General features: G+C 51.0%; 1 protein-coding gene and 1 long non-coding RNA gene across 2 annotated transcripts; both read right to left on the bottom strand.

Annotated features, from left to right (window-relative positions):
• Positions 1-61,275: 61,275 nt before the first annotated feature.
• LOC144785761 (deoxyribonuclease-1-like) lies at positions 61,276-127,078 on the bottom strand. The gene is made up of 10 exons (XM_078664567.1): positions 127,032-127,078; positions 121,635-121,789; positions 109,865-109,953; positions 103,373-103,456; positions 101,104-101,219; positions 96,294-96,406; positions 94,646-94,803; positions 73,712-73,808; positions 70,757-70,808; positions 61,276-63,153 (listed from the first exon to the last, which is right to left on the bottom strand). The coding sequence occupies exons 2-10, from the start codon at positions 121,779-121,781 to the stop codon at positions 62,945-62,947; spliced, it is 1,065 nt and encodes a 354-aa protein (XP_078520693.1). The 5' UTR covers positions 121,782-121,789; positions 127,032-127,078; the 3' UTR covers positions 61,276-62,944.
• LOC144784996 (uncharacterized) lies at positions 78,058-78,771 on the bottom strand. The gene is made up of 3 exons (XR_013601738.1): positions 78,693-78,771; positions 78,424-78,493; positions 78,058-78,239 (listed from the first exon to the last, which is right to left on the bottom strand). It is a non-coding gene; the product is annotated as an uncharacterized LOC144784996 (long non-coding RNA).
• Positions 127,079-144,179: the final 17,101 nt, after the last annotated feature.

Raw genomic sequence — 144,179 nt, 5'->3', positions numbered from 1 at the left:
CTAGCGCCAAGAAACCGCGTGGTGTATGTGCGCTTTATAAATATTTTAATTTCAATTTCAATTTCAATTTATCATCAATGAACGTAACTGTCCTCCTTACCAGCTTGAACTTTCAAATTATAATGGTTTCATTTAACAAGTGCACCTTGCACTTTTTTATTAATTTCTATAACAATCTTCAGCCCGTTGAATGTGTCAAAACTTTAATTGAAATCACATCTCTTATAAAACAACAACGAAACAAGAACCCCTCTCTTACCTGTTATGTGATTTGGGGGGGGGGGGGGATTTTAATGTTCCACTGTGCAATAATTATAAGAATGGCATCTGTGGTCTCCTAGATGAAAATGGTTGCTCTTTGACCCACTTTACACATTCGTATCTAGGTAATACCCTGAATGAGTGTCTTTTCTCTTTGGAGCTGGATTATGCAAATGACCTTGAGGATCCACCCGTTGAATTTAAACCTACATTCCACGGTAGGGGTCTGTCAAGTCTCATTGACTTTATTCTATGCTCCCAAATACTCAAGGGTCAACTGCATTCATTTAAAACAGGTTCTGATATATCCAGCGACCACTTTCCAAATAGTGTCATCCTGTCAATCAATACTGCTCTACCTCATCTTACTAGGGTCAGCCTATTAAACCAACAATCTTTGTCCATGGACAAAGTAAATGGTTTTTCGGTAAAATGGTCTAAAGTCGACCCAGAAGTAATCACTGGCAGAGTTATTCCTAAAGCCCTTCCATGGATGAACAACTGTCTGGCAGAAGATTCCTCACCCCAGCTGATTATATCCAGTTTTCTGGAAATCTTAAAAATTATACGGGCAGAATTATTTCGTCATCATAAACCTCGGAAACAGGAATCCAAAGGTTGGTTTAACTCAACCTGTCGTAAAGCTTTATCCGCCCTAAAAAGAGCCCTTCACAGTCAAGACAGAGACACCGATGAGATAGCCAAACTTATAAGGGTTTACAAATTGGCACAATATAACCGCAAAAAGGAAATAAAGAAAAATCTCTGGGTCCACTGCATGAGAGCTGCCTATGCAAAGACAGCTCCTTGTTTTGGCGCACAGTTAAATCACCCTTTTTGGTAGACGCCACAGCTTCTCAACACCTAGATGTGGCAGTGACGGCGGATGAGTGGGTGGCCCATTATTCAAGGATATTTGGAGGCTCTTCCGTCGACACTATAACTGTGGTTCAGATGGAAAGCGAACGTATTGGGGATCGAACATTTCCGATTGACCTCTGTTTTGACTATAACGAGGTCATCAACGCACTATAAATCTTCCAATACTGGTAAGGCACCCGGCCCTGACGGGGTTCCACTAGATTTCTTTGTAAGCAATATGGAACTCTGGTCACCCCTCGTCACCCAGGTAATGGCAGCAGTTACTAAGATAGGCCTAATAGACTCTTGGTCTACTTCTATCCTGCTCCCAATCTTTAAGAAGGGTGAACGCAATAACCCAGCCTGCTACAGGCCCATCTCCCTCCTGGACTCCCTGGGGAAAGTCGCTGGCCGACTGATGTTGGAACGTCTCCAGGACTGGGCGTCTGGGAACAACATTCTTACAGACCTCCAGCATGGATTCCATGAGGGACTTGGTACTGTAGAGAAGGCACTGAATTTAACCCTTCTTATAGGCAAATACGTAGGGGCAAAAGGGGGTAATTTGTATCTAGTTTATGTCGATCTTAGCGCAGCATTTGACTGCGTGATACATTCTAGGCTGTGGTCCATTCTTAGTGAATTGGGGGTAGATCCTCCCCTTATCCAATTTCGCCGCGAACTCTATACCAATGCTACTGCTTGCGTGAGATATGGGATTGGCGGCGAACTATCCCCATCCTTCCCAGTAAACAAAGGAGTCAGACAGGGCTGTGTCCTGGCTCCCTTCTTATTTAATCTTTACACTAACTGGCTGGAATCGGCCATGTTAGCAGGGAGCCAGGACCTTCCATCTATCAATCATCGCCCTATTCCCGCGTTACTCTACGCGGACGACTCTGTAATCCTTGCAAGAACACTAGTGCAGTTACAAAGACAGTTGGATACATATTGTCAGTTTATGCTTTCCCTGGTGTTGAAAGTAAATAAAAATAAAACCTTTGTTATGCACATTGGCCCCAAGGCGAAGAAACCAAAACCTCTTTTTATAGAACAAGTTAGATTGGAACGTACCAGGGAATATCCCTATTTAGGAATTTTAATGGACGACCAATTATCCTGGAAACAAGCTATGTTAAGTAAAAAGTTGCTCTATCAGAGAGCAACTTCAGCTCTTGTTTCCTTCTCGAGACAATTGGGCAAACCTGCCCCAGCCGAGTTGCTTAAAATCTATCACGCCAAATGCCATAGCGTAGCAACGTACGGCGCAGGTGTCTGGGGCTATGCCTTTTAGATAAGTTACAAAAGGTTCACAACGGGTTCTTAAAATACATTTTGGCACTTCCTCAGAGTGCCCCAACATACGGTTGCCACATCGAGCCGGGCATCGACTACCTGACAGATAACATCAGATGCCAGCCGATCCTCTTATGGCACCGTATTTGGACCAAAACGCAATGTCATCTAACCCGTTCACTAATAACCGATTGCTTATCCTTGGCAAATTGGCGTAAAATTCCCGGGCTATTTTACGTTTCCAATTTCCTCAAGGATTTGAACTGCACATCCTACTTCTTTGAGCCTACTTCAATATCAGACATTTCCATGAAGGCCCTGAAAAATCTCTGTTTAAACCATCTCAGAGATTTGCGTCTTTCCCAAGAAGTAATTAAACCATCTAATGTGCAGATCCTAATGGTTCAATCCTCTCCTGGTATTCAGCCATATTTAACTTTTTTCTTAACCAATCATGAAAAATATGTTTTGACCAGGTTTCGTTTTAATTCTTTTTTTCGCCTTGTTACTTTCCCCAATGAACTGAACTGGTCTCATGATTTGATTAAATGTCCTGGCGACGGAATATCATCACAGTCCACAATGCACGTAACCCTGTTCTGCCGATATTACGAGCAACCCCGCAAGCGCTGGATTATTCCCCTTCTTCGTGAAATGGGCTTGAGAAGGTGTCGGCCTGCTTACTTGGCCCTGCAGTTACTAGATTCTCAAAACACCGCTAAATGTGTAGCCTGTTTCTTAAAATCGTGTTTAAAAATTCGCTGTAAAGTTTGAGCTACTGATTATACGATGCCATGCTTCCTTGTTCACTATTTTTTTAACAATTTTTTTTTACTGATTGTTTTTAAATGCTTAACAGTTTTTTATCTGCTTCACAACATTGTGATTTAAACTTGTATTGCAATTGTATTTATGTACTTTTTATGGTTCTGTTATGTGATAACCGAATACAAGTTTTGATACGAAAAAAAAAAATGCACTTAAGAGTATATGGTATGGCTATATCATAGAACAGCTATAAGGACATGGTTCCAAAAGCTGCAGACAGGCTCAGCTCATGCTAAAGCACCATCTCACATAAAACCAAGCACTCTGCCTCCAGGATTGTCGAGGTCTGCCATAGGAGTGACTGATAGGTGTCTATGTGTCTATATATAGGGTTAGATATAGGTATACTATATCTAAGCAAGGGGTGATTACACAACCTTGCCACCAGGCCAACCCCCACACCGCATGGCTCCTCCGCTGTGACCACGTCTCTGCCCCCGGCGCCGGAGGTTCGCTCCTGGCCTCGGTGTCCCCCTGCTGCTACCTTCTCCGTATTTTTCTGCTGTTGCCCAATTGTGATTTGTGCATTTGTTTTGTATTTCCATCTCTCTGCTGTTGCCCACTTGTTAATTGTGCATTTATTTCATAATTCGTAATTTTCGTGCTTGCTGTTGGTATCCCTGCCCTCAGTGTGTGCCCCCCCGCGCCCCGCTTCCCACCGCTGCTCCCTCTCGGCCCGCCCCTTTTCTTTGTTCCCCCTGCCCATTGGCCGCCCCGCTCCCGCCTCCCAGCTGCTCCTCCCTCCCACTTCGCCTCATATGGAGGCCGCACGGTGGCCGCGCAGCGGGCGCGCCTCTGGCACGCCAAAGGCAAGCCCGTCTGTGGCCGTCCGCGCCGGGACCGCGCCCAGCAACAGGACCCCTGGCCCTCGACGATGCCAACCCACCTGACGGACTTATGACACCGCCACCCTCCACGTACTCAACGCCGGCTTGAACCCCGCCTGCTATCGAGCCATCCCGAAACGCACCCACGGACTCTTCACCTGCCAAGCCTGCAAATTCACCTGCCTCCAAACCTGCACCGCACTCGCCAAGCCAGCCACCAGCAACAATCACCTCAAGTGCATCCTGCTCAACACCCGCTCCGTCCACAGGCATGCCGTCGAACTCTGGAACCTCCTCGACACAACATCACCAGACGTCGCCTTCCTCACAGAAACCTGGATGAACGCCTCCTCAGCCCCCGACATCGCCATAGCCATCCCTGATGGGTACAATATCACCCGGAGGGACCGCGTCAACCAAACCGGAGGAGGCGTCGTCATCGTCCACAGAAACACCATCCGAATCACGACCAACTCCGACGACACCCTCACCGCCGCCGAGCACCTTCACTTCCAGATACACACCGACCCCAAGACCACCCTCAGAGGCACGCTCATCTACAGACCCACGGGACCACACAATTCAGCGAAGCCATCGCAGACTTCATCAGCCCGCACGCCCTAACCTCCTCAGACTACATCCTCCTAGGGGACCTCAACTTCCACCTGGAAAACAACAACGACAACAACACCACCACCCTGCTGGACAAGCTCGCCAACCTCGGACTCAAGCAACTGGTGAACACCCCCACCCACTACGCCGGCCACATGCTTTACCCCATCTTCTCCTCCAGCAAGCACATCTGCTTCAGCCACTCCACCGGACTACACTGGACAGATCACAGCTGATTCCACTTCAACTTCAAGAGAACTACGACCCACCACCACCCGCAACAGGTTCCCCGCAGAAGCTGGAGCAAGATCACCGCCGACCAGCTCACCACCTCCCTCAGCCAGAACCCGCCCACCAACACGACGGACCCCAACGAAGCAGCCCGCAACCTCACACAGTGGCTCACCAACTACCTTGATTTATTTATTTATTTATTTATGGGTTTATATAGCGCTATGAATAAACTCCCAAAGGAGTATCTCCGCGCTGTAACAACCGGTACAGAAACTCATAAAGGAGCAAAGAATTAAAAGTACTGTGAGCAGAGGGGCTAATTAAAATGAACCAAACAGAAAAGTTTTCAAATATTTTCTGAATTGAAAGTGGTCATTGCATTGCCTTAATGACAGCGGGAGTGAGTTCCACAGGTTGGGACCTACAACAGACAGAGCCCTACCACCTAACCTAGTTTTAGTTATCTTAGGAACATTTAATAACAACTGGTCGCTGGATCTAAGGGCACGGGTGGGGACATAAGGAACAAATTTGTTCGCCAAATACTCAGGTCCTAATTGATTGAGGCCTTTATGGATAGTGCAGCAAGTCTTAAACTTCACTCGTTGGCGTATTGGTAACCAGTGAAGTTTATGAAGTAACGGTTTGGAGGGGGATCTGGGGGGTGCATTTAGCACCAACCTGGCTGCTGTATTTTGCACCACCTGCAAACGGTCCAGAACCTCCTCACTTGCACCTGCCAGGAGACCATTACAATAATCAAGCCGACTGATGATCAGAGCCTGAACAAGGGTTTTCCTATGGGAGTCAGGGAGGAAAGGGAAGATTTTACAGAGGAGACCAATCACATGAAAGCAAGATCCTACGGTGGTGTTAACGTTTTGCTTCATGGTTAGCTCCGGTTCCAATCTAACTCCCAAGTTCTTGATTATTGTTTTAGGCTCAGGAACTGGGCCCAAATCAGAAGGCCACCATTCAGGGGACCATTGGATCCTGGCTTCACCAAAGAGCATCACCTCTGTCTTTCCAACGTTGCATTGAAGAAAGTTAGAAGACATCCACCTTGCAACTGCCTTCATCCCATCGGAAAAAGATTGTAGAATTTCCGGGGTAAGATGTTTAAAAGGGAAGAGCAGCTGCGTATCGTCTGCGTAGGACACTGGGCAGAAACCAAAAGCTCTAGTAACATCTGCCAAGGGGGCCACATAGGTGTTAAATAAGGTTGGGCTCAGACAGGAGCCCTGCGGGACCCCCTTGGTAATGCTAACTTCCTCCGATTTAAACTCACCCACGGTGACAGATTGGGTGCGGTTGTAGAGAAAGCTTCTGATCCAGTCCAGTGCCCTACCGCCGATTCCACTCACAGACAGTCGTTCGATCAAGATGGTATGGGAGATCGTATCGAACGCTGCCGATAAATCCAGCAGCACCAGGACAACAGAGTAACCCCTGTCCTGGTACAGCCGTAGATCGTCTGTTATCGACAGTAAGGCCGTTTCAGTACTGAATTTAGGTCTGAAACCTGACTGCGAGGGATCGAGGCTACCAGAGTGTTCTAGGTAGGTAGATAGGTGCTTATTGGTGTGCTTTTCGATGATTTTCCCTAAGAATGGTAAAAGGGAAATAGGCCTCAAGTTAGACATGTTAGACCAGGGAATAGATGTATTCTTCCTAATGGGTCTAATTAGGGCTTTTTTCCAGGACAATGGGACCACTCCAGATGTAAGTGATAGGTTTACCAGTCTTTGAACATCAGGACCTAGTATACTCCCCAGCGGACCCATGAGTCTAGCTGGTAGCAGATCTGCCGGGCTCCCACTTTTGATATCAGAAAACAATTTCTGAACCTCTATCAATGATATTTCAGGGAATTCATTAAAGGAGCAAGTATTGATAGGTGCTGTCGGTGTCAAGGTGCGAGTATCTCGGCTAGTTAAATCAGGACCCAGCGCCTTTATTTTATTATAGATGGCATCGATTTTCTCTGAAAAGAAACAGGAAATACTATCACAGAGGTGTTGTGACGCCATGTCAGCACTTTTACAGGCTGTTGGTTTTATGAAAGTGTTGACAATTTGATATAAAACTTTAGAATCATTGCCAGCAGCATCTAACTGAGCAGTAACATGGTTTTTCCGTGCTGATCGTATGGCTTTATGATAGATGTTAAGATTGATTCTAAAATAGTTTTTGTCTTCCTCCCTGGCGGATTTTCTCCATGTTTTTTCAGACTTTCTAGCCAGGCGTTTGAGACTGCGTAATTCCTCTGAATACCAAACCTCTTGTTTCCTGGCAAGTCTAGGTTTAAAAGTCTTTATCGGGGCAATGTGCTGTACTGCAGCATCAACTGCACGATCCCAGTTTAAAAGGGCAGTGTTAATATCATCTGTACAAACAGTTGGGGAAGGGAGGTATTTTTGTACAAAGTTAGCATTGGTTACTTTGTGCCACTGCCTTCGTTTAGGTTGGATTTGAATATAGGGAATAGGTCGGGGGTCATTCATTGGCATGGAGAACTCAAGCACAAAATGGTCCGTCCAAGGATATTGTTTGGGAGCGCAGCATTTTATACCAGGAAAGTTAGATATTATCATATCCAAGGTATGTCCTGCTTGATGCGTTGATCCACTATTACACTGTTTTAATCCTAAGAAGGATATATCAGTGAGGAAGGACTGAGTCTCACTATTAGCCTTATCCTCACTGTGGATATTAAAATCCCCAAGTAGCAGGAATTCTTTATCTTGGCACACATGAGGAGCCAATGCTTCCACTAACTGTTTGGACATATTTCTTAAGGGGCCTAGCGGACGGTAGACTAAAGCTCCTTTCCTACTATGTTTGGTGGAGGAACCGATCCTAAATGTCAGCATTTCAAAAGTCGAATTACAACATTGATCAATGATCGAATTACAGTACTGATCAATGACCGATATGGAAATCTCCTTTTTAAAAACAATTGCTATACCCCCACCAGTTTTTATTGGTCGATCTAATCTGACAATTTTGTAACCCTCCGGTATTCCAAGAGTGATAGCAGGAGTGGAGTGGGGTTTAAGCCAGGTCTCAGTTAAAAAACAGAGATCTGGTTTATGAGTGGAGATAAGATCCCAAACCTCAAAGGAATGTTTGACTAGAGATCTCACATTGCACAATAAAATATTTAAAATCTTTCCTCCCTGAATGGGAGCCACAGAAATGTTACTAGGGCGCTGCCAAGGGTAATGTTTTTCTGGTGAGAATTGTGTTTGGCACGACCTACATGAAAATGGCCCTTCAGGGAAACAGTAGGATGGTAAGTTACAATTAGGTGTTAACAGGTTATAACGTAAGTGCCGTAAGGACTGCGAGGAATAGACCCGCCTAGATACCTTAATGTTCACCAAAGGTTCTTCCATAGCCCCTAGCCACGGCCTGTCGCGGACGGGCGCAGACGGGCTTCTCTCTGGCGCGTCTCAGGCGCTTCGCTGCGCGCGACCGCTGCGCGCCTGCTGTGACGAGGGGGCTAAATACCCCTAAAGGTGCAGCAACTAGAGCGCTGACCGCTCTGTGAACACGGAAGTGGCCTGGCTCTGCCTGACTCGCCCTCCGCTCAAACGGCACTGGTTGCCGCGTCGGACCGGGGCGGGCAGGACGGAAGATCGAGCCCAGGCTAGGTAAGTAAGTGTTACTGTCAAATTAAACACAGTAGCGTGTAGCGCTTCCAGCAAGATTTACAATGGCATTAAAATACGGCGCTATTTAAAAATTGAACATAGATTCAGCGTACTGTAGTAAATCACAGGAACTGTATCAATCACAGTGTAATTTAAAAACATATGCTGCATTAATCATTTGCTGGATACCTGGCCGTCAGCGGGTCGGGGAGACACTCTCACTCTCACCGTCCTCCCTACCTGATGACCTCGCACCACTGAAGAACCCTCCCAGCAGACCCGGCAGCAAGAAAGCCTTGTGGTTCACCAACGACCTCAAAAACTCCAAGAAAAACTGCCGCACCTTCGAGAAAGCCTGGCGCCACGACCAGACAACAGAAAACATGACTGCCCTCAAAAACGCCACCCGCAAACACCACCAGCTGATCCGCACCACCAAAAGGACAGCATTCAAAGAACGACTGGACAACAACACCCACAACAGCAAGGAACTCTTCAGCATCGTTAAAGAGCTCTCCAACCCCAGCGCCTGCAACAACGACATCACACCCTCGCAAGACCTCTGCGACTCACTCGCCTCGTTCTTTCACCGCAAGATCGCCGACATACACAACAGCTTCGGCACACAGACCACGCACCCAACCACCGAACCAGCACCCCCCACCACCACCCTCTGCACCTGGACCTCGGTCAGCACCGAAGACACCACCCGCACGATGAACACCATCCACTCCGGCTCCCCAACCAACCAATCCCCACACCACATCTTCAACAAGGCCGACTCCATCTTCGCACCCCAACTCCGGGACATCATTAGCAGCTCCTTCGCATCCGCTACCTTCCCGGAGAGCTGGAAACATGCAGAGCTCAGCGCCCTCCTGAAGAAACCAACCGTGGACCCACGGACCTCAAGAACTTCCGCCCCATCTCGCTCCTCCCTTTTCCTGCCAAAGTCATCGAGAAGACTGTCAACAAACAACTCTCCACCTTCCTCGAGACAAACGGATCCCTCAACCCCTTACTGTCCGGTTTCTGAGCAAATCACAGCACCGAGACCGCCCTCATCGCAGCCACCGACGACATCAGGTCCCTGATCGACAACGGGGAAACAGCTGCCCTCATCCTCCTGGATCTCTCAGCAGCCTTTGACACCGTGTGCCACAGCACCCTGATACAGCGTCTCAGCAACACCGGAATCCAAGGAACGGCCTTGGAGTGGATCATCTCGTTCCTCAACGGAAGAACCCAGAGAGTCCGCCTCCCCCCGTTCCCATCCGCGGCCACCGAAGTCATCTGCGGCGTTCCGCAAGGATCCTCGCTCAGCCCCACCCTCTTCAACGTCTACATCGCACGCCAACAGAACCTTAACATCATCTCCTACGCTGACGACACCCAGCTGATCCTCTCCCTCACCAACGACCCCGCCACCGCCAGAGCCAACCTCCAGGAAGGAATGAAAGAATGTCGCGGAATGGATGAAACTCAGCCGTCTGAAACTGAATTCCGACAAGACGGAAGTCTTCATCCTGGGACCATCCCCCTCTGCCTGGGATGAATCCTGGTGGCCCCCTGCCCTGGGCACCGCCCCCAAGCCAACGAACCATGCACGCAACCTGGGCTTCATCCTGGACTCCTCCCTCACGATGACCAAGCAAGTCAACGCCGTCTCGTCATCCTGTTTCAACACCCTGCGCATGCTCCGAAAGATCTTCCGATGGATCCCCACCAAAACCAGGAAGACAGTCACCCAGGCCCTCGTCACCAGCCGTCTGAACTACGGGAACACCCTCTACGCTGGTACCACAGCCAAACTCCAGAAAAGACTCCAGCGCATCCAGAACGCTTCGGCACGACTCATCCTGGACATCCCCCGTCACAGCCACATCTCTGCCCATCTGAAAGACCTGCACTGGCTTCCCGTCAACAAGAGGATCACGTTCAGACTCCTCACCCACGCACACAAGGCTCTCCATGACATGGGCCCCAAGTACCTCAACAGCCGCCTCACATTCTACACACCCATCCGCCAGCTCCGATCCGCCAACCTCGCCCTCGCCACAGTCCCACGAATTCGCAAAGCCACCGCCGGAGGAAGATCCTTCTCCTACCTGGCGGCCAAGACATGGAACTCCCTCCCCACCCACCTACGGCTGACCCAGGACCATCTCTCCTGCAGGAAACACCTCAAGACCTGGCTGTTCGAGCAGTAGCGACTCCCGCCCACCCCCCCAGCGCCTTGAGACCCTAGAGGGTGAATAGCGCGCTACACAAATTTGACTGATTGATTGATTGATTGATTGCCCAACTTGAGTGATCAGGCTGTAGTGTCAGTTTGGATGGCCGGCCAGGGGTGGCATAATTCATGCTGCAGCCCCTGGTAGACCTTGGATGCACCTATGCTCTGGGTACCTATGGTGCACTATACAGGGGCTCACAAAGGTGACCCAATACCCATTTAGGCGTGTACCTAAAGTACATGGTGTCCATTTTACAGAGGGAGCAGATAGTCTGGGGCCCTGATGAGCAGGATCCCAGGCCAACTAAGTCGAAAACCAGCTAAACACTAGGCAAAAGGTTGGGGGTAACCATAGTCAGATATCCATCCTCCTACAGTACCAATAGTGCTCTGTGGGCTGGCAGGATTACAGCCAGCATACCCTGGGGGTGTGCATAGAATCAATCTGGCACAATCCTGACGTTTATGTTGTCCAATAGACACACAGTTTTTACTAGGAAGTATAAAGCCGTTCGACAATATTGGAACATCTTAGAACATACATTTTCTATTACTCCAGTTTACTTTTTCCTACTTTCCGTTCTTGATGGCTGAATCTCACTTTTCTTTTCCCTTCGTATATGTACTTTTTATCCTTTTTTCTAATGAGTTTTTTGCCCTAAATTTCTCCTTGCCAATCTTTCAGATTAGCTCGCTTTCCTCTTTCTGCAATAGATTCCTTGTTGTTACTATCAAATGTGTCTACAGCCATCCTCCTAAGCATATGGTCTCTCCAAATACCCTCCGTACTCCATCTTGTCTTCTTTGCTCTGCTCCATGAGTTCTCCTAGATGAGATAAATGAATAATCGTCTATTTCCTGTGAGCCCTAGTCATAGCCTCTGAATTATAAAAGCAAATCATGAATTAAATTAAAATAAGATGATTTTAATTAAGCCCTAGTCATAGCATCTCTAGTATAAAAGCAAATCAAGAATTAAATTAAAATAAGATGATTTTAAACAAGGGAATATATATATATATATATATATATATTGGGGAGATCTAGTTGGCCCATAATAGGGTTCGCACCTGCATATATGTATTGTTATTGCCACAATTGAAATATAATAGGCTTGTTGAATTTTCTTCTAGAGTAAGGTGCTTATCGTATTTTGATATTGATTCTGGGTTGTCGATATAATCGAAATTTCCCTCTTGGACCTACGGTGGTTATTAATCTTCCCACTGTCTACTCTAACCCAGTGAATGCCACTTTGTATATATATTTTTATCACTTGTTTGGGATGGGGACGCACGTACACAGGAATTGCCTACTCTGTTGTATGTCATACTACTGACATATGCATAATTACAACATTTGAGATTGTCGCTGTTGGACTTGGCCTTTCCCCCGAAATTTTTCGCTTTTGCCCCCCTTGTCTAGGATGTCTCCCCCATGGTAATAAACCTGTATAGGCCATGTGTGGTAGGAGTTGCCCTGTTTTAAAGTGTAATGTTATGTAATGGTGTGAGCACTTGTACATTTCCCCCATTTTAGAAATGCACCTGACTAAAATGTTCTGTGTTTAAAATGGATGCCGAGGCCATGGGTTTTGCCACCGGACTGCTGTAGGTCAGCGGTCTAGATATTATTACCCAGCCACCCCTAGCTTTTGGAGGGAAAGCCTGGCACCCAGGGTGCTCAACCCCTCCCCTTGAGCCAGTTTAGGGCAGCTTTGCCAACATTCTAGAAGGTTCTGGCACTGCCTGGGAGGAGGGTATAAGTAAGGGGGATGTGCCACCAGAGAGTCAGTCAGAGCTGGGACAAGAAAGGGAGGGGACCTGCTGCGAGGTGCTACCGCCACATGGGCCTGTGAGCTGGGCCCTGCACCCCTGCACCCCCCCCTGCTGTCCCCCGGGCCCCTGACAAAGAAGGGCCCCTACCCAGGTCGCTGACGCTGCTTTGACCTGGAACCACGCCAGCGCTGCGTGAAGAAGCACCTAGGAGGTGAGGAGGGCGCCCCTGAGGAACTGCAGTGGCACTGTTCGGCCCCTGTGAGGTGTGCTTGCCAGGCGCTGTGCTGCAAAAGCGCTGTTTTGGGGAGGTTGATGCCCCCAAGGAAGCTGTGGCCCCTGTGGAAGCTCTGACGCTGTGAGGCACTGCCTGTGGAGCGCTAGAAACTCGAACTGTGCCCTGCATAGCGCTGTGTGTTGGGAGCGCCGAAGTTGTGTGGTCCGAGGGGGAGGAGCGGTGCGCTGTGAATAGCGCCGTATAAATACTTAATTAAAAGGGAGCCTACCCCTTAGTGCCGCCGAGGAGACTGTGGCGCTGCTTGAAGATTGCGCCTTGTTGCCGCCAATCTCACCGCCGCGGCCCGACATTTGGGGGACCCCCCCACTGTGGTGGTTACCGTTGCGGCGGTCCCTGGTGCCAGGAGAGGGCCGCCGAAGTGGAGTGAGGGCCGCGATAGGCCTGATGCCGGCCTGGCCAGCATCACGTGGCTGGGGCTCTGGTAACGTCACCTTCCATGCCCCCAGCCCGCCGCGTACGGATTGGCCTGCGCCGCCGTGCCCCTGGAAGGCCGCGCAGGGATTGGCAGCCGGCCGGCAGCCAGAGAAGAGGAGTCGACCCGAAGCCCTGGGTCCCCGTGAGGGAGGGGGACCCAGGTGAAGCGCAGGTGCGGGGCCCCCGTGGTCGAGGGGGAGCCCCGATTGTAGCCGTGAACCGGAGCGGGTGCCCACCCCACTGGAGAGTGCCCCGCAGAAGGAGGCCGACGGAAGCCCCGGGTCCCCGTGTGGAAGGGGAGGGGCCCGGGTGAAGTTGTGGAGGTACCGGTGCGGGGCCCCCGTGGTCATGGGGGAGCCCCGATTGTGAGCGACCGAAGCAGGTAGCCGGCTGGAGGAAGTCTGCACTCCGGTGGGGCTCCCGGCCCGTGAGGAGAGCCCCGCATGTGGAGGGCCACTGACAGGTAGTGTCTCGGCACAGCGTTGGTGCCTTCCCTGCCCGCGCCCCATGAGGAGGAGCCGCTGCTGAGGGAGAGGGAGTGTCGAGGCACAGGGGCGTGCCGGTCCCTCCCCCGCATCTAAAGAGGTGGTGTAGTGGGGCCCCCGTGGAGACGAGGGAGCCCCGTGGGGAACAGCAGAGCTCGGGCCAGCTTGGAGAATAAGGAGGGAGGGGCCTCGAGGCACATTGTCGGTGCCTGCCCTTCCTCGGTGAAGCCCCGCGCCTGCTGAGGTCCCCCAGAGAAAAGAGTCTAGGAGCAGCCGGTGAGTGGGGCCTTAAGTATCCTGAGCGGAGGGTGGACAGGGCAACGGGACACAGGGTCGGTGTCCGCCCCCCTCCCCCCCTGGTTAACTGGCAAGGGCCTAAGTGCCCAGAACACGAGTAGAAGCCGCGAGTGACTGCTAGGGGAAGGTAATTCTTGTTATGGCGGCTTAATGAACAGACTGCTTTACCCAATGGGATGTTTATCCTTGCGAAGAGAAATGTTGCCTGAAGCCTGGTGATTGCGCGTACTTAACGAAAGGTGCATCCTACTGTAGGCACTGGTCAGTCTTGCCCTAATGAGAGGTTTATTTCTACCCAGTGATGAGGTCATTCCTGCCTGATGCCCTGGTTATTCTGGCCAACTGAGATGTTATTGCTGACTAAGGAACCTTTGTTTGTCCCTTTGATGGAATGGGTATGACCCTCTAAGGAAATGTTATTCGCCTTAGGAGATATTTAGGTTTGCCCTAATGAAATATTTATTCCTGCACAGTGACCGGGTTATAGGAAATGTTCTACGCTGGTTTCCGTTACCCTAAAACACTTCGTAGAAGGTAATGAAGGGTTACTTCTTTATTGAGATGTGTTGCATCGTTGAATTGCTCCCTTTACTCTACCCTATGGACATGTAATGCTGAAATGTCTGACTTCTGACCCAGGGAAGAGTAATTCCAGCTTAAAGCGGCGGCTAATGAAAAGCTTTGCACGTGAGAAACGTTTTACAGCGAAAGGAAGGTCACTGAGGCCCAGGTATACTGCTGTTTCACACCTGATAGGTGATTGTATGCTTTTGTGCCCACAGGGTGAGTGAATGTGCCTTTTCTTACAGGTTTGGGCCTGGTGAGCCCCTATGCTGGCCGGACGTGTTATTCCTGGCCCTTGTTATGCCCCTGTGCTGGCCTGACGTGTCATACCAGGCCCTTGTCCTGCCCCTGTGCTGGCCTGACGCGTCATTCCAGGCCCCGGGTTATATCCCATGTTAATGAGCAAGCATTGCTGATTTATTACAGGTGCTCCTGTCTGTTGGGATTTGCTGTGATGTCATGAAGTTTTCCTTTACAGGGGTCGGGTTGGAGTTATACTGCATGGGGTGTCCTGATGCTAAAGTTGTACTTTGTAGTTACAGTCTACTGCTAAGGATGAGAGTCTGAGTTGGCCCCGCCATTGTGACCCCAGGTTTAATGACAATTTAAACATTCTTCTTTATTTCAGCCATGGATTTACGGACTCAGCCCTTACTCCCCGTGTAAATAATCCCCCCTGATACACTTGGCTCTGGTGCCAGTTGGCGCCGTGTTGTGATACCACTGTTTATGCATTTTTGCCTTGCAGGTTGGAGATATACTAAACTACTTACTAATTTTCCAACGCAAGCTGGTGTCCTGCCTCTTTTGTGGTGTGCCTGGTGTGTCGTCTGTGGGTACTGCGTGAGTGCTTCACATGTCCTACGAAGTTTGGCCTGCCCGCTTGGTTCCGTGCTACCCCCCTGGAGATTTGGTAACCCCATTTCTTACAGTCGCCCTTACAGTAAGGTACATTACCTTTTATAGCTCTTAGTTTAGATGCAGAATTGCAATGGGGTACATTACCCTGTCGTGGCACTGGAATTGTTCTGTGTAGAATGTGGCATGTGTTGATTGCATCTATGATATACAATTGATTAGCCTCATAAAACTATTCATGTACTAAAGTTCATTCCATGCTCTTATTGTACAATAATATTTCCTTCCAGCTGTTATATGCAGAAATCTGCTTCAGTACATTAATGTTGCCAAAGCTGTTCCATTTTACACAGCATGACTCGCTTCTGGATTTCTGTTCCAATTATGATTGCTTTAATTATATGTTATTAATTTTTATTCATTTGTATTCACGATTGAGCTCTAGATTTGGAATGTATCTAGCGCGTTGATTGGCTTAGTAGTAATTCTTCCATGTTAATTACAGGCTTACGGAACGATTGCATTGGCGATTCAAATGTGATTTTATTGCACTCATTTTCTGCATCTTCAGACATTTTAAATTGATTTATTTACAAGTATTGAGGACATTAGACAATAATTTTTGCAATTGCAGTCTATTGTTTTTGTATTTGTTTCAACACAATAGTATTTTGTTCATGTTCATGAATCAAGAGGTTACTTCTATAGGAGATAGAGCGCAATTCCTCAACTTGAGAAAGGCATTGCCGAAACGCGTTGTTCTTTGTGTGCACAAAAAAATCTGTGTACTGTCCTCTGGTGTGCCGCTGGACTTCTTGGTGGGATTTCCTACTTTGTTCCTGCTTTCTGAAATATATATATATATAGATATATATATATGAATGACCTAGCCTGAGTAGCGTAGTTCCAATCGTACCCTGTCATGCAGAACCTAGGCTGTTTACAGATAACATATACCGTGGGTCTGGTGGCAGACTGACTGTATACACCCCCTCTGAATATGTTAGCCTTTAGGTGAAAGGTTTAGTCCATAAAAGGCTGCAGTCCTTATAAGGCGTGATGTACTTATAAGTCATTCTGTCCTTATTTGGAGTTATGTCCTTATAAGGCTCGTTCATATGAAACAACTGGAGCTGATTTAGAGAAAGAGTGCGATGTTCCTTGGAGCTATATTAGGGTACCGATATGAAATATAACATCTGTTCTTACTGGATCTGAAAAGAGCTAATTAATATGAATGAGGTGATTTTGTGTGTTCCATGTAGAGGTAACACGAAGGCCCTATATCATTCCATCTCATATTTACCATCCCATTCCCCGTTCCCTTTGGTGTGATCAGTTGAATGGTCCTGTACCTGTCCAGCCTCTTCTTTGGTGAAGAAGTTGACTGAGAGAACATTGTGAATGTGTGACTGTGTGACGGCTCCTTGACTGGCAAATGCTATGCTGTGCAGGGACAGTCATGTGACAGCTGTGCTCTTGCACTGGAGAATTATAGCTGACGTCCACCTTTATGCCCTGATTTTGACAGACTTATTCCCAAGTTCCCTGCAGTTTTCCATGGACACGTTCCGCAAGCTTTACCTGACCAAATGTATCCATGACAAACCCTGAGAGTGCAGTAGTGTTACTTTGTTTGGCAGTACCCGTTAGATCAGAAATGTTGTTTTTGTGCAAAATCAAATGTACATCAAGACTTGCAATGAAGGTGTCTGTGGTGTCACAATGAAGCCACTATGTGATGTTCAGGCCTTGCTAATATGAAATGTGAGCTCTAATTTAGAATGAGTTCTACTTTGTAAATGACATTCCACGTTTGGAATGAGAGTTCTAATTAGGAAATATAAGAATTCCATTAGAATGCAGATTGGAACCACACTTCTAATTTGGATAGTCGGAACTATGTTTGGAATGCAAATTCTACCCGTGGAATGCCTCTTGCGCAAAACACAAAATGTTTTTTCAGGTTCAAGTAGCAGCTGTGTATGATGTCAAAGGTTCATTTTGTGAGTAGTAACGAGCGGATTCTAAGGCTACAGTTTTGTTGGGCCCCTCGTCTCCCCTGTGTACCCAGAACTACCTTCTCTTGACTGAATGGGTGCAATGCTCTTGAAGCTGTGTAGAGTCACCCAAGGAGTCTAGGGCAAGCCAGGCCAGCACAGAGGCATTCACACAGATGAAGACTCAGAGCCCAGCCCTAAGGCCACTGCCAGGCTCTGCCAGTCAGTGCAGAAGAAAGATGCAGGGTGCCTTCTAATTCCTAGATCCCACCCCGCCATTTGAATACCTGAATCACACCTGTGGAATGGGCAGAGCAGATAGGAGGAAACAGAATGAAACGCTGCGCATTCCTGTGCCGGGCACGAGGCCCGTCTCACCAGCACCTTCACAGATTCTGTTACGATGGGTTTGAAGGACATTCTTTTTGGCAGCGACATTGATAGATGACTATTGTTAATTATTGACCACTGTGGCTACAACATCTGTAGAATAATTAAGAGAAAGAGAAATTCTGAAACAAATCCTCTGACAGCTTCTGTCTGTCTAGGCAGGTTCAAAATAAAAATCTGTAAGCAAAGAAGAGAACTCAGGAAACCTTCATAATGAGTTCATTGCAACTGACTTCCTTCCCTGAATCTTTTGCTTCTGTGATGTCATGTTACAGACCGGCTGACACCTATCAACATACTGTAAGACTGGTCTCTCCATGCAGCCTTGAGTGTCATCAGCATTTCCATCAATCCCTTGTGACATCAGGTACTACGTCACATCCCGGGTCCTGGCAGGCTTGTGACATCATGGACCTCATCTCCCCCCTGGAAGATATTATGACATCATTCACCACTTAGCTATATATAGAGCCCTAGCCAGGGATGCCTGCAGTGTGTGGGCTAGCCTAGGAATGGTGTGAGTGCCTATGAATGGTGTGAGTGCGGTGTGAATGAGGGCACTCAGACTGACATCAGACAGACAGGATGGCCACAACAGCTCTACTTCTCCGAGGACTGAATGGTGGCTTGCCTGGTTCCTTCAGGGGGGGGGTCAGGAAGCACCTCGACACTGCCCTGTAATTGCTTGGTTCCTTCAGAGAGGAGAAATCAACAAACACCACGCAGATCGCAGCGCCAATGAGAAGGCAGTCATGCACTGTGACGTGGGGGTGCACGGACCCGTCGGTGTGGTATGGCCAAATAAGAAGTTTTCCAGGTTCTCCAGTAATCAAATTGAATTTTGCCCTGAGCTCGACGAACCCAAGCACCACCCCTATCTGGAGCTGGACACCGGATGTCTATAGATCTCATGGTAAGAAGGGTAGCCCCTGAATGACGTGTGAATGGTGTGAATGCAGCCGTGGGGTAGTGGGAGTACCGGCCGGGCGATGACGTGGGGAGGGGGAGGGGCATGGTGGGAGGTAGTAATGTATGGATTACGGAGTTTAACAGATAAGTAAACATATACATAAATAAAAAGAATTTTGTTGCGTGCACTGCATCACCATATGTGATGCAGTGCGCGCAACAAAATTAGTTTCATTTATTTATGTTTATTTACCTGTTAAACTCCGTAATACATTCATTACTACCCCTACCCTGCCCCTTCCCCTCCCACGTCACGGCCCGGCCGGTACTCCCACTACCCCACGGCTGGTGTGAATGTCCAGTAGCAAAGGTCAAAACCTTGGCGTGGTGCTACTGCTCACAAGTTTACCCATGAACTTGTGCTAATTTGACCTATTTTGGGTGAAAGTGGATCGTGCATTGCCTTTGATTTCTTTGTCTTTCTGTTCTGTGTTTTTCTCCTAACTGCTTTCTTCTCCTTTCATGTTGCCTTTCTCACTTTTGCTTTCTAAATCTCACTTCATTCTCTTCATACATTCTTTTATTCCTTCATTGTTCAATTCTATGGGTTTTGCCTTCTCATTTGTTTAGTCTTATATTTTATTCTTTCATCCTGTATAGGCTTCCAACTTTCCTCATTGCTTTTTTTCTATTTTGTATCTTGGACTTTCTCTTGTCCAGAATATTTTCTTTCCTTATTCTTACTGTATCCTTTCTCTTATTCCAACTTCCATACTTTCTCTTTATTTCCTGCTTCTTCTTTATGTTGTCTTTATATTTTATCCTGTCTGACATTTTATTTGTTTTCATATTGTTCCTTTTATCACTCTTTACTTCATTACCTTCTGGCATCATTACTTCCCAATTTGTTTTATTGTAGGTGTTTCTTTTTACAAATGGGACGATGATATTTTAATTTGTTAGGGGATGACTTTTGAATCCCCAATAGAATGGGGCACCTAGAAGATGTGATAGCAATGTCAGATGTTGCCACTACCTTGTGAGCAGTGAACCCTGTCCTGGCACCATTGAGCTGTATATTATATCTGTTCTGCATCTTACCAGAGTAGCTGTTTGAGTTACATGAATCAAGAAGACGAAACTGGACAAAAGGACCTACTTAAGACCTTGTGATCAACAGAAGTAGAAAGACACTGAAAGATGCTAAGACCAAAAATACATTTTTGAAAGCCCTGCACCTGTCCTTAGAGGGGACAAGGTCTGAGAGGAGCTTCTCGGCACTGCAAGAACTGTGAGGTATAAAGAGGAGTGGACAGTAAACCTTTGAGCTATTCTGAGTCTGCAGTGAAGGTGGCCACTTACACTTTTTTATTGTATAGCCTGCTTTGATTTTTAGGCCATGTGTAGAGTCTTATTGCTGTAATGAGAAATGGGTACAGGTGTTGGAACCTCTGTAAAGCAAGTCGGAATTAGGCCCTGATACAGTATCAAGGAAATAAGCACTGGTAAAGCCAATCGGTCTGACACTAGCTGGCAGTCTTTTGATTTTGCCAATTCTTATTTTGTTTTCTTATTTTTGTTTTATAGTAGGGAGCGTTTTCTTTTCTTACTCTCACCACCTTTCTTACTTCTGTTTTCTTGTCTTCCACCTCGGTTCAAACCTGGTTTGTTTGTGTTTGCCTTCAGAGAGGACATAGTCTGGCAGTTCAACTGGATGGTTCCCATGAGGAGCAGGGTCAAGACTGATTTGCCAAAGGCAAGGTCTAAACCGAGGTGGCATGGTGAGCAAAAGAATCATTGGTGGGAATGCTACCCGCATGAGTGCCCGTGGTTAGATTTCTTTCAAGCATTCCTCCCATCACCTTTTGAGAGAACTTTACATGGACCAATTGTACGAAGCCTATATTTTCAATCCTAGAAACCCACATGGCCATAAATTGAAAATGTTGCTTCAGTATATTCATAATGATTTTGATATTTGGAGGGGAACTGAGAAAAACCTTTTGGCATTTGTTTTATCGCTCAACAACTGCAATCTTGACTTACAGATCGCACTTGAATGCAGAAATAAAAAGACAATTGTATGAGAAAAATTATCTTAAGATCAGGACCAAAAACAAAGAGTTTCAATACTGTCTTATGCAAACCTACCAAGTAAAACTCAATCGCAATATCGTAGCTTTCATTCCAGGGCGGGGAGAGGTAACTTGTCCTTGTTCTGCTTCTCTGGTTTGGTGACTGTGATTAATTATGAGTGACGTCTTGGATTTAGATTACTGTGTGATAAAGTGTGGTTTCCGTATGGTAGAAGTATGTGGTCTTGCAGTGGTGCCTTACAGTGCAATACCGATAAAATATGCAAAGATGGAACCCGGGTACTCCCTCAGTAGACCTTCTCTCAGTATACTCTCCAAGTAAACCTTTTATCAGTCCTGGTGCAGTAACAAAGAGCATACAGGCTACTTAGAGGAACAATTGTGAAGCTTTTCAAATCAGCAACATGAACAATAAGTTATTGACACACATTGAGATAATTCCAACACAACTTTAGAAAAATTGCTCTGATTTTGATATCGTTTTAGATACAAAAATGAAATTAATACATACAGTATGACCGGAGCTATCAGTTTTCAAGCAGTAAATAAATCAATACTTTGCAATGCGAAAAATATTAACGTTATGTTCAGTGGGAAAAACGCATATATGCAGTTGATACTTTAAAGGGTGAGTTCAATGGAACCCACTCGGAGTTAAGGTCTCTGAAGGTCTAAGGTCAGTTCATAACAGCTAGCACAATTTTACTTCTTTAAAGTGAATGAGGTGCAGAGGTGCAGTTTCAGCTGTCAAACGGAGCTGTACATCAAAATTGCGGTGTTGAAATAGTTACTTTAGCACAATAGTACTTGCACGGGTGAGTTGAGCAAAACCCTTTAGAATTAAAGCAAGGAGCTGGTCCTGGACCAATCTACCTCACTCAGGGGCTCGGTGTAGCGGTGCTCTTGGCTACCCGCGGTGCTGAACAGGATCTGTGGCCAGAAGAACTGGCAGGTGTGCCAAGAAAGGGTAAAAACTAATGCAGGATCTTTATGAGGGAGCCACAGGAGTGGTTGGTTCTTTGAGCAGATATATCTCTGCTTTCTAAGCATTCAATCAAGCAGGTTGTCATTGAACTAAAAAACAACAAGCCTTGGTATCTTCAAGCACTCTGGTTAGAGAAATCTTTATCCAGAGGACCAGGGGAATGGTGTAGAAAGCTGAGCCTCACTGAGGGTTGGGACAACAGTTCCCAGAAGCCACCTACACAAGGGCTTGGAGCAGCCATGTCAGGTGGCTTGGGGTGTAAGACTTTAAGGTTGTGGACTTTGCATTTTGTGCGTGCCAACTGCGGGGGACTAGATCCTCTAAACCAAGGGAGTTCTTGTGGTGTCAGGGGTTTGTAGAGGGGTTCACATTCCTTTGCTAACTAGACTCTTGCTATGACCGAGTTGAAATCCAGCGAGTACAGGGCGGCTACCACAGGTGCACCTCTCTTCGTGGAGTCCTGCTATGTTGTGTAACGGGTCTCTTGGTATCATGATGAACCTGAGGTTCTGGTGTCTGGGGTGCCCCTTAATTCCTAGATTTAGGGAATGTTAGTGGGTGTGAGGCCTCATAGTCAATTGGAATCATGTCCTGTGGCTAATCCGCATCAGTAGTAACAACATCCTGATGTTGTATGTCACTAAAGTTAGTCAGAACCTGTTTCAGCCTAAATTCAAGATTGCCAGAACCATCATCAGTGGTTCACCTCAGCTGCCAGCCCCTGGTGGTGGGGTCAGCCTTGTGGAGGTGCATGCCTCCTGCACAGCGAATTTCCCGTCTGCCCATAAAATACTGTGCCTGGGGCAGGGGAAGGGTTTGTCCTCGAGCTGGGGACAGTTGGATTGACCTGTGTCATGAATGAAGCCTATGAGGCTCACTGCATTGCCGAATCAATTCACTAATCATCATGTGTGGGCGGAGGTGTCACCTGGCTCACACAGGTCCATTGTCTCTGACCTCTGGGAGCAACAGAAACTTCCAAGCATGAGGTCAGACTTATGTGTGGGCAGCAAGGCTTCGAAAAAGTCAGCCAAGACATGGGAACACAGGTTAAATTAGGTGGGCACTTTCTGAAGTATCACAAAAGTAGACGCTGGTTACACCTCAACACCACCAGTGTGTCAAGGATTAAAAAAGCACACACTTGAAAGAAATCAACTGGGCCATCATAGAGCTGGACATAGAGGTAATGTCCCAATGCCAGCCCATGTTATCCGATGGGCCATCAATCACCTGCGGTGGAATTACGTTTAGAACACCACCACATGGCACTATTTTAATACCGATAAATATGATGTTGAGATACACCAAAATATATGTATATTACATTTCAACTTTGTAGACACACTATTGTGAAACCTTAAATGAGGGATAAAGTTCACTGCACAAATCTAATTACTATTATTGTCTTGTAATTGATAAAGCTATCAAACTAGAAAACACAGTTGCAACCTGACTGGGGTTTCGACATGTTCATATGGGTGCTGTTTAACACCAATTGTTGTATGTCAGTTGTGCTTAACTTTGACTCGAATGCAGAACATTCACAGTCACTTCAAACCGGGACCCGATCCTTCACCCCGATTAAAGTATGAAATCATAAAACTCCACCACATGTATGTGGTCTGACATCCTCGTGGCAAGGACTCCAACGATGCAGACTCTCCAGCTCCCCTCAGGTGCACTAGGCAACTGTTCACAGCACAGCAACGCAGGATCATTTCACAGATCTGATGACAGCACTTTCAAACACGAGTGGATTGTGCAAAATTCAGATATCCACATACCTTTTTAGACAAGTAGCAGGCAGATTCCAAGTTAATCAAATCAAATCACCTCCTTTTGTAAGATGTGTGTAAGGCAGAGAGTCTCAACATCAAGTTGCAAATTCCTTGTGATAGCAGATTTAAAGAAGCAGGTGACAACATAAACATCCAACGTTTAGCTGTGCCGTAAGATGTCCTAAACCCAACTTACTTCTGGCCGTCAGTTGTTGTAGACACCGGTGGGGCACTCAAGAGTTTGGGCATGAGGTTGAGATAGTTTCTTCTGTTGCAATATCTTTTTGATCACGCGTGCTTTCTTTCCTTAAATCGTCGCCAGTGTAAAATCCAATAATTGAAAGGTGACTTCTAATTTGCTGTGTCAGGATGTATGTTAATTCTTGGTAATCAAATAATCAAGTAGAGTATTTAGATAAGGTAGTAATCCAGGTTCCAGTGAAGGTTAAGGTAAATGCCCCACCGGGAGCAGCTGCCCTGCTGCTCAGCCTCCAAGGTAACAGACAGTACACTTCAAGATACACAGATAGAGCTAAGGATGACATCATAGAGACAGGCTGAGCAGCAGAGTACAAGAGACTAAGAAAGGACAAGACAGAGAGAAGAGCAGGGAGAAGCAGGATACAACACAGCTGCAGAGGTGCACTTTCAGCTGTCAAACGGAGCTGTAAATCAGAATTGCGCTGTTGAAATAGTTACTTTAGCACAATAGTACTTGCACGGGTGAGATGAGCAAAGCCCTTTAGAATTAAAGCAAGGAGCTGGTCCTGGACCAATCTACCTCGCTCAGGGGCTCGGTGTAGAGGTGCTCTTGGCTACCCGTCGTGCTGAACAGGACCTGTGGCCAGAAGAACTGGCAGGTGTGCCAAGAAAGGGTCAAAACTAATGCAGGATCTTTATGATGGAGCCACAGGAGTGGTTGTGATGGAGCAAGGATTCGCACGTAGAGCGACTTGCTTGTACTCAGCCCTCTCCATTAACTCATAATGTACTAATAAACAAGTTTCATGTACTAATATTTGCACCCCACAAAGACACTTGTATCTATGGGAAGCTTTTACTAAGGTTAATCCGCTCGCATTAAAATGGCTGCTGCTCTGCGGGATTTCTTACTGCGCATGCGTCAGTCACACTCACGTGACATGACGTACTCTTAGCTTTGGAGGGAATCTTTTGCTTCTGCGCACTAGAACTAAGATGGCTGCTCTGTGTTACAGCATGCATGAAGCTTGCACTGCTGCTTTTGCTAAGCTGTTCGTTCTGCTTAACCTATAGTGCAAAAGTTAAAATAAAGTAATGGGAATAGAGTAGAGATAAGTGGTATACAGTGCATTCATTTATTCCGTGTCCTAAAACTGTTTATTTTCTATTTTTATCTAACGACAATATTGGGCCTGGGAGGTGCTATTACTCCATCTTGAAAACCCACATCGCGCATGTCCAATTTCAGAAGGAACTGAAGTCCTTTAACCTTGAAGCAATGCCAAGCTACAGTACACTGGAAGATGCGCCTGGGAAAATGACCGGCTGACCCTAGGCGGAAGAAAATTATTAACACTGTATTTCTATAAGAACATCCATTGTTGGGTGGAATAAAGATGCATGGGAAAATTAAATTTGATGGGCGGAAACGTTATTAAAATATTCAGAAGCAGAAGTTTCATTGTGGTCTGGTGTGAAGACCTCTCCCTGTCTCTTGTCCAATCAAATTTGAGTATCCTTATACTTGCAACATTGGGGGTGGTACACTGACCTGGAAAATAGTATTACTAGGGTAGGCTTAGTTAGTTAATTTGTCCGACTTGTCCGAATAGCTGACCTGTCACTGACCCAAGGCACTCAATAGGTGACCAAGAGCAGAGGTGCTGCGGAGCACTCTGTCAGAAGATTCGATAACACAATCGGGGTTTGGGAGTAAGGGTGCTGGCGGAGCACTCTGTCGGAATGTTTGATGACCCAATCGGGGTTTTGGCTGTTAGCTGCAGAGAGGGTTGTAGCGCTGGCGTAGCAACTTTAACTGTGGGTGCCGGTCTTATCCTGTGGAGGTCCTGTCCTGATCCAAATCTGGTTGCCCCTGTCCTGATTTCTGGTCGGCACCTGTCGTCTAGGCTGGCACTTGCACTTTGGGCTCTATCCTTTGACTAATCCGTGGCCAGGGTTAGTTCTTCACACCATTCTAGGTAAATATTCAATGTGGGTATGTCATTATACGGTTTCCTTTTCTCTTCACCCTCTAATCTCAAATGATAAAAGTTTTCACATAATTTCATATGCTATTTACTTTTCTCTCCCCACCCTTTAAATGTCAAATGCGAAAAGACTGCCTTATAAAATATTTGCATATTTTCATTTTAATCGTTATCTTCCTGATTGAAAACTTTCTATTGCTCAATGCTTGGATTAAGACATTTAAAGAATTTTAGATAAAGAGTTTAAACACTTCCCGAGTTTGTGGTTATTATATGAGTGCAACGTTATTTTTCTACCTATGATTCTAACTCCCTTGATCCCTTAGGACTTTAGGTATCGTTGACAAGGATTGGTAAGTCAATGGTATAGATCCTAAATGAAATTCAAAATCACTGATTAGAGTAAAAGTGCGCAGGTTATCTGATTAAACTCACTACAAGTTTATGTTGTTTTATGGGTCCAGGTGAGTATGGTAATCGGAGTCTGTTGACCTGTGCGCTCTATCAGTTGCTTCTTTGAGCAGATATATCTCTTCTTTCTAAGCATTACAGTCCATGAAATATGGGCACCATTTTAAGAAGAACTTCACTACCCACAAAGCAACGTACAGACTCAAATTGAGCAGCCAATCAGTGGCGTGCGATCGCGCTAAATTAGGAAGGCGGGGCTCCAATGGTGTTTACGGACTGTAATGCCACCGAAGAAGGGAGATACCCGAAACGCGTCCGGATGAGCAGCCCGATGCTGAATTCACTGGCGAGAGCAATTGCTTGACCAAATAAAATCTATTGGGAAAAAGCTCTTATGTGCCCGAGTGCTTCTCTTTTGTTGGACATCCCCATGAGCATACATATATATATATATATATATATATATATATATATATATATATATATATATATATATTACCTACTGGCGATAGCCAGTAGGTATATATAGTTAGGATTGTTTTCCATAGGGAAATCGCAACATTCTATTGGGAATAATTTTGGCGCCGGTTGAGGAATCTTCCTGAAATTTTCCTTAACTTTGCCTCGCGGCGCTCCGGTCCTTCCCTGAAAGTTTGGGGGGGATTCGTCAAGTGGGGGGCCGAGATAAAAGGGGGGTCCCAAAACGTGTTTTCCCCATGTTAATTTTCATAGGGCGGTTGGCAATTTCAATGGTTTTGTATGAGTAAAATGTCCAGCTAACTATAACACCACTAAAACTTATAGTTTTTTGAGTGAATTTCAAAGGGTTTTTAAAAGCTAATTCCTAACTATATAACTCCTGGAACCTATGGTTTTTTCAGTGAATTTCAAGGTTTTTTAAAAGCTAATTCCTAACTATATAAGGCCTGAAACCTATGTTTTTTTCAGTGAATTTGCAAGGTTTTTTAAATGCTAATTCCTAACTATATAAGGCCTGAAACCTATGGTTTTTTCAGTGAATATATATATATATATAGGTATATATATATATATATAAACAAAAAATCCATCTCCCACAGACACTTGCATGGAAGAAGGCACGGACTCGAGGCAGTCAAGATACGGCAAAAATGTATTTTCACAGGTCCTCCTTCAACCCTTGAGATAAGAGACGCGTTTCGGCTGCAAGAAGCCTTTGTGAATCTCATATATATATTATTAATCTTACCACTGTCTACTCTAACCCAGTGAATACCACGTTGTACATATATTTTTATCACTTGTTTGGGATGGGGGCGCACATACACAGGAATTGCCTACTCCGTTGTATGTCATACCACTGACATATGCATAATTACAACATTTGAGATTGTCGCCCTTACAGTAAGGTACATTACCTTTTATAGCTCTTAGTTTAGATGCAGAATTACAATGGGGTACATTACCCTGTCGTGGCACTGGAATTGTTCTGTGTAGAATGTGGCATGTGTTGATTGCATCTATGATATACAATTGATTAGCCTCATAAAACTATTCATGTACTAAAGTTCATTCCATGCTCTTATTGTACAATAATATTTCCTTCCAGCTGTTATATGCAGAAATCTGTTTCAGTACATTAATGTTGCCAAAGCTGTTCCATTTTACACAGCATGACTCGCTTTTGGATTTCTGTTCCGATTATGATTGCTTTAATTGCATGTTATTCATTTTTATTCATTTGTATTCACGATTGAGCTCTAAATTTGGAATGTATCCAACACGTCGATTGGCTTTGTAGTATTTCTTCCATGTTTATTACAGGCTTACGGAATGATTGCATGGGCGATTCAAATGTAATTTTATTGCACTCATTTTCTGCATCTTCAGAAATTTTTAATTGCTTTATTTACAAGTATTGAGGACATTAGACAATCATTTTTGCAATTGCAGTCTATTGTTTTGGTATTTGTTCCAACACGATAGTATGTTGTTCATGTTCATGAATCAAGAGGTTACTTCTATAGGAGATAGAGCGCAATTCCTCAACTTGAAAAAGGCATTGCCGAAACGCGTTGTTCTTTGTGTGCACAAATAAAATCTGTGCACTGCCCTCTGACGTGCCGCTGGACTTCTTGGTGGTATTTCCTGCTTTGTTCCTGTTTTTTGCAATATATATATACTAGCAGCCCGTCCCGACGTTGTTCGGGGGAGAAATATAATGTGTGAAAAAATATTATAAAGCTTTTAATATTTCTCGGTACACAACATTTTTGGTTTCATTTGATTGTGGACGTAGAATAAATTGGTTTTTCAAATTTCCAGACCTTGAAAGAGCAACATATAACTGCCCATGAGTGAAGCAGTCTTCTCGTAAGTCAATGCCTATAACTTTGTATGTTTGTCCTTGAGATTTGTTAATAGTAGAAGCAAAAGCAATGTTAATAGGGAACTGCAAGCGTTTAAATTGAAATGGTAGATCATTTGGGATCATGGGTATGCGTGGAATGTGTGCTAAGTGTCCTGCGGCAGGGCCAGAGAGAATAGTAGCTTTAATGTCATAGGGTAAAAGACTTATAACTTGTAGTCGTGTTCCATTGCAGAGATCAGGCGGATGTAGGTTGCGTAATAACATGATGGGAATCCCAACTTTCATTTGTAGTACATGAGGTGGAAGTCCGGATGGGTTAAGTGAGTTTAGGAATTCTTGAGGATAATGTACGACGTCTTCAGTTTCTAATACTGTATCAATGGATTTATAGACTTTTGTGTCTCCTGGTATTTGTAGTAGTATGTGTTCATTGATATGGTTGACACTTGAGTTTCTGGGTGCAACTATAGCTCTTTCGCAAATCCACCGGAAGTCTTTTGTAACAATCTGCTCTATGTCCGGGTATACATGTTGTATGAGTTCCTGTAAGGTAGACACTGGTGTACCAAAGTTGTGAATAATAATATTGTCGTTATTGGTAGGTACTTCACCATTACCAAGTTGGAGTAGAAGATCAGCAAAGTGACTATCTCCACCACCTAAATGTGTCCTCATGTTAGTGCGTAATGTGAGAGTTTGAACACAGTCCCAGAGTTGTGCTGCTTTTAAGCATGCTTTTAGTATGTCCGCATGTGTTCCTCTTGGAACAACAGGAAGAGTTTGTCTGAAGTCTCCAGCAAACACTAAAGTAACACCACCCATTATGGTATTAACATTTCGAATGTCTTGTAGAGTTCTGTTGATGGCGTCTATATGTGCGCGGTGTGTCATAGTACATTCGTCCCACATGATAAGAGAGACTCTTTGAAGCAGTGTTCCTAAGGGGCCATTTTTGCGTACAGAGCATGTTGACTCTTTTTCAACTGAAACATTTAAAGGTAGTTTAAACGTTGAATGTGCAGTTTTCCCACCAGTTAGCAAAGTAGCAGCTATTCCCAAAGATGCGACAGCAAGAGCCAATAGTCCTAAAGAGCGTATTTTAGCTAGTATGAGGGTTATCAATTAAGTTTTCCCTGCTCCTCCCGGTGCGTCTAAGAAGAATATTTTACCTTCTTTACTTTCCACACTTTGAACAATGGTGTTGTATGCAACAGTTTGATCCGGAACTAAGTTTGGTAAATGTTGTTCAACGTATGGATGGATGTTATAATTTGAATGTAGTATTTGAGTGTCTTTGTTAGTGTTATGTATCGTTCTATGAGTTTCTGGCAGTTTGAAATCTTTTAAATATTTTTCATTTAGTTCATAGAGGGAATCTTCTATTGCTATGTGTCCTTGGTTAAAGATGTCATTAGTGAATGGTATTGAGTCATCATGTGTTTCTTGTTGCTTTCTGTGTAGTATATCTTCACATATATGTTCTTTGTTTTCCTCCCATAAAGACATAGGATCAGAAGGGTTACAGAATAACAGAATAGTAACAAATAATTGGCGTAGTTGATTTGGGCAATCTGAAAGGGCAGCATCACTTAAAGTATGTTTCCAATGTTGGTCGTCTTCAATGAGTCCAAGTAATTTACATGCAGCTTGGTAGGTAGGCATTAATTGTCCATGAACGGTTAAAAGACTTTCAAAGCTTGTAGGTCCCCGAACATGTTGTAAAAGAATGCGTAAATGGAAGCACTCAGATTGGTTTGGGTGAATAGTGTACATTCTCCCAAGAGCCGAGTCCTTTTTGACTCCAGGGTGGCCTAATACGTTAATACCACGTTTCCTCCTTGTAAAAGTATTTTTTCCCCAGGTATAGTATTGTGGAACCTCTTGGTATAGCAATGTTTTTGCAAAAGTGTCCGTGGCGCACAATTTAAAGAAGGCAGTAAGGGCCCGATTCACAGAAATAACCTAAGACAAAATCCTAAACTTACTACTTTTGGTATTCACAGAAGTTAGGATTTTGTCTTAAGTTTGTCTTAAGACAGACTTAAGACAGACTTAAGTTAGTATTTTGTCTTAAGTCTGTCTTAAGTCTGTCTTAAGACAAACTTAAGTCAAAATCCTAACTTCTGTGAATAGCAAAAGTAGTAAGTTTAGGATTTTGTCTTAAGTTAGTTCTGTGAATCGGGTCCTAAGTGTTGTAGGTGTTGGCTTTTCTGCTACTCGGTTCATTGTTTTTTCATTAAAATATTCTCTTTGTCCATTTGGCAGATGTACAGCTAGATGTGTGACCGTCGGATGTCTTTCATGAATGTTAAACTGAAGGATGCGCCAAACAGCCTCTGAAGTACTAATATACCTGCCATTGAGATATGTTTCAATTTCATTATGTTTGTTTGCAAAAGTAGCAGTTGCTTGATCCGAGCCTTTGTTGATATATTTGCAAATATATTTAATAGCTTTCACTGATTGGCAGTATTCAATATTAATGTGAGCATTGAAAGTGCGACATAGTACAGGTGAATATGGAACCACCCACTGATTATCGACAGTAATTTCTTGGCCTCTAACAGTCATTGTGATTGTCTGTCTGTTGTGGGCTCCTTCTACGGTAAATGGGATAACCATTAACACCAGTTTCTGTTTCATTAGTGAGAGGGCGTGGGTATTTTTTTGTACAAATCCCATTTTTCATACATGGTGATAGAGCGTTGTGCTCACCACATGGGCCATGCAACATGTTCTTTTTAACAATCAAAAATAGTTGTTCATCGTTGACAAGATCTGGCAGCTCAGCGGATATAATGAGATCCACTTTGTCTGGTTGTATTTTAGGTTCAAGCCACAATAGAATGTGCACGTGTGGCAGTCCCCTCTTTTGCCATTCAATGGTAAATACGTAAGCTTTGGCATATCCAAAGATATGTTTTTGCGTTAATATTTTCATGAGTGCTTTCACTTTTAAATTGAACACACGTGCAACGATGTCATGTCTATCGCATGATCTTTGTTTAGGAAATAATTCTTTTTTGATTTCTGGCCACTCTGGATGGCATGTGAAGGTGATGAACAAATCAGGTCTCCCATAGTGCCTAACGTAGGTCATTGCATCTTGTGTCTTTTCGTGCATGTACCTGGGCGAGCCAGTGAAGGTAGCGGGTAAAATCACGTGTTGTCCAATATCCGAAGCGTGAAGGTGCTGATCTTGATTGAGTGCATCTTTTAAGTTTATGTAGTTTTCTGCACGTAGTTGTGTTTGATTGCGGCGTATGAAGTCGAGCCTTTCAGTGATCATTTTTGCATCATATCCACAATATATTGATTAAAAAGATTTCGGAACCAATGTAAGGTATTGAAAGTTGTTGATCCAACCATTAGAGTATAGGCATAGTATTGCATGCATGTAACAGTTTTGTTCTTACCGCAGTTTGCTTGTGGTATGTTTAGACAATTACCATCTTCCCCTCTTGGGAATAGAATGGGGTATTGTAAGGGGTCATATGATCTATGCAATTCTGAGACTTTACGTAATATTCCTTTTCGGGTATGTAAGACAATGTCGCGTGGGCCTTTGTTTTCATTTATTAAAAGAACAGCAACTTCGTCAGTTGTTGGTGTATTATATCTCCCTGGATGTGTATTTGGAGGGCGTTGATCAGCGTGGATGATAATTTTTAAATCTTCATCATGTGAATGCATCTCATAGTTGTATTTAAGTGACCGAATGTAGGTGTTATGAGTGTGCAATGTGCTTTGTAGTTCTTCAATAAGCTGTCTGTTTAAGCTTGGGATCATGTGTGATCGTGCATCAACTTGTTGCATTGCGGAAAGGAAATATATTTGTAGAAACTGTGGAGACTTGCCTTCTTGTGGAAGCATGCTGCCGGATGTATGACGTTACAACGCATACTTTTACAACGCCTACCTTTACAACGCGGTTTTTACCACGCATACCATTACAACGCATAGCGCTTTGGGGTGCTGGATAGTGAATAGTTTAATTTACTATTCCAACTCCAGTCCCCGTGGATAGTAGGGAAGGTTATTGGATAGTAAATTAACCTATTCCCTATCCTAGAGCGCCCCCCAGAGCAATGCGTTGTAATAGTTTGCGTTGTAAAAGGTGCGTTGTAATGGTAGGTCGTTGTAAAAGTTTCGTTGTAAACGTTGTATACCATGCTGCCAATTAAGTGGTATAACTGTCCATGTATTTTAAAAGTCGGCATGAAATTGCCTTCTTTGACTTCATTTGCACCAAAGGATGTCATTTGGAATAGAGTACTGTAACGGCGTGTGTTTGTTAAGAAATGATTTGAAAGTGGGTGAGTGCCATCAAGTAGTTGTTTAATGATTGGAGGTGGCTCTTGTATGTTATTAATATTGACCTTTCCTGATAAGCAACAAAGGCCTTTAGGTTCCGCCTTCCATTTCTGTGCGTAGCACTTGTTACAGACACTGTCCATGTTTCCAATTATAACATCGGCATTGTTCATGTAGTCAATAAGTGGTCTGTAGTTGAATGCTGATTTGAGGCTATGTACTGTTAGTGGAAGCATAAGTAAAGGTTGTTCTGTAAGTTGTGTTGGAGCTGTTATTGTTGTAATTTGTAAAGTGGAAGTATGAGGTATGTCTTCATTTTTTTTTTCGGTGTATGATGGTAAATGTGAGGTATGTCTGTTTCAAAACTGTTATTGTGTATAGTAGTGGACGTTGATGGGCGGTCACTGTGGTAATGAATAGGCTGTGAAACCCCCGAAGTGTATGTATCTGCGATGTTTGTTAAGTAGTTGTGACCATGTAGTTGTGTTTGTCGTATGCGCTTATTCCTTTGTGCCCGTGTTTTATATGTTGTCCTTGAAAGTTGACTCTTCCTCTTCACCATGTTAATAAAGTGAGTGTAATATTTTTCGAAAGTGTAATGATGTTGCCGTTAATTTGTACGTTAACGGTGTGTTTTTGACCAAAGCAATATCTATACTACTATTATAATGAGAGAACTGTAACATTTTGTTGCAGTAACATCGTTGGTAGGTGGTATTAGCGTTGTAATGAACTAATGTCCTATTAAATATTCCTAGGACTGTTTGTGAGCATGGGTAAGTGTGTTTATATTTTCCATAGATCAAAGTACCATCAAGTAGGGTAAAGCGCCGTCAATTAGTATACACCATGGCTCTTTTTTCAATTTAAATGAGGCTTATTGTATTACTCCTGTTTTTGTTTTCCTGTCCGGCCCCTGTGGTAACGTGTAATGTAGTGTGTGTGTTTTTGTAAGTATAAGGAGTGTTATTTAAATGTGCATGTTTTCCTTTGAGTGCCAGCCCCCAAGCATGAAGTTGCGTAATTTTGCGTCAATTAGTATACAGCATGCCTCTTTTGTCAGTGTAAATGAGACCTAAATGAATTCCTTCTGTTTTAGTTTTCCCAGCATGCCTCTTTTGTCAGTGTAAATGAGACTTAAATGAATTCCTTCTGTTTTAGTTTTCCTGTGTGGCCCCTGTGCTAATGTGTAATGTGGTGCGTCTCTTTCTTCAAGTGTAAGGAGTGTTATTTAAATGTGATTGTTTTCCTTTGAGTGCCAGCCCCCTTGTTCAACCTGTGATGTTGCGTAGATATTTGTAATCTGTCTGTTGTTGTTTGTTTAGCAATTAGAGCGAGGGCTCTGAGCACGGCTTTTTCCTGGCCCCTGTAACAACGTTTGTTTAGCAATTAGAGCGAGGGCTCTGAGCACGGCTTTTTCCTGGCCCCTGTAACAACGTTTGTTTAGCAATTAGAGCGAGGGCTCTGAGCACGGCTTTTTCCTGGCCCCTGTAACAACGTTTGTTTAGCAATTAGAGCGAGGGCTCTGAGCACGGCTTTTTCCTGGCCCCTGTAACAACGTTTGTTTAGCAATTAGAGCGAGGGCTCTGAGCACGGCTTTTTCCTGGCCCCTGTAACAACGTTTGTTTAGCAATTAGAGCGAGGGCTCTGAGCACGGCTTTTTCCTGGCCCCTGTAACAACGTTTGTTTAGCAATTAGAGCGAGGGCTCTGAGCACGGCTTTTTCCTGGCCCCTGTAACAACGTTTGTTTAGCAATTAGAGCGAGGGCTCTGAGCACGGCTTTTTCCTGGCCCCTGTAACAACGTTTGTTTAGCAATTAGAGCGAGGGCTCTGAGCACGGCTTTTTCCTGGCCCCTGTAACAACGTTTGTTTAGCAATTAGAGCGAGGGCTCTGAGCACGGCTTTTTCCTGGCCCCTGTAACAACGTTTGTTTAGCAATTAGAGCGGGTATACACCCGTTACGACGCAACTTTTACTCCGCACTACCATTACAACGCGGGCATTACAACGCATGACATTACAACGCATTGCGCTGGGGGGCGCTCTAGGATAAGAGGTAAGTTTAATTTACTATCCAACACCTTCCCTAGGGTCCACGGGGACTGGAGTTAGAATAGTAAATTATACTTACCACTATCCAGCACCCCAAAGCGCTATGCGTTGTAACGGTATTCGTTGTAAATACCGCGTTGTAATGGTATGCGGAGTAAAAGTATGCGTTGTAACGTCATACATCCATTAGAGCGAGGGCTCTGAGCACGGCTTTTTCCTGGCCCCTGTAACAACGTTTGTTTTGCAATTAGAGCGAGGGCTCTGAGCACGGCTGTTTCCTGGCCCCTGCAACAACGTTATACATGTGGAAAGTGACGTAAATTAGCGTACTTTTTGCCTCGTTGTGCAATGTAAGTGAGGCTTGTGGAATTGGCCCCTGCAATGTAAATGAGGCTTATTGATTTGTCCTTGTATTTTTTCACTGCCCGGCCCCTGTGCAGGCCCCTGCATCAACGTTAGACGTGTGTTTGATTTTTGGTGAAGTGGGCTCGAGGCTTGTTTAAATCGCCCTGTTTTTTTTCCCTTGCCGCGAGGACTGAGAGCGGCGTCGAGGCTTCTTTCCGTGCCCTCTGACAATGTCTTTTTCAAAGTGTGTTTATTGTAGCGCATTAAATGGAGTTCTCTGTTTGTTCACCTCGTTAGTGCCTCCGACAGCAATAATGGTCCGAGACCGAGTGCGTGAATCATTCCTTATCTTTTTTTTTATTAATCACGTGCGTGTTGGAGCAATGGTTGAAGGTTTAGCATATTTCTCTTTTCAATTGCTGTGGTATTTTAATGTTAAGTCGCGTGATTGGTTGTTTGGGTGCAAGGCTTGCCCAACAGTGACCGCCTTGTGAAGTGGGCTGTGACTTGTGTTACCGCGTCTGTTGTCCTTCCGAAGCCGCGCCCCTTTGTTTATGCTCCGTACCCTGATGAATGTATGGCGTAGTCAGTGAGTACGGAGCCCATTGCACAGACATGTTTAGTTCCACACATGTCAAAAACGCTGTTTATGTCACCACTGTAATGCTACAGAAGTCGATGTTTTCAAAAGGTGTAATGCTACAGAAGTCGATGTTTTCAAAAGGTGTAATGCTACAGAAGTCGATGTTTTCAAAAGGTGTAATGCTACAGAAGTCGATGTTTTCAAAAGGTGTAATGCTACAGAAGTCGATGTTTTCAAAAGGTGTTTATGTGTCCACTTACACCTTTCTTGCTGAAGTCGCTGTGTTTTGTGTGTGCTTGTGTGTGCTTGCTGAAGCTGTGTTTTGTGTGTGCTTGAGTGCTAGAAGGGGCTGTGTTTCCTGTAACCGAGTGAAGTGTGATGTATTTTGGGACATGCCCCTCTGGCAATGTTACCGCCCACTGAACAACGCCCACAAGGAACTACTTTATCCAGAATGTTGTATGCCCTTCGTAATGTATATGTTGTAGAAATGTATAGCCTATGTCCATCTCCTGGACCTCCCCTTTCCAACGCTGTATTGGGTGTTGTGATTGATGGTGTACTTCTGGAGTTTACCCCCCTCAAAGGTTCCCAGTTCTCGCTTTATAATAGTAGTATAGATTTAGAAGTTTTCTATAGCGCTGGCCAGACCCGAGGGTATCGGAGCGCTTTACAGAGGATGGAGAGAAGACAAGTACAGAACAATAAAGCAAAATAGAATCATACATGTTCAGAGATTAAAAATTGTGTGGAGCGCCTAAGGTGCGACTTTGAGGTAGCGCGATCAGAGGTTCAGGGTGTGCTGTTGAGGTAGAGCGGTCCAGAAACATTCTCGATTCATAGTATTCTCGATGCAAAGTCAAAGTTTTGTATTGGACTTCTTTGCTAGCGGTGAAGAGCCAGGGCTGCAGGTTAGAGTAAGGGAGTCGGTGCGCAATGACAGGTGGCTGCCAGGCAGAAGCGTGTAAGTTACGTAATTGAGTTCGGGAATGCACGGTTGAGGTAGAGGATTTTTAGTCGGCTCTTGAATTCTGGAAAGGAGAGGGTAGTTCTGATGTCCACGGGGATGGAGTTCCAGATTTTAGGAGCGTTGCCTGCAAAAGAGCGGGCTGCAGTTTTTGTTTGCGCGTTTTCAGGGGGATGAGTAGGAGGGAGTTTGAACTTCTGAAACTTCTTGACTGCCGGCTTTCTTGAGCTTAGAAGCTAGGTATTCTGGTTTCCCTGTGTGCAAGGCTTTGTGTGTAAGGCAGGCAGTTCTGAAACTGGCGCGCATTTCCACTGGGAGCCAGATCTGTGAGTGCGGGAGATATGTGGTCGAATTTCTGTGCTCCGGAGACCATTCTGGCAGCTGCATGGAGGGTAGTTTTGAGTGGCTCTAGGTGGGACAGGGCTGTGCCGGGGAGGGTTGCATTCCCATAGTCCAGTCTAGACAACACCAGTGATTGGGTGGCTTGTTTGAGGTCCCTATGAGGAATGTGCGGTTTGATTTTATTGAAGAGCTTCAGATTGAGGAAGGCGCTCTTAGCGGAGTTCTTGATGTGGTCAGTCATTGATAATTTGTGGTCAAGGGTGATTCCAAGTGATTTTACCGAGCTAGTCAGAGTGAGATTCCCATTGAGGGCATCGATTGCTTTCACCCATTCAATGATTTGCGGGTTATCCTCCTTGTTAAATTAAAATACGAATGTAAGGAATAGGCAGAGTGGGGACCCAGGGGGTGCTGGAACCAGGAAAAAACACTAAGCCTCAGTAACCAGTTTACAAAGGCATGTAAATATGCAAATGGTCTTTAAAGACCTGAGAAAAACTCGGATGGGCGTGCGGGAGATAAGACACTGCCCAGCCAGCCCCCAGCAGATCGAGTTGCACTGCAGCACAGGACGGGGGAAGAGGGGGGCGGAAGCTCTTGGGCCTCGGCAGAAGTGTGACTGGGAATGCGCGACCCCCTGTGCATCCATCCACGGCCCCCCTGGGGGTCGCGCCCCACAGTTTGAAGACCCCTGTGTCAGAGGCAGTTTTTAAGACCAGAAAATAGCAGGTCTTAAAAATGGAGCAAACACTTTGATCCTCATTTCAGCAGGTTTTGTTGCTGGACAGCGCTTCAAGGAATATAGCTGCGCTGCCCTGCGAGAAAACTACAGGGCGGGAATACGCACCATCAATAAGATACGGCGCATTCCTGGGCCTCATTCATGAAAAGGTTTGCAGCGCTGCAACAAAACAGTGTTGCAAAACTTTTTACTACGCCCTTCTTGCAACACCATTGATGCGCTGTACTCACTGTACAGAGCTCCATGTCGCAAGTAATGACAGATACGTCCGGAATCCAGACGTGTCTGTCAGAGCTAAAGTCGTGCAGTGCTGCACTTGTGTCACAAGCATGACACAACCCTAGCAATGCATGGGAACAGCCCATCCCTGTGTCACTGCGTCACCCTTACGCCTGCCATGAGCCAGGCATAAGGTACTGACACAGTGGCGTCCTACAATTGCCGCAGTGAAATCTGATGGATTTTACTACGCCACTCCTATGATGCTTTGTCGCGTGGGAACGCCCACCCTGCATACATCATACCTGATGCAGGTATAATGTAGCACAGGGCTTCACAAGGTCACGCATATGCCTAGACGCGTCACTTTGTAAATACGGTCCAACGTGGTGCAAAGATCACGCTACAAGTACGTCAAGAAAAGTATGCACCGGCGGGGTGAAACTGTTCAAAGTGGCTCAAGAATAAGCCACCCTGTCTTTTTCCCCTACATTGGTGCACAATTGTTGCCATGTGCCAATGCAGGCACACTTGCGCCATGGTGCAAGGGTGACTGTGTTACGTAGTTGATTGATGTTATGGTGACTGTGTTACGGAGTTGAATGATGTTGTGGCTTCATCTCTTCTTGAGATGTCTGCAGGGTGTCTGGACTAATGGGGGAGTGAACCAGTTGGCCTTCTAGGAGTGTTGTTTGGCGGGTCTTTTCTTGAGGGTTGCCAGGGTGTTGGGGATGTTGGAGATCCATTGGTGGAGGTTGCGCGCTGCGGTGTTGGCGTCTGTAAGCGTTGATGGAGTGGTAGTGCTGAGGGAGTTGTTGGGAAGTTCTTCAGTGGCTGTGATCACGCTACGAGGGGGTGCACTGATGGCGATGGTGTATGGTGGGCGTAGTGAAGGCGTGATGTATACAATGATGGTTGGTCCAGGAGAGTTCTTTGGTGTGGCTGTAGTTGAAATTCCCGCTGGTGGAGAAGACTGGCTCGAACGTGTGTCCGGCTATGTAGGTTGATTCGGGGACTAGCTGCTTGAGTCCGATGTTGGGGAGGTTCCCCAGGAGGCGGGTGGTGTTCTGGTCACTGGGGTTGTCCAGGTGGAACTTGAGGTCTTCGAGTAGGATTTCGTCGGTGGATGGGAGAGCCTGGGGTGCAATGAGGTCTACAATGGCATCGGTGATTGGGGGTTTCATGGCCCGGGGGGCCTGTAGATGAGGGTGACACAAAGGGTGGTGTTGGGGTTGGTCCGGATCTGGAAGTTGAGGTGTTCCATGGTCACGGTCGGGTCATTAGAGTGCGTAGTAAGTCGGAGTGTGCTTTTTTACACAATGGCAATGCCTCCTCTTGGCCGCTCGGGGTGGTCCATGTGGGTGATTTTGTAGTCGTCGTGGATGGTGATGGCGATGTCCGGTCCGGAGCAGAGGTTGGTTCAGGTTTCCGTGAAGAAGGCGATGTCTGAAGAGGTGGCGTCGAGGAGGTCCCACATTTCTGTTGCATGTTTGTGGCGGGATCGCATGTTGAGGAGGATGCAGTTGAACCAGTGGCTGCGCTGATGGTCTATTGGGCGGCAGGAGGCACTGGTGTGCTGATGTGGCAGAAGGTGTGTTTGGATTTTCAACAGGCGCAAGGTGCAAGAGAATTACACAATGTTGCTAGATAGCAGGCAGTAAATGGATGGCCCCTCCTCCACCCTGCCCCATCACACATACATGAGCTCTCAGGCCAGGGGCCCGCCCCCATGCACTGTGCCGGAAGGAAACTTTTCTTCCTGTGCTCTGTTCAAGGCAGATTCATTCGTCCTTCTGTGTGAGGTTCCAACTTGCTGCACAACAGTTTGTGTCCGTGCAGACAAAGACATCATGGCACCACAAACAGAGATAAAACAGCACCCCCATAGTACCCTGTGGTGCCACCAGGCCACAGACCTCTGAGGGGTGAGTGAGTGCAGACACTGACACCCCGGTGCCACCCACACCGAAGCAGCACCCCCCCTCCATAGTACCCTATGGTGCCACCGAGCCACTGATATCTTAAACAGTGAGAGGGGGGCAGTCACCAATATTCACTCTTGCAATGAGGTCCAGGCTCTGATAGTCGCTCTCTGCATGGGGGTACAGATGGTAATCCCCCTCCCCCCCCAAGGTGAGGCCCCAAGGCCTGCATCAAAGTCAAGAGCTCCAGTGAGGGGGTTTGACATAGGCCCTAATTTCTTGCAATGGATCAGACTGCTGTACTCTAGACCGCAGGCACAGGTGAAAACGGGCAGTACTTACTCACCGCTTTTGTCGATAGCGAGGGGCACGCGCCAGGGCTGCCCCCTGTCACCCATCCTGTTTGCTCTGGCTATGGAGCCCCTAGCATGCAAACTGCGGCAACGGGTCGGAGGCGGGGTTCTGTGGTCGGACCAACGATGGCACATCGTCTCGTTATACGCCAATGACGCATTAATTTATCTATGTGGTAAGGCAGAGATATTACATTCGAATATGGCTCTTTTAAATGCACACGCAGGAGTCTCCGGCCTTCAGGTTACTTGGACTAAGTCGGTGGTGTTTCCCATGACCCCTATGACAGCGACTCAACGACAGCTGGCGCCAACTACCCCGTTAAAGTGGGCGTTCGATACGTTTAAGTACCTGGGGGTCCAGATTTATCACCTAGAATCAGACACGATTGATGGGAACTTAGGCTGGGCCATAACACGTGCTCAGTCGACCCTCCCGTTTTGGACAGGTCTCCCTTTGTCTCCAATGGGCCGGGTTGCGATATCTAAGATGTTAATCCTCCCTCGTCTCTTATACTTTTTCTGCATGCTCCCCTACTATCTACCCCGGAGACTCTTCCGAGACCTGGAGTCTCTACTGATATCATTGATATAAGGGAATTCCGAGCCAGGGTGGCGCTTCATAAACTATATTTGCCACTGTCGGAGGGCGGTCTGGGTGCGCCGAACTATGAACGATATTATGTAGCGGCACAGCTGCTGTGGCCGATACGGTGGATCACTGGGAGCAACCTCACTGAGTTGACCACTGGCGCCATGGGCTGGGATCCCCCGACGCTACTGGAGTGGCTATCGGGAACGATTACACTGACCCAGAGGCGACGCTTTAACTGATTAATGACGGTAGCCAGGGGGCATTGGTCAAGGTATGTGAGACCCAGGGGTCACCCACCCCCTAACGCTAACAGGGTTCCTCTTTACTACATGCCTACATGGGTGACTCTTGCCGCATTTGCAAAAGAACGGAGGGTGTGTTCCTGATTATCCAGCTAAACCAGTCAGCCTGAGAAGGGAAACTGTTCGCCGGACCCGCTCCGCGGGTCCCGCTTCACCTGGGCTTGATCTGTGTGCTGGGTGCGAGGCGTGCAGGGCTGCGAGCGTGACGCGGGGGACTTCAGCAACCAGGAGTCCCCGCGAAGCCGATCAACACCACCTGGCCCGCTCTCCCTGCAAGGCACGCCCACAGCACACCGGATTTCTTAAAACCTGCCTTCCCTTTGGACCGGGTGTGACTCTTGCCGCATTTGCAAAAGAACGGAGGGTGTGTTCCTGATCATCCAGCTAAACCAGTCAGCCTGAGAAGGGAAACTGTTCGCCGGACCCGCTCCGCGGGTCCCGCTTCACCTGGGCTTGATCTGTGTGCTGGGTGCGAGGCGTGCAGGGCTGCGAGCGTGACGCGCGGGACTTCAGCAACCAGGAGTCCCCGCGAGGCCGTTCAACACCACCTGGCCCGCTCTCCCTGCAAGGCACGCCCACAGCACACCGGAGTTCTTAAAACCTGCCTTCCCTTTGGACCGGGTGTGACTCTTGCCGCATTTGCAAAAGAACGGAGGGTGTGTTCCTGATTATCCAGCTAAACCAGTCAGCCTGAGAAGGGAAACTGTTCGCCGGACCCGCTCTGCGGGTCCCGCTTCACCTGGGCTTGATCTGTGTGCTGGGTGCGAGGCGTGCAGGGCTGCAAGCGTGACGCGGGGGACTTCAGCAATCAGGAGTCCCCGCGAGGCCGATCAACACCACCTGGCCTGCTCTCCCTGCAAGGCACGCCCACAGCACACCGGAGTTCTTAAAACCTGCCTTCCCTTTGGACCGGGTGTGACTCTTGCCGCATTTGCAAAAGAACGGAGGGTGTGTTCCTGATTATCCAGCTAAACCAGTCAGCCTGAGAAGGGAAACTGTTCGCCGGACCCGCTCTGCGGGTCCCGCTTCACCTGGGCTTGATCTGTGTGCTGGGTGCGAGGCGTGCAGGGCTGCGAGCGTGACGCGGGGGACTTCAGCAACCAGGAGTCCCCGCGAGGCCGATCAACACCACCTGGCCCGCTCTCCCTGCAAGGCACGCCCACACACGTATATTACCATAGTAATACCACCACGCACGCGGGACGCGCGCGGGACTCAGCCCGGGGCTATGACCGGGCAAAGAGCGGGCCGTTTGAGGCCGTTCGAGGACGGCAGAGACCGGCCTGGGCCACCCCTCCATCGAGGCCGGTACATCACCCCTCGTATACCACCATCAGGATTCAGCCAGCCCATATAAGTAGTCTTGCCACAATGAGTCAAATGGAGACTAGGAGTAAATCAAATTTGGTAACGGCTGGACCTTCCACGACTGCAAGGGCTCAAGGTAAAATCGACAACTATTTCCTTAAGGCGGGTTCTTTGTTGATCGATGACATTACTGTTTTGGAAAGACGCATTTCCCAGGAAATTGAGTGGGTTAGGAGATCATCCATGGGCACTCTAGCACTGGCCAAAACCCCCGAGGAAAGGCGGAACGTGAATGGCTCACTGGCTGGAGCTTGTGGGGGGGACCCACTACCTGTTCACCTAGATCTTTCTGAGGAAACCTTAAGCGACCTTGAAGATATGAGTCTACTGACCCTCCCACTGACCCAATTCACACAACCTTCAAACTCTATTACTGTGGAGGTTCCTACCGAACAAATTCTTATTTCACCTAGGGAGGAACCCCCATTGGTAACGTACACAGTAGACAACATAGATCCATCAAGCAGAGCTAGGGGAGCAAGGGAAGGGGCAACACAAAAAAGGAAGATGGGGGGACCAAGAAGGAAGATGGAGGGACCAAGAAGGAAGATGGGGGGACCAAGCAAAAGAGAAAGGAAGGCTAAAACACAGAGACTAGGCACAACACATGATAAGGGTAGCCTTGAGAATACCAGACCGGAGACCCCATTATCAGGCAGAACGGAGCCTCCCGTATTAGCAAATGTTCCTATCGACCCTCCTCCCTCCACAGTAGATCGCACCATGGAGGTAGAAGAAGAGGATATCACACTCACAGACATAGGGAATTTGTTCAGGTCACTGCTCAGTCCTATAGAAGCTCGCCTGATCAAGATAGAGGCAAGGCTTACCAAATTCGAGAAATCTACCACCCAGTTTATGGATAGTTGGAAAGCCGCGAATAATCGCCCTACAGTACCAAGCGCAGACCCAAAATCCAAGAAGGGTCCTGAGCCCCAGACCTTGATTAATAAAAAGGGCGTAGAAAATGGTAAATCCTCAAATCCAACTGCAAAATCTAATCCGGCCACCCACCAGGCACCTAGCCTAAAGCAAAATAATCCCTCCTCCTGTTCACAGCAACCAACAACAACTGCAGTTGCAGCTCAATTACACCCCCCCTGTACACAGCAAACATTAACAGCTACCGATGTACCATACTCACAGTTATCGACTACAACTTTACCCAAATCCTTACAAATCAATACACAAAAACCTCAATGTTAGAAAGGCGTCCCCGGGGGAGGCAGAAGATGTCTGACTGACCACCCCTAGGTCCACCTCTCCGTCGAGGAGTAGCCGAGCGGTTGCTGAGAGGCCTCCTGAATGAGGGTCCTCTCCTAGGATCGTACAGCAGAGTAATCACAACACTACAGATGGACACCACACAAGAAGTTAAGTTCTCAAGCTTTTATAGGGAATAAACGGTTGCTGGTTCTTGGCAGTATGTACAAGCAGATCGAGGGATCTGGAAAGTCTCGTAAAGGGGGGTAAGGTAGCGGGACAGTCTTACTCTGGGCGGTGGAAGGGATACCCTACGCACAGCTCTCAATCCTCGAGCTGGGGGGTTCCGAGATGTTCGAGCCGCGGCAGCGCCAGCAGACTTGCAAGGTGATTCAGCGAAGTAGGCCGCGGCAGCGCCAGCAGGCTCTCAGATGGTTCGATAGGATAGGCCGCGGCAGCGCCAGCAGGCTCTCGGCAGGTTCAGCAAGGTAGGCCGCGGCAGCGCCAGCAGGCTCTCAGATGGTTCAGCAAGATAGGCCGCGGCAGCGCCAGCAGGCTCTCGGAAGGTTCAACAAGGTAGGCCGCGGCAGCGCCAGCAGGCTAGGCCGATCTGCCAATACCCCGCCGTGAGATCGAAGGTGCTGAGGAATTTGGCAGCTCCTAAGCGATCGATTAGTTCATCTGCCCTGGGGATAGGATGGGCGTCGGTTCTGGTGACTGCATTCAGCCCCCGGTAATCAACACAAAACCGGAGCTCCGGAGCTGTCCCGGGGGCGGCGGCTTTAGGGACCAGGACAACGGGACTGGCCCAGGGACTGTTGGAGGGTTTGACTACCCCCAGAGCTAACATCTTGGCCACTTCTGTTTGGATGCAGGCCCGAACCCGGTCAGGTACTCGAAAAGCTCGGTGTTTCACGGGCGGGCTGTCTCCGGTGTCCACATCGTGGACACACCACCGGGTGACCCCCGGAGTGAGGGAAAACAGATCCGCAAACTGCCCCAGCAGCTTCCGGCAGTCTTGTTGCTGCTCTGGGGTCAGGGTAGAGGAGAGCCGGACCCCTTCGAAGGAGCCGTCTTTCTCGGAGGTGCTGAGGAGGTCTGGTAGTGGGTCGGAGTCGTCTTCCGCTCCGTCATCGGTCGCCAGCAGCAGACTTAGTTCAGTGCGTGCAAAGTGCGGCTTGAGCCGGTTAGCGTGGAGAACCCGGAGGGGGTTCCTGGGGGATTCCATGACCACTAAGTAGGTGACGGGGCTCTTGCGCTCCACCACCTTGAAGGGCCCCGTCCACTTGTCCTGGAGGGCACAAGGTTCGACCGGGGACATGACCCAGACCTGCTGGCCCGGCTCGAATTCGATGGACGAGGCGTTCTGGTCATACCAGCGTTTCATCTCCTCCTGACTAGCCTCCAGGTTGGCCTCTGCAAGTTCCCGAAACTTCCGAGTCTGATTGCGTAGGGTCAGGAGGTACCGGTAGACATCAGGTGGGGCATCTCGGGCTGCCGTCTCCCAGCCTTCCTTGACCAGGCTGAGGGGGCCTCGGACCGGGTGCCCGTACAAGAGTTCGAAAGGGCTGAACCCCAGAGACTTCTGGGGTACCTCTCGGTAGGCGAAAAGGAGGCAAGGCAGTAGGACATCCCATTTGCGCCGGAGGGGCTCCTCTAGGCCCTTGATCATCCCCTTCAGTGTCCTGTTGAATCGTTCGACTAGCCCATTTCCTTGGGGATGATACGGAGTGGTGAACTTATAGGCGACCCCGCACTGCTGCCAGAGGGACCGCATATGCTTCGAGATAAAGTTGGAGCCCCAATCACTCACGACTTCCCGAGGGAAGCCGACTCGGGAGAAGATGCTCATGAGGGCTCGGCCCACCACGGGGGCCGTGATGGTTCGGAGGGGGATGGCCTCGGGATAGCGGGTAGCATGATCCACCAGGACGAGGATGAAGCGGTGCCCCGGCGAGGTGCGAGGATCCAGGGGCCCTACGATGTCGATCTCCACTCGCTCGAAGGGGGTGGTGACCACGGGAAAAGGTTGGAGCGGGCCTTCACCTTCCCCCCGCTCTTTCCGCTGGCTTGACAGGTCGGGCAGGTCCTGCAGTGGTTATGCACATCGTTACGCATTTTCGGCCAGTAGAAATGGGTCACCAGGCGGCTGTAAGTTTTGTCCTGCCCCAGGTGCCCGGCGAGGGGCACATCATGTGCTAAGTTTAGGAGGAAGTCTCTGAATCGGAGGGGCACGACCAGCACCCGGCTGGCCCCTAGTTCGGCAATCTTCTGTTCACTGTAGAGAAGGTCGTTGTCCCAATAGACCCAGTGGGACCCCGCGGGGTCTCCCGCGGCTTGAGTAGCGGCTTGCTGTCGGACCCCCTCAAGGGAGGGGCAGGTTTTCTGCTCCTGCCGGAACTGTTCGCGAGTGGGACCCCCTTCTTGGCGCCATTGCGCGAGTTCGGGGAGGTGTTGGAGTTCGGGGAGATTTTCTTGGTCGGGCTCTTGGGAGCCGTGTTCCAGGCCAGGGTCCTCGGGGATGATGGGTGGCGGCGGTGCGGGCCACTCCGGCTCTTCAGTCGAAGCTTCCCCCGCTGGGGTGGAGGCTCGGGCGGACATGGAACGGGTGGTCGCGCAGACCCACTCGGGAAGGCCTAGCATCCCTAGGTGCTCTCTTCTTTCGACGCCTGCCCAGGGGGAACTTTCCAGGTCGTTCCCAAGGAGGCAGTCCACGGGGGCATCGTCGCGGACAGTCACTTTTAGCATGCCCGACACTCCCCCCCACTCGAAGGGGATGCGGGCCATCTGGCACAAAGTCTCTGAGTTATCTGCAGACCGGACTGGGCACAGGACGTTAGGAAGGATCTGTTCGGAGGTCACCAAATGGCAGCGGACTGCTGTTACGCTGGCTCCAGTGTCACGGAGGGCTTCGGTTCGGCGACCATTGATGGTGACCCACTGGCGGTACTTCTGGGTGTTGCCGGGGATCGGGCCTCGGGGGATTAGGTTGTGAGTCCCCAGGCAGGCTAAGGTCATGGCGGCGGGCTCCCATTCGGCCTGCTCGGGGCCGTTGTCCTCTTCCTCACTACCTTCTTCACCCAGGGCCGCGGCCATTATCTGGCGGGCTGGGGGCCCGGTGGTGCCGGGTCGCTGGTTCATCGGGCAGAGGGGGTCATTCGCGTAATGACCCTGTCGCTGGCATCTGTGGCACGTAACATTCGGCCGGGGCCCTGGTCTGGCTGGGGGGCCCCCTCTCTGGCCCCAGGGTGGCGACGTGGAGGCAGGGATGACCCCTGGGGGGCGTCTCGTCCCCGGCTCTGGCCTACTCTGCCGCCTCGGGGTCGGTGGTTTCCCGGAGATCCCCGGCCGGAGTCTTCCGTCGGACCCCGGCCGACTCGGGTGCTCGCCCATCTATCCGCCTCGACAGCGAGTTTTCGTGGCTCCGTCAGTTTGCTGTAGAGGAGGTGTTGCCGGAGTTCGATGAAGCAGTTATTGGATAGATGTTCCCACAGAATGAGGTCGACCAACTGCTGGTAGGTGGTGACCTGACAGCCCCGAGTCCACCCCTCGAAGGCTCTGCTGTAATAGTTCACGTACTCCACCCACGTGGTACCGGGGATTTTTTTGCAGTCTCGGAATCGCTGCCGGTACATCTCGGGGGTGAGTCCGTAGCGAGTGAGGAGGGCGGTCTTCATGTGCTCGTACGAGGTCATCTCGGCGTCGGGGAGCTCTAGCAGGGCGTCTCTCCCTTCGTTGATAAACTTCCCCCACAGGCCGGCACCCCAGTCCTTGAGGGGTACTCGATGGGCGGTCATGGCGACCTCGTAGGCTTTGAACCACTGTTGGATGTCGTCGTTCTTATAGTACTCTTTGACAACATCCTTAGGTATGTGCACCTTTGTGTCCCCCGGGGGAGGTGAGGTCTTCCCCCCGGAGCGATCAGTCTCGTTTGCCTTGGCTTTAAATTCCATTTCTTTGAGTACGCGCTCGTGCTCGAGCAGGAGTTTCTTCTCCTCGAGGTCTCTTTGTCTTCGCCTTTCTTCTAGGTCTCCTTCTAGCCGTAGCTGCTCGAGGGCTAACTTCCTTTCTGCCAGTTGGATCTCTCCTTCTTGCCTGAGTCGAACGAGCTCCAATTCGTGGAGCCGGTTCTTCTCTCGTTCTCTGGCATCTTCGTGGAAGAGGCCCGTGTCTGGGTTCGCGGGTCTCCCTCCCGTTGGGTTCGTCGCAGCCTCCGTGCCTCCGTTCGGGCCCGGGTTATCTTCCCTCGGGGGTGGCGCCTCGCCGGCGTCCACCCAGGCCTGCAGGGCCGATTTAAAATCTTCTTTAGTACTTAAGCCAGTGGTAGCGATGCCTAAGTCCTTGCAGAATTGCTTTAGCTCCTTGTGACTGTAGTCTTCCATTTTCTCTTTCTGGAATTCTGTGCTCATGGTTGCAGTGGTTTTTTTTTTCTTGGTAGTGAGCGAATTACTCTCTGTACGATCTGCGTGGGCTCGGATCCCAGCGCTTGCCACCAATGTTAGAAAGGCGTCCCCGGGGGAGGCAGAAGATGTCTGACTGACCACCCCTAGGTCCACCTCTCCGTCGAGGAGTAGCCGAGCGGTTGCTGAGAGGCCTCCTGAATGAGGGTCCTCTCCTAGGATCGTACAGCAGAGTAATCACAACACTACAGATGGACACCACACAAGAAGTTAAGTTCTCAAGCTTTTATAGGGAATAAACGGTTGCTGGTTCTTGGCAGTATGTACAAGCAGATCGAGGGATCTGGAAAGTCTCTTAAAGGGGGGTAAGGTAGCGGGACAGTCTTACTCTGGGCGGTGGAAGGGATACCCTACGCACAGCTCTCAATCCTCGAGCTGGGGGGTTCCGAGATGTTCGAGCCGCGGCAGCGCCAGCAGACTTGCAAGGTGGTTCAGCGAAGTAGGCCGCGGCAGCGCCAGCAGGCTCTCAGATGGTTCGATAGGATAGGCCGCGGCAGCGCCAGCAGGCTCTCGGCAGGTTCAGCAAGGTAGGCCGCGGCAGCGCCAGCAGGGTCTCAGATGGTTCAGCAAGATAGGCCGCGGCAGCGCCAGCAGGCTCTCGGAAGGTTCAACAAGGTAGGCCGCCGCAGCGCCAGCAGGCTCTCAGATGGTTCAGCAAGATAGGCCGCGGCAGCGCCAGCAGGCTCTCGGAAGGTTTAGCAAGGTAGGCCGCGGCAGCGCCAGCAGGCTCTCAGAATGTCGTCGGGTTACGGACGAGTTCGTCTGGTGTCGGCCGTGACAGCGTCAGCAGGGCTTCCAGTCCAGGATACAACTGAAGTCTTAATCCAGGGTTGCCCCAGATATAGGTCTGGAGGTCTTTGAAGTCCGGACCCTCGCGCCTGGGGCTCAGAGGGGCCGGAATGATGGTGTCCAGACACCCAGCAGAGGGGTGGAGCCAGCGCCCAGGGAGGCCGGGGGGCGATCGATACCAGGCGTCCGGGGACGGCTGGAGGCCCATCGAAACTCCCCTTCCTCCGGGATCTGTCGAGTGGCTACTCGACCACCTGGGTGGATCTTGGTGCCTCGATGTCGGGGCTTCGCTGGGGCCTGGGCTGGGGCCGAGGCCACGTGGTTGGGACGTGGCGGGTCCAAGATGGAGTCGGGCACGGCCTCGTGCGGAGGTCGTGATGGGCCTATGCTGGGGTCAGGCCTGCGCTGGTGGACCGGGATGGTAGCCGGCCCTGTGGGGTTGGGGCGTGCAGGATCGGGCCGAAGGGGCCGCCCGAGGTCTGGTGGAGGGTGGATATCGTCCTGGGCCCGCCATGCGGGAGGGGTAGGACCACGCCATGAGGCCGGGTCCAACACTCAAAACCCTAATACTATACCACAAAAAACACAAAGAACAGTAACAGTAAATCTTCCACCAGAGGTAGCTGCATATACTGTCATTTTAGCCGGGGTACCGGAACTAAAACCAGCGACCAGTGAAACAGGGGCCTCATTAAAAAACAAAGTCATGAATTGGCTATCCACATTTAGGCCACTCCCCAGAGGCATGACCAGCGATATTTGCGTGGTGAGAAGAGTCTCATGGGTAGGGAAGAGTCCCAAAACAATCAGTGGCGACTGTATACTGGTCAGTTTTAAAGAACCAGGAACAGTTTCCTATATTTGTGGTTGTTTTCCAGATGAGGAGGGGAACAATATCCAGCCACTTCACCTCTCATTCTTCTATCCATCAAACACTTACATAGGCAATGATCAGAGATGGGAATATTCACATGAGCCACTGGGAATTTGGGGGGAAAATCAAGGAGGGAGGAGGAATCCTTATAATCAAATGCGAATGGCATCGGGCCATGCTTTGACACATGACGAGGCTCAGGGTTGGGAAACTGTCACTAGAAGAGGGGTGGGAAGGGGTGGCCGGGAGCGAGGAGCAATCTGGCCCCCGAGATACTATCAGCCCCCATTTCTCCCATTATTCAACCGTTTCGATTGTCTTGAAATGGTGGATTGACAGTATGACTTTGAAGGTCGGGCATATCCCCACCCATCCGGGCAAGCCGCACCCAACACCATCGGGGGTGGAGGGCATAAACTTCCCAAAACTAACCGTGGGGGGGAATACCCCTCCCGCATAAACTTAGAAGATCCCCCACAGAGAGCAGACAGGGAAACAGAACTAGTGGACGCCCACAGGGGACAAGATCCTATACGAGGGATGCCCCCAAAAGATCACACCAATCTAATGGTAAATCTAGGTACAAGGGGAAATAGCCAGCACGTTCCTCATATACTAAAGCTGCTGTCATGGAACGTGGCTGGATTGGCGAACAAAATAGATTCCCAACCGTGGGCCGATTTAACTGACTCTAGAAGCGTCTGTCTCTTCCAAGAGACTTGGGCAAGGGAGGAGTATACCTCTCGAGGTTTTGAGATATTCTCAATACCGGCAAGATGGGGAGGGAGAGGTCACCCATCGGGAGGACTGGCAATCTGGGTGGCATCGCATCTGGGTTGCCTAGCAACACGTCAAAATGTAGACTCAGAAGATATATTGGCTGTCCTCCTTGAATGGCCTAGATCATTTAAATTACGTATAATAAATGTCTATTCCAGACCGATCCCCATATCCAGCACCTCAAACACCATTGAAGAACTGTCCTCTCTCCTGGAGGCTATTCCGGAGGGCACATCATATCTAGTGGGGGGGGATTTTAATTCACATTTTGAGCCATTACCGGGCCTACTTGATGGACCCTCCCTAGAGGAGGATTCAAGTTGGCAGGTTCCCGCGACAGAGGCCCCCCTCCGAGAGCATGGACACCACTAGCCGTGCAGATAAATATGCTCACCCTCGCTCACGGCCTTAGGGCTTGCAACGGCCGTGTCAAATCCGACATCCCGTGCAAATGTACATACAATAAAACTGGGAGGGAATCAAGATTAGACTACCTACTGGTACAATTATCAGCTTGGAAAAGGGTGATAGATTTTAGAGTAACAGTCAGAGAAGACAGTGACCACAATGCCTTGGAATTGGAATACGCCATTCTCCGTACTGAGGACAGGGCATCGAATGAACAAAAGCCCAGGGAAGGGTACCTCCTAGAAAACAACAGAAGGAGGATAAGATGGGAAAAGCTGTCCACTAGAGAAGATAAGTTAGCCATCCTCTATGCTAGGATTACACCAATCTTAGCAGAGGCATTCGCCTCGTGGGTCCCAGTGAGCACGCAGGAAAACAGAGAGCATCTCCTGCGCTTACATGAACAATTAATTAAAACTCTGGAGTTGGACCTCTTTAGTAGTGGACCCTCCAGGACCCAGGGATCTTATAAAGATACCTGGTTTAATACCTCATGCCGAAACGCCAAACGTGCCCTTCTACTTACTATTAAAGCTGGAAGATCAAGGGAGGAGATCCGTAGTAGAAGGCGGGCGTATAAGACACTTGTGGTAAACGCCAAGATAGAGTGGGATCTCCAATACTGGGAGAATCTCTCTGAGCTATTAGCAACGAGGGATTCCCGCAAATTTTGGCGCATAGTCAATGATGGTTCTGAAGACCTTCCCTCGGCAATCGAACCAAACATTGCCCCGAGTGTCTGGCAAAATCACTACCAGTCTTTATATTCCACGGAGGCTGGAGGGCTGGAATTCCCACTCTATAACATGAAAAACAATCAGGCACTGGACCCTTTCACCGAGAAACAGGTGAGGATGGCGATAGCAGGGTTATCCTGTGGAAAGGCACCTGGCCTGGATGGGGTGCCGGGAGACTTATTTAAACAGGAACCAGGAATTTGGGCACCTTATCTTCTGCTGATGTTCAATGCAGTTCTTGAGGGGATGGAAATACCTGATACTTGGCTGGGGGCGGAGGTGGTCCCGATTTTTAAAAAGGGATCTCCCCTGCTTCCAGCCAACTATCGCCCAATTAGCCTCATTGACGTCTCGCAGAAGTTATTTGGCAGGCTAGTACTTAACAGGCTACAAACCTGGTTGGAGGAGACTGATACCCTTAGCCCATTGCAGGCGGGATTCAGAAAAGGAGTCTCTACAGTCGACCAAATACTCCGATTAAATATCATTTACTGGAAGACAGCACTGATCGAGGGCGGCACCCTTTACGCGGTCTTCGTGGACCTTCGTGCCGCCTTCGATCTGGTCCCTAGGGCCAAACTGTGGGAGGTATTGGTCGAGCTGAACGTCCCGGGTGAAATCCTCCAAATCCTAATTAGACTGCACAAAGATAATTATGCCCGAGTTAGATGTGGGAAAGAAGGCAGGCTGACTGACAGGTTTCCCGTTCGCAGAGGGGTACGGCAGGGCTGCGTACTAGCGCCGACCCTGTTTTGCCTCTTTGTGAACGGGGTGACAGAACACCTGAGCAGGATCCCCAATATTGATGCACCAAAACTGAACAGCAGCAGGGTGCCCGCGATCATGTTTGCGGACGACACCCTGCTGCTGTCCAAATCACCCATGGGGCTACAGAGGGTCTTGGATGGTTTTTTGGGCTTCTGTAATGAAAGAGGTCTTGAAATCAATCCCTCAAAAACAAAATTTATGATCCTTAACCCCAAGCCCAAAAATTCCCCAAATCCCCGCCTGGGCACAACATCTCTGGAAAGGGTCTACACAATAGAATATCTTGGTATTACCCTAAACCAGAACCTAACATGGTCGGCCCATATAACGAAAGCGAGCACAAAACTAGCTCAGAGGGCGGGAGGCATCACAAGAATTGCCAGGAAATCCCCACTCCGTCCGCTGGCACCTGCTATCCATATTTATAAAGCTCAAGCCCGGGGGGGAATTATCTATGGGAGTGAGCTCTGGGGACATACCCTGCCACACACTATCCAGGCCATAGAAAATAAATGTATCAGACAATTGGTTGCCCTTCCCCCGAGCACCCCACTCCTCCCATTAAGACTGGATCTGGCACTGCGACCCATCACTGAAGAACTGGGCCTCAAACCTCTGACCTATTGGCGTCGCCAATGGAGTAGCCAGGATCTCGTCAATTACAGAAATGAGCTGCAGGAATTTCTAAAGTTACCCAACGCCACTAAAATACCTTGGCTAAGTTACATCAGGAGTATGTACATGACTCTCGGAGTGCCAGAGCTATGGACAGATCCGGAATGCGCGTCCGCACGGATCTCCAGGAAAACACTTTCCAATTATTTTTACAATTTTATGCTCCAAAAAACACTGGACATCACCCGGGAAGGGTCTCTAACCGACCTCTTCATTAAGGTAAAAGACTCATACAGCCATGAGTGTTTATTAGATGGTATGTCACCGACGTTCACACGGAAGATCTTCTTGCAATGGAGGTACGGGACTCTGCCCCTAAAGGTCTTTCACAAAGTCCTGGGCTGGCCGACTGGAGACAGGGGCGTGTCCGGCCTGCGCATATAAACTGGAGAGTGACTTGCATGTGGTATTGTTCTGCAAAGCCTATACTAGAATTAGGAGTCATTGGCTGGTGCCACATCTAAAAAATCTGGGATTCAGAACATACGCCCCGGCTTACAGAGTCTTAAAGACAAACCTATCTGTGCCAACTGTGTTCGCAATGGCAAAATTCTTGACTGCAATGTGGCGGGTCCGCGCACAAATAATTGAGGACACTATAATTGTATGAAACATTCTTTTCTTACCCCCCTTGCATTTGGCCTAGTTGCGCTCTTCAAAATAACATTAAATTAGTATCTGTATAACTATTTTATTAAGAATTGTATTTTAAAAATAGTATACTTGCATAATGTTTTTTAACTTTCTTAAAGACTAAATAATTTGTATATCTTTTAGGATCTTTCATGATCGAAATAAAGATTTTTGAAATGAAATGACATGCCTTACTGTCTCGCTTGTCTCTACAGATATGGAATGCTGAACGGGTGGAACCTGTTGCCTCACAGTTACTACACACACTACTCACACATGGCCGCGGTTGACGAGCCATAACGAGCATATACACCTCCATTAGACTCGATGATCCTCCTGCGTTGACGACACTGAGTGCATATTTGGATAGCGAACTGGCCGTTACCCTATCAGACAAACAATGGCAGCAGTGTCTTAACCAACCCAAAACTATTTCAGTCAACGCCAGAGGGAAATACACTCAATTTAATTACCTTCACCATACCTACCTCACCCCCCACAGACTGGCGCATATGTACCCTACTGCCACGGACGTGTGTCCCAGATGTAGAGCCCAGGGAGCTACCTTTACCCACATGGTGTGGACTTGTACCACCATACACGTATTTTGGTCAGAGGTGGCTACTGTGCCTACAGCGGCAACTGACGCGCTGCTGTAGGTGACGCCCTCCATTTTCTTCAGGGAATCACAAGGCGTAACTCGACTCGTAAGAACGTAAATACATTTTTGGATCTTGCTCTGGTCTTGGCCAAACAAAAAACAGCCATGTCCTGGAAGGCGCAAACGGGCCCTGTTAGAAGCGGCTGTCTCTAGTTGGCAGAGGTATACACTTCTGACAAACAGGGACACACCTTTTCTAGTCAGGGCAAGGGGATCACACACTTAGATAACCCCTGCTCACCCCCTTGGTAGCTTGGCAAAGCAGACAGGCTTATCTCAGAGGCAGTGCGTTAAGCATTTATGACAACATACAGTAATAAAGTGAATACACTACAAATGGACACGACACAGTAGTATTATAAAAATAAGGATTTTTATATAAGGCTTAGCACAAGACCAAATAACGACAAACATATACCACAGTCTTAATAAATACTCTTGGAAGGAAAAATAATAGTTCAAGCACGGTTTCTTCTTAGCACAAAAGTCTTTAGTATCAAAAGCAACTCTTCTTCTCTAAAACATAGTTCTTGGCAACAATGTAACCCACACAGGAGTCACACGACGTCGAGGCAAAGTTAATCCAAAGGTTCGGCGTCGACCGCGAGGAGCGCTACGTCGAGCCCGGAGTCGCACAGACCCCAACAACACAGTACCTTGGAAAAGTGAAGCACTCGATGATCAGCGGCGTCGAGATGTCCGGCGTCGCGTCTTCGGCGTCGATCCGGCCTCGGAGTCGGGGCGATCTGCAGCGGCGTCGACCGATGTCGGGCAGGAGCAGCGCTCACGGGATGAAGCAGGATACGCCGTCGTCGATGTCGATGTTGCAAGAGTGAGCAGCGCTCACGGCATCGAGAGGGCTCGATGTTGATGCGATCAGCGGCGGCGTCGACACAGGGTCACTTGGAGCTGGAGCCGAACTCGCTACTCACTGGCGTCGCTACTGGCGTCGATCGGGCCCGGCGGCCGGCGTCGAGGAAGCGGGACACTGGAGCCGCTACTCACGATGTCGAGCTGGATTCGGCGGCGGCCGTCGGCGTCGAGATTGCTGGATTCTTTCAGAGGTGCTGGATTCACAAATTCCAGCAAATAGCACTTTAAGCAGATGAAGTCCTTTAGCCCTGTGACTTCAACAGGAGACTGGCACTCTTCCAGCCCTTGGAGATTTTCTTAGCAAAGAGTGAGAGTACACACACAGTTCCTCTCTCCTGGTTCCTTGGCAAAAATAAAGAAGCAATGCAGGATTCCCCCAACAAACAGCACTCTGGCAGAAGGGGTAGGCAGTCCTTAGATCAGCAGGCTTCTTGACCTTGGTTCAGGTTTCCTTGTCAGAAGTGATCTGAATTCTTGGTTCAGGGGTCCTTCTCTTATACCCCTTTTTGGCTTTGATCCCTTTGTCCATGCAGGGGAATTTCCCCCCATCTCGGGTTTGTTGTGGGTGTTGCCAGGCTGAGGCACCTGGCCTATTCACTGGGCAGGGCAGAGTCCTCAGCCGCCCAGCAGGAGCGGAGCCAGCATTGTTACTGGCAGGGGCAGGGCCATCAGCTGCCCGGCAGGAGGCGGGCCAGGAAAGTCCCAGGCAAGCACAGAGTCATCAGTCGCCTGGCAGGGGGGCGGAGCCAACATTGTATCAGGCAGGGCAGGCTATCAGGAACTACTCTTCCCCTACTCTCAATGCAAATGCCCCACTCACCCCACACTGACTCATCCAGACCTCTGGAGCCACCCAGCTCCTGTCACACGCACACCAGAACCAGCAGAGACCGGTAGACAGTTAGACAAGAAAATAGCTACTTTCTAAAAGTGCTACTTTCAAACACAGAGTCTAAAAACCATCCACCCAACCGGATGCGTTATTAAAACCTGAGTTCAGGGATACCAAACTCGACATTGCACCATGCTCCCCGAGCTCGCTAGGATTATAGCATTAATAATCCTGGCAGCCCATTCTAACTGATGGAGAGCAGGCTACCTTACAATAGTGAAAAACGACTATGGATGTAATTCACTATTAGGACATGCCAACCTTGTCAGGCTTGTCCTACCTTATGCTTACAATGCACCCTGCCCGTGGGCCTACCATAGGGGTGACTAACATGAAGTTAAGGGAAGGTTTAGGGACTGGCAAGTAGGTGTACTTGCGCAGTCCTCGTGACAGTCAGACTGCACGTGGTCTAGCAATGGTAGACCTTCAGACATACTTTTACTAGGCCGCTCTTGTGGGTGGCACAACATGTGCTGCAGGCCCACTAGCAGCATTTGTATTTACAAGCCCTGGCACTCCTGGTGCACTCTACTAGGGACTGACAGTAAACCAAATAAGCCAAACATGGAAGTCAATCAATACAGCAATTTCACATAGGGAGCACTTGCACTGTGGCACTGATCAGCAGTGGCACAGTGCCCAAAGCAATATACCAGCAAAAACATCGTAAACAGAGGAGGCAAACAGAAAAAATGGAGGAGAGACTCATGCCAATGAGGCCAGGTCTAACAGGCCCCAAGATTGACACATGGCTGCTCGACTTGCGGAGAGCACTGGTCTCAGAATGCACAAATCAGCGAGCGGTTGAGGCAAGAGCGTCAGCTCCCCCGAGAGAAACCCCTGCACGGTGGCAGGAATATTTAACAGTGGTCGAATCAAAAATTGCTGCGGGTGTCCTCCCTACCTGAGTCCTCCTACATGGATGGAGCCTCAGGGTGGTTGCCCTCCCCTCCCGCTTGACTTCCCTCTCATTCCACCTCACCCTTCACGCCCGCCCTTTCTCTTTCTCCCCCTCTTATATTTATGTTTACATTTATATATATATATATATATATATTTATATATATATATATATTTTTTTTTAATAATTATACATGCTCTTTCCCTTGTGGGACACAACAGCACACGGCACATCATACACTTATCTTCGGACACAAGTCACTTCCTATTGCACCAGACCGGCACACGTACCTGCGATACTCTTTCCATCTAGAGATCGGGGAGTTTTGTTCCCTTTTTCGAGTTCTTTATGTATTTTTTTATATATTAATATTTTGTCAGGTTTCTTCTGTATGGACTCATAATTCATTACGCAAATGTATGCAATGTGTTGTAGAACTCGATTTATGGAGCGTTGACCGATTCTCCTACTGTTAGGTTAATTGTAAACTGATTATGTTCCGTGGTGCGGCACTGCGGAGCGAAGCAGCACGCCACGCCAGCATAGTTGACATGGAAATGTGGTATCATTCCAATTGAAAGACAGTGTTGAAACCACCAAACCTAATTACCCCACTCTCGTCGCCAGTGTTATAATTTGCCAATAAAGAGAGCGAAGAAGCAGTGAACGTAAGCACTCTCCTTTATTCCAATCATCCAGTCTCCACAGCACTGAGAACAACCTGATGAGTCAACATTCTAAGGTAAGCTTCTATGTGGAACCTACCAAGAGGGAAAGAGAGGGAGGGGAGGACGGAAGGTACCAAGAGGGTTGAGTGACAAGGAAGAAGATTACAACAAAATGTTATTTGGCTGAGTGCTTCCTTAAGCCCCTACCTATGCCTTTCGATTGGGAAAAATCCTTTACAACAAACCTTTTACAACGCACTGCTATTACAACGCAGGTTTTACAACAAAAACCATTACAACGCATTGCACTGGGGGGCGCTCTAGGATAGGGAATAGATTTAATTTACTATCCAACACCTTCCCTACTATCCACGGGGACTGGAGTTGGAATAGTGAATTAAACTATTCACTGTCCAGCACCCCAAAGCGCTATGCGTTGTAACAGCATGCGTGGAAAAAGTATGCGTTGTAGTGTCATTCATCCCTTTCGATTATATCACTAATCTCCAATGTTAATAGTCTACCTTGATTGTCATGCAAATGTTTTGGGATGATATTACACCAAAATTTAATAAACATCATTTATCCAAAAACAAAAGAGCAGCCAGTCAGTGCCGGAGTCTGGGTTAAATGACAGTTTATTCTATATTTTTCAGTATCACCCAGCTGAAATCAGACACATATCTTGTTTCAACACATTTATTTTGGCATACAATTCCACATTTTTCGCTTCCACTTCCGGGTGAACACTAAGCAGCAGTCTGAAGTGACAGGCAGGCTGGGAGGGCTGGACTGACCTTTGGGGACACAGACACAGCGATGCTTGACGCGAGTGACAGGGCAGCTTCCGGTACTGGGCGGGCTCAACGTCCTCGCGCCGGAAGCTGCCTCCTTGGAGAGGGCACAGTTTCCTTGCAGACTCCTATGGGGTTTGATGCTGTGGAAGATAAAACTCCCTTGTTCCACACCTCACCCAATGTAATGGAAGGCCTCATAAGGGCTTTTAAGAGCTGAGTGTAAAACCCAGAGGGGCATATTACCAACAACTAGCGATAATTATCGCTATGTTGGTTTAGCGGCGATATTTTTATCGCCGAGCTGCGGCGATTTTTATCGCTTAGGAGCCTTGATATTATCAAGATTTATCTCCTAAGCGATAAAAATCGGCCGAAATGCATGAATATCGCTGAAAAGTCAGCGATATTCATGCCTTACCGAGCTAATGCTCTTAGCCAAGTTATCCACCTCCCATTGGATAACATGGCTAAGAACTGCCCAGGGCAGGTGTTAGCTTTTGGAGATATTCGTGCTTAGCGCGAATATCTCCAAAAGTTGGTAATAGGAGATAGCGATGTTAGCGACTGTTTCCAGTCGCTAACTTCTTGGCACGCCCACTTTGCATGTCATTAGCGATAAATATCACTGACATGCAAAGCGGGGCCCAAGATGGTCGCTATCTCCTACTAGCTGTCGCTAACTGGCGTTAGCGACAGCTAGGTAATAGGGAGATCATTTTATCTCCGCTTTCTTGGCTTTTAAAGCCCAAAAAGCGGAGATAAACCCCCTTGATAATATGCCCCAGGGTTTTTATATAATATTCGGCCAGGTGCACTGAGACTTTTTGCAAATTCAATCTGATTTTGCAAACTGACCTCTGTACTAATACATCCGTTTGCAAAATAGAAAACTGCTGGGTTTGCAGAATGACCTGCTAATTAATATTCATGAGGCAGCTTGTAATTTGAGACCCCCTGTGACTGGTGCCGAGCACAGGGCGAGTGGCCTGAAGCAGATAGCCAGGGCTCGAGTCGGGGTACCACCAGGAGCTCGATAACTATAAACTGCAAGTGAGTGCAAGCCACTTTTCGTGACGTCACTTCCTGTTGTGACGTCAGCGTCCCCCACTTCTTTTTTTAGCACTTGTGCCCTGCAGACAGCAGACAGCTGTCCCTGTGTGTATTTTTTTAAAAGCAGACCCTGTTCCACAATGAAACCCAGCTCCTTTGAAACCAGAAAAAAGGAGGAGCTGGTGAGCACGGGCGAGTGCCATGAGAAATGAGGAGGGGGAGAGAAGGAGGTCCGCAGTGCTTAATTTGAGCCAGTGGTTGCTGGCTGGGGCCACTAGCACTAATTTTTGGGGACTGGCACTTATCTTTCTTGATCAGACTGTTCCCGAGAGCAAGAGGGAGAAAAACTCACACAACGGGACAGACGAAGGAAGAGAAAGGGAAACAATCACAAAGCAAGAGAGCAGGAACCTGCAACAGTGAGACAAGGGGGCAGAGGGGGTCTGGCAGCGGATAAAAAAGGCCTGGGTAAATTCAGGACTATGTAGCCTTGGTATTCTGCACCCCCAACACTTTATAGCACCGGCAGCGGTCTTCTGAGCAGAGCTTGGGGCACCGGCACTTACTCTTATGCAATTTATGTCCTGGGGGCATATTTATGAGCCCCTTGCGCCGCCGTAGCGTCACTTTGTGTCATGCTCCAGCGGCTCAAACTACAAAATCATAGTTATGAGGCCACGTAAAGCCACTTCGAGTGGGTATGAGTGGCCGTATAGATATGGCGTCGGGCAAGGTAGCACAAATTACTGCGTCGCCTTACTCTGCATCAAGGAGGCGTTTCATGGGCGTTGTGGCGGGTGTTTCCAAGCAACACCGATGGATGTTAACGCTGCCCCAGATTTACGTAATCACGCAAACCTGGGGACGGCCACCGGTGCAACGAGTAGAGATAACTTTATTTCTCCTCATTTCTTGTTGTTTCCATGTGTGCAGCATTCTGCAGTTAACATAGAAAGAAGAAAACATCTCTTCTGATTGTTTTTGTGCAGGACGGCGTCCCATCTCTTGTGATTGTTTTTGTGCAGGACGGTATCCCATCTCTTAGGATTGTTTTTGTGCAGGACGGCGTTCCATCTCTTGTGATTGTTTTTGTGCAGGACGGCGTCCCATCTCTTGTGATTGTTTTTGTGCAGGACGGTATCCCATCTCTTAGGATTGTTTTTGTGCAGGACGGCGTTCCATCTCTTGTGATTATTTTTGTGCAGGACGGTATCCCATCTCTTAGGATTGTTTTTGTGCAGGACGGCGTCCCATCTCTTGTGATTGTTTTTGTGCAGGACGGCGTCCCATCTCTTGTGATTGTTTTTGTGCAGGACGGTGTCCCATCTCTTGTGATTGTTTTTGTGCAGGACGGTGTCCCATCTCTTGTGATTGTTTTTGTGCAGGTCGGTGTCCCATCTCTTGTGATTGTTTTTGTGCAGGACGGTGTCCCATCTCTTGTGATTGTTTTTGTGCAGGGCGGTGTCCCATCTCTTGTGATTGTTTTTGTGCAGGACGGTGTCCCATCTCCTGTGATTGTTTTTGTGCAGGACGGTATCCCATCTCTTGTGATTGATTTTGTTCAGGACGGTATCCCATCTCTTAGGATTGTTTTTGTGCAGGACGGTGTCCCATCTCTTGTGATTGTTTTTGTTCAGGACGGTATCCCATCTCTTAGGATTGTTTTTGTGCAGGACGGTGTCCCATCTCTTGTGATTGTTTTTGTGCAGGGCGGTGTCCCATCTCTTGTGATTGTTTTTGGGCAGGACGGTGTCCCATCTCTTGTGATTGTTTTTGTGCAGGGCGGTGTCCCATCTCTTAGGATTGTTTTTGTTCAGGGCGGTGTCCCATCTCTTGTGATTGTTTTTGTGCAGGACGGTATCCCTTCTCTTGTGATTGTTTTTGTGCAGGACGGTATCCCATCTCTTGTTATTGTTTTTGTGCAGGACGGTATCCCATCTCTTGTGATTGTTTTTGTGCAGGACAGTGTCCCATCTCTTGTGATTGTTTTTGTGCAGGACGGTGTCCCATCTCTTGTGATTGTTTTTGTGCCCCATCTCTTGTGATTGTTTTTGTGCAGGGCGGTGTCCCATCTCTTGTGATTGTTTTTGTGCAGGGCGGTGTCCCATCTCTTGTGATTGTTTTTGTGCAGGACGGTATCCCATCTCTTGTGATTGTTTTTGTGCAGGACGGTATCCCATCTCTTGTGATTGTTTTTGTGCAGGACGGTGTCCTATCTCTTGTGATTGTTTTTGTGCAGAACGGTATCCCATCTCTTGTGATTGTTTTTGTGCAGGACGGCGTCCCATCTCTTGTGATTGTTTTTGTGCAGGACGGCGTCCCATCTCTTGTGATTGTTTTTGTGCAGGACGGTGTCCTATCTCTTGTGATTGTTTTTGTGCAGGACGGTACCCCATCTCTTGTGATTGTTTTTGTGCAGGACGGCGTCCCATCTCTTGTGATTGTTTTTGTGCAGGACGGTGTCCTATCTCTTGTGATTGTTTTTGTGCAGGACGGTGTCCCATCTCTTGTGATTGTTTTTGTGCAGGACGGCGTCCCATCTCTTGTGATTGTTTTTGTGCAGGACGGTGTCCTATCTCTTGTGATTGTTTTTGTGCAGGACGGTACCCCATCTCTTGTGATTGTTTTTGTGCAGGACGGCGTCCCATCTCTTGTGATTGTTTTTGTGCAGGACGGTGTCCCATCTCTTGTGATTGTTTTTGTGCAGGTCGGTGTCCCATCTCTTGTGATTGTTTTTGTGCAGGACGGTGTCCCATCTCTTGTGATTGTTTTTGTGCAGGACGGTGTCCCATCTCTTGTTATTGTTTTTGTGCAGGACGGTGTCCCATCTCTTGTGATTGTTTTTGTGCAGGACGGCGTCCCATCTCTTGTGATTGTTTTTGTGCAGGACGGTGTCCCATAAAAGCCCTTAAAAGAGGCACTGGATGCCAGAGGTGCACTGGCTGACTCTGCCCCAGCTCACCGGTCTCTTGTAGACGCCAGCTTTTTGTGCGGTCTTCCTGTCCCTCAGAAGGTCAGTCCGCCCTGGCAGGCCCATCTGTCCAGACCTGGGGTCTGCCTAGCAGTGCGCCTTGTAGTCGGTGCAGCAGCTGACGTACTGGCCGCAGGAGGCGTTACAGTTGCAGGGTAAGGTTTTGGAGTAGGCGCCACAGCGACCCTTGCAGGAAGTGACGTCAATGCCCTCGCAGCTGCAGGCGCCATTGAGGGAGGGTCCACCGTCAATGCCGAGGGAGGGGCTGGTCGGGAACCGCTCCCCGCTGTAGGTACCTTGGAAAAGAGAGAGAGACAGAAAACATAAGGTGTATGGAGGAAAGGAAGGAGGACCTCACTGGGGGGTGGGGCACAAAAAGTGGGACATGGAGACACAGGCACTGGGACATGGAGACACAGGCACTGGGACATGGAGACAGACACTGGGACATGGAGACACAGGCACTGGACTTGGAAACACAGACACTGGGACATGGAGACACAGGCACTGGGACATGGAGACAGACACTGGGACATGGAGACACAGGCACTGGGACATGGAGACAGGCACTGGGACATAGACACAGGCACTGGGACATGGAGACACAGGCACTGGGACATGGAGACACAGGCACTGGGACATAGACACAGGCACTGGGACATGGAGACACAGGCACTGGGACATGGAGACAGGCACCGGGACATGGAGACACAGACACTGGGACATGGAGACACAGGCACTGGGACATGGAGACACAGGCACTGGGACATGGACACAGGCACTGGGACATGGAGACACAGGCACTGGGACATGGAGACACAGGCACTGGGACATGGACACAGGCAATGGGACATGGAGACACCGGCACTGGGACATGGAGACACAGGCACTGGGAGATGGAGACACAGGCACTGGGACATGGAGACACAGGCACTGGGACATGGAGACAGGCACTGGACATGGAGACAGGCACTGGACATGGAGACACAGGCACTGGACATGGAGACACAGGCACTGGACATGGAGACACAGGCACTGGGACATGGAGACAGGCACTGGGACATGGAGACACAGACACTGGGACATGGAGACACAGGCACTGGGACATGGAGACACAGGCACTGGACATGGAGACACAGGCACTGGGACATGGAGACACAGGCACTGGACATGGAGACACAGGCACTGGGACATGGAGACACAGGCACTGGAACATGGAGACAGACACTGGGACATGGAGACACAGGCACTGGGACATGGAGACAGACACTGGGACATGGAGACACAGGCACTGGACTTGGAAACACAGACACTGGGACATGGAGACACAGGCACTGGGACATGGAGACACAGACACTGGGACATGGAGACACAGGCCCTGGGACATGGAGACACAGGCACTGGGACATGGAGACAGACACTGGGACATGGAGACACAGGCACTGGACTTGGAAACACAGACACTGGGACATGGAGACACAGGCACTGGGACATGGAGACACAGGCACTGGGACATGGAGACAGGCACTGGACATGGAGACAGGCACTGGACATGGAGACACAGGCACTGGACATGGAGACACAGGCACTGGACATGGAGACACAGGCACTGGACATGGAGACACAGGCACTGGGACATGGAGACAGGCACTGGGACATGGAGACACAGACACTGGGACATGGAGACACAGGCACTGGGACATGGAGACACAGGCACTGGACATGGAGACACAGGCACTGGGACATGGAGACACAGGCACTGGACATGGAGACACAGGCACTGGGACATGGAGACACAGGCACTGGAACATGGAGACAGACACTGGGACATGGAGACACAGGCACTGGGACATGGAGACAGACACTGGGACATGGAGACACAGGCACTGGACTTGGAAACACAGACACTGGGACATGGAGACACAGGCACTGGGACATGGAGACAGACACTGGGACATGGAGACACAGGCCCTGGGACATGGAGACAGGCACTGGGACATAGACACAGGCACTGGGACATGGAGACACAGGCACTGGGACATGGAGACACAGGCACTGGGACATAGACACAGGCACTGGGACATGGAGACACAGGCACTGGGACATGGAGACAGGCACTGGACATGGAGACACAGGCACTGGGACATGGAGACAGACACTGGGACATGGAGACAGACACTGGGACATGGAGACACAGACACTGGGACATGGAGACAGGCACTGGGACATGGAGACAGGCACTGGGACATGGAGACACAGACACTGGGACATGGAGACACAGGCACTGGGACATGGAGACACAGGCACTGGACATGGAGACACAGGCACTGGGACATGGAGACACATGCACTGGACATGGAGACACAGGCACTGGGACATGGAGACAGGCACTGGGACATGGAGACACAGACACTGGGACATGGAGACACAGACACTGGACATAGAGACACAGGCACTGGACATGGAGACACAGGCACTGGGACATGGAGACACAGGCACTGGGACATGGAGACACAGACATTGGGAGATGGAGACAGGCACTGGACATGGAGACACAGGCACTGGGAGATGGAGACAGACACTGGGACATGGAGACACAGGCACTGGGACATGGAGACAGGCACTGGGACATGGACACAGGCACTGGGACATGGAGACACAGGCACTGGGACATGGAGACAGACACTGGGACATGGAGACACAGGCACTGGGACATGGAGACAGGCACTGGGACATAGACACAGGCACTGACACATGGAGACACAGGCACTGGGACATGGAGACAGGCACTGGGACATGGACACAGGCACTGGGACATGGAGACACAGGCACTGGGACATGGAGACAGACACTGGGACATGGAGACACAGGCACTGGGACATGGAGACAGGCACTGGGACATAGACACAGGCACTGGGACATGGAGACAGACACTGGGACATGGAGACACAGGCACTGGGACATGGAGACAGGCACTGGGACATAGACACAGGCACTGGGACATGGACACAGGCACTGGGACATGGAGACACCGGCACTGGGACATGGAGACACAGGCACTGGGACATGGAGACACAGGCACTGGGACATGGAGACAGGCACCGGGACATGGAGACACAGACACTGGGACATGGAGACACAGGCACTGGGACATGGAGACACAGGCACTGGGACATGGAGACACAGGCACTGAGACATGGACACAGGCACTGGGACATGGAGACACAGGCACTGGGACATGGAGACACAGGCACTGGGACATGGAGACACAGGCACTGGGACATGGAGACACAGGCACTGGGACATGGAGACACAGACATTGGGAGATGGAGACAGGCACTGGACATGGAGACACAGGCACTGGGAGATGGAGACAGACACTGGGACATGGAGACACAGGCACTGGGACATGGAGACAGGCACTGGGACATGGACACAGGCACTGGGACATGGAGACACAGGCACTGGGACATGGAGACAGACACTGGGACATGGAGACACAGGCACTGGGACATGGAGACAGGCACTGGGACATAGACACAGGCACTGACACATGGAGACACAGGCACTGGGACATGGAGACAGGCACTGGGACATGGACACAGGCACTGGGACATGGAGACACAGGCACTGGGACATGGAGACAGACACTGGGACATGGAGACACAGGCACTGGGACATGGAGACAGGCACTGGGACATAGACACAGGCACTGGGACATGGAGACAGACACTGGGACATGGAGACACAGGCACTGGGACATGGAGACAGGCACTGGGACATAGACACAGGCACTGGGACATGGAGACACAGGCACTGGGACATGGAGACACAGGCACTGGGACATAGACACAGGCACTGGGACATGGAGACACAGGCACTGGGACATGGAGACAGGCACCGGGACATGGAGACACAGACACTGGGACATGGAGACACAGGCACTGGGACATGGAGACACAGGCACTGGGACATGGAGACACAGGCACTGAGACATGGACACAGGCACTGGGACATGGAGACACAGGCACTGGGACATGGAGACACAGGCACTGGGACATGGACACAGGCACTGGGACATGGAGACACAGGCACTGGGACATGGAGACACAGGCACTGGACATGGAGACAGACATTGGGAGATGGAGAAAGGCACAGACAGTGGCACTAGGACAGAGAGACATGGACAGTGAGACAGGGAGTCACCAGCAGTGGCTCTGAGGCTGGGAGACACAGACAGAAGCACAGGGGCTCTTGGGCTCAAGCCACAGGTGAAGTAGATATGGACAGTGGGGGGGGAGGCACAGACAGTGGCTCTAGGGCAGAGAGACATGGACAGTGAGACAGGGAGTCACCAGCAGTGGCTCTGAGACTGGGAGACACAAGACAGAAGCACAGGGGCTCGTGGGCTCCTTGAACAGGTGAAGTAGATACGGACAGTGGGGAGGGAGGCACAGACAGTGGCTCTAGGGCAGGGAGACAGGTGGAGGAGAGTAGGATCTGCTTCTTAGAGTTACCCCCACTTTTTGCCGATGTTTCACTGTTTTTCGACTTTAGTCTGTCTGGGACCCTGCTATCCAGGGCCCCAGCCTAGCTGCTTCCTCTTTGAAATGATTGCATATACTTTAGGTACACCACAGACTGGATTCTGGGGTGCCCTTATAAGTCCTAGTATACGGTATCCTATATACCTAGGGCATGGGTACCCCAGAAGCCTCGCAGGGGCTGCAGCATGTATTATCCGCTTCACTGCAGCGAGAATTCCGCCGCTGTGCTGGGACATTCCAACCCTGGGCATGGCTCGGACAGCCCCCGGCCGTCAGGCGCACACGCCCACCATGACTCATGACGGCCGAGCACAGAAAAGGTTAAGCCACCCCTGAGAGACCATTCAAAATGACACAACAGGTCTGCCACAGCAGCCTGTGTAAGGCGGTGTATGCACCCCTTTCTTACATATAGGTTCCCTAAATCTACCTTATATCACTACACATATAAACCTATCAGTCACCCCTATGGCAGGACTTATCAATCCTGATGGCAGGGTGCTGGGTTTTGTGTGCGAGGGTGCCCATGCATGAGCAGGACCCCTCTGCAGCTTTCGGAGACTATTCTCTGAGGCTGTTCTATATTGCAGCCCGACCATATACTCTTAAGTGCATTATAACCTCGCTGTAAATGCTAACTTTGGAATGGCTGCAAGGAATCATGTCATGTTTGGTGTCAAACACTTTGGAATCATACCCCCCGCCCCCTGCGAGTCCTGGCAGCGGGGGAGGTATGATTCCACCCTCCTGGAGGGAGAACCATGACTACACTGGTGCACCCGGTACCAGCTTAACAGAACCCTGGCATCACAAGATGGATGCTGCAGCCACAGACACGAGTCTGCCCTCCTGCTGCTGGATGAAACTCCGGCAGGGGAGGCCTGGACAATAGGTTTCCGGTCACAGGGAGGTGTAACAACCTCCCAGACAGGCTTTAGTGTATTGGCGCTGGGTGGGTGCACTCCAAGTGTACTTTGATGTCTGCAGTGGGGGCACATTTGGTGTCCCTGTGCATAGTCCAGTTGAAACTGGTTACAGGGGCTATCAGCCCCTGCTCAGGCGCGAAACTGGACAAAGTAAAAATGGGTGTAGCCACCACTCTTTCCTGACCCTCCCATAGGTGGGTTCCCAGAGTTTGTCCCACCCCTTCCTTGGGTATAAAGTAGGAACCCCTGACTACAGGACTTTAGATGTACCTGGACGAAACTTTGATACATAATCCTGGAACTTCCATGATCTACAAGGCGCTAGATAACTGAAGAATCTCCCTTGAGGTAAAGGAGTTACTCCCCTGCTTGGCAGGCACCTAAGACGCATCTGACCGGTTTGCATCTCCGAAGCTCCCGCTGGACTCTGAAGCATTTGCAACACAGGAGGTGGGTTCCCAGACTTCCCAGAGGCCGACCCGAGCTCCTAGCAAAGCTGAGATCCATCTGGAGCAACCAGGGAAACCCAATTAAACTTAGATTTGCCTTCACAGGGACCCACCAGTCGACGGATCATGGATCGCAAAGGGACCTCGAGAGGAATCACACAATACCAGCCCACGGGACACTCGGTGAGCATAGTCTGGTAATCTTCAGCGGAAACGCTGCTCGGGGCTTGGACTACAAATGGCCCAAAGCACAGCCTCAAGGATCGCCAAGAAGCATATGCACTTGCAAATGTGTACGGTGTCCAGGGTTTCCGGTTCCATGGTCCCCACGAGGGCTATGGATCTCAGCTTGGGTCGGCCTCTGGGAAGTCTGGGAACCCACCTCCTGTGTTGCAAATGCTTTGGAGTCCGGCGGGAGCTTCGGAGATGCAAACCGGTCAGATGCATCTTAGGTGCCTGCCAAGCAGGGGAGTAACTCCTTTACCCCAAGGGAGATTCTTCAGTTATATAGCGCCTTGTAGATCATCGAAGTTCCAGGATTCAGTATCAGAGTTTTGTCCAGATAAATCTAAAGTCCTGTAGTTTTACCCCAAGAAGGGTTGGGACAAACTCTGGGGACCCACCTGTAGGAGGGTCATTAAAGAGGGGTGACTACACCCATTTCCTTTGTCTAGTTTCATGCCAGAGCAGGGGCTGGTAGCCCCTGCAACCGGTTTGAGCTGGACTATGCACAGGGACACCAAATGGGCCCCAGTGCAGACTTCATAGCACTCGTGAAGTGCGCCCACCCAGCCCCAATAAACAAAAGCTTGTCTGGGAGGTGGTTACACCTCCCTGTGACAGGAAACCTATTGTCCAGGCCTCCCCTGATGGAGTTTCATCCAGCAGTAGGAGGCCAGACTCGTGTTTGTGGCTGCAGCATCCATTTTGTGATGCCAGGGTTCTGTTAAGCTGGCACCGGGTGTACCGGTGTAGTCGCATTTCTCCCTCCATGAAGGTGGAATCATACCTCCCCGACAGTTACTGGTGTGGAGGTATGATTCCAAGGTGTTAGCATTTACCACAAGGTTATAATGCACTTAAGAGTATATGGTCTGGCTGCATCACAGAACAACCCCGGAGACTAGATTCCGAAGGCTGCAGAGGGGCTCTGCTCATGCATGGGCACCCTCTCACCCTCTCACACAAAACCCAGCACCCTGCCTTCAGGATTGATAAGGCCTGCCATAGGGGTGACTGATAGGTTTATATGTGTAGTGATATAAGGTAGATATAGTGAACCTATATCGGAGTATGGGGTGCATGCACCACCTTACCCAGGCCGCTGTAGCAGACCTGTGGTGTCAGTTTGAGTGGTCTCTCAAGGGTGGCACACTACATGCTGCAGCCCCCGGGAGGCCTCTGGGGTACCTATGCCCTTATTACCTAGTGTACCATATAGTAGGGACTTATAAGGGTACCCCAGAATCCAATCTGTGGTGTACCTAAAGTACATGCATTCAATTTAAAGGGGAAAGCAGATAGGCTGGGCCTGATTACCAGGATCTCAGCCAGTCTAAGAGGAAAATCAGCAAAACACCAGGAAAAAAGTGGGGGCAACCATGCAGTCAGATTCCACCTTCCTGCACAAGGCGCCCACTGGAAGTAGTGGACAGCATATGTCAGGCCAACTTCTCACAGCAGGGACAGTGAGACAGGGAGTCGCAGACAGGAGCACCAGGACAGGGTCAGCCCCTCACGCAGGCTGCGCCGGTGAGAACTCAGCACTGTCCCTCAGACTGCACCAGCTCTGTCCTCAAACAGCACCTCTACCGCCCGGATAACATGGGCTCAGATCTCAGACAGCAGAGCCAGCCCTCGGGAAACAGAGCGCCAAGACGCAGACTTCTGAGTAGGGGCGCTGCAGTGTCAGGGAGAGGGGGGTCTTAGTGTTAGGGAGGGGGGGGGTTACTGTTTCAGGCCTCCTGAGGTACTCACTGTCCAGGCGCAGCTGCATCTCCACGGGGTAGTGGTCGGAGACATCTTTAGCCTGGAAGAGAAGAGAGAAGCTTTAAGACCGGAGAACAGACCGGGGGCTGGAAAACAACAAGACAGAGAGGGCAACCAGGACAGAGAGGGCAACCAGGACAGAGAGGGCAACCAGGACAGAGAGGACAGCCAGGACAGAGAGGGCAACCAGGACAGAGAGGGCAGCCAGGACAGAGAGGGCAGCCAGGACAGAGAGGACAACCAGGACAGAGAGGGCAACCAGGACAGAGAGGGCAACCAGGACAGAGAGGACAACCAGGACAGAGAGGACAACCAGGACAGAGAGGACAACCAGGACAGAGAGGGCAACCAGGACAGAGAGGGCAGAGAGGGCAACCAGGACAGAGAGGGCAGCCAGGACAGAGAGGACAACCAGGACAGAGAGGGCAGCCAGGACAGAGAGGGCAACCAGGACAGAGAGGGCAACCAGGACAGAGAGGACAGCCAGGACAGAGAGGGCAACCAGGACAGAGAGGGCAGCCAGGACAGAGAGGGCAGCCAGGACAGAGAGGACAACCAGGACAGAGAGGGCAACCAGGACAGAGAGGGCAACCAGGACAGAGAGGACAACCAGGACAGAGAGGACAACCAGGACAGAGAGGACAACCAGGACAGAGAGGACAACCAGGACAGAGAGGGCAACCAGGACAGAGAGGGCAGAGAGGGCAACCAGGACAGAGAGGGCAGCCAGGACAGAGAGGACAACCAGGACAGAGAGGGCAGCCAGGACAGAGAGGGCAACAAAGGGTGCAGAAGAGACTGCATCTACCTCAACCAGGACAGAGAGGACAACCAAGGGTGCAGAAGTGACTTCATCTGCCTGAGCAACAACATCTACAGGTGCAGGAAGGACTACCTGGGCACCGTTTGCAACCAGAGCTGTGACCAGCTGAGCTACCAAGGCTAAAGAAGTGACTTCATCTCTCTGGGCAACCACGCCTACAGGCGCAAAGATCTACTGGGGCAAGGTGTGCAACCAGAGCTGTGACCAGCTGGGCTACCAAGGCTACAGAAGTGACTTCATCTACCTGGGCAACCACATCTACAGGTGGAACAAGGTCTACAGGGACAACGTTTGCAACCAGAGCTGTGACCAGCTGGGCTACCAAGGCTACATAAGTGGGCAAACACATCTACAGGTGGAACCAGGTCTACTGGTGCAACGCAACCAGAGCTGTGACCAGCTAGGCTACCCAGTGGTGTAACAAATGTTTAAGGGGCTCCCCTGCAATGTAAACGGAGGGGCTTGCGCTCCGGATTTTATCCAGAGTGCTCATATCTGAGTACAGTGCTGAGGGGGCCCCTGCAGCTGTGGGGGCCACTGCACCACGGAGGATGCAGTGGCCTGTGTCACGCCCTTGAGGCTACCAAAGCTACATAAGTTACTTCATCTACCTGAGCAAACACGTCTACAAGTGGAGCAAAGTCTACCTGGGCAACGTGTGCAACCAGAGCTGTGACCAGCTGGGCTACCAAACCTGCATAAGTGACTTCATCTGTCTGTGCAGCTGTTAGGTTTCAAATTCCCATCCCTGCAACGCACTCGTTTCATGCTATATTAGGTTAGCAATGTGTGGCTAAATAGATGCCAGTTGTATTCGTGTAAGCAACCCACTGAGTTTTCCCCGTAACGTGCGGGCTTCAGTTAGCGAGTGTGACTTCATTTTTAATTTTGTGACTCCTATTAGGCGGCTTAGACTGTGCCCGAGTTAGGCCTCATCACTCACATTGCCTGCCTCAGCGGGATACTGTATTTCGTTATTACTTTGTCTCCTGTTCAAGGCTGTTTCGCGACTTACTAATGAATAGGCCCTTTGCCTTCACATACCTATCTGAATGTGTGGTTTCTTCCCCCGCGTTAGGAGATGCTGAGACCCAGCACTTGGCCTTGCATTCCTGCTAATATGTACCCATCTGACAGGTGTTAGCTCATCCTACTGTGCCTCTTTCTTCATGTTCGGCCCAGGACAGTAGTTTTCCATTGTGGGCGTGGTCAGAGGCTTCTCTGGAGGAATTATTATCCACTGTAGACGGTTGGGGGGCCAGTCCCTCGGCAGACATCTTAGGGTGCAGGTCACGATGGACCCCTCTGCAGAGTATTGCCAATAAACGTGTACGTTTGTAATCTCAACTGTCTGACTGACTCTTTATTCGTGAGAAGGCATAGCAGGTGGATGTCGGCAACCCCGATGGCCCTTAAGGGACACCTTTTCACAACCAGATCTACAGGTGGAACAAGGTCTACCGGGGCAACGTGTCCAACGGGAGCTGTGACCAGCTGGGCTACCAAGGCCCCAGGAGAACCACGTGTACCACCAGGGCAGGTCTGCAGCCAGATCTATCACCATAACTGTGGCACGGAAGGGTACCAATGGGGAGACCCAGAGAAGGCAGCTGGGTCTATCTACCAGAGGAGCTGGTGGAATGTATGATGATACCACGCGTACCATCACAACGCGGTATTTTAGATCGTGGTTTTGACAACGCAAGTCGTTACAACGACTTGCGTTGGAGGGCGCTGGACTTAGGAATTGTGTGAATTACTATTCCAACTCCAGTCTACGTACAGTAGGGAAGGTGTTGGAATAGTAATTCACGCTATTCCTTAGTCTAGAGCGCCCTCCAGTGCAAGTCGATGTAATGACTTGTGTTGTAAAAACCACGAAGTAACCATTACGCGTTGTAATGGTTGCGTGGTAAAGGATGTTTCCCAGCTGGGGCGGCCAGAGCTTCCGGCACTTATCACACGGTTGAACTGCAGCACTCAGTGCTACTCTGCAACACGGACGTCCACCCGAAAACTGGAATTTTGTCAACTGCAACTTTATTTTCCCACCCCCACCACATCTCCACCCACAGCATCACCACATCCCCACCCCAGCGTGGCTGCACCGCGCGGCTCACCTCCTCATACGTCAGCCCGTAGGCCTCGTGGTAGTTAAAGGCGGTGGCGGACCCTGGGAGGATGGCGTCCAGCATCTCCTCACCGCTGGCAACAAACCTGAGGAAGGGAAGAAGGAGAATCAGAAACAATGCATGATTGGTAAACATACTATTCTGGTCAGGCGGGCCTTACTAACGCGTACAAGTATCCAACGTGGGATTATTAGAAATGAGGAGGGGGGGGGTTTAAAGAACATTTGGGGTCCCTTCCCCTTTTGACACCTTGTCCCAGCCAGGATATAATTGACAAAAGATGTTAGTGATGGACCATTTACAGAGCATCTTACTGTCTCCCCCCCTGAAAACAAATAATTTTATCAGCATAATTCTTCTTGTGGCCAGTGCCTGACCCCTCCTCCTGTCTGGATTACTTGAGGCCCCCCTATGGGGCCTGTGTCCCAGTTTAAAGACTCTGCAAAGAGAATAGTGAGATAGTAGAGACTGCAGAGTGACAGGAAACAACCCATCTGACAGGGTTTTAGCTCTGCCCTCACACTGTTAGGGTCACAGGTTCCAGTCCGAACGCGACACCCCCAGGGCTGTCTCTGTTTCCATTTGCATCAGAGGGGGCTGCTCAGAGTTTTAGCCTAAATGTCTTCAGACAAGAGATGGGCTAGTAGTTAAATCTATTTTTTTGCCCCCTTTGAAAGCAGGAACATACAGCATCTCCATGTTCAGATTAAAGGTGTTGTGTTATAAAAGTTTAACTCCACACTGTATTGACATCTCTAAACAAACCCATATGACCTCAACGACATGTTTCAGCCCTAAAGATAACTTCTGTTGTTCTTCAGCAGGTGAACCTTACTGACATTATTCACATGAACTAACCACGTTTGTAAGTTTTTTTCTAACTTTCATTCCTCGCAGAAGCCAGTTTGAAAATAATCAAATCTGATCATTATGGGATTTAATTGTGGTATACAATCTTTCTGGTGTGATAATAAATAATTTTGATAATCGCATATCTAAATCTATCCTGCACACACACTACCTCACAGTCAATACTACATTCTTCATGTAGTTTACTTAACCAAGTTCCCACGACGTTCACAACTTCATTTTATCTGATGTCAACATCGCTTCAACTTTTAAATGTAGATTATCTATTAAAGACTCTCTTATAGGAAATATTACTTTTGATCTTCATCATACACAGCGAAGAAGGCAGACTCAAACATGTATATTGTTTGGGTAAGTTCTACTCTAAAGCACACGTTTTAAAGTTATGACAAGGTTTCCCTATTAATAACAAACATATACAATAATGTGGTGAAAAAATATACAAAATGTCTTTTTCGGTTTTCTTGTCACACTTTATTCAGGTGTTTCCAGCAACAGCCAACACGCGTTTCGTCGCAATCGGGTGTGATCCCGCGACTTCCTCATGGCTATTATGTCCAAGTGTATGATTGTAAATGTGGTGTTAATTCCGACCCACAAAGGGTTATTATGGTCGTTCATAAACGTAATTTCTTTGATTTTCCAATCCAAGTTATCCACCATATAGTTCGTCTGTCTTAATTCAAGAGCAGAGTACTGCAACGATTCCAAAATTCAGCAAATACCGTGTGCGGTATACAAGCTTGTATACCGCACACGGTGTTTGCTGAATTTTTTTGTATATTTTATCACCACATTATTGTATATGTTTGTTATTAATAGGGAAACCTTGTCATAACTTAAAAACGTGTGCTTGGGAGTAGAACTTATGTTTTAAAGAGTTGCGCTCTTGCCATGTGGAGTTAATTGGTTCTCTACACCTTTAAGCACTGTTAACCCAATTTTGAAAAGACATACTATTAGTGTAATCCAACCTAGAGGCGCCAAAATCCCTATACGCATAACCACGTCGTTTATATCTATGTATATTGTTTGGGAAGTTCCAAACGTTGCACAGATGCAGTTCACCTGTACTTCCATTCAAGCATCAGGGGAAACATCCTTTACAACGCAACTTTTAAAACGCACTACCATTACGACGCAACTTTTACAACCCAAGTCATTACAACGAATTGCGCTGGAGGGCGCTCTAGGATAGGGAATAGTTTAATTACTAACCAACACCTTCCCTACTATCCACGGGGACTGGAGTTGGAATAGTAAATTAAACTATTCACTATCCAGCGCCCCCAACGCAAATCGTTGTAACGACTTGCGTTGTAAAACCTGCGTCGTAATGGCATGCGTTGTAAAAGCATGCGTTGTAACGTCATACATCCAAGCAGAAGTTTTGGGCTTGCTCTCTTGGGTGTGGTCAATGTTGCCCTCTAGTGGCCATTCTGTTTATAGCTGGATTTGATTCTTATACCTGGGGCATTGCATTTGCTCCACCAAGCATGTCATCTTCATGGCGCTCTCATGCATGGTTACATGTACAAACACACGATTAGTACGAGGCCTCCGGGTTGTTTGCGCTTAACAAAATGCAATTAATAATAATAATAATAATAATAGTAGACATGAACTCGAGACTGGGGAGTGGGGTAGGAGCCAGGGGTGCAATAACAGTGTAAAGTAAAAGTCCACATTTGTAAAGCGCACAATCACCCGTAAGGGTCTCTAGGCGCTGGGGGGCCGTCGGGAAGATTAAGCGATCTATTGCCCAGAGTCACATGGTGCTGGGCTGACCTGCCGCCGGCGCCGGGGATCGAACCGTGGTCCTCAGATTCCAGCGTCAGTCGCCCTGGCCGCGGCGCCACACCTCTCCCTAGTGTTATATGATGTTTTCGGTTGGATAATTAAATTGGGGGTGAGGGCTAGGGTAGAGGTGTGGGGGAGGGGCAACACAGTCCCTGTGTATTGGTCATTGCTTTTGTTTGTTGGAGTAAGGCTTGCTCATGCCATCAGCTCTCAGTTCAAACAAAGTGTTTCTTAAAGAGTAATTGTAATTGCATTGATATATTGCTTACTACTCCTGCAGAGGCGTCGAGGAGTTTTTCGGTGAGTAGCACCCAAAAAGTATAGGGAAATATAATTAATTTGAGACCTGGAAATGTGAGTCTGTTAGATGGAGTGGAAAGGACAGTAGAGGGATAGAAGAGGGGAGGGTCTAGAAAGTGTTTATTGGGAAATCATAGCAGCAAGAGGAGGTTTGGGATGAGTGATGGAGGAGAGAAGAGTCTCTTGGGGAGAGAGATGAGGTATAGGATGAGTCTAGGAGGGATGCATGAGGGAAGGGATTAGAAAGGCTTGTTTGGGAGATCTCAAGAGTAAAAGAGGTCTGAGACGATGCAAGCAGGGGTAGAGGAGGGAAGAGTCTAGAAAGGGTTATTTGCGGGATCATAGTAGTAGAATGGGGTTTGGGATGAGTGAGAGTGAAGGTAGAGGATATATTGACAGAGATATAGGGTGAGATATAGGGTAGTGCATTGGAGATCCTGAATTAGAAGCAAAGTGATGAATATAAAGATACATAAGAACACAGAAGGTATATATGTGTAAGGAAGGTAATATATCTAGATTTAAGTTGTATTAAATAAACTCAGACCTTCAAAGGTTTCTGTACTTTCAGTTAATTTATTTTTTTTCATAAAAAAATCCTTTTATTAGTTCAATAATGAAGCAATGGTAGCCTAATATTTATGATATTTACTTATTTATGCAGTGACCTGTATACAAGTTAAACATAGAATAATATAACAATGGGTAATATGTACATTTGTTAACACCTTAATTGTGGCGGCTATTCCGCCGCAGCGCTAATGGGGCGGGGGGGCGCACGGCGCTCACACGCTGGTGACGGAACCGCTCCGTCACCAGCCTCGGGTGAGCTATGCTGATGACGGAGCGGTTCCGTCATGGCCCCGCCCACTCAATAGAACGCACCACGCAGGCGCGAAATCAGTGTTGCGCAGGCGCGTCGGGCAGGCCATGACGGAACCGCTCCGTCATCAGCACAGCTCACCCGAGGCTGGTGACGGTGTTACACAAAACAGGGTTAGACCCACTAGAGTCAAAGGACCTGGGTAATTAAGTGGTACAAAGGGAAGGGGTCCCAGACAAAAAATAAGTGATTTCAATTTGATACAATTATTTCAAGAAACAAAATTACTAAATGCAAAAGAGTTTATTTCAAAATTGCATATATTACCTTTCATTGGTTAAGATACATCACAATGTTTCAACAAGCTTTCTGTATAAGTGCCCACATACACAACGGGGAGGGGAGGTGAAGTGATGGAAGGTGTCAAGGATAAAGTAGGATGGGGGGGATAGTCAGAATCATTCGGTGACAAGTATTGATCACAATTTCAAAAACAATGTTTATGTGGTTCCTTGAACCAAGGGCCACAGCATAAGGCTCATATAGAGTCCTGAAACCAACTGATGTAGACAACCTAACTCGCCTTCAGCCGCTACAGTCTAGCTAGGGGTAGGAGTTGGTGATGGTTGTATGGTCTACGTTTCGACCCAAGATACGTGTAGGATGGTAGTCCTTACAAAGCGGGTCTTCTTCAGGACAAAATAGTTGTGGGTGGGCGACCTCCTAAAAGTAATTAAAAGAAATCAATTAGTACACACCAACCTTGTTGATAAATACAAGGAGGGCGGATTTTCGGAGATGGATCAGTTAAGAAACGTGTTGTCATATAGCCACAGACCATTAAACACGTGGCTCTGGTATGTTAAGGGATTGCATCCAGGGTAATTAAAATACAATATTGGCTCACCTATCGCACAGGACGAGAGGACCAGGATAGATTGAGGATAATGAATTCTCACGAAACTTGTAATTTGATCCTGCACAGAAATTACAAGAAAAGTCGTGGTCAAATATTGGTCTGGCAGAAGGCCACACCTTTAATTATTCCGTTGTTGGGAAACTGTTAAATGGCCCAAATGGGCTCCACTCAACTCCAACTTAGCAAGACAACCAGTTCTAACCTATTTGTTCGCCACGTACGTATTTAGCCCCCCTAGTGCTCAAAAGGGGACATACCTTACGGGCGCTTGCGAGTTGTCTTGAAGCACGAATCAGTCATAAGCGGCAAGGACCTGATTATAGTCTTGCTGCACCCTATTATAAAGTATACATTGAGTTAAGATCACCGGTTCCACAATAAAAAACATTATACTCTTACAGTACACCCAGCATAACAGCTTCTAATGAAGTATCCTAACACAAATTTAAGAGAGTGACAAACCTCACATGTGCTTCTATACAATCGAGAAGCGCGTATATTCCATGTATAATATGGACCTGATTGCCATTGCTCTATAACCAATAAGGAGAAATCTGTTAAATTAAATGGTCTCTATTTTTCAGTAAAACATAATACTTTACCATTGTATTGACCCTACCTTGAACCTCAAAATTAACTCGTATTGTCCGATCGTGGGGCTGGGTAAAAACGCTCCTGCAAGGGAGACAATACCAGGGAATTGTTTCCATTTTTAAATACATTTTTGGGGACATTCATGAGTATCTCGTAATTAGTAAAAAAACAAGCATACCTCTGAACACAAAGGGTTCCGGAGGCGTCTGGCCCAAGGGTGGATTTTATTGGCTCACGAGATCTCCTGCCTTTCAATAGGGGGGAGCGCATTAGGTATGCAAAAATTAATAAAACTAGTCCGCATATAGAATTTATGATTTCAAGATTGGAGCTTACCTTCACACAAGTGTTATGGCGGTAAAATGAATCAAAATTGACGCTATCACCTATTTCGGCAGTCGAGCGCAAGGGAATCTTCGTCAGACACCGGGGACCTCTACGGCTTACTATTAAGTTATGAAAGGAATGGAAGGTATCAGTATTGCAGACCGTTTGTATGACAAAACCCTTCAGGAATCGCGCTTCTAAAAAAACGTCAGGCTTACCTCGAGGGCTTTGTCTGACTGCATGGTTGCGCTTATTATTCCAGCAGAACCTCTTCTGCAAAAGGAAACGGAAAAAAACGATTGAGTTATTGTGTGTTTAGGAACCAAAGCGTCACATTACCACTAGAAACCTAGGGCAAGGGGCAGATTGTAGCTGGGAGCGCATACCTCGAACGCTTGGAAAAGACGTCGATTTGTTTAGTCACACAACGCTCGAATCTTAGCCCTCACAACGGTGGCCAAGTAAACTTCCTAGTGGGAAGGAGGGGGTGGGGCCTCACACCAGAGCCGCAATAGAGATGGTAGAAAGACGACTGTTGGCCGGCTCGCCGGAGATATTGTTTAACAATTGAGTGCCCACCCATTATAAAAATTAAAAAGTTCATAAGCGAATCCATAAAGATGTAAAGGATTTCAAAGCCCGATTTGTGTGTTCATCAGGCGGATTTTACAAAAATATATAAAATATGTAAATCGATCCTACCTGGCTCCTCTACTCACATGAAGCCCATTCTACAGAGGTGGATTTAGTTGATGCACGCACAGTACGGCCACCACTTGTTCTAAATACACGGACAGATAGGGGATCAGAGTGTATTTTCTCCATATGGAGCTATTATTAGGTTCAAAACAGGCCCATCATATGAGTGAATTGTTCTAACACTTGTTCGACCATTCCTATTTAATCAAACCATTGTCATGTATTGGTATAGGATACAGTTCGTCGTATATGGTATAATTGCCGTATGTAATGCATAAGATATACCGACACTATTCCTCATAAATGAAACAGTTGACCACAATCATATTCTGCTACATGGTGGTGACGGAGCGGTTCCGTCATCAGCGTCGAAAAGGTTAAGCAGAAATAACAAATATCTATCTCTTTTTAAACATAATTATTATACACGTTTATAAAAAGCAATACACATATGTAGGTACACATCTATGAATACAATATAAATGCTTACAGAGGGATATGCTGTTAATTTATGTTTGAGTACGGTGCTTATGTGGGGAAGAGCCAATTCTTGAGCAGTTTTCTGAAGATAAGCTGGTTGTCGGTGGATCTTATGTTGGGGGTAACGAGTTCCTTAGTTTGGATGCTTGAACAGAGAAGGATGGGCCACCCACGATTTTTTACTTGTACAGCAGGATTTTGAGGCGAGGTGCCACTCGAGGGTGGAGGTTCCTTTGTTTCATTTGTGTGTTGATGATTTAATTTGTGATGAAGAGCGGTCCATGTATCGCTTTGAGGGTGATACAAAGCAGCTTGAACTTGAATCTTCTGGCAACCGGTAACCAATTTAGGGCCCTCAAGGCAGATGAGATATGGGTTTGTGGATTTTTGTGCAAGAGTAGTCTGGCAGCAGAGTTCAGAATCCGTTGTAGTATTTTCATTGCTGATAAATGCGATCCCTAGTGGAGGCCGTTGGAGTAACCAAGTTTAGACAATACCAGAGAGATCGTAGCCTGGACCTAGTGTGGAAATCCCAGGTGGAGCAAGATTTGTCGCAGAGTTTTTATAGTAATAAAGCTTGATCTTGGTAATTTGTGCGCTGTGGCATTGATCGATTGCTTGGATTCCATGGTAAATCCAAGGTTTCTTACGTCCTTGGGTCCTTTAGGAGGTGGTCCCAGTTCATCAGGCCAGGTGGCAAGCGGGTTATAATTATTCCATTCGCCACATGTGAGCATTTCCGTTTTGGGAGCATTTGATTTGAGACGACTCCACATCATCCACTGATCCACGGCTCTGAGGTAAAAGATATGGAGTGAATGGAGAATTATCACCATCTTTTGTTGTCAACAGGGGGGTCAGACAGGGCTGCGTCCTGGCTCCCTTTTTATTTAATCTCTATACAAACGGCCTAGAGGTGGCCATGCTTGAAGGGAGCCAGGACCTTCCAACTATTAAGCATCGCCCCATCCCTGCATTATTATATGCAGATGACTCTGTCATATTAGCAAGAACACTCAACCAACTTCAATTACAACTGAACAAGTACTGCAAATTTATGTCCTCCCTGGGTTTAAAAGTAAATAAAAACAAAACTTTTTGTAATGCATATTGGGCCAAGGGTGAAGAAAACCAAACCAATAGTTATCGATAACGTCAGGCTGGAACGAACCAGGGAGTATCCATACTTAGGGATCCTAGTGGATGATAAATTAATCTGGAAGCAAGGTTTAATTAGAAAAAAATTGCTCTTTCAGAGAGCAACTTCAGCCCTAGTTTCCTTCTCAAGGAAATTGGGTAAGCCTGCTGCAGCTGAACTACTAAAAATTTACCACGCTAAATGCCATAGCATAGCGACCTACGGAGCAGGGGTCTGGGGGTACGCACCAGTTGAAGCCCTTCAAACAGTTGAGAATGGGTTTATAAAATATCTGCTGGCCGTACCCCATAGTGCCCCAACGTACGGCTGCCACATTGAGCTGGGAATCGATTACTTGATCGATAACATCAGGATTCAGCCGATCCTTTTGTGGCACCGTGTTTGGACCAAAACGCAGTGCCACCTAACCCGCTCACTTTTAACAGACTGTCTGGCCCTAGCTAATTGGCACAAATTGCCATGGCTCCAGTATGTAAAGAATTTCCTAGGTGATCTGGATTGTATTGCATACTTTCGGGATCCACCCGCGTTGATGAACATTACTAGGAAAGAGTTGAAAAAACTTTGCCTTTCCCATCTCAGGGAATTACGTTTGACACAGGAAACAAGTAAACCCTCCAATGCTCATATTTTAACAGTTCAGACTTCCTTGGGGATCCAGCCATACTTAACTTTTTATTTAAGTACTTACGACAAATATTTATTGACTAGGTTCAGATTTAATACATTCCATCACCTAGTCACATATCCGAAGCAGCAAGACTGGTCACATAACTTAATGAAATGCCCATGTGATGGGATTTCGGACCAGTCAACAATCCACATAATACTGTTCTGTCGATACTACACGATTCAACGTAAGCGCTGGATTCTGCCTGTACTGCGCACACTGGGCTTAAGAACATGTCGGCCCGCTTACTTGGCACTACAGTTCTTGGACTCTGTACATATTGCAAAATGTTTAGCCGGCTTCTTAAAACTATGTCTAATTACTCGGCGCACTGTCTGTGTGGTTTAGATACCTGCGTTAAAAATTACATCCTTATTGTTTAGTGCTGCTCATGGTCTTCGAATCTTACGTCAACTTTCTAATGATTATCTTAGAATTGAGCACCAAGATAGGATGTAGAAAAACTCGAGGCCCAGTTTACAGTTCTAATTGTATGTTATCTGATAAACGTAGTTCTTTTTAGTTCTTTTTAATCCTTTTAAAACATAAGGAAAAAATGTGTATATAATGAATTGTGCTTTCATCAACTAAGATGTTTTTGGAAATGTAGTCTTTTAACCAGTGTATGTACTTTTTATGGTTATGTAAAATTGTAACCGAATAAAAGTTTTTATGACTGACTGAGTTTCCAATGTCTTTGGGGCTTTCCAGTTTAAAAAGTATTTGCGTGTCATCTGCATAGTTTTAGCACGTGAGGTGAAATTTATTGATCAGCGCCGGTAATTATTTCATGTAGATGTTGAAAAGCATGGGCAAGATGATAGCGCCTTGAGGGGCCCCTACTTTTGTGAAGAACGCTTTGGATGAGAAAGGTGGGGTATGGATGACATTAGTTCTGTTTTGAAGGTAGGACGCGATCCAGTCTAGAGCAGTTCCCTCTATGCCGCCTTCATAGAGTCTTTGTTTCAGAGTGTCATGGTCAACTGTGTCAAAGGCAGCCGAGAGGTCCAAGAGAAGTAGCGCAGAAACCCCGTTGCGTTGCGGTATTCTTTAGGTCATCCCAGATGGCAAGGAGGACAGATTCAATGCCTCTTCCCGGACAGAATCCTCTTTGAAAGTCTGAGAGTATGTCATTCTCTTCAATGAATTGTGACATCTGGGTGAAAGCTGCTCTTTCTATCAGTTTGCCCTGGAAAGGTCCATTTGTAATGGGTCTGTAGTTGTCGGGGTTCAGCGGGTCCAAGTTTGTTTTCTTCAGTAAAGGGCGTATGTATGACTTTTTTAGTTCTTCTGGAAATATTCCAGTAGTTAAGGAGTTGTTGATGATTCTTCTTACTGGAGTGGCAGCAGAGGTTGTTAGAAGAATTGTCTTCAAGGTTTGTGGTGGACATGGGTCAGAAGGGCTGCCGGCAGACCTGCTTGCTATGACCAGGTCCATAAATTCATTTTGTGATAGTTGTTTGAAGGAATGCAGAGGCTGAGTTAACTTACCCTTGGAGGGGATTGTTGACAATAGGTCAGTACTGGTGCTTTCCCGTTGTTTAAAATAGGAGTCTAACGTGTCTGCTTTGGTTGTGTAATGATTTGCCAGTTTGACTGTGAATTCTTGATTAATGGGATGAGTTCCTGCTAGGTAATTTGGTTTACAAATTTTGGTAAGAATTTTATAGAATTCATTATTTACACATTTAGCATTTTTTTACAGTTTTATATAGCACAAACTTGACACGAATCGGGTATCAAAGCGCTTTACATAGCAGCAGTTGCATTACATTAAGACACATTCATTTTTGTTAGGCACAGGGAGATTAAGTGATTTGCCCAGAATCACAGGATGTTCAGCGTCATTGCCGAGGCTCATACCCAGTTCCCCAGATTCGAAATTGACTGCCCTAACCGTTAGGCCAGCTCCTCTCCCCAATTTTGAATTCTGTCTGAATAGTATCTTTTCTTAGCTTTTTTGATTGCTGACTTGTTCACTCTGTTAAGTTTCTGAAGGTGAAGTTTGACTAGATTTGATTTTGTTTTGATCCAGGAGCGTTGCAGCTTTCGAATTTGCTGTTTTATCTGTTTATAGTTCTGTGTTTTTCCAAGGCGCCTGTTTTTTTTCTTTCTTCCTGTTGCGTTGTTCTTAGTGGTATTAGGATATCAAAAGCTTCCTGTAGCCACTCATATAGTTTGTTTAATGGAATTTATTGTGCCTAGATCTGTGTTGGATGTTAGTTGTGTTTCTAAGTATTCAAAATTGAGTTTGTTCCACGGTCAATAGGTGGAGGCATATAAGGTGGTTTAAGGTGTGCTGCTTTGTGTAATTTTATGTTTGAAAGCAAGCAAATAGTGGTCTGGCCATGTGACTAGAGTAATCCTTTTAAAGGTAACTAATTCTGCATTTGCAAAAATGATATCTAGGATGTGTCAAGTGATGTGTGTGGGTTTATGGACGATCTGATGTAGGTTCAGTGCATCTAGGCCAGTGATGATGGTTGTTGGATGTGGCATATTAAGTTTGTCAAACCAAATGTTTTGGTCACCCCGAACGCATAGGTTGGAGTGTAGTGTTATCAGGTTCGAAACTGTCTAGAAGTGCATCTGGGAATGTCACCTTGCTAGGTGGAGGTCTGTAAAGGAGCAGGAAGTTACAGGAGGAAGAGAGTGTAGGATTGCATCTGGTGAAATGGGCCTCACAATCGTGTGTGGAGACGGTGTCAGCTTTGCTGATAGTTATTGTTTCCTTGAATATACCGGCTAGGGCACCTCCTCGTTTCCTTGTATGATTTTGTGTGATAGTTTGATAGCCTGGAGGATCAGCTTCCTACACCCCTGGAGCCATGTCTCCTCCCAACCATGATACAGTTGTGAAGAGTAAGTCGAGTTGTGTGTCAGTGAGAAGGTCCATCTGCGAAGGTGACGTGGCTCGGCTGGGCTCGAGGGTTACGATGAATGTGCTCCAAAGTTTGGGGTCTTACAGATTAAGGCAGGTCTTGCAGAGTCGCCTTGCACCTTGTCCAGCTGGACTCTCGGCTACTCCTTAGAGGCAGGTGTGCACCCGCTGCAGTGGTCCACTCAGGAACTTCCTGCATATGTGGTCTTCTCCCCTCCCCCACCCCCTCCTCTGGTTCAAATGCAGAAATGGAAGTATATTTGAAAGCTGGCCTCTTTGTCCACTGTTTGGCCAGAGTGACCGTGGGGGCTCTGTGCTCCCAGAGAGCTGGACTCCCCGTTAAGGGTCATGTTGTGGTCAGTAGCGCCCAGTATCATGACCTCTGTTTACACTCCGCAAAGTGGCGGAATCTCTCCGGCATCCAGTGCTAGACATGATCCCTGACTCTTGGGGGTCTGAGCCTTGGTTCTCACCCCTTCTACATCTGCGAATGGACTTGAGTGTTGAACAACAACACAACTGGAAATGTGCAGCTTTGGAACTGGCATCACCCACTTTAATCACTTGTACATGTTCTGCAAATACCATTTTCCACTTTCTGTTGATGCCACCAGCATATTATAGCTTACAATGACATTTTCAGATGTAAATTAAAAAAGTATTTTTACAATGTCTTTGATTTTTTAATATTTTTGCACAATTGCCATTGGTGAGTTAATATTTTATATAATGTTTGTATGTAAACAGACGTTTTGCTACACTAGCAAAGTCCGGTGGTACAGAAGAGAGCTCTGTCATGTCTCTTGTATCTAATTCACAAAATGGCAGTGACCAGCTGGCCTCGGATGTGCAGTATTATTCAGACTAGATCTACTACCATTTTAGCAAGAGCCTGAGCAGTTTTAGGACACTTGAAGCTTTAAAATTACTCTTAATTACTCGTTTAGCCTGGTTGGTATTTTGTCTTATGAAATACTTGTTGAATATTTGTCTTAGTGGGTTCTACTCTTTCTTTTGTTATTAATATCTTTCTCCTTTGATGTCACCCTCTTGTCATTTATTCTTCAATTTCCCACCTTTAAAGCCCCTCGTTCAAACACTGGACTGGAGAGACTGACCCTCACTTGAATGAATGCTGCAATGGATCGCTGCCTCCTGCGCGTGCCAACCCCCGCCGCGCCCTCCTTCCTTTCACAATCTCAGGTTGTGTACTATGCGCTACGACTTATTCTTTGTTGCATTTAGTTTTCTGTCACTTTATGTCTCCGTCTTGTGTTCCTTCACTGACAGTCAGGTCTAAGAAATAGAGGGCGTGGCATTTCATTCACTGATTAAAAGGAGATTTGTACAAATATTAATCATTATGTTCAGAAACCCATCAATGCCAACGTTTGTGGGGCATATTACCAACAACTAGTTATAATTATCGCTGTGTTGGCTTAGCGGGAATATTTCTATCGCCGCCCTTCACCTGTTTTTATCGCTGAGAGACCTTGCTATTAGCAAGGTTTATCTCAGGAGCGATAAAAAACAGGCGAAATGCGTGAATATCGCTGTCAATATAGCGATATTCAGGCATTACCGTGACAATGCTCTTAGCCATGTTATCCACCTCTCATTGGATAACATGGCTAAGAACTGGTCAGGGCAGGCGTTAGCTTTTGGAGATATTTGCGCTTAGCGCGAATATTTCCAAAACAACGCCTGTGTTGATCATAGGCGATAGAGATTGCTGCGACTGTTTCCAGTCGCTAACATCTTGGCACGCCCACTTTGCATGTCATTAGCGATAATTATCGCTGACATGCAAAGTGAGCCCCTAAATGCCCGCTATCGCCTACAAGCTGTCGCTAACTGGTGTTAGCGACAGCTTGGTAATAGGGCGATAAAATTATCGCCGCATTAGCAGGAAAAAGTCCCGCTAAAGCGGCGATAATGGCCCTTGGTAATATGCCCCTATGTTCTTTCAAATTGTCGATAATTCATCAATAAACCTGTTCCTAAAATTTGTGGCAACCACATTGTCGTCTCAGTCCACAACTACAGGAACAACATTGCATAAACTGGTGCCAATGTTGTACCCATAGCTTGTTCTCTTCCATCAGAGTAACATATACTATAGGAAAATGTTGTTTAAACAGAATCTCAAAATATGTCAACAGATCTCTGTATATGAGCATCACTTGGTGACCTTGAGGAAAGGACATTTGTTGCACCCTTCACTTATTTTTGTTTAATACTAGTTTAGAAACTGGTGACATCCACTGAAAAGTAACTAAAAGTGTCTCTAGTGACAACCCTTCTCTTTCAGACGTGTGCTGTGTCCCACACATGCGACACGAGTAAGAACACATACTGTCCAATAGACGCGTGAGTGTATTTTGAGATTCTTCAGTTAGTCTCACATTTGATGATACAATTGGACAAGTTTGGGATCATTCGAAGATATAACGATCTCACGTAAAAATAAAACATAGGTGCTATAGGAACATTATCCTACGAAAGTTCTACTCACACAAAGACACATGTTAGAAAGGCGGTCCCCGGGGCGGCAGAAGATGTCTGACTGACCACCCCTAGACCCACCTCTCCTTCGGGAGATGGCCGAGCGTTTGTCGAGAGGCCTCCTGGGAGAGGCTCCTCTCCTAGAATCGTAACAGCAGAGCAATTACACCACTACAAAGGTACACCACACCAAAGGATAACTTCTTAGGGTCTTTATCAACAATAAAGATTGGTTCTCTCGACAATATGTACAAGCGGATCGAGGGATCCTTAAAGTCTCGGTACTGGGGGGAAAGGGGTAGCGGGACAGTCTTAGTACCAGCCTGGTACGGGGATACCCTACGCACAGCTCTCAATCCTCGAGCCGGGGGGTTCCGCAAGGACGAGCGGCGGCAGCGCCAGCAGGACACCGAAGATGGTTTCAGCGAGGTTGAGCCGCGGCAGCGCCAGCAGGACTCCAAAGATGGTTTCAGCGAGTTTGGGCCGCGGCAGCGCCAGCAGGACTCCAAAGATGGTTTCAGCGAGGTTGGGCCGCGGCAGCGCCAGCAGGACTCCAAAGATGGTTTCAGCGAGGTTGGGCCACGGCAGCGCCAGCAGGACTCCAAAGATAGTTTCAGCGATCAGAGCAGTGAGTTTTTCTCGGGGTCAGCCGCGACAGCGTCAGCAGGGCTCTCGACTCCAGGATACAACTACCGACTCATTCCAGAGCTGCCTCAGATATAGGTCTGGAGTCCTTTGATGTCCGGACCCTCGCGCTTGGGGTTGAGAGGGGCCGGGATGAGGGCGTCCAGACACCCAGCAGGGGGGTGGAGCCAGCGCCCAGGGAGTCCGGAGGGCGATCGAAACCAGGCGTCCGGGGACGGCTGGATGGCCATCGAAACTCTCCTCCTCCTTGATTCGTCGAGTGGCCGTTTTTACCCCCTGGTCGGATCTTGGTGCCTCCGTGTCGGGGCTTCGCTGGGGCCGCGGCGAGGTCGGCCCGAGGCCACGTGGTCGTGACGTGGAAGGCCCAAGATGGAGTTGGGCCTGAGATGGCGGGCCCGGTTAGGGGCCAGACCAGCAGAGTAGGGGTCGCCATGGTCCTGAGGGGGAGAGCTGGGGGTCGCCCGGAGTGGTGGCTCTCGTTGAGGGTTGGAGAGGGAGGTTCGTCGAGGAGGCCAGGGGTCGTTGCTGTCCAGGGCCCACCATGCGGGGAGGAGCGGGACCACGCCATGAGGCCGGGTCCAACACACGTCCCCCCCAGCTGAAGGCGGGGAGAGTCACCCATTTCCTTGGGGGCTCTCCTCGTCGAGGCGGAAGAAGCGGGACAGGCCGTCGGCGTTGGCGTGGTTGTTGCCGGGGCGGTGTTCCACAGTGAAGTCCATCCCTTGCAGGGAGATGGACCATCGCAGCAACTTTGGGTTCTCCCCTCGCATCTGCATCAACCACCCCAAGGGCCGGTGGTCAGTTTGCACCCAGAAGTGGGTGCCGAAGAGATAAGGTCGGAGTTTCTTGAGGGCCCACACTACGGCGAAGGCCACTCGTTCAATGGTGCTCCAGCGTTGTTCTCGGGCCAGCAGACGTCGGCTGATGAAGGCCATGGGCTCGTCAACTCCTTCGGCGTTGAGTTGGGAAAGGACCGCCCCGACACCATGCTCCGAGGCATCTGTCTGTACTATGAATTCCCGGCTGTAGTCGGGGGCTTGGAGCACGGGGGCGGTACACATCGCTGTTTTTAGGGTTTCAAAGGCGGCCTGACACTCGGGCGTCCACTGCACCTTCTGGGGCTGTCTCTTGGAAGTGAGTTCGGTGAGGGGGCCAACAATGCTCCCATAGTCCTTCACGAAGCGCCGGTAATACCCAGTGAGCCCCAGGAAGGCTCTGACTGCTGTCTGGGTGACTGGCGGCTCCCAGGCCATAATGGCGTCGATCTTGGGTTGGAGGGGAGCCACATGGCCGCTCCCCACTTGGTGTCCCAGATAGGTCACGGAACCCTGGCCTATCTGGCACTTGCTTGCTTTTATTGTCAGTCCGGCCCGTCTGAGGGCCGTCAGGACCTCCCAGAGGTGCTTGAGGTGCTCGGCCCAGTGGAGGCTGTACACCGCAATATCGTCCAGATAGGCGGCGCTGAACCCTTCTAGCCCCGCCAGCACCTTATTCACCAGCCTCTGGAACGTTGCAGGGGCGTTCTTCATCCCGAAGGGCATCACCCTGAAGTGGTAGTGGCCATCGGGGGTTGAGAAAGCGGAGCGCTCTTGGGATCCCGGGGTGAGTCCGATCTGCCAGTAGCCGGATGTTAGGTCGAATGTGCTCAGGTAGCGGGCCGCCCCCAGGCGGTCGATCAGTTCATCTGCCCGGGGGATGGGATGAGCATCGGTCCAGGTGATGGCGTTCAACCCCCGGTAGTCTACACAAAATCGCAGTTCGGGAGTGGCGCCAGGAGCGGCGACTTTGGGGACCAGGACGACCGGACTGGCCCACGGACTGTCGGAGGGTTCGACTACCCCCAGAGCCAACATCTTGGAGACCTCCGATTGGATGCAGGTCCGGACTCAGTCGGGAACTCTGTAGGCCCGGTGTCGCACAGGCGGGCTGTCCCCGGTGTCGACATCGTGGACGCACCACTGGGTGACTCCGGGGGTGAGCGAAAACAAGTCTGTGAACTGACCCAGCAGTTTTTGGCAGTCCTGGCGCTGTTCTGGGGTCAGGGTGGCTTGAGTGGCAGCTTGCTGTCGAATTCCCTCGAGGGACGCACAGGTTTTCTGCTCCTGCCGGAACTGTTCTCGTGTGGGGCCACCTTCCTGGCGCCATTGGGCTAGTTCCGGGAGGTTGCCGAGCTCAGCTACTTCCTCCCTGTTGGGCCCCGGTGGGTCGGGCTCCGGATCGGTGTCTTCGGATACGGCGGGCGGCGGAGGCGCGGGCCACTCCGGTTCTCCAGTCGGGGCGGCTTCCGTTGGGGTGGTGGCCCGGGCGGCCATGGATCGGGTGGTCGCACAGACCCACTCGGGAAGGCCTAGCATCCCCAGATGCTCTCTCCACTCGACGTGGGCCCAGGGGGAACTTTCCAGGTCGTTCCCGAGGAGGCAGTCCACGGGGGCATCGTCCCGGACGGTCACTTTCAGTAGGCCTGACGCCCCCCCCACTCGAAGGGGATGCGGGCCATCTGGCACAGGCTCTCGGAATTGTCCGCCGACCGTACTGGGCACAGCACATTGGGCAGGATTTGGTATGGGGTCACCAAGTGGCCTCGGACGGCCGTTACGCTGGCTCCGGTGTCGCGGAGGGCTTCAGCCCGGTGTCCATTAATGGTGACCCATTGGCGGTACTTTTGAGTGTTGCCCGGGATCGGGGCCCAGGGGATCATGTCTCTTTCGCCTAGACATACCAGGGACATAGCGGCGGGCTCCCACTCGGTCTGGTCGTGGTCGTAGCTTTCTTCTTCGCCCCTCTCTTCTCCCAGGGCGGCGGCAGCGATCTGGCGATTTGGAGGACCGGTGGGGCCGGGTCGTTGGTTCATCGGGTAGAGGGGATCGTGGGCATAGTGACCGGGCCACTGGCATCTGTGGCAGGTAACGTTCGGGCGGGGCCCCGGCCGTGCTGGGGGGGGTCCCTCTTCTGGCCAGGGACGGCGAAGTGGGGGTCGGGAGTGGTCCCGCGGGGAGTCCCTGGTCCTGGTCTGGCCTCTTCCGCCGCCTCGCGGGCGGTGGTTCCCCGGGGGACCTCGGCCGTAGTCTCCCATCGGGCTCCGGGGGACCCGGGTGCTCACCCATCGATCGGCCTCGATGGCGAGTTTACGTGGCTCGGTCAGCTTGCTGTCGAGGAGATGCTGCCTGAGTTCGATAAAACAGTTGTTGGAGATGTGCTCCCATACAATGAGGTTGAACAGCTGCTCGTAGGTGGAGACCTGGCTGCCTTTGATCCACCCCTCTAGAGCTCTACTATAGAAGTTCACGTACTCCACCCATGTAGTCCCGGGGAGTTTCTTACAGTCTCGGAATCGCTGCCGGTACATCTCAGGGGTGAGTCCATAGCGGGTAAGGAGGGCAGCTTTCATATGTTCGTACGAGGTCATCTCGATGTCGGGGAGCTCTAGCAGGGCGTCTCTCCCTTCGTTGACGAACTTCCCCCATAAGCCGGCGCCCCAGTCTTTTTGGGGTACTCGATGAGAGGCCATGGCTACTTCGTAGGCCTTATACCATTGTTGGATGTCGTTGTTTTTATAGTATTCTCTGACGACATCTTTGGGGATGTGGACCTTCGTGTCCGCAGGCGGAGGCGGGCCCCGGTTCCCGGAGGCGCTGGCCTCACCATTTTTGGCCTTGATCTCAAGTTCTTTTAAGCCACGCTCATGCTCGAACGTGAGCTTCTTCTCCTCTAAGTCTCTCTGTTTCCGTTTTTCCTCCAATTCTCCCTGCAGGCGTAGTTGCTCAAGGGCTATCTTCTTCTCGGCTAGCTGCAGTTCTCCGTACAGACGGAGTCGGGCGAGCTCCAATTCGTGGAGCCGGCTTCTTTCTCGTTCGCGGGCGTCTTTGTGGGAGAGGCCCGTGTCGACGTTGGTGTTTCTTTCCTCTGCTGTAGTTGCGAGGTTTTTTCGGTGCACATCGGGGGCCGCGTTTTCTTCGCCCTGGGGTGGCATCTCTCCTGCCTCCACCCATGTTTGTAGGGCCAACTTGAAATCTTCCTTGGTGCTTAGTCCAGTGGTAGCGATGCCCAGGTCCTTGCAGAATTGCTTCAATTCTTTATGGTTATACTCTTCCAACCGTTCTTTCTGGAACTCTGCGGTCGGTCTGGTTTCTTTGGTAGTCATGGTCGCGGTGTGTTTCGGTCAGTAGTGGGCGAGTCACTCTCTGTACGATTTGCGTTGGCTCGGATCGCACCGCCTGCCACCAATGTTAGAAAGGCGGTCCCCGGGGCGGCAGAAGATGTCTGACTGACCACCCCTAGACCCACCTCTCCTTCGGGAGATGGCCGAGCGTTTGTCGAGAGGCCTCCTGGGAGAGGCTCCTCTCCTAGAATCGTAACAGCAGAGCAATTACACCACTACAAAGGTACACCACACCAAAGGATAACTTCTTAGGGTCTTTATCAACAATAAAGATTGGTTCTCTCGACAATATGTACAAGCGGATCGAGGGATCCTTAAAGTCTCGGTACTGGGGGGAAAGGGGTAGCGGGACAGTCTTAGTACCAGCCTGGTACGGGGATACCCTACGCACAGCTCTCAATCCTCGAGCCGGGGGGTTCCGCAAGGATGAGCCGCAGCAGCGCCAGCAGGACTCCAAAGATGGTTTCAGCGAGGTTGGGCCGCAGCAGCGCCAGCAGGACTCCAAAGATGGTTTCAGCGAGGTTGGGCCGCGGCAGCGCCAGCAGGACTCCAAAGATGGTTTCAGCGAGGTTGGGCCGTGGCAGCGCCAGCAGGACTCCAAAGATGGTTTCAGTGAGGTTGGGCCGCGGCAGCGCCAGCAGGACTCCAAAGATAGTTTCAGCGATCAGAGCAGTGAGTTTTTCTCGGGGTCAGCCGCGACAGCGTCAGCAGGGCTCTCGACTCCAGGATACAACTACCGACTCATTCCAGAGCTGCCCCAGATATAGGTCTGGAGTCCTTTGATGTCCGGACCCTCGCGCTTGGGGTTGAGAGGGGCCGGGATGAGGGTGTCCACACACCCAGCAGGGGGGTGGAGCCATCGCCCAGGGAGTCCGGAGGGCGATCGAAACCAGGCGTCCGGGGACGGCTGGAGGGCCATCGAAACTCTCCTCCTCCTTGATTCGTCGAGTGGCCGTTTTTACCCCCTGGTCGGATCTTGGTGCCTCCGTGTCGGGGCTTCGCTGGTGCCGCGGCCGAGGACGGGCCGAGGCCACGTGGTCGTGACGTGGAAGGCCCAAGATGGAGTCGGGCCTGAGATGGCGGGCCCGGTTAGGGGCCAGACCAGCAGAGTAGGGGTCGCCGTGGTCCTGAGGGGGAGAGCTGGGGGTCGCCCGGAGTGGCGGCTCTCGTTGAGGGTTGGAGAGGGAGGTTCGTCGAGGAGGCCAGGGGTCGTTGCTGTCCAGGGCCCGCCATGCGGGGAGGAGCGGGACCACGCCACGAGGCCGGGTCCAACAACACATTTCACACATAGTCCCTTCGGTCTCTTTTGCTGACGCCCCTCTCACCTGACTCTAGCCCACTGCACTCCCTCAGGTGGGCTCATGGCCGCTTCGAGGTCTGGAAGAGACGCCTTTTTATCAAGTTGCGCCCCTCACAGGCCCCCGACTCTTGGGGTATTGCACAGGTTAGTAAATGACTCAGTAGGTGTGACTGCGACTTGTGTAAACAAGTGAGACTGACTACAGACAACGCAGAGATGTCACCAGAAGAAGCCGCAGGGGGGCTGTCCCTAGAGCACAGGTTTGTGAGTTCACATCTGGACTCCAGAGTCGATTGAAGAGTATGTTGGGTGTCCACTCAACCTACCAACACCACAGTACTGAGCAAGTGAGAAGAGCCTTGTCCCATTGCCTTTCTGCACAGGGGCAGCCTTAGGCATGTGCAAGCTGTGCACCTGCACAGGGCCGCCAAACCCCAGGGGCCGCCACGCCAATATATATCCTTAATATAATAATCCTCTAAGGATGGATACATATTTGCGTGGCGGCCCCTGGCAGAGATTAGGTGGCCTCCGGCTCTGTTCCACTTCCAAACACCATGACCCGTCCCCTCTTCACTGGCCTCCACGCTCTGCCCCGCCCGGACCCCTTCTTCCGGGGCCCCCCGACCTACGCTCCCTGCCCAGGGTCACCATGAGCCTAGAGCCGCCCCTGCTCTATAACTGAGGAACACTCAAAGGCTGTGCTTCTCGGCAGGGCAGAGGTGTGTCCAGTGTCCTGCCCTGCTACCCTTCCTCCGCTCCCCCTGGGACCCTGGCCTCCGCACACTCACCTGTCGTACGCGCAGTGCGTGTTGGTGCTGACCGTGGTGTCCTCATCATCTGAAATCAGCCACTGTAGCTGCGGCACGTGGCGCAGGCGGATGCTGGGCCAGTGCTTGTTGGTGACGTACTTGCAGTCCGCGTTGTAGTCCCCTAATATCAGGATATTCTGAGGGAAGTCAGGGTGAAAAAACAAAGGTTAGATGGGCCGGTAACGTACATCCGGGACAAGTAAAGCCTTCCATTGCTTGAACCTGCAACAGTCAGAGCTACGTGTCTGCCTCAAAGAAGGCTCCGTGGAATGAGTGCCCTCAGAAGAGGCTCAAAGGACAGCTCAGTGAGTGAATGTCAAGGCCCCTGGACTACCCATAAAACATGGCATCTTACACTGCACACATACCACAAGATACGAGCTGGTGTGTAATCCCAAAGGCCACCACTAGATGTCACCAAAGCCCTGTCCTTTCAGCAGTCGCAGGTGACCTCAATACACTAAGCACATACAGATGTGTGTCTCTGCAGCGATTCCAGCTGCCTCGGTATCGATGCCAGAGTCACAGATAGAAGCAACATGCGTCCCCATGTCAGTACCTACAGTCCTACGTCTGTCCAGGCTGGGACCAATCAGTGCTGTGCCTGCCTGCCCCTACAGCAGCGGGTGCTGCCACACCCCTCTTCTGAGCATAGGGGGCCTTTCTAACTGTGCACCCAGGAAAAGAACTTATCTGCCTGCTGCACGGTGTGATGAGCGGACTACAGTAACTTCAAGGCGCTCACCTGAGTGAATGACGCATGAACACTCACCTGAGTAAGTGACGCTGCTGCACGGTGTGATGAGCGGACTACAGTGACTTCAAGGCGCTCACCTGAGTGAGTGATGCGTGAACACCCACCTGAGCGAGGAGGCGCTGCTGCACAGTGTGATGAGCGGACTACAGTGACTTCTAGGCGCTCACCTGAGTGAGTGATGCGTGAACACCCACGTATGTGAGGAGGCGCTGCTGCACGGTTTAAGGAGGGCTACAGGAACTAAGTGGCACTCACTCGAGTGAGTGGCGTGTGAACACTCACCTGAGTGAGGAGACGCGGCTGCACAGTGTAAGGAAGTCTACAGTGACTGCTAGGTACTCACCTGAGTGAGTTACATGTAAACACTCACCTGAGTGAGGAGACGCTGCTGCCAGGGTCGGATTGGTAAGGCGGTCACTCGGGCAATGGCCGAGGGGCCGGTATCCGAGTTCCAGCTGTGGACTGCTTTTTGCAGCCTGGCGGGGCTGATTTGGGCGGTGTCTGTGTTGTTTCGGGTGCCTCCAGCGGCCCCTAGGGTGCCTGAGGCGGATGGGCGTCCACTGCCTCCCTTTTATCACGGGGGCAGGGGCCTGAGCAGAAGTGGCCTCACTTGTTTTCAGTTGCGTTTCCCCAGTGTGAACTCATCTGTGCGTTTTTTTTATCTAAGTAAAGTTAAGAAAACCTGCCTCTGTCATAGATCCCGCCCCCTTTATTTTTATAAAACTTTGCAGAAGCAGCCTTTTGCAGAAAGACAATATGCAAATGAGGGACACTTTTCTTTAGCCCCAATCCAACCCTGGCTGCTGCACCATGTGAGGACTACAGTGACTGCTGTGTGCTCACCCGAGTGAGTGACATGCGACCACTCACCTGAGTGAGGAGGCGTTGCTGCGCGTCCTCCCACACATCGAAGAGTGCGTCCACCTCACGCACAGCGTAGTCTGGGCTCGTGTGAATGGACACCAGGACAAGGTCCTTAACCACTGGAAACAAACAGAAGTAACTCTGGAGGTGGGGCACACACAGGAGAAAAAGACACACAGGAACACAACTGCACACAGGAGTAAAAGACACACAGGAACACAACTGCACACAGGAGTAAAAGACACACAGGAACACAACTGCACACAGGAGTAAAAGACACACAGGAACACCACTGCATTCAAGCTGCACACAGGAGTAAAAGACACACAGGAACACAACTGCATTCAAGCTGCACACAGGAGTAAAAGACACACAGGAACACAACTGCACTCAAGCTGCACACAGGAGTAAAAGACACACAGGAACACAACTGCACTCAAGCTGCACACAGGAGTAAAATACACACAGGAACACAACTGCACTCAAGCTGCACACAGGAGTAAAATACACACAGGAACACAACTGCATTCAAGCTGCACACAGGAGCAAAAGACATACAGGAACACCACTGCATTCAAGCTGCACACAGGGGAAAAATGCATGCAAGGGCACATTAACTGAACACTGAGGGGCATATTTACAACGCCCCTGCGGCACATTAACGCCACCGGAGCATCACTTTTATGACGCTCCGGAGGTGCGGTGTGCTGGTCCATATTTACAAGGCCACCTAAAATATCCTATCTGACTTTTCATGGCCTTGTATATATGGCCCCTTTCACGCATCATTCTTCGTCAGTTCCGTGGGTGTTGCTGTGGGTGTTCCCACGCAATATACATGGAATCTGACGCATTCCCTGTTTTACAAGGTTTTGTAAACTTGGGACTGCGTAAAAATCCTACGCCTCCCCAGAGGAGGCGTGAGGGAGGCACAACAAGGAGAAATACCTTTATTTCTCTTTGTTTTCTTGCTCTCTCTATGCGTGCTGCATTCTGTATTAGGAAAAGCCTTTTTTCCGTTCAGAAGCGGGCCGATTCTGCTAATTAGCCCGTTTGTGAAAAGTAAAAGGCTTGATACATCTGGCCCTCTGTGGGACTGTTCCCATGAGGCACAGGGTCAGACTGATTTGCATATGGCCATGTCTGAACTGGGGTGGCAGAGTGGGATAAAGAACGGTGATGGATTAAACCCAGATCCTTTGACTGGGGGTGAGTGTTTGATTGATTCAGATGCTCCGTCCATCATCCCCTTTTGTATCGCTTTGTTCGCCATAAGTGTGGCAGGGTATGCTCAGACGTGGGCCCCTTGCTCACTTTGCCACTGGATTCAAGCAAGCCGGGCTGAAGACGGCTGTAATGCCAGAAACCGGTCCTCGGAAGCTTGTTTCCGGTCCAGGGAAGGCATGGCTTGGCAGTTCGGGCTGGACTGTTCCCATGAGGCACAGGGTCAGACTGATTTGCATATAGCCATGTCTGAACTGGGGTGGTGGAGTGGGCTAAAGAACGGTGATGGATTTAACCCAAATCAGTTGATTGGGGGTGAGTGTTTGCAATGTTCAACACTCCGTCCATCATCCGCTTTGGTTTTACTTAATTCTCAGAAACCCTCTTAGAGGATTAGACTGCAAGTGAGTAATTCTCAGATATCCCTTCGAAGGATTAGAGTGTCAGTGAGTCCACATGTGGCAGCCGCTGCCTCAATATAGGCACACAATATATATTGAATTAAAGAGAGCCGTTTCAGTGTATTCCAAATAAATAGTTACTTACAGATTTCTTTGCATTCTTCCTTTATTGCATTATTTGGTTCTTTAAAAAATACATCCCATTTGTTCTTACATTGTTACTCTTTGTTGTGCGCGTAATTGTTCCATTACCACTGGCACATTATCCTGTTTCTGTTATTTTACCTCAAATTAACACATTACTTAAATTCAAGGAGAAATAGTAATTGGGATCCAAAAGGTAAAGGTTGCTGCTGCAACAAGACATCCTTCAGCTACTTGTCCAGTTAGACCTAAAAAAAATCATTAAATACATGTTACACAGTGAAAGGCTGACCTCCAGTGGCCACTAAAGGCACTGCAGTTTTCTATCACCGTTCTCTCTAACCTGACCTACCCTCTTACACATTGGCATTGCCTCTATTTCTATCCCTCACCACTTTCAAAAGTCACCAGTCGCCGCTGGTGTTGCCAGACCTGATAATCCTGGGTGCGGGGACACTGGACGCTGGTGATCGGGCACAGCAGTAGCCACCCACGGATACCACTCTGAGCGACTCGTAATCAGACTCGAAGCCTTCAAGCCAGCTTTCTTAACCCAGATGCTGGTTTCTTTTAAAGAACAGAAACATTTAAAAACATAAGTCTTTGATGGCTGGCTTTGGCGGTAGCGTAACAACAGGAAACGGCGTTTACAACGCTGCCATTATATCGCAGTGCTTTTACAACGCAGTCATTACAACAACTGCATTGGTATTACTCGATACCTTTACATTGCAAGTCATTAGATCAACTTGATGTAGGGGGCGCTCTAAACTAAGGAATAGTAGAATTTACTATTCCAACACCTTCCCTCGTGTTGCACACGCTGGAGTTGGAATAGTAAATTATACTATTCCTAAATCCAGCGCGCGCCCCCTACTGCAAGTCGATCTAATGACTTGCGATGTAAAGGTATCGCGTTTTAACAACGTGGTCATTGTAACGACTGCGTTGTAATGGAACGGGATGTAATAGCATGCGTAGTAACATGCTATATTCGTAACAACAAAGGTAGGTGTGGCTGGTGAATAAAGCTATCCCCATCCTATCAAGATTTTACTTCCAAAACAAATACACCCCATCCCACACCAGGGGGTAAATGGTGTGGTTATAAAAGCTGTGACACAATGCGTACAGTGTGTTGTTGTATGCTGAGGAATAAAGATGTCTGTTATAGAGCTCCGTGTTTGGCGTGTGCATGTGCATGCTCCCGGGTTGTAGAAGACTCTACAAACCATTCACCACCCACGCTTAACATCAGTTTGGTCGGATGTATGACGTTACAACGCATACTTTTACAACGCCTACCATTACAACGAAACTTTTACAATGCAAAAACTTTTACAACGCATACCATTACAATGCAAGATTTTACAACGCATATACCTTTCCAACGCATACCATTACAACGTAAGTATTGGTAAGTATATAATATTTTTTTTAATATAAATTAATTTAAATTAATATAATATAATTTAATTTTATTTAATTTTATTTAATTTTATTTAATTAATTTAATTTAAATGTAATTTTATTTTATTTTTACAAAGTACCCCTGTACCCCAAAAACCCAAAACTGACCCTGAACCCTAAAAATACCCCTTTACCCCAAAAACCCAAAACTGACCCTGAACCCTAAAAATACCCCTTTACCCAAAAACCCAAAACTGACCCTGAACCCTAAAAATACCCCTTTACCCAAAAAAAAAAAAAACTGACCCTGAACCCTAAAAATACCCCTTTACCCAAAAACCCAAAACTGACCCTGAACCCTAAAAATACCCCTTTACCCAAAAACCCAAAACTGACCCTGAACCCTAAAAATACCCCTTTACCCATAAACTGAAAACTGACCCTGAACCCTAAAAATACCCCTTTACCCAAAAACTGAAAACTGACCCTGAACCCTAAAAATACCCCTTTACCCAAAAACTGAAAACTGACCCTGAACCCTAAAAATAGCCCTTTACCCAAAAACTGAAAACTGACCCTGAACCCTAAAAATACCCCTTTACCCAAAAACCCAAACATATAACATTTTAAAAATAATTATATACTTACCAATACTTACGTTGTAATGGTATGCGTTGTAAAGGTATATGCGTTGTAAAATCTTGCGTTGTAATGGTAAGCGTTGTAAAAGTTTTTGCGTTGTAAAAGTTTAGTTGTAATGGTAGTGCGTTGTAAAAATCGCGTGGTAAACGTTGCATACCGTTTGGTCACTGATCTCGGATGACTTTGGCTTTTCCTTCTGTTAGAAATAATTGGTCAAAAGTCTAAGTGACAGCGGGCGAGACCCAGGAGTATATTTTATGACCTCTGAGTTCCAGGGCCCCTTGTGCACGTGTCACTGCAAGGAGGTATCCTGGAAGTCTGTCCAACCCAGGCTGATGCAGACTTCCAACACCACTTCAAGATGGCTGCCACCATGGTACTTCTCCATACATTTCACTGGAATTCTTCAGGATCTTTCAGTGTTGCACTGTCCACTTTCAGAGCACAGGCTCCTCTCTACAGCCATTGTAAGGGGGGCAGTCCATCAGACTTACAACCCTCGCTCTACCCGTGCCAGAGCTGTGAGTCGTAGCTGGTCAGTGCTTGTTGGATTGCAGGGTTTCTGCTTCCTTCTAGTTTAGACAAAAAGGACAAGAACAGGGCACCTGAGGGCATCAAATGACACATTGCTTCCTTGGAGTGGGGAGCTACCTCTGCTGTTTTCATCTCTCAGTTTCCTCTATCACACCTTCCATTGCAGAGCTGGACTGGTCTTTAGATGAAACATTGGTAGGGCTCGGTTGGAGTCAGTCATTAGTGAGGCGACAGGCCCTTCGGAGAGGCTGGTATCTCAGAGAGGCTCACGTGGTTCAGAAGGAGTCACTCACAACTGACTGACTTCGTCCCAACCCAGACAGTTTTTCAGAAGCACCATAAATCTGCAATAAATATATAGTGTCCTCGGTCTTGCGCCGCCACGTGTCGTCGTCCTCTCAATAAGCGGTAGATAAACGGTGCCTTGTCGTCAGCGGGGGCATGCGCCAACCACTTCTTACCTGTGGTGAGAGAAGAGAAGCGTGCAACAAAAGGCTCGCGGATAAAGACGTCGGTGCCGCAGTTCTCACAGCCGTCATCATAGTGGTACCAGTCTGTCGGCTTCAAGATGTCCTCTCTGTGGAGGAAAAAAGGCGGGAAATAGGCTGAGGCTCGCACATGCGCAGCTGGTAAAGCGTGACCATCAGCCTGTAGCTTTCACAGACAGGCCTGTATTATGTCTGTAGAAATGTAAGCCAGATTAAAGATACAAATATTTGTCCAACCATAATCACTTCAACTTTTCCTAAAATGTAACCTTGAGTGAATTTGCAACTTGTATGTATGTAACTCCAACCAATAGTTATAGGGGAAACATCCTTTACAACGCAACTTTTACCACGCAGTGCCTTTACTACGCAACCATTACAACGTATGTCATTACAACGCATTGCGCTGGGGGGCGCTCTAGGATAGGGAATAGATTTAATTTACTATCCAACACCTTCCCTACTATCCACGGGGACTGGAGTTGGAATAGTAAATTAAACTATTCACTATCCAGTGCCCCCCAACGCAAGTCGTTGTAACAGCATGCGTGGTAAAAGCATGCATTGTAATGTCATACATCCCTGTAGTAGACGTATGTACTTATTACTATTCTTATGTGAATTTAGAGTTTATCTGTTTGTATCTTTTATGTAATCCATGTACTCTGAAGTCCTTATGTAATGTAACTGGTTCAATTGTAAAGCACTCTGACACCTTCGGGTAAAGTTCGCGCTATATAAAAACGCATACCTAAATAAATACATTAAAACAATGAGCAATCTATCTTTTAGAGCATTTTAATACTGTATGAGTAACTTTAAGCTCTCCGAAAATGTACAATATGTTAACAAAAAGCATTAGCTAGCCATTCACGTAAATACTAGTTTATTCTAGATGAAAGGCAGAGGAAGATGGCGGCTCCATTAGACTCTCAGATCTAGTGGCAAGAGAGGCGCACATTTCAACCAAATGTCGAACATTCTTAACCCTTGGACGCTCATGACGAGCTCAGCTCGTCATGAAGTACACCTCTTGTACGCTGATTCATGAACCGCGGGGTTTTGAATTCTTTAGCGCACAGCGGGAAAATGAGCCGCACGCATGTGGTTAAGACACTACGGTTATTTACAAGCCCCCTGCTCCACCGGTACTTCACTTTTTCCCATTTATTTGTGAGACAGGGCCCCGGTTTTATGGCATCTTTTAACAGTGCTGAGTGTATGTATTAATATTTGTGTCTCTATTCAACATATTCGTATTTATCCATTATATTTAATGTGTGTTCGTTGGACAAGTGCTGTTGCAGCACAGCTATTTAACCCTTTATTTTCCAGATAACACTACCCTTCCACTTGGGTGACTGTGGGTCTGAGCACTCGCTACAATTGTGTCTAACTCACTCACTTGGTCCACTATGGTGGGTGTAATCACAAAGGTAAGTTACACTTGTGAGTAATTTTAATGTGTAATTCACTCTTACAACTTTGAGTAAATTTACCACTTTTGGCGATTCACAAAACCTGATTGTAAAGTCACTCAAAAGTGTAAACGTACACGTTTCGGTTCCCTAAAAAAAATGCTGTCGCGAAATTTACAAGAGAAGCTTATACTACTGCCAAAAAGAAACAGTAGTAAGTTCAGCACCCCAAATGGCCAAACACTGGTACTGCAACCCATCTCATAGAAAATAATAGACTGCACAGACCTAAAATAAAACCCATAGGAAGGAATGTTAAATTAGAATAAATTATTTAAAATAGTTAAAAATATAAATAACTATAATTTAATGTTAAATATATATAAATAAAACATCTTTATTTGTTAATTATAAAATAATTTAACAGTATTTCAGAATTTATATATTAATGTAACATTGACTTTTATTAAAATATAATTAAACTACTTTTAAGTAATTAGTTACCCCGCATGAAAGGTACTTCACATCAGTTTACTGGTGACTTTTGGAAAACCCTGTGTGGTTGTTTGTCCATGCTTGTAGACTAACTCGGCCTGTGATATTGTGATTGGGTCCTGCGGGGACGAGGCCAGCGAATGAGGAATATACGTGGGTACAACTGGTCCGACTTCAGGACTTACCTCTATGCCACTGGCACCACAGCTCCTCTCAACCACTGACATACTTTGTGGTCAGATGCAAAACCACCATCAACGTACGGCTTTTACTCAGCGGTCTCTTTCTGTGGCATTCTACACAAATCCCCAAATACATTCCCTCCTTACCTGTAGACATAGGCGTATTTCTCCCGGTAGGTGCTGCGCCCCAGGTAGTCGGACACCAGTACGTTGTAAGGCAGCCCGGTTGCTCTGGAAGCAAAACGCAGACAGCACATAAGGTGGTTTCATACATCAGTTGTATCTAATCATGTGTTTTTGTCACTGTTGCTACAGTAGGTAGAAGGGGTTTTACACTCAGCGCAACGCTGGCCGCATTATATCATCACCCATTTGGGGCGCGGTCCTCGACCCAACACTAAATGGCAACCGGTCAGAACTGCACAACGCGGCATTGTGGGTGGTGAGCAAGGGCAAAGCTGGAGACGGTGCAGGGGTTGAGTATTGAGACTTGGAAAGGAAATGGGTTAAGTGAGCCCAGCGGGGGGGGGGTGGCATCGACTGGGATATTTAATGGTAGGAACCTTATCTCAGATTAAATATAGACGACCTCTCATAAAGGGCACTATTTACAAAGGTACAATTTACACATGTAGATTCACTGGGGAACAGCGTTTACAACGCAACTTTTACAACGCAGTACCTTTACGACGCAACCATTACAACGCAAGTCATTACAACGACTTGTGCTGGGGGGCGCTCTAGGATAGGGAATAGTTTTCATTTACTATCCCACACCTTCCCTACTATCCACGGGGACTGGAGTTGGAATAGTAAATTAAACTATTCACTAACCAGCGCCCCCCAACGCAAGTCGTGGTAACGACTTGCGTTGTAAAAGTTGCGTCGTAAAGGCATGCATTGTAAAAGCATGCGTTGTAACAACGTACATGTAGATTCACTCACTAGTAAACTTACACTCACACTTTGTAGTAACTTTACCACTTTTTTCTATTTATCCTTTCCAAGTGTAAAGTTACTTCAAATCGTAGGCTGACATATCTTCACCACCTCAGTTCAGGGTGCGGTGCCAGCATCATCGCAATGCACCGCCATAAATTTACTCCCAGCAACTTTACAACTGTGTTTTACATTCCACACACATTACGGAGACCGCCAAATCAGGGGCGGAGACTTCTGCATGTAGGTTAGCAAACAGCATTTTGTAGTACATGAATAGTAAGGGAAACATCCTTTACAACGCAACTTTTACCACGCAGTGCCTTTACGACTCAACTTTTACAACGCAAACCATTACAACGCATTGCGCTGGGGGGCGCTCTAGGATAGGGAATAGGTTTAATGTACTATCCAACACCTTCCCTACTATCCATGGGGACTGGAGTTGGAATAGTAAATTAAACTATTCACTATCCAGCGCCCCAAAGCACTATGCGTTGTAAAGGCATGCGTGGTAAAAGCATGCGTTGTAATGTCATACATCCGAATAGTAATATTGTAGTTCTGCTAAATGTGCTACAAAGTGCAGTTTGTGAACACGAATGGAGGCCTGGACCTGCTGCACGAGTTAATGCTGTGTTATTAAAACAGCTACCATCACGTGGGGCCTGGCACCAGGGTGGCATACATAAATGCCATGTTAATATTACAGATTCCCACAAGTGCACCTTGGCACCAGGGAACTATGAGCATTGTTTCTACTTGCACAGTGCTTATGATGTGTTTTGTTTTAAAGTCAGTTTCACTTCCTGGCAGTTCCTTGCTTGTTGAGTGGGAGGTAGGTTCAAAGGCTAAAGGTCATCCAACCACCACAAGACAGTAACAACTTCCTGGGAGTGAGGGGAACAGGAAGTGGTCATAGAAAAAGAACTCTCAGAAGCAGGATAGAGATAGGTCTAAATAACCATCAGAAGCAGGATAACAATAGGTCTCCATAGGCAGAGAAACATGTCCATTATCAGCAGAACTAAGAAAAGGATTTGGTGTAAACTTCAAATAACAAGACAATAGCAAAATGGCCCCCATGGCAATAAATGATTATATGGAAAGTTGATTTCTACCATGAGTTTCTAGTTAATTAATTATTCATAAAGAGAACATTTATACACAAAATATTTCATATGTTTCTGAAAACCATAAAATATATAAATGTATGCCTTATTACAACATTCTAAGAGGACCCCGTCCTTCAACCGTTTCACATTGATTATTGCAACAAGAGAAACAATGAATACATTATGACAATAGAGACCGCATCATTACAATGGGGGCCTAAAGGGAATTAAACATTAAGGGGAAAAGCCTATTTAATCAGGTCTCTTCACCCTCCCTATGGGGCCATCCTCAGGACTGAGCAAAGGTGATTATATATGTATAAATAATGTGTGTCATTAATGCTGTTGTAAAAAAGAAATGCTTGTGAAAAATACTTCTTGCTTTTGACAGCAACCGTCTGCTAGAACAAATATTGGCCCTTGCTCTGGCCTGAGGAAGGCCCTATAGAGTGGGTGAAAGGAACCGAAACGTTGGTTCATTTTGACTTCAAAGAGGTTGATTTTCGATGAGAGCTTCCTCCTGTGGCTTTGTGTTCATTAAGGGAGTAAATAGCCTTTTGCCCTTGATGTTTAATCCCCTTCTTTTTGTGTTTCCAATTGTAGCGAAGCACTCATTGTTTGTCTTGTAAACAATAATTTATGCTAAAGTGCGGGGTCTATACACATATATCTTTACAGAAAAAGTTCATATATTTCTGAAAATCATATATATATATATATATATATATATATATATATATATATATATATATAGATAGATAAGATAGAAAGATATATATATATATATGTGGTTTTTTATTAAGATATAAAATATTTTTGTAAATTTTTTCTCTTTATCACTAATTAATTCATTATAAACTGCTGTTACTAATCTGCTTTGTATATCATCATTTATTGCCCCGGGGGCATTTTGCTGTTTTCTTGATACGCTTGTTACCCCAGCCCCATGTGCGAGTTAAAGGGTACACTCTCTTTTGTTGAAGTGGCACATTTCAAATAAAGGGGCAGTGTTAGCGACGCCTGCTCACATTTGGCACTTTCCCCTGTTTTTGAGTGTGCACCGGACTGCTCCAAATCGGGACACCTGGTAACAAATAGACAACCAAGAGTGGCTACACCTGGCTGGGGGCAGATGGAACAGAGGAATGTGTAAAGAGTTCTGGCCAGGGTGTGGTGAGAAGAGAGTGAGAGGAAGGAACCCTGACAATGGGGCTGATACCAGAGGAAGGAGGAAAGAAACCTGGTAAGAGTGCAGGGAGATCAAAGTAATGAGGAAGGAACCCTGCTGAGGGTGCAGATAGATTTGAGGAGTCAGAAAGTATCCCTTGCAAGGGGGCAGAGAGATCAGAGGAATGCATAAGTCCCTGCCTGCCCCTTTGCTATCCAACGTTTTAACTACTAATGTTTTTATTTTGTTATTAAATGTATGTATTATTCTTTTTTAAATAGTTGTCATTTTTACCCGCCCTCTATCCAACCCTTTGCCTACTGTTGCACTCTCTGGAGTTAGAATAGTAATTTTTACCCCTACGCTATCCAACGCTTTCCCTACTGTTGCACTCTCTGGAGTGGGAATAGTAATTTTTACCCCTACGCTATCCAACGCTTTCCCTACTGTTGCACTCTCTGGAGTGGGAATAGTAATTTTTACCCCTACGCTATCCAACGCTTTCCTTACTGATGCACTCTCTGGAGTTGGAATAGTAATTTTTACCCCTACGCTATCCAACGCTTTCCCTACGGTTGCACTCTCTGGAGTGGGAATAGTAATTTTTACCCCTACGCTATCTAACGCTTTCCCTACTGTTACACTCTCTGGAGTTGGAATAGTAATTTTTACCCTCCCACTATCCAACGCTTTCCCTACTGTTGCACTCTCTGGAGTGGGAATAGTAATTTTTACCCTCCCGCTATCCAACGCTTTCCCTACTGTTGCACTCTCTGGAGTTGGAATAGTAATTTTTACCCCTACGCTATCCAACGCTTTCCCTACTGTTGCACTCTCTGGAGTGGGAATAGTAATTTTTACCCCTCCGCTATCCAACGCTTTCCTTACTGATGCACTCTCTGGAGTGGGAATAGTAATTTTTATCCCTACGCTATCCAACGCTTTCCCTACTGTTGCACTCTCTGGAGTGGTAATAGTAATGTTTACCCCTACGCTATCCAACGCTTTCCCTACTGTTGCACTCTCTGGAGTGGGAATAGTAATTTTTACCCCTACGCTATCCAACGCTTTTCCTACTGTTGCACTCTCTGGAGTGGGAATAGTTACTTTTACCCTACGCTATCCAACGCTTTCCCTACTGTTGCACTCTCTGGAGTGGGAATAGTAATTTTTACCCCTACGCTATCCAATGCTTTCCCTACTGTTGCACTCACTGGAGTAGGAATAGTAATTTTTACTCCTACGCTATCCAACGCTTTCCCTACTGTTGCACTCACTGAAGTTGGAATAGTAATTTTTACCCCTACGCTATCCAACACTTTCCCTACTGTTGCACTCTCTGGAATGGGAATAGTAATTTTTACCCCTACACTATCCAACCCTCTCCCTACTGTTGCACTCACTGGAGTGGGAATAGTAATTTTTACCCCTACGCTATCCAACACTTTCCCTACTGTTGCACTCTCTGGAGTGGGAATAGTAATTTTTACCCCTACGCTATCCAACGCTTTCCTTACTGATGCACTCTCTGGAGTTGGAATAGTAATTTTTACCCATACGCTATCCAACGCTTTCCCTACTGTTACACTCTCTGGAGTGGGAATAGTAATTTTTACCCCTACGCTATCCAACGCTTTCCCTACTGTTGCACTCTCTGGAGTGGGAATAGTTACTTTTACCCTCATGCTATCCAACGCTTTCCCTACTGTTGCACTCACTGAAGTTGGAATAGTAATTTTTACCCCTACGCTATCCAATGCTTCCCTACTGTTGCACTCACTGGAGTAGGAATAGTAATTTTTACTCCTACGCTATCCAACGCTTTCCCTACTGTTGCACTCACTGAAGTTGGAATAGTAATTTTTACCCCTACGCTATCCAACACTTTCCCTACTGTTGCACTATCTGGAATGGGAATAGTAATTTTTACCCCTACACTATCCAACCCTCTCCCTACTGTTGCACTCACTGGAGTGGAAATAGTAATTTTTACCCCTAAGCTATCCAACGCTTTCCCTACTGTTGCACTCTCTGGAGTGGGAATAGTAATTTTTACCCTCACGCTATCCTACGTTTTCCCTACTGTTGCACTCTCTGGAGTTGGAATAGTAATTTTTACCCCTACGCTATCCAACACTTTCCCTACTGTTGCACTCACTGGAGTGAGAATAGTAATTTTTACCCCTATGCTATTCAACGCTTTCCCTACTGTTGAACTCTCTGGAGTGGGAATAGTTATTTTTACCCCTACACTATCTAATGCTTTCCCTACTGTTACACTCTCTGGAGTTGGAATAGTAATTTTTACCCTCCCACTATCCAACGCTTTCCCTACTGTTGCACTCTCTGGAGTGGGAATAGTAATTTTTACCCTCCCGCTAACCAACGCTTTCCCTACTGTTGCACTCTCTGGATTTGGAATAGTAATTTTTACCCCTACGCTATCCAACGCTTTGCCTACTGTTACACTCTCTGGAGTGGGAACAGTAATTTTTACCCCTACGCTATCCAACGCTTTCCTTACTGTTGCTCTCTCTGGAGTGGTAATAGTAATTTTTACCCTCCCACTATCCAACGCTTGCCCTTCTGTTGCACTCTCTGGAGTTAGAATAGTAATTTTTACACCTCCGCTATCCAACGCTTTCCCTACTGTTGCACTCACTGGAGTGGGAATAGTAAATTTTACCTCCTCGCTATCCAACGTTTTAACTACTAATGTTTTTATTTTGTTATTAGATGTATGTATTATTCTTTTTTAAATAGTTTAATGTGTTAATTAAATATAGAATATTTTATTCTATTTTAAATTATTTATATATGTGTTTATTTTATTTTTATATAATTTAAAAAGTTTATAAATTAAATAAAGATAATAGTTAATAAAATGTATTTAAGTAAATATATGTGTGTACCCATTTTTTTGTTTTTCATTATTAAATTAAGTTTAATTGTTATACTTAGTTAACATATATATTTTATTTAATTAATTTTGTTAATAATATTGATATTATTTATTTTATTTAATTGAAGTTATTTTTTAAAGTCGATATTTTTTTACATCTATATTTTTTACATCTATATTTTTGAGTCGATATTTTGGTTATCAATATTTTTACATGGATATTTATTTCATCGATATTTAAACATGGAACCATCTGAGGAAGGTGGAAGCACTGATGCCTCCCAGCCCAAAGAGTGCCAGGGACCCCAGGGTGCGGGGGACGGGATGGGGGCAGAAGAATGAGGTAGGATCTGCCCAGGGTGCAGGGGATGGGGGGTGGTAGGATCTGCCCAGGGTGCAGGAGGATCAGAGGCGGGCAGCGGGCCCTTCTCAGGGTGCCCGGGCTGCACAGCCCCCGCTCTGAGGTGGAGGGAGCGGAGGACACACATCCGTGGGGGCGGGTGGGTGGTACTCACTGGCGGAGCTCCCGCACCAGGCTGATGATGGCCTCGTTGTCCTTGTTCATCACCTCCTGGATGCCGATCAGCTCATAGCGCCGCAGGATCTGAGGGAGAGAGAGAGAGGGGGGGTCCAGACAGAGTTATTGTGGAGGTGTGAAAAGGTTCCACTACAGCCCCTTGCGCACAAGCATGCGAGCAGTAACAAAAACAGCCCCCACCGGTCCAAACCGACCCCCACCCGCACCTCTATCAGGCTCACTGGGAAATCGCCTGGTGCCCGCTACGGCCAGTTCGGCCCTGTGTAACATCGGAGCAGTGAAATAAGGTTTGTGTTCTGTGCTTGTCAGCGCGCCTAAGCCTGCGCTCCAGTGGTTGCCGGTCTGCAGCCTGCTCGGGGCCTGCAGCGTAGCCGGGCCTGCAGCGTACCCGGGGCCAGCAGCGTACCCGGGGCCTGCAGCCTGCCCGTGGCCTGCAGCCTGCACGGGGTCTGCAGCCTGCACGGGGCCTGCAGCCTGCCCGGGGCCTGCAGCCTGCCCGGGGCCTGCAGCCTGCACGGGGCCTGCAGCCTGCCCGGAGCCTGCAGCCTGCACGGAGCCTGCAGCCTGCCCGGGGCCTGCAGCCTGCACGGGGCCTGCAGCCTGCCCGGGGCCTGCAGTGTACCCGGGGCCTGCAGTGTACCCGGGGCCTGCAGCCTGCCCGGGAACTGCAGCCTGCCCTGGGCCTGCAGCCTGCACGGGGCCAGCATGCCTGCCCGGGGTAAGCTGCCTGCACGGAGCCTGCAGCCTGCCCGGGGCCTGCAGTGTACCCGGGGCCTGCAGCCTGCCCGGGACCTGCAGCCTGCCCGGGGCCTGCAGCCTGCCAGGGGCCTGCAGCCTGCACGGGGCCTGCAGCCTGCCCGGGGCCTGCAGTGTACCCGGGGCCTGCAGCCTGCCCGGGACCTGCAGCCTGCCAGGGGCCTGCAGCCTGCCCGCGGCCTGCAGCCTGCCCGGGGCCTGCAGCGTACCCAGGGCCTGCAGCCTGCCCGTGGCCTGCAGCCTGCCAGGGGCCTGCAGCCTGCCAGGGGCCTGCAGCCTGCACGGGGCCTGCAGCCTGCCAGGGGCCTGCAGCCTGCACGGGGCATGCAGCCTGCCTGGGGCCTGCAGTGTACCCGGGGCCTGCAGCCTGCCCGGGACCTGCAGCCTGCCAGGGGCCTGCAGCCTGCCCGGGGCCTGCAGCGTACCCGGGCCTGCAGCGTACCCGGGGCCTGCAGCGTACCCGGGCCTGCAGCGTACCCGGGGCCTGCAGCCTGCCCGGGATCTGCAGCCTGCCCGGGGCCTGCAGCCTGCACAGGGCCTGCAGCCTGCCCGGGGCCTGCAGCCTGCCCGGGGCCTGCAGCCTGCACGGGGCCTGCAGCCTGCCCGGGGCCTGCAGTGTACCCGGGGCCTGCAGCCTGCCCGGGGCCTGCAGCCTGCCCTGGGCCTGCAGCCTGCACGGGGCCTGCAGCCTGCACGGGGCCTGCATGCCTGCCCGGGGTAAGCTGCCTGCACGGAGCCTGCAGCCTGCCCGGGGCCTGCAGTGTACCCGGGGCCTGCAGCCTGCCCGGGACCTGCAGCCTGCCCGGGGCCTGCAGCCTGCCAGGGGCCTGCAGCCTGCACGGGGCCTGCAGCCTGCCCGGGGCCTGCAGTGTACCCGGGGCCTGCAGCCTGCCCGGGACCTGCAGCCTGCCAGGGGCCTGCAGCCTGCCCGCGGCCTGCAGCCTGCCCGGGGCCTGCAGCGTACCCGGGGCCTGCAGCCTGCCCGTGGCCTGCAGCCTGCCAGGGGCCTGCAGCCTGCCAGGGGCCTGCAGCCTGCACGGGACCTGCAGCCTGCCAGGGGCCTGCAGCCTGCACGGGGCCTGCAGCCTGCCCGGGGCCTGCAGTGTACCCGGGGCCTGCAGCCTGCCCGGGACCTGCAGCCTGCCTGGGGCCTGCAGCCTGCCCGCGGCCTGCAGCCTGCCCGGGGCCTGCAGCGTACCCGGGGCCTGCAGCGTACCCGGGGCCTGCAGCGTACCCGGGGCCTGCAGCCTGCCCGTGGCCTGCAGCCTGCCCGGGGTCTGCAGCCTGCCCGGGGCCTGCAGCCTGCCCGGGGCCTGCAGCCTGCCCGGGGCCTGCAGCCTGCACGGGGCCTGCAGCCTGCCCGGAGCCTACAGCCTGCCCGGGGCCTGCAGCCTGCCCCGGGCCTGCAGCCTGCCCGGGGCCTGCAGTGTACCCGGGGCCTGCAGCCTGCCCGGGGCCTGCAGCCTGCCCTGGGCCTGCAGCCTGCACGGGGCCTGCATGCCTGCCCGGGGTAAGCTGCCTGCACGGAGCCTGCAGCCTGCCCGGGGCCTGCAGCCTGCCCGGAGCCTGGAGCCTGCAGCCTGCCCGGGGCCTGCAGCCTGCACGGGGCCTGCAGCCTGCCCGGAGCCTGCAGCCTGCCCGGGGCCTGCAGCCTGCATGGAGCCTGGAGCCTGCCCGGGGCCTGCAGCCTGCACGGGGCCTGCTGCCCGCACGCGGGCTGCAGCCTGCCCGTGGCCTGCAGCCTGCCCGGGGCCTGCAGCCTGCATGGGGCCTGCTGCCTGCACGCGGGCTGCAGCCTGCACGGGGCCTGCAGCCTGCCCGGGGCCTGCAGTGTACCCGGGGCCTGCAGTGTACTCGGGGCCTGCAGCCTGCCCGGGACCTGCAGCCTGCCAGGGGCCTGCAGCCTGCCCGCGGCCTGCAGCCTGCCCGGGGCCTGCAGCGTACCCGGGGCCTGCAGCCTGCCCGTGGCCTGCAGCCTGCCAGGGGCCTGCAGCCTGCCAGGGGCCTGCAGCCTGCACGGGGCCTGCAGCCTGCCAGGGGCCTGCAGCCTGCATGGGGCATGCAGCCTGCCCGGGGCCTGCAGTGCACCCGGGGCCTGCAGCCTGCCCGGGACCTGCAGCCTGCCAGGGGCCTGCAGCCTGCCCGCGGCCTGCAGCCTGCCCGGGGCCTGCAGCGTACCCGGGCCTGCAGCATACCCGGGGCCTGCAGCGTACCCGGGCCTGCAGCGTACCCGGGGCCTGCAGCCTGCCCGGGGTCTGCAGCCTGCCCGGGGCCTGCAGCCTGCACGGGGCCTGCAGCCTGCCCGGGGCCTGCAGCCTGCCCGGGGCCTGCAGCCTGCACGGGGCCTGCAGTGTACCCGGGGCCTGCAGCCTGCCCGGGGCCTGCAACCTGCCCTGGGCCTGCAGCCTGCACGGGGCCTGCATGCCTGCCCGGGGTAAGCTGCGTGCACGGAGCCTGCAGCCTGCCCGGGGCCTGCAGCCTGCATGGAGCCTGGAGCCTGCCCGGGGCCTGCAGCCTGCACGGGGCCTGCTGCCTGCACGCGGGCTGCAGCCTGCCCGTGGCCTGCAGCCTGCCCGGGGCCTGCAGCCCTCTACACGGCCTGCAGCCTGCCCGGGGCCTGCAGCGTACCCGGGGCCTGCAGCCTGCCCGTGGCCTGCAGCCTGCCAGGGGCCTGCAGCCTGCCAGGGGCCTGCAGCCTGCACGGGGCCTGCAGCCTGCCAGGGGCCTGCAGCCTGCATGGGGCATGCAGCCTGCCCGGGGCCTGCAGTGCACCCGGGGCCTGCAGCCTGCCCGGGACCTGCAGCCTGCCAGGGGCCTGCAGCCTGCCCGCGGCCTGCAGCCTGCCCGGGGCCTGCAGCGTACCCGGGCCTGCAGCATACCCGGGGCCTGCAGCGTACCCGGGCCTGCAGCGTACCCGGGGCCTGCAGCCTGCCCGGGGTCTGCAGCCTGCACGGGGCCTGCAGTGTACCCGGGGCCTGCAGCCTGCCCGGGTCCTGCAACCTGCCCTGGGCCTGCAGCCTGCACGGGGCCTGCATGCCTGCCCGGGGTAAGCTGCCTGCACGGAGCCTGCAGCCTGCCCGGGGCCTGCAGCCTGCATGGAGCCTGGAGCCTGCCCGGGGCCTGCAGCCTGCACGGGGCCTGCTGCCTGCACGCGGGCTGCAGCCTGCCCGTGGCCTGCAGCCTGCCCGGGGCCTGCAGCCTGCACAGGGCCTGCTGCCTGCACGCGGGCTGCAGCCTGCACGGGGCCTGCAGCCTGCCCGGGGCCTGCAGTGTACCCGGGGCCTGCAGCCTGCCCGGGACCTGCAGCCTGCCAGGGGCCTGCAGCCTGCCCGCGGCCTGCAGCCTGCAGCCTGCCCGGGGCCTGCAGCGTACCCGGGGCCTGCAGCCTGCCCGTGGCCTGCAGCCTGCCAGGGGCCTGCTGCCTGCCAGGGGCCTGCAGCCTGCACGGGGCCTGCAGCCTGCCAGGGGCCTGCAGCCTGCATGGGGCATGCAGCCTGCCCGGGGCCTGCAGTGCACCCGGGGCCTGCAGCCTGCCCGGGACCTGCAGCCTGCCAGGGGCCTGCAGCCTGCCCGCGGCCTGCAGCCTGCCCGGGGCCTGCAGCGTACCCGGGCCTGCAGCATACCCGGGGCCTGCAGCGTACCCGGGCCTGCAGCGTACCCGGGGCCTGCAGCCTGCCCGGGGTCTGCAGCCTGCCCGGGGCCTGCAGCCTGCACGGGGCCTGCAGCCTGCCCGGGGCCTGCAGCCTGCACGGGGCCTGCAGCCTGCCCGGGGCCTGCAGTGTACCCGGGGCCTGCAGCCTGCCCGGGGCCTGCAACCTGCCCTGGGCCTGCAGCCTGCACGGGGCCTGCATGCCTGCCCGGGGTAAGCTGCCTGCACGGAGCCTGCAGCCTGCCCGGGGCCTGCAGTGTACCCGGGGCCTGCAGCCTGCCCGGGACCTGCAGCCTGCCAGGGGCCTGCAGCCTGCCCGCGGCCTGCAGCCTGCCCGGGGCCTGCAGCGTACCCGGGGCCTGCAGCCTGCCCGTGGCCTGCAGCCTGCCAGGGGCCTGCAGCCTGCCAGGGGCCTGCAGCCTGCACGGGACCTGCAGCCTGCCAGGGGCCTGCAGCCTGCCAGGGGCCTGCAGCCTGCACGGGGCCTGCAGCCTGCCCGGGGCCTGCAGTGTACCTGGGGCCTGCAGCCTGCCCGGGACCTGCAGCCTGCCAGGGGCCTGCAGCCTGCCCGCGGCCTGCAGCCTGCCCGGGGCCTGCAGCGTACCCGGGGCCTGCAGCCTGCCCGTGGCCTGCAGCCTGCCCGGGGTCTGCAGCCTGCCCGGGGCCTGCAGCCTGCACGGGGCCTGCAGCCTGCCCGGGGCCTGCAGCCTGCCCGGGGCCTGCAGCCTGCACGGGGCCTGCAGCCTGCCCGGAGTCTGCAGCCTGCCCGGGGCCTGCAGCCTGCCCCGGGCCTGCAGCCTGCCCGGGGCCTGCAGTGTACCCAGGGCCTGCAGCCTGCCCGGGGCCTGCAGCCTGCCCTGGGCCTGCAGCCTGCACGGGGCCTGCATGCCTGCCCGGGGTAAGCTGCCTGCACGGAGCCTGCAGCCTGCCCGGGGCCTGCAGCCTGCCCGTAGCCTGCAGCCTGCAGCCTGCCCGGGGCCTGCAGCCTGCACGGGGCCTGCAGCCTGCCCGGAGCCTGCAGCCTGCCCGGGGCCTGCAGCCTGCATGGAGCCTGGAGCCTGCCCGGGGCCTGCAGCCTGCACGGGGCCTGCTGCCTGCACGCGGGCTGCAGCCTGCCCGTGGCCGTCAGCCTGCCCGGGACCTGCAGCCTGCAGCCTGCCAGGGGCCTGCAGCCTGCACGGGTCCTGCAGCCTGCCCGGGGCCTGCAGTGTACCCGGGGCCTGCAGCCTGCCCGGGACCTGCAGCCTGCCAGGGGCCTGCAGCCTGCCCGCGGCCTGCAGCCTGCCCGGGGCCTGCAGCGTACCCGGGGCCTGCAGCCTGCCCGTGGCCTGCAGCCTGCCAGGGGCCTGCAGCCTGCCAGGGGCCTGCAGCCTGCACGGGGCCTGCAGCCTGCCAGGGGCCTGCAGCCTGCACGGGGCATGCAGCCTGCCCGGGGCCTGCAGTGTACCCGGGGCCTGCAGCCTGCCCGGGACCTGCAGCCTGCCAGGGGCCTGCAGCCTGCCCGCGGCCTGCAGCCTGCCCGGGGCCTGCAGCGTACCCGGGGCCTGCAGCGTACCCGGGGCCTGCAGCGTACCCGGGCCTGCAGCGTACCCGGGGTCTGCAGCCTGCCCGGGGCCTGCAGCCTGCACGGGGCCTGCAGCCTGCCCGGGGCCTGCAGCCTGCACGGGGCCTGCAGCCTGCCCGGGGCCTGCAGTGTACCCGGGGCCTGCAGCCTGCCCGGGGCCTGCAGCCTGCCCTGGGCCTGCAGCCTGCCCTGGGCCTGCAGCCTGCACGGGGCCTGCATGCCTGCCCGGGGTAAGCTGCCTGCACGGAGCCTGCAGCCTGCCCGGGGCCTGCAGTGTACCCGGGGCCTGCAGCCTGCCCGGGACCTGCAGCCTGCCCGGGGCCTGCAGCCTGCCAGGGGCCTGCAGCCTGCACGGGGCCTGCAGCCTGCCCGGGGCCTGCAGTGTACCCGGGGCCTGCAGCCTGCCCGGGACCTGCAGCCTGTCAGGGGCCTGCAGCCTGCCCGCAGCCTGCAGCCTGCCCGGGGCCTGCAGCGTACCCGGGGCCTGCAGCCTGCCCGTGGCCTGCAGCCTGCCAGGGGCCTGCAGCCTGCCAGGGGCCTGCAGCCTGCCAGGGGCCTGCAGCCTGCACGGGACCTGCAGCCTGCCAGGGGCCTGCAGCCTGCACGGGGCCTGCAGCCTGCCCGGGGCCTGCAGCCTGCCCGGAGTCTGCAGCCTGCCCGGGGCCTGCAGCCTGCCCCGGGCCTGCAGCCTGCCCAGGGCCTGCAGCCTGCCCGGGGTCTGCAGCCTGCCCGGGGCCTGCAGCCTGCACGGGGCCTGCAGCCTGCCCGGGGCCTGCAGCCTGCCCGGGGCCTGCAGCCTGCACGGGGCCTGCAGCCTGCCCGGAGCCTGCAGCCTGCCCGGGGCCTGCAGCCTGCCCCGGGCCTGCAGCCTGCCCGGGGCCTGCAGTGTACCCGGGGCCTGCAGCCTGCCCGGGGCCTGCAGCCTGCCCTGGGCCTGCAGCCTGCACGGGGCCTGCATGCCTGCCCGGGGTAAGCTGCCTGCACAGAGCCTGCAGCCTGCCCGGGGCCTGCAGCCTGCCCGGAGCCTGCAGCCTGCCCGGGGCCTGCAGCCTGCACGGGGCCTGCAGCCTGCCCGGAGCCTGGAGCCTACTCAGGGCCTGCAGCCTGCCCCGGGCCTGCAGCCTGCCCTGGGCCTGCAGCCTGCACGGGGCCTGCATGCCTGCCCGGGGTAAGCTGCCTGCACGGAGCCTGCAGCCTGCCCGGGGCCTGCAGCCTGCCCGCGGCCTGCAGCCTGCCCGGGGCCTGCAGCGTACCCGGGCCTGCAGCGTACCCGGGGCCTGCAGCGTACCCGGGGCCTGCAGCCTGCCCGGGGTCTGCAGCCTGCCCGGGGCCTGCAGCCTGCACGGGGCCTGCAGCCTGCCCGGGGCCTGCAGCCTGCACGGGGCCTGCAGCCTGCACGGGGCCTGGGGTCTGCAGCCTGCCCGGGGCCTGCAGTGTACCCGGGGCCTGCAGCCTGCCCGGGGCCTGCAGCCTGCCCTGGGCCTGCAGCCTGCACGGGGCCTGCATGCCTGCCCGGGGTAAGCTGCCTGCACGGAGCCTGCAGCCTGCCCGGGGCCTGCAGTGTACCCGGGGCCTGCAGCCTGCCCGGGACCTGCAGCATGCCCGGGGCCTGCAGCCTGCCAGGGGCCTGCAGCCTGCACGGGGCCTGCAGCCTGCCCTGGGCCTGCAGTGTACCCGGGGCCTGCAGCCTGCCCGGGACCTGCAGCCTGCCAGGGGCCTGCAGCCTGCCCGCAGCCTGCAGCCTGCCCGGGGCCTGCAGCGTACCCGGGGCCTGCAGCCTGCCCGTGGCCTGAAGCCTGCCAGGGGCCTGCAGCCTGCCAGGGGCCTGCAGCCTGCCAGGGGCCTGCAGCCTGCCCGGGGCCTGCAGTGTACCCGGGGCCTGCAGCCTGCCCGGGACCTGCAGCCTGCCAGGGGCCTGCAGCCTGCCCGGGGCCTGCAGCGTACCCGGGGCCTGCAGCCTGCCCGTGGCCTGCAGCCTGCCCGGGGTCTGCAGCCTGCCCGGGGCCTGCAGCCTGCACGGGGCCTGCAGCCTGCACGGGGCCTGCAGCCTGCCCGGGGCCTGCAGCCTGCCAGGGGCCTGCAGCCTGCCCGGAGCCTGCAGCCTGCCCGGGGACTGCAGCCTGCCCCGGGCCTGCAGCCTGCCCGGGGCCTGCAGTGTACCCGGGGCCTGCAGCCTGCCCGGGGCCTGCAGCCTGCCCTGGCCCTGCAGCCTGCACGGGGCCTGCATGCCTGCCCGGGGTAAGCTGCCTGCACGGAGCCTGCCCGGGGCCTGCAGCCTGCCCGGAGCCTGCAGCCTGCAGCCTGCCCGGGGCATGCAACCTGCCCGGGGCCTGCAGCCTGCCCGGAGCCTGCAGCCTGCCCGGGGCCTGCAGCCTGCATGGAGCCTGGAGCCTGCCCGGGGCCTGCAGCCTGCACGGGGCCTGCTGCCTGCACGCGGCCTGCAGCCTGCCCGTGGCCTGCAGCCTGTCCGGGGCCTGGAGCCTACTCCGGGCCTGCAGCCTGCCCCGGGCCTGCAGCCTGTCCGGGGCCTGGAGCCTACTCCGGGCCTGCAGCCTGCCCCGGGCCTGCAGCCTGCCCTGGGCCTGCAGCCTGCACGGGGCCTGCATGCCTGCCCGGGGTAAGCTGCCTGCACGGAGCCTGCAGCCTGCCCGGAGCCTGCAGCCTGCAGCCTGCCCGGGGCCTGCAGCCTGCACGGGGCCTGCCGCGTACCCGGGGCCTGCAGCGTACCCGGGCCTGCAGCGTACCCGGGGCCTGCAGCCTGCCCGGGGCCTGCAGCCTGCCCGGAGCCTGCAGCCTGCAGCGTACCCGGGCCTGCAGCCTGCAGCCTGCACGGGGCCTGCAGCGTACCTGGGGCCTGCAGGGTACCGGGGCCTGCAGCCTGCACGGGGCCTGCAGCCTGCCAGGGGCCTGCAGCCTGCCCGGGGCCTGCAGTCTGTCCGGGGCCTGGAGCCTACTCCGGGTCTGCAGCCTGCCCGGGGCCTGCAGCCTGCCAGGGGCCTGCCAGGGGCCTGCAGCTTGCACGGGACCTGCAGCCTGCCAGGGGCCTGCAGCCTGCCCGGGGCCTGCAGCCTGCCCTGGGCCTGCAGCCTGCACGGGGCCTGCATGCCTGCCCGGGGTAAGCTGCCTGCACGGAGCCTGCAGCCTGCCCGGGGCCTGCAGTGTACCCGGGGCCTGCAGCCTGCCCGGGACCTGCAGCCTGCCCGGGGCCTGCAGCCTGGCCTTGGCCTGCAGCCTGCACGGGACCTGCAGCCTGCCAGGGGCCTGCAGCCTGCACGGGACCTGCAGCCTGCCCGGGGCCTGCAGCCTGCCAGGGGCCTGCAGCCTGCACGGAGCCTGCAGCCTGCCCGGGGCCTGCAGCCTGCCCGGGACCTGCAGCCTGCAGCCTGCCCGGGGCCTGCAGCCTGCACGGGGCCTGCAGCCTGCCCGTGGCCTGCAGCCTGCACGGGGCCTGCTGCCTGCACGCGCCCTGCAGCCTGCCCGTGGCCTGCAGCCTGTCCGGGGCCTGCACCCTGCACGGGGCCTGCAGCCTGCCCGGGGATGGCCCATGCTAATATAACTTTGTAGATGACCGCCTGTCCATCATCAGACGGACTCGAACTCGGCCAGACATCGCTCTCTTGGTAGGGTGTCCAGACGTCCCGGATTTGCCCGGACAGTCCTGTTGTTTTTCATCGACTGTCCCGGCAGATTTTGGCAATTTTGGCTCATGTCCTGGTTTTTAGAGGGGGTGACTGAAAACATTACAGAGGCACTCTTTTGGGTGTTATAAAGCTGTGCTGGTGAGCAGCTGTTATAAGTAAGCACTTTAATTAATATGTATGATGTTGGTTGTAGAAATTACATTTTATTTATTTTCTTAATGCCTTTTCTGTGATCTTATGTTAATGAGAACTGTCATTCTGCACCGTTCTGTTGATGAAAAATGGTAGTCCTTCTTCTATTTTCATAAATGTCCCGGTTTTTGGTTCTCGAGATCTGGTCACCCTATCTCTTGGCCTCCGGTGCCAATATATGTACTCTGCTGACCTTATGCACACTCTTTGACCCTCCCCTTGCTCTCCTGCGCACCGCAGGTATATCAAACTTGCAGGTGACCGCTACTAGATACAATGTAAGGGCGTCCTGAACCCCTGCAGGGGGCGGGGGGGGGGGGGGTCTCTTCTGCCTGCAGCTCGGCAGACAAAAAGTCACAATTTACCGAAGAAAGATGGGTTGAATGAACGGGAAAAGAAGGGGGGAAGGTTAAAGGAAGGACGAGTGGAGGGGTGCATGTGTGTGAAATGGTGGGTGGATGAAAGGATGAGTAGGGGTTGAAAGGATGGGTGAAAGGGAGGATGGGTAGAAAGATGTATGAGTGTGTGAAAGGACGAGTGAAATGGTGGGTGAATAAAATGATTCATTAATGACTTAAAGGGAGGGTGAAAGGGTGGATCGGTGAAAAGATTTGTGGGTGGGAGAAAGAATGGGTAAAAAGATGCCTGGATGGGTGAAAGGGTGGATGGGTGAAAGGGTGGATGGGTGAAAGGGTGGATGGGTGAAAGGGTGGATGGGTGAAAGGGTAGACGCATGGGTGGGTGAAACAATGGGTGGATGGGTGAGGCGATGAGTAGGTGAGTGACAGGATGTTTAAAAGGGTAGATGGTGAAAGAATGCATGGGTGGGCAAATGGATGAAACAAAGTATGGATGAGTGAATAGGCGAAAGGATGCATGGGTGAAAGGGTAGATGGGTGAAAGGATGCGTGGAAGGATGAAAGGATGTGTGGGTGGGTGAATAGGTGAAAGGATGCATGGGTGAAAGGGTGGATGGGTGAAAGGATGCAGGGAAGGATGAAAGGATGTGTGGGTGGGTGAATAGGTGAAAGGATGCATGGGTGAAAGGGTGGATGGGTGAAAGGATGCAGGGAAGGATGAAAGGATGTGTGGGTGGGTGAATAGGTGAAAGGATGCATGGGTGAAAGGGTGGATGGGTGAAAGGATGCAGGGAAGGATGAAAGGATGTGTGGGTGGGTGAATGGGTGAAAGGATTCGTGGGTCCTGGGTGAACAGGTAAAAGTATGCATGGGCAAAAGGACGGATGAGTGAAAGGATGGATGGATGAATGAATGAATGACAGAATATAAAGGTGAAAGCGTGGATATCAGCGGTGAATGGACGAGCGAAAGGATGCATGGATAGATGAGTGGATGGAAATGACAAGGGCGCTCTTCGAGGGAGAGTCGGGCTCACTCGCCTCGCCTGCTTGGTGCCATCAGAGCTTTGGTGCAAAGTGGGGGGTATTTTAGTATTCTGGCTACCCCCTTGTAATCTTATCACCACCCAGGGGTTCAAGTGAGCTCCACGCCTCCTTCGTGTACCAACCCCAGCCTCACCCGTCATTTTACGCTCAACCAATGCTTGTTACAAACGTGTATCGTGTACTCCTGCTCTCCATGGATGTCCATTCATGTACTTTACTCCTGCGCTGCTGCTCTGTAGACATGTTCAGTCATGCACCTCACTCTTGTACTGCTGCTCTCTGTATATGATCAGTCACTGACCACAAATGTTACAGAGTTTGTGGGTACCCTGATGCCAACCTCAGACGTATCTAGCTGTCATTTGCCTCAATATTGTATATGGACAAGTTCAGATCCTATGACAGCTCTCACCCTTCGCTCTAAAGCGCCTCTCACGCTTCAGGGTCTTGCAGCTCTGTACCAAAAACTCTAAAATAAGGATTAAAAACACCCCCAGATTTCTCCGCCCGCCTCCCGTGCCCGCGGGTGGTAAGTCTCACCTGAACCAGGCGGTCCCTCACAGCGGTGTCGGTCACCTTGGACATGCTGAAGCGGGCGATGTTGAAGGAGGCGACCTTGAAGGCATGGCCGGTGCAGGAGACTGAGGAGGCGACAAGGAGCAGGACCCAGAAGGTGGCAGGTGCCATGGTGCCAGCTGCGGATGGCAGAGAGAGGGCACAGTCAGATGTCCTGTTGGCAGCACTCAATCTCCCCTCCACCTCCCAGTACAGAAGAGACGCATTGTGTGACCTAAAGCTACTGTGAATGCCCTTCAGGCATGGAAAGTGCTGGAAGCACAAGGCTGTGAGGTGTCCCTGCGGGCGGCAGCGGGCAGTGCCACACGATGGGTGCCCTGTGTGCTGCGGAACCAGCCATGCCTGGAAAACACCTCCTTTTCAGGAATCGCAGACTCTCCTTGACCTCGAGGCCGGCGACTCGAGCCTGGAGCCTGTCGCCTCCACCTCCAGATACATGGAGTGTGTATGTATGTGATATGTATGTGGTGTGTATGTATGTCTGTGGTATGCATGTATGTGGTATGCATGTATGTGGTATTTCTATAGCACAAACCTAGTCAAAAGGCAGTGGAGTGTCTCCCACGGAATAAAAGCATCGGGCCAGGTGCAGGACACTGTGCTTTCCTCTGACAACTACTAATGGACATGAAAACAAAGAAAATGAAACGTTCACAAAGGACTGCATGTACCATGGTGCATCACTTCGGCGACTGGTGCAATATGTGAGTGCAGCCACACTGGTTAATTATGCATTGTTTGCACCGACCAATCACCGCATAAACAATTGCACTTTGCAACCATTGCAAAACACAATAGATGCTAAAAACTAAATGTTTTTGCACTTCTTGGTCACTGCACATATAGAGAGGGGCCCATTAGGATGGCGGGAGGACTTTGTCCGCCCGCCATCCTGTCGTGTGTAGGGACCGCCCGCCATAAGGGCGGGGGTCCCGTTGAGGGTATTAGGATGCGCCCACCACAGTGGCGGGCACATCCTGTATCTTTAGCATTGCGGCGGGCGGTGCTTTCAGCACCGCCCGCCGCAATGCTAAAGATACATGTTGTCCATTACAAAGCACAACGTGATAGGCACCGTGCGGTGCCTGCCACGTTGTACTTTGTAATGCTGGGGGGTACCATAGATACCCCCCATGTGCACCCCCCCACGCCCTCCCCCGAGTCCCTGGGGGCCCGCAACAGGCCCCCGCAGGGTGTCTCCGCATGCCTTGCCGCCACGGAAAGGCACTGGAAAATGCCCATGGTGATATGGCTAGCGGTGTCTGATAGACACCGTCACCATATTAAACCTTTTCCGCCCCGGTCTTTCCATCCGCCGCAGACCCCCCAACCATACTAATATGGCGGGGGGGTCATTACGGGACGGATGGCGGGCGGATTGCCCCCGCCAGGCTGGCGGTGGCTACCGCCGGCCTGGCGGGGCAATCCGCCCGCCATCCTAATGGGCCCCATAGTTTTTCACTGGTCAGTAGTGCAAATGTGGTGCATAGTCCCTCTTCAGCCCGAACCCCAAAGGTTGTGGTCAAACCCTGACTGGTTTCAGCTTTATCTGACGGGCCTCTGCCTGTTCGAGTCATAGTTAGTCACATGTCATGTTTGAAGGTCTGAGCTCATCTTTGGTTCTTTCCATCGTGCCATTGCTGCCTTGTGTCATTGGTAAGAAGAATTGCCACGCGTGGTCCACGCAATCCTAGGAGAGGTGGACAGAGCCAAGAATGCTGAGGCAAGGAGAGGCCTGCCAACGGGGAGACAGGTGGGACACGTGCAAAGACCATGCGTGCACAATTGTATATATATATGTTCATTACCTGCTGGCGGTCGCCAGTAGTTTGTTATAGATAGGATCTAGTTTCCATAGGAAAAGCAATTTTTGTTTTGCTAATAGCTTTGACGCCATTTGAGGAATCTTCACGAAATGTTTAAGAATAGTTTGCCAGTCACTTCAGCTGCTGTCTGTAAAGTTTCGGGGTGATTTGTCAAGCAGGGGCCGAGAAAAAGGGTGAGTCCAAAAACACGTTTTCCCCATGCATTTTCCCATTGGGATTTTAGACATGACTACAGCCTGAATCGCTGAATGGAATTACCCTATAACGTGTACCCTAAAGTACCTATAACACGCGCCCTCGCCCTGCAGGGAGAGACCAATGCAATCCTATGCGGAAAAATGCGGAAAAATGCAGGTGAGTAACTTACAGGTCAGTAAGCAGTTTTGAGTTTGTCTCCAGAGGTTTTAGTCAACACTGGGCACGGGTCGGACCAAGGTAGGTAATGCACCACCAGCGGCACTGGGGCGGCCAGATGCAGAGGTCACTGGGCCCAATATTATCCTATGTAGACTGGGGGCACCTCAAAGAGGTACCGGTTACAGGTAAGTACCTGTCGTTCAGAGATACAGACCCTGAGGGTTAAGATCAGCACTGGAGGGGCCACCAAAGAGCACGAGGACTACACCACCAGAGGCACAGGTGCAGCCGGGTGCAAAGTGCAAAGGAGGCGTCGGGTGCCCTGTTGTAACCAATGGAGAGCCTCGGTTTGGGAAGATGACTGCAGGCTCGGTTCCGAAGGCTGGCTGAAGGAATCCCATGACTGGGGAGATAAGTCGGATAGTGGGGATGCCGGGACACCGTCTGTTGGGCACACCAGGCCTGGGGGCTGTGGGTGCAGGGGTGTCTTTAGGTATTGGGTTTTCTCACCAGCTCCTTTCCTGGTTGGGGGACCCTTTCAGGTTGAGGCTGCAGGTGACGTGGGAGAGGTCAGGAGAGGTTGTTCAATGCTGGATCCCAGATCAGGATCGCAGACAAGACTTCACTAGGTCGGTGGACCATCTGGACTCGGGCCGTGGGCGTTGGGTGCAGAGTGGTGCAAGTGTCGCGGATCTGCCTGGATCCGGAGTCTTTGTGTTGGTTTCTTGCTGGACAAATCTGGTGTCCACGGAGACAAGAGTCCTTGTTGAAGACAGCACAGGTCCCCAGGGTTCTTGGAGGTTGCTAGCTGCGGGTCACGCCAGATTATTGGAGCAGAGTTGCTGGAGGAGGAGACAGGCCAGTAGGGCTGGGGCAAGTCAGTCGTCATCTTCTTATCCACTGCTGCACCCCTCCTCTGTCCTTCTTCTTCGTAGGTCATCGAATTTGAGGAACAAGGTTCAGGGGAGCCCTTAAATGCCCAATGTAAGAGCATTACTGAGGTCAGGGCGGTAGCCAATGGCTACTGCCCCTTAGGGTGGCTACACCCTTTGAGTGCCCTTCCCTTTGTTTCTGTTGGACCTAATTCTCCAATTTAAGATGGAGAATTTCTAAGAGAGGGGTTCACCTCAACTCCTGGTGACCCCAGGGGTGTGCCAGGCTGAGGTGGACACTCCTACTCTGCTGGCTAATTTTCCCGCCAAAAGTAGGACCTGGAAAGGGGTGCGGGCATCTCCACTAGTTGGAGCTGCACCAATCAGCACATCACAAGGTGACCGCCAAGTGTTGCTGTTCCTGTCAGGGGGAGGGGGAAATGACCTCCACCCAGAGCAACCTTGGCTTCTGACCTCCGAGAGCACAGAGGCTCTCGCCCCATGAGGTCAGAAACCTGCCTGGTGGTGGCCGGCAGGGACTAGTCCGCCAATACACTAGAAGTTGGGTGTTTTTCAGGGGCCATCTCTAAGATGTGGAGTTTGTGTTGACAAACTCCCAGCCCATGTACTCAAAAGGGCTTCACTGCACTTACAATGTCTGCGAATGGCATAGACACTGTAGGGGCATATTGCTGAAGCAGCTGTGCCCTCACCTGTGGTACGGCGCCCCCTGACTTACGGCTGTGGGGGCTGCCACAGGGGTGACTTACTTGTGCCACAGGGAGGGGTGGTGGGCATGGCACACAGGGATGTGGGCCTTGTCGACTCTTCGGTTTGCATCAAAACACGCAGCCTGCGATGGCAGTGTGTGGGCGATAAAGTGAGGGGTCTCTTAGGGTGACATGATACATGCTTTGCGATAAAATTATTGTTGAGAAAACTGTGCACAGCGGGAGCACGTGTTATAGTTTCCTTAGGGCACGAGTTACAGTTACCTTAGATAACTGCTGAATTTCTATTGTTTTGTGGAAGTAAAATATGAACCTAACTATAACCTCCCTGTAACCTTTGCTTTTTTAGTCAATTGCTAAGGTTTTTTAAATTGTATTTCCTGAGTATAATGTCCCTGTAACCTTTGTTTTTTTCTGTGAAAATATATACATGGATGGATGGATGGATCGATGGATGGATGGATGGATGGATGGGTGGGTGGGTGGATGGACGGACGGACGGATGGATGGGTGGGTGGATGGATGGCTGGATGGATGGATGAACGGACGGACAGGTAGATGGATGGATGGGTGTATGGATGGATGGGTGGTTGGATGGATGGGTGGATGGATGGATGGATGGATGGGTGGATGGGTGGGTGGATGGATGGATGGATGAATGGAAGGATGGATGGATGGGTGCATGGATGGATGGGTGGTTGGATGGATGGGTGGATGGATGGATGGATGGGTGGGTGGATGGCTGGATTGTTGGATGGATGGATGGATGGATGGAAGGACGGATGGACGGACGGACGGATGGATGGACGGACAGGTGGATGGATGGATGGATGGATGGGTGGGTGGGTGGGTGGATGGATGGACGGGTGGATGGGTGGGTGGGTGGATGGGTTGGTGGATGGATGGATGGATGGATGGATGGATGGATGGATGGATGGATGGATGGATGGATGGACGGATGGATGGAAGGATGGACGGAAGGACGGACAGGTGGATGGATGGATGGATGGGTGGATGGATGGATGGGTGGGTGGGTGAGTGGACGGGTGGGTGGATGGATGGATGGATGGATGGATGGATGGGCGGACGGACGGACGGACGGACGGACGGACAGACATACAGACAGATCTTTTTTCCATCATGGAACCTTCGGTTTGTCCCAGCAGTGCATAGGTAACCATATGTAAACGGAGGGAGGAGTAATCCAGTAATCCATGTCAGTGAAGCCCCCCCCCCCCCCACACAACCAAAAACACAGCCTCATCCTTCGAGGACAGAGAGCTGGGCTGACTGCCGTTTGTGGAGAGGGTGGAGGGCACGAGCAGTCACTGGTCCTCTGGGGTAAGGGTCAGGGGACGGTTCTGAAACCAGGTGTCTGGGGCTCTAATCTCGGCTTCTCAACTTGACCTGAATGTGTGATCCTGGGCATGTCCCGCCGCCCTGCGCCTTTGTCGAGTGTGGGGGTCCTACAGGGAGCAGAAGTGAGCATTAGAGGGGGTTTGAGAATGTGGCGCGCACACGCAGGGGGGGGCTCAAACACCAGACACGTCCTCCTTGTCACACGTGCACACGTACCTTTAATCCAGATGTGCAGGAGCGTGTCCGTCCTCCGCTGCACGTGAGTCAGGCGGCCTCACTCCCGGCCCCGCGGCCGCTCGCACCTTTTATAGGCCCGTGGGGGGAGCGTGGGAGCACGGGGCGTGCGGCCACATGCTGTGCGGGGCGTGTGTGCGTGCGGAGCGGCGCGGGGCGCTATCAGTCCCAGCTGGAGGTCACCAGAGCCTGTTTATTGATCAAACATCGATCGGTGGACGGCCTGGGCTGAGCAGGTGCAGGTGCAGGCCTCGCCGTCGTGTTTGAGGGCGTCTGTGCGTGAATCTGCAGCACTGCTGCTGGTGCATTCACCCTCGTGTGCACTCACACTCGGATCTGTGGAGGATTCACGCTCGTGTGCACCGTGCACTCACACTCGGATCTGTGCGTGTGAATCTGCATCACTGCTGCTGGTGCATTCACCCTCGTGTGCACCGTGCACTCACACTCGGATCTGTGCGTGTGAATCTGCATCACTGCTGCTGGTGCATTCACCCTCGCGTGCACCGTGCACTCACACTCGGATCTGCTGGCGCATTCACCCTCGTGTGCACCGTGCACTCACACTCGGATCTGTGCGTGAATCTGCAGCGCTGCTGCTGGTGCATTCACCCTCGTGTGCACCGGGCACTCACACTCGGATCTGTGCGTGAATCTGCAGCGCTGCTGCTGGTGCATTCACCCTCGTGTGCACCGGGCACTCACACTCGGATCTGAGCAGGGATTCACCCTCGTGTGCACCGTGCACTCACACTCGGATCTGAGCAGGGATTCACCCTCGTGTGCACCGTGCACTCACACTCGGATCTGAGCAGGGATTCACCCTCGTGTGCACCGTGCACTCACACTCGGATCTGCGGAGGGTTCACGCTCGTGTGCACCGTGCACTCACACTCGGATCTGAGCAGGGATTCACCCTCGTGTGCACCGTGCACTCACACTCGGATCTGAGCAGGGATTCACCCTCGTGTGCACCGTGCACTCACACTCGGATCTGAGCAGGGATTCACGCTCGTGTGCACCATGCACTCACACTTGGATCTGCTGGCGCATTCACCCTCGTGTGCACCGTGCACTCACACTCGGATCTGTGCGTGAATCTGCAGCACTGCTGCTGGTGCATTCACCCTCGTGTGCACCATGCACTCACACTCGGATCTGAGCAGGGATTCACCCTCGTGTGCACCGTGCACTCACACTCGGATCTGCAGAGGGTTCACGCTCGTGTGCACCGTGCACTCACACTCGGATCTGAGCAGGGATTCACCCTCGTGTGTACCGTGCACTCACACTCGGATCTGAGCAGGGATTCACCCTCGTGTGCACCGTGCACTCACACTCGGATCTGCGAAGGGTTCACGCTCGTGTGCACCGTGCACTCACACTCGGATCTGAGCAGGGATTCACCCTCGTGTGCACCGTGCACTCACACTCGGATCTGCGGAGGGTTCACGCTCGTGTGCACCGTGCACTCACACTCGGATCTGAGCAGGGATTCACGCTTGTGTGCACCGTGCACTCACACTCGGATCTGAGCAGGGATTCACCCTCGTGTGCACCGTGCACTCACACTCGGATCTGCGGAGGGTTCACGCTCGTGTGCACCGTGCACTCACACTCGGATCTGCGGAGGGTTCACGCTCGTGTGTACCGTGCACTCACACTCGGATCTGCGGAGGGTTCACGCTCGTGTGCACCGTGCACTCACACTCGGATCTGCGGAGGGTTCACACTCGTGTGCACCGTGCACTCACACTCGGATCTGCGGAGGGTTCACGCTCGTGTGCACCGTGCACTCACACTCGGATCTGCGGAGGGTTCACGCTCGTGCGCACCGTGCACTCACACTCGGATCTGCGGAGGGTTCACGCTCGTGTGCACCGTGCACTCACACTCGGATCTGAGCAGGGATTCACCCTCGTGTGCACCGTGCACTCACACTCGGATCTGAGCAGGGATTCACCCTCGTGTGCACCGTGCACTCACACTCGGATCTGCGGAGGGTTCACGCTCGTGTGCACCGTGCACTCACACTCGGATCTGAGCAGGGATTCACCCTCGTGTGCACCGTGCACTCACACTCGGATCTGAGCAGGGATTCACCCTCGTGTGCACCGTGCACTCACACTCGGATCTGAGCAGGGATTCACGCTCGTGTGCACCATGCACTCACACTCGGATCTGCTGGCGCATTCACCCTCGTGTGCACCGTGCACTCACACTCGGATCTGTGCGTGAATCTGCAGCACTGCTGCTGGTGCATTCACCCTCGTGTGCACCATGCACTCACACTCGGATCTGAGCAGGGATTCACCCTCGTGTGCACCGTGCACTCACACTCGGATCTGCAGAGGGTTCACGCTCGTGTGCACCGTGCACTCACACTCGGATCTGAGCAGGGATTCACCCTCGTGTGTACCGTGCACTCACACTCGGATCTGAGCAGGGATTCACCCTCGTGTGCACCGTGCACTCACACTCGGATCTGCGAAGGGTTCACGCTCGTGTGCACCGTGCACTCACACTCGGATCTGAGCAGGGATTCACCCTCGTGTGCACCGTGCACTCACACTCGGATCTGCGGAGGGTTCACGCTCGTGTGCACCGTGCACTCACACTCGGATCTGAGCAGGGATTCACGCTTGTGTGCACCGTGCACTCACACTCGGATCTGAGCAGGGATTCACCCTCGTGTGCACCGTGCACTCACACTCGGATCTGCGGAGGGTTCACGCTCGTGTGCACCGTGCACTCACACTCGGATCTGCGGAGGGTTCACGCTCGTGTGTACCGTGCACTCACACTCGGATCTGCGGAGGGTTCACGCTCGTGTGCACCGTGCACTCACACTCGGATCTGCGGAGGGTTCACACTCGTGTGCACCGTGCACTCACACTCGGATCTGCGGAGGGTTCACGCTCGTGTGCACCGTGCACTCACACTCGGATCTGCGGAGGGTTCACGCTCGTGCGCACCGTGCACTCACACTCGGATCTGCGGAGGGTTCACGCTCGTGTGCACCGTGCACTCACACTCGGATCTGAGCAGGGATTCACCCTCGTGTGCACCGTGCACTCACACTCGGATCTGCGGAGGGTTCACGCTCGTGTGCACCGTGCACTCACACTCGGATCTGCGGAGGGTTCACGCTCGTGTGCACCGTGCACTCACACTCAGATCTGCGGAGGGTTCACGCTCGTGTGCACCGTGCACTCACACTCGGATCTGCGGAGGGTTCACGCTCGCGTGCACAGTGCACTCGGATCTGCGGGGGGTTCGCTCGTGCCGTGCATCACCACACTGCTGTGAGGCAATCCCCTCTTAGCAGGGGGGGCGTGGGGGCTGGCTTTCATTCCAGGGTGGGGCGCCCTGCAAAGTCACGAGTGAGTGAGATTCGTTTGTGAACTTTCAGACTGCTCCACGACCGGGAAACACGTGAACACTGACTTCCGTCGAGGGAAGATCTGTTTCTGAAGTGTGAACAGAGCTCCCCAAAACAAGCATTTGCAATGCAATAGGTCTCACATTAGGAAAGTTTGAGCTATTAGTATTGTAAATGACACAAATTTTCTTTTGTGTTAGTTTTGAAAATAGTTAATTAATAGCTTTGTCATTTACAATGCCAATAGTTTTAACTTTTGCAAATGTGACACCTATAGCATTTGTAATGCAACATGTTTTGTATTTATGTGACTTAGATATATTGATATTACAAACAACCATGGCTTTTAATTTTTTTAAAATAATTAATACTTAAATAAATGCTATTGTAATTTATAATGGCAATAGCTTAAACTTTTGTAAATAACTTTTGTGAAGATTATGTTCAGTGTATTTTATTGTGATGAAAATCCAAGAACAGAAGTGAAATATTAACATCTTTTTGTGACATTTGTAATAAAGCTTGAAACATTGAGAGAACATATTTGAACCAGTTGTTGTTGAATGGTTGCACAGATTGATGCTGGGGTGGCCCTGAGTGATGTTGTGGTGGCGACTAGTGATGCTGTGGTGTTCAGTGATGCTGTGGTAGTGCATTGTGATGTTGTGGTGCCCCTGACTGATGTTGTGGTGGTGCTGTGTGATGCTGTGGTGATGCGATAGATAGATAGATAGAGTGAGTGCGATAGATAGATAGAGTGAGGGCAATAGATAGATAGAGGGAGGGCGATAGATAGATAGAGTGAGGGCGATAGATAGAGTGAGTGCAATAGATAGACAAATAGAGTGAGGGCGATAGATAGATAGACAGAGTGAGGGCGATAGATAGATAGATAGATAGATAGATAGATAGATAGATAGATAGATAGATAGATAGATAGATAGAGTGAGTGAGTGAGGGTGATAGATAGAGTGGGGGCAATAGATAGAGTGAGGGCGATAGATAAAGTGAGTGCCATAGATAGGCAGATAGAGTGAGGGCGATAGATGGATAGAGTGAGGGCGACAGATAGATAGAGTGGGGGTGACAGATAGAGTGAGAGCGACAGATAGATAGAGTGAGGGTGACAGATAGAGTGAGGTGGCCTCGTGGTGGTGGGGGACATGGTAGTGGTGGATGTTGTGGTGGTGGTGGACGTGGTGGTGGTGGACATAATGGATGTGGTGGTGGACGTGGTGGTGGTAGTGGATGTGGTGGTGGTGGATGTGGTAGTGGCCTTGTGTTGGATGTGGTGGTGGCCATGGTGGTGGTGGTGGACATGGTGGTGGTGGACGTTGTGGTGGTGGTGGTGGTTGACGTGGTGGACATGGTGGTGGTGGACATGGTGGTGATGGACGTGGTGGTGGTGGAAGTCGTGGTGGTGGATGTGGTGGTGGTGGATGTGGTGGTGGATGTGGTGGACGTGGTGGTGGATGTGGTGGATGTGGTGGTGGTGGGGGACGTGGTGGTGGGTGTGGTGGTGGAGGTGGTGGTGGTGGTGGTAGAGGTGGGTGTTGTGGTGGTGGTGGTAGACGTGGTGGTGGTGGACATGGTGGTGTTGGACGTGGTGGTGGTGGACATTGCGGTGCTGGACAGGGTGGTGGATGTGAAGGTGGGCATGGTGGTGGACGTGGTGGACGTGGTGGTGGACGTGGTGGTGGACATGGTGGTGGACGTGGTGGTTGACGTGGTGGTGGTAGTGGATGTGGTGGTGGTGGAGGTAGACGTGGTGGTGGTGGACGTGTTATTGGCCTCGTGGTGGACGTGTACGTGGTGGTGGCCGTGGTGGTGGTGGTGGACATGGTGGTGGTGGTGGTGGACATGGTGGTGGTGGATGTGGTGGACATGGTGGTGGTGGACGTGGTGTGGATGTGCTGGACATGGTGGTGGTGGACGTGGTGGTGGACATGGTGGTGGTGGTGGTGGTGTCGAACGTAGTGGTGGCTGACATGTTGGTGGTGCACGTAGTGGTGGTGGACGTAGTGGTGGTGGATGCGGTGGTGGTGGACGTGGTGGTGGTGGACGTGGTGGTTGTGGATGTGGTGGTTGGACATGGTGGTGATGGACATGGTCGTGGTGGACGTGGTGGTGGACGTGGACGTGGTGGTGGTGGATGTGGTGGTTGTGGTGGATGTGGTGGTGTTGGTAGTGGACATGGTGGGGGTGGTGGATGTGGTGGTGGTGGATGTGGTGGTGGTGGATGCAGTGGTGGTGGACGTGGTGTTGGTGGACATGGTGGTGGTGGTGGACGTGGTGGTGGTGGACGTGGTGGTGGTTGTTGACACAGTGGTGGTGGACATGGTGGTGGTGGACGTGGTGGACATGGTGGTTGTGGACATGGTGGTGATGGACGTGGTGGTGGTGGAGGGCGTGGTGGTGGTGGACATGGTGGTGGTGGACATGGTGGACGTGGTGGTGGTGGAGGTGGGTGTGGTGGTCATGGATGTGGTGTTGGTGGACATGGTGGTGGTGGACATAGTGGTGGTGGACGTGGTGGTGGTGGTGGTGGACATGGTGGTGGTGGATGTGGTGGTTTGGGACATGGTGGTGATGGATGTGGTTGTGGTGGACGTGGTGGTGGTGGACATGGTGGTGGTGGACATGTTGGTGGTGGACGTGCTGGTGGATGTGGTGGACATGGTGGTGGACGTGGTGGATGTGGTGGTGGTGGATGTGGTGGTGGTGGTAAATGTAAATGTACAGGAATTTATATAGCGCAAATTACCGAGCGGTTTCTAAGCGCTTGCTTAGGGAACCCGTCCTGGTATTCCCCTGTGAGATAACCCCGGTAGGGTATCCGCAAGGTGAAAGCCAGGCATCCCGCCACGAGGGGCCGTTGTGGAGATTAAGCAAGCTATTGCCCAGAGTCGCAGAGTGTGAACCTGTGAATCGAGTAGGCACCGGAGCGAGAATTGTTGAGTCCATGGACATTTTAGGACTCAAGACCCCGCCGAGCCGGGAATTGAACCCTGGTCATGGGCTGACCTCTGCTTCCAGGTCTGCCTCCTCTAACCAGTGAGCCACACTTCTCCTGGTAGTGGTGGTGGACGTGGTGGTGGATGTGGTGGACGTGGTGGTGGATGTGGTGGTGGTGGTAGTGGTGGTGGACATGGTGGTGTTGGACGTGGTGGTGGTGGACGGAGTGGTGGTGGACATGGTGGTGGTGGATGTGAAGGTGGACATGGTGGTGGATGTGGTGGTGGATGCGGTGGTGGATGTGGTGGTGGACTTGGTGGTGGTAGTGGATGTGGTGGTGGTGGTGGTGGAGGTAGACGTGGTGGTGGTGGACGTGGTATTGGCCTCGTGGTGGATGTGTATGTGATGATGGACATGGTAGATGTGGTGGTGGTGGACGTGGTGGACGTGGTGGTGGTTGACATGGTGGTGATGGACGTGGTGGTGATGGACGTGGTGGTGGTGGATATGGTGGTGGTGGACGTGGTGGTAGATGTGGTGACATGGTGGTGGAGGACGTGGTGGTGGTGGTGGGTGTGGTGGTGGTGGACGAGGTGGTGGTGGAGGTGGGTGTGGTGGTGGTGGACGTGGTGGTGGTGGACATGGTGGTGATGGGCGTGGTGGACATGGTGGTGGATGTGGTGGTGGTGGTAGTGGTGGTGGACGTGGTGGTGGTGGAGGTGGATGTGGTGGTGGTGGAAATGATGGTGGTGGACGTAGTGGTGATGGATGTGGTGGTGGTGGATGTGGTGGTGGACGTGGTGGTGGTGGGCGTGGTGGACATGGTGGTTGTGGACATGGTGGTGATGGACGTGGTGGTGATGGATGTGGTGGTGATGGACGTGGTGGTGATGGACGTGGTGGTGGTGGTGGAAGTGGAAGTGGTGGTGGTGGACGTGGAGGTGGTGGATGTGGTGGTGGATGTGGTGGAAGTGGTGGTGGATGTGGTGGATGTGGTGGTGGTGGTTTTGGTGGTGGACGTGGTGGTGGGTGTGGTGGTGGACGTGGTGGTGGTGGTGGTGGAGGTGGGTGTTGTGGTGGTGGTAGACGTGGTGGTGGTGGATGTGGTGGTGTTGGACATGGTGGTGGTGGAAATTGCGGTGGTGACATGGTGGTGGACGTGAAGGTGGACATGGTGGTGGACGTGGTGGTGGACGTGGTGGTAGTGGATGTGGTGGTGGTGGAGGTAGACGTGGTGATGGTGGTGGACGTCTTATTGGCCTCGTGGTGGAACTGTTCATGGTGGTGGCCGTGGTGGTGGTGGTGGACATGGTGGTGGTGGATGTGGTGGACATGGTGGCCGTGGCCGTGGTGTGGATGTGGTGGACATGGTGCTGGTGGTGGTGGTGGTGGACATGATGGTGGCGGTGTTGGTGGACGTGGTGGTGGACATGGTGGTGATGGCAGACGTGGTGGTGGTTGACATGTTGGTGGTGGATGTAGTGGTGGTGGATGTGGTGGTTGTGGACGTGGTGGTTGTGGACGTGGTGGTTGTGGATGTGGTGGTGATGGACGTGGTTGTGGTGGACGTGGTGATGGACGTGGATTTGGTGGTGGTGGATGTGGTGGTTGTGGTGGATGTAGTGGTGTTGGTAGTGGACATGGTGGTGGTGGTGGATGTGTTGGTGGTGGATGCAGTGGTGGTGGACGTGGTGGTGGTGGACATGGTGGTGGTGGTGGACGTGGTGATGGTGGATGTGGTGGCAGTGGGCGTGGTGGTCGTGGTGGACGCGGTGGTGGTGGACATGGTGGTGGTGGACATGGTGGTGGTGGACGTGGTGGTGGACATGGTGGTTGTGGACATGGTGGTGATGGACATGGTGGTGGTAGAGGACGTGGTGGCGGTGGACATGGTGGACGTGGTGGTGGTGGAGGTGGACATGGTGGTGGTGGACATAGTGGTGGTGGATGTGGTAGTGGTGGTGGACATGGTGGTGGTGGACGTGGTTGTTGTGGACATGGTGGTGATGGACGTGGTGGTGGTGGACATGGTGGTGGTGGACATGGTGGTGGTGGACATGTTGGTGGTGGACGTGTTGGTGGATGTGGTGGACATGGTGGTGGTGGATGTGGTGGATGTGGTGGTGGTGGTAGTGGTGGTGGACGTGGTGGTGGATGTGGTGGATGTGGTGGTGGATGTGGTGGTGGATGTGGTGGTGGTGGTAGTGGTGGTGGACGTGGTGGTGGGTGTGGTGGTGGACATGGTGGTGGTGGAGGTGGATCTTGTGGTGGTGGTGGTAAACGTTGTGGTGGTGGATATGGTGGTGTTGGACGTGGTGGACGTTGCGGTGGTGGACATGGTGGTGGTGGACGTGAAGGTGGACATGGTGGTGGACGTGGTGGACGTGGTGGTGGACGTGGTGGTGGACTTGGTGGTGGTAGTGGATGTGGTGGTGGTTGAGGTAGACGTGGTGGATGTGGTATTGGCCTCGTGATGGACGTGTACGTGGTGGTGGCCGTGGTGGTGGACATGGTGGTGGTGGATGTGGTGGACATGGTGGTGGTGGATGTGGTGTGGATGGGGTGGACATGGTGGTGGTGGACATGGTAGTGGTGTTGGTGGTGGACTTGGTGGTGGTGGTGGACATGGTGGTGTTGGATGTGGTGGTGGTTGACATGGTGGTGGACGTAGTGGTGGTAGGATGTGGTGGATGTGGTGGTTGTGGATGTGGTTGTTGTGGACGTGGTGGTTGTAGACGTGGTGGTGAAGGACGTGGTTGTGGTGGACATGGTGGTGGACGTGGTGGTGGTGGATGTGGTGGTTGTGGTGGATGTGGTGGTGCTGGTAGTGGACATGGTGGTGGTGGTGGATGTGGTGGTGGTGGATGCAGTGGTGGTGGATGTGGTGTTGGTGGACATGGTGGTGGTGGTGGTGGACATGGTGGTGGTGGACATGGTAGTGGTGGACGTGGTGGTGGTGGTGGATGTGATGGTGGTGGACATGGTGGTGGTGGACGTGGTGGTGGACATGGTGGTTGTGGACATGGTGGTGATGGACGTGGTGGTGGTGGAGGACGTGGTGGTGGTGGACATGGTGGTGGTGGACATAGTGGTGGTTGATGTGGTGGTGGACGTGGTGGTGGTGTACATGGTGGTGGTGGACATGGTGGTTGTGGACATGGTGGTGATGGACAGGGTGGTGTTGGACGTGGTAGTGGTGGACATTGTGGTGGTGGACGTGTTGGTGGATGTGGTGGACATGGTGGTGGTGGACGTGGTGGTGGTGGATGTGGTGGTCGTGGTAGTGGTGGTGGCCGTGGTGGACATGGTGGACGTGGTGGTGGAGGACATGGTGGTGGTGGACATGGTGGACGTGGTGGTGGTGGAGGTGGGTGTGGTGGTCATGGACGTGGTGGTGGTGGACATGGTGGTGATGGACATAGTGGTGGTGGATGTGGTGGTTAAGCATGGGCAGATTTTGCGAATTGGCAATCCGCGAAATTGCGTATTTACGGATTCACAATCCGCAAAATCCGCGAACTCTCGCGAATTTTGTGGATTCCTTTTTTTTTTGTGTTCGCAAGTGTTTCTGCCATTTCGCAAGGGTTTTTTACCAGTTCGCAAACGCGAACTTACTTGTCGGGTAGCAACGGTCGCGACCATGTTGTTTCTACGTCTTTTTCATTACAGCACCCTCTGTTTCACCACTGCCACCCTCTGTTTCACCACTGCCACCCTCTGGCTCACCCATGCCACCCTCTAGTTCATCACTGTAGATTATGGGGGGAAAAGTACACCTGCCCTGCCTCAACTGACATGAATGAATTAGGGGCTGATTAATGTGTCACTGAATTTGAACTTCCAGGCTGGCACCTGCTTCCTTATCTGTAATTGCTTTCTGTTGCAGTGTAATTTTTTTAACAGGACCTTTGTTGTATACTTGTAGCTATTCTCTGAGCCTGCTGTGAGGGTCGGAGCAGGGTCATAGAATAGTTGCAAGAAGGCAACTGAACTCTGGAGGGGCCCCTCAGGAAGCACTACAGGGAATGGTTACTAATGATAAGATTGAACTTTTGCACCTGCTGAGTGCTTTCAGTTTTGCAAAAATCCAAATATCCAGCAGCATCCACAAAAAGTAATCCTTCCATGCACTACAGGGAATGGTTACTAATGATAAGATTGAACTTTTGCACCTGCTGAGTGCTTTCAGTTTTGCAAAAATCCAAATATCCAGCAGCATCCACAAAAAGTCATCCTTCCAGGTCAAGATCCAAATCTAAGTGACCAACACATGAAGAAAGCACTGGGAGGAGCCTGCTGGACAGGAACAGGAAGTTTGAGACTGTGAGGCACTTCCTTCCTCCCACCCCCCCACCCCCAAAATGGACTCCTTGCAAAAAAAAGTGCAGGCAAATGTCAACCTGAGGAGTTATTCTGATAAAAATCATAATTGTCAAGGTTTATGCTGCCTGCTGGTGGATTTCTTGTGCGAAATTGTAAATTTTGCATTCTCGCAATTGCGAGATTGTCGCTGCTCGCCGCATCTACGTGTTCGCAAGTGTTTACTCCCGCAAAATTGTATAGTATTCTAGTTGGCAAGTGCGACCAAGCAAAAAATCTGCTTCGCACGGATTTACGAATTTTCGGCAAGTTCGCGAGAGTTCGCGGATTGCGAATTTGCCGAAAATCCGCAAAATCCGCGAGTGGAACGGATTTTACGCCCATGCTTAGTGGTGGTGGACGTGGTGGTGGTGGTGTACATGGTGGTGGTGGACGTGGTGGTGGTGGACATGTTGGTGGTGGACGTGTTGGTGGATGTGGTGGACGTGGTGGATGTGGTGGTGGTGGTGGATGTGGTGGTGGTGGTGGTGGACATGGTGGTGGACATGGTGGTGGTGGACGTGGTGGACATGGTGGTTGTGGACATGGTGGTGATGGACGTGGTGGTGATGGACGTGGTGGTGTTGGACGTGGTGGTGTTGGGCGTGGTGGTGGTGGACGTTGTGGACGTGTTGGTGGATGTGGTGGACATGGTGGTGGCGGACGTGGTGGTGGTGGGCGTGGTCATGGTGGATATGGTGGTGGTGGATGTGGTGGATGTGGTGGTGGTGGATGTGGTGGTGGTGGACATGGTGGTGGTGGACGTAGTGATGGTGGATGTGGTGGTGGTGGAGGACATGGTGGTGGTGGATGTGGTGGGCATGGTGGTGGTGCATGTGGTGGTAGTGGTGGTGGACGTGGTGGTGGTGGAGGTGGGTGTGGTGTACATGGTGGTGGTGAACTCAGTGGTGGTGGATGTGCTGGTGGTGGATGTGCTGGTGGTGGACCTGGTGGTGGTGGATGAGGTGGTGGACATGGTGGTGGTGGATGGGATGTGCTGGTGGTGGATGTGGTGGTGGACGTGGTGGTGGTGGATGTGGTGGTTGACATGGTGGTGGTGGTGGGTGTGGTGGTGGTGGGTGTAGTGGTGGTGGACATGGTAGTGGTGGACGTGATGGTTGTGGACAGGGTGGTGATGGACGTGGTGGTGGTGGGCATGGTGGAGGTGGACATGGTGGTGGATGTGGTGGACATGGTGGTGGTGGACATGGTGGACATGGTGGTGGTGGACATGGTGGATGTGGTGGTGGTGGTGGTGGACGTGGTCGTGGTGGTGGTGGACGTGGTGGGGGTGCGTGTGGTAGTGGACGTGGTGGTAGTGGACGTGGTGGTGGTGGACGCGAAGGTGGACGTGGTGGTGGTGGACGTGGTGGACGTGGTAGTGGACATGGTGGTGGTGGATGTACTGGTGGATGTGGTGGTGGACTTGGTGGTGGACATGGTGGTGGTAGTGGATGTGGTGGTGGTGGAGGTAGACATGGTGATGGACATGGCAGTGGCCTTGTGGTGGACATGGTGGTGGCCGTGATGGTGGTGGACATGGTGGTGGTGGACAAGGTGGTAGATGTGGTGGACATGGTGGTGGTGGACGTGGTGGTGGTGGAGGTGGGTCTGGTGGTAGATGTGGTGGTGGTGGACATGGTGGTGGTGGACGTAGTGGTGATTTGGCAGCCTGTAGACAGACATCATAGGTGCTCACGCATCGGCATCTTCACGATAGGGCACGGGCCCAACCTTTGAGTGCAGTCGCTCCCTGAAGACCCGCTTCCCATATTACATGAGCATGTTGGACAATTGTTCCAATCCCTGGTTTAATGTTTTGGATGTCCAGTAGCCCACCTACAATTGTCCAGAGGGTCTACGAACAATTTGGCATATCCTGATAATACAATGTCCTACATAAAGAAATGCTCAGAAGATTCCACCCTGGCTCTTGTTACAATTGAGCTCTGATGATTATCCTGTTATTTTAAGAGATCAAAAAGCTGTTGACTACAAAAGTGGACATGCTGTATTATAATTTATTATTGTTTTTTGGGGGGGGTGTAACTTCATAATTAATAATACACATATATGTATGTACATTATACATGTGTATCACACTTTGCTTGAACAGGAAGCATGAGGAGGAAAATAAAAGGTGAAAAGCAAAAAAAGCAGAAATGGAATTCACAGAAACTAAAGCCAGAGGTCAGCGGCAAGATGCTGAGAAAAGGCAGAGGAGGAGCTATAGGTAAACTACTTTGGAGGGGGGAGTGGAGAAGATAGGATGAATATTCAGAGACTCATGTCCGAGTTTGCTTAAAAAACACATTGGAAAATATAATTTATTTCACTACTGTTATTTTTCACCTTATGACCACGTTTAAACTGCAGGAAAGCAAGGCTGAGGAAGGGGAGGGGGTTCGAGGGTTCTTTTAACGTTAATGGCTGTGACTCATGGCTCGGAAATGTGCGCGAGGCTGCCAACTGCAATACACAGGCTTATGTGGTCAGTCTGACGGATGGAGCCCGGCCTACCCTGCGAGGCTGAGCCCCATCCATATCCTGATTTAACAAGCAGGAAGTGTGATAAGGGAGGGGGTGGCAAATGGTGAGCATTTTCGTGGCCGCTTTGATGTTCAGTGGCCACGCGGCTCACTGTGAACATGAAAGCGTCCGTGAAAGTCCCCCCAAAGGCTGCAGGCGGACAAATGGTGCGCGGGCCCGACGCACATGCACTGTGCCCGATCCGCCTGAAGACTTTGGGTACACCTTTGAAAGCCCCACTAAATATCTCGTCAAGCATCGCTAACGCGATGACTTAGACGAGACCTAAAAAGGGGAAGTGAAGGAAAACGAGTTTCTCAGTAGAAAAAAAACAATTTGAGTGAAGAAAAAACAAATAAATGTGCGTTGCACAAGTGTAATGGTGCACAAGTAAAGTGTGAATGGAGAAAATGACTTTAGATTCAAGTACCTGGGAGTCTCCGAACTCTTTGGGGAGAATTTCTGTAATGGAGACTGTTCCAACATACAGGACAAATGTAGCTTTATTGATCTCCATGGGCAGCTTGTCAACAGCCCTCAAAACAGCATGCAACAAGGAGAGGCAGAAATAACAGAGTGAATGTTCTTTCATAAACTCGATTCACAGATGTCAAACAATTCAAAAAGAAAGGTCCTGTTGCTTGGGTCCATGAAAACGTGTTCTTTATTTCATATCATATTCTTGAAATTATGATATGTCAACAGCCAACGCGTTTCAGTCTTGTAGCATAAAGAGCTTCTTCAGGGCTGTAGATCAAAATGACACAATTAGATCATCTTAAAATGCATGGAGCCATCTATAGATAATAAAAATACACCGTAAGGACAACAAAGAGAGTCCTTTAAGTACTGTTTATTCCCAAAAATGGGATGATGAAAAAAGAAGCAGACATATTACCCTGTCAGAACAGCCATATCTATAACCAACAATCAGATATATTAGCTGAAGTGAAGCAATGTATTCAAGGCAGGTAGACATTATCCTGCTCCCAATCTAGGGATATTTATATTTTTGGGGACAGGGCACAAATAATCTCACACCCCTTAACCTTGGTCCCGGGTCTTGGACCCCGGCAGGGCAAAAAAGCATATTATTTAAAATTCACTGGAAAGTTTGTGAGTATTCGCAAATATCGCCGTGAATTAAAAAAAACTCAGGCACAGTCTCCCATGCTTGTTTTTAATGTCGCCCTGGGTGGTCCAGGTCCTGGGGGCATACATAATTTATAAAAAAAAATGGAGGGGGGCCCACACGGCCCCCCTCCAAGGGCTTATTTATGCCCCAGGGACCAACATCTCCCCAGTGATCATGTTATTATTAAGCGGGGGCTGCACAGAACAACCCCGTGGCTCAAGGACCACCACCCCACCGGGGCTGTAAGTAAAAAAATATATGGGGGACTGCATGGACCTCCTCGGTTCCGGGGTCTACCATCTCTCCAGGGCTTTTTTTATAGGTCTCGCGCCTGCGTTGCAGTGCACAGCACTGCCCGCGCAGTGAGAGACCTCTTGAGGGGGGTTTGAAAATGGACCTAGGAATCGCACACGCTTGTGCGTGTTCTTTTCCTTTTGGCCCACACTATTGGCCTTTGCGTTTGTCTTTTTATAAAAGACAGCACGCAATTGTCCAAAGGCGGGCGCATTGCTCCGCCCATGGCCTATTTATTGGTGTCTGTTACGAGCACCGGCCATCATGTGGTTTCAGTAATCGTGCCCAGACACAGGCGCGATAATTGAAACCACATGTCTCGCTGTGGCGCGCGCGCGTGCACCACTCGCGGGATTGTTCTTTTTTGGATCCATTTCAGAGGGAAGCAACTAAATGAAAGAACCGCTTACGTCTTGTTGCTGCATGCAAGTGCTGTAAAATAGACGTTTATCTGAAAAGTTTCGCATTTCCTGTATCTTCCAGCATATTACTGCTCGAAATGGGTTCCGATTACAGCGCCCAGGCACAGATTAGCGTTGTTTATTGGTGCTAAATGCAAAACAACAGTTGATGGACTGTCATACATTCACCCCAGTACAGAGATCTGGGCCTAAATCCATCGTTTTTTTGCACTCCACACCACTGGTGCTAGGCAAAAACACACACTTTACGGACAAAATCACTTAAAAAACCCGATGCTGTATTCCGGGCTGGTTCTCATTTGGAAAACTCGTTTTGCAGTTGACAATAAGAGCCTGTTCCACCATTGGTGGTAGATCTGTATTTCCTAAAAACAGAAATGTCGGGTTTAGATTTTGCAGACATCGGTTTTCTTTGTTGGAGGCGCAGTGGGAGGGAGTACACGTCCTGAAAGAATCACTAATGTGTTTCTTGAGAGAGAGTGGTGGTTAACTGAACACTCTGTGCCCCTTCACTCCCATCGTACCCCGTGCTGCTGCAGACCTCTCCTCCCCCGTGCCAGACTCACATCTGTGCAGACGCCTCTCTGGGAGGCCCTTTTGCGAGGCAGGGGGCACGCTGGTTTACCACCTATGAGTGTGCACAGCCCTGTGAGGTGACGGTGCGTTCCTTCGTCCAGTCCTGCTGCTGACAAACACCCACGATGCAAAGAGCTAGCGGCACGTGTGTATTCATATGCAGAGCCCTGGCAGACGCGCTGTGTGTTCTTGGGCCGCAGCTGTACTGCTAACAGTGCCTTCTTGCTGAGGGGGTTACATGCAGCTCGGTGGGCCGGCGCGAGGTTCTTATCAAATGTGTTTAGTGCCCCTTAATTCACACTAATGAGTACTATTCCGTCAGTAATTAGAGAATTAATGATGGGGCTACAGGCCTCACGTTTATTGCCGATGGAGAACATGGACGCCACATGGAACGGAAGTGCTCACAGCCTGCGCCGCGATCAGCTCTGTTTGTCACTTTACTCCGCATGCACTGATATTTGGGGAGTCACAATTCATTCCATGCGAGGCGCGTTTTAAATGGGGGGACGCAGACCCGCGCCCCCATATCAGCCTGCATCTATAATTGCTTGAGTATATGACGGAGGCCATAGCCCCCTTTCTTTACACACCACAGGTTTTGATTAACCATGTTACAGGGATTGTGTGGTAAAACGGAACAATCCGAGCCCTGCATGGGCCAGCTGGGCTTAAAGGTGCTCTCTCGTTGTTATTGTTATGTCCTGGGCTTTGGGGGCAGGGAGGTATTTTAACAGTGCTCCCATCCCCTTTAAATAGTCGATTCAGGTGCTTCTGAAGTGGCTTTTATCTGCCACCCTTCGCCGAGCAGGGCAGTGCCCCGTCTGTGTAACAAAGACAGGGCCCAGCCCTGGCAGTATCTGCCCCCTGGTGCACTGCCCGTCCGCACACACCTACCCAGGAAAAGCATGCAGGCCAGGCCCATTGCCCTGCCCGAGAGCAGCAGTGCAGAGGGCAGCCCCACAGCTCAGGCCTCCTTTACAACCCTGCCCCAATAATACGCCACTGCCTTTGCACACCCTGCGCCAGTTGCGGCAGGCGCAGCCATGCCCTGCCTGGGACCACCAGGCAAGAACAAGGCTTGTGACACCCACTACTTTAGAACTGTCCGAAAAATAGCCCCACTGCCCCTTCATACACAGTGCGCGTGCCAGAGAAAGCATGCCCAGAGAACCAGGCTACCTTAGTGAACTGCCCCTTCCGCAGTCTTCTTCAACGAAGAGCGCCCAGATATGTCAATGTAACCCCCCACCCCGCCGCACACACTGTCTGTCCCGGAGTTTGCGACCGCCGGGACAGCTGCCATGTTTGATGTTTGAAGGCTGCTTTTCACTCCAGTTATGTGTTTGTATTTATATAGCACCTTCTACCCAGAGGTCTCGTAGCGCTGTATTCATACTGCTGTGGAACTCTTCCTGGCTTTCCTGTGAAGTGTCCACTCCTGGGCACCCCCAGGGTGAAGCCAGGCATCCCAGCGC

Source organism: Lissotriton helveticus, chromosome 10, assembly GCF_964261635.1.
Source record: "Lissotriton helveticus chromosome 10, aLisHel1.1, whole genome shotgun sequence".
Taxonomy (NCBI): domain Eukaryota; kingdom Metazoa; phylum Chordata; class Amphibia; order Caudata; family Salamandridae; genus Lissotriton; species Lissotriton helveticus.
The sequence above is the reverse complement of the archived record's forward strand: the minus strand, read 5'-3'. Positions and strand labels throughout refer to the sequence as shown.

Excerpts from the sequence above, each read along its gene's own strand:
- LOC144785761 (XM_078664567.1), bottom strand. The coding sequence starts at position 121,781 with ATGGCACCTGCCACCTTCTGGGTCCTGCTCCTTGTCGCCTCCTCAGTC. Across the intron at positions 103,457-109,864 it reads CTGGTGCGGGAGCTCCGCCA|AGCAACCGGGCTGCCTTACA; the intron begins GTGAGTACCACC and ends TTTTGCTTCCAG. Across the intron at positions 101,220-103,372 it reads AAATACGCCTATGTCTACAG|AGAGGACATCTTGAAGCCGA; the intron begins GTAAGGAGGGAA and ends TTTCCTCCACAG.